This window comes from Rhinolophus ferrumequinum, chromosome 21 (genome assembly GCF_004115265.2).
Source record: "Rhinolophus ferrumequinum isolate MPI-CBG mRhiFer1 chromosome 21, mRhiFer1_v1.p, whole genome shotgun sequence".
NCBI lineage: Eukaryota > Metazoa > Chordata > Mammalia > Chiroptera > Rhinolophidae > Rhinolophus > Rhinolophus ferrumequinum.
The window spans coordinates 27,061,511-27,200,645 of record NC_046304.1 but is presented as its reverse complement, the minus strand read 5'-3'; the positions used below and the strand labels follow the sequence as shown (position 1 = coordinate 27,200,645).

The following is a 139,135-nucleotide window of genomic DNA, read 5'->3' as shown; positions in this document are numbered from 1 at the left end:
GCGTGGCCCGGTGGCGGGGGCGGGGCGAGTCGGCTCCAAGGCGGGGTCTGCACCTCCGAGGCGGGGGAACCAGGCGGCCAGCATAGGGGCGAGCGTTGAAGTCCGCGAACCCCGGTGGTGCAAGGTGCGGAGAGGCGCTCAGGTCAGGGCTGCACTGTCACCTGGCTGTTCCTTAGCCCCTAAAGAGTGACCTCTTTGGTCAGTGCATCACCATGGGGGCTTGAGCCAGTCCCCAAAGAAAAAGGGCCCACCTGGCATTCCCAGGAGAGGACTTTGGAAGGAGAGGGGGATTTGCCCCCCGAGTTGGAGAGAAACCAGTAGCTACCCCCGACAGGCAGTCCGGAGGTTTGCGGCAAGTGAACCTGAACTGATGTCCAAGTTACTGATTGTCCAAACCCCTCCACACTTCCTAAGGTGGAGTGGCAGACATTCTCTGCCTCCAACCAAGCTATGAAGGAGAGACAGGAGGTTTCCTTTGTGCGGGGCACTAGATTAAAGATTAAAGAGGATTTGCTGCATAAATTATCCAGGCATCATCTGCTGGAAAGGTGGAAAGGAGAGGCTGAGTGGCCTTTCCGGGGCTGTGGAGGCTTGTATGGGGCAGAGGAAAGTGGGGAGGGCCTCTGGAGAGGCCATCCCAGGCGTGCTCCAGGCCATGCTGGGCAATCAGGTGAGATGCTGTGGGGACAGATGCCCCAGCAGCTTTAGAGGCATTAGACGCTCAGAAAGGCCAGCAGCAGTCTGGGGAAAGATGCTTAGGGGGTAGGAGTTGGTGGGGATTTCCTTAGATAACACAGGTCTGAGCTGGTCAGGCTTCTGTGGAAATTTCCAGAAGCATGCCCCTCGCTGACTTCCAAGTCCTTCCCCAGGGCAGGCTGCCTGGCCTGAATACACTTTGGACAAGATTGAGGCCCACAGGCACGGCGGTCTCTATTGGTAAAAGGGCCAGAGGCATGCCTACCCTATTTCAGTCTGATCTGTGACCCTGTGGTCACGGTTGGGATCAGCTAAAACTCGCCAGAGGGAGGGAAGGATGGAGGGGGCTCGGTAGGCAGATGAGATCAGGCTCAGAAAACCCGGGGCGGCCACTGGAGATGTTACTGGTTATTTGGCACTGGTGGGCTGGAGGATGGAAAGGTGTTGATGCTTAAAAAAATCAGTTCATGATGATAAAGCTTTCTCGACGGGTGACCTTACTTCACCTCTCTGGGCCTCAGTTTCCACATCTGAAAATGAGAGGATTAAATGAAGCTAAGGACCAGCAGCGTGGCTCGAATGAGAGGGAAACTCTGAAAGTAGAGAAAGTCTCTTGGAAAAGGCCTGGGGTAGATCAGGAGATCTGAAACTATACTCAGGAAAACAGCCATAAAGGAGTTTCTTCAGAGAGAAACCAATGGCTGTTGGAAGTCAGCAGCAGCTGTTGCCATCAGACCCAGATGTCAAACTTGAACTACACAAAGACACGCTGTTGGGAACTAGCTGGAGACCACTAGTACTCATGCACACACTTGTAAGAATACCTCTTGGTGCTTCCACCAGCAGTCTGCATGGCTTGGGCTGTGGGCGCTGGGCCCAGGAGAGAAAGCCTATGTCAGGGAAGAGAGGTCCCATCACAAGCCTTGTTTTCTACATCATCACATCCCTCCCCTCTCCCCCACCCCAGTTCCAGCTGCAGTTCATGTGTGGATACAGACCCATCTCAGAAGGCTGCTCAGCTGTAGTTGGATTCCCAGCTCTACTCGGTATGTGCTGCCCAGGCCCCGGAAGCCTTGTGTCCTGAAGCACGTTGGTGCCAGCTTGCTTTGAGGAATGTGCGGCCCCAGGAGAGGCCTGGGACCAGGGAACTCATCTATCTCTAAGCCAAGAATCTTAGGGTCTTGATGGTTCATCCCTTTGTCATCACTGCACCACAGGTCCAACATGAGGCATGCTGGGTGAAAGAAAAGCTGCAGACAGACTGAGCCTTTCAACCTGCACAAGCCCTGCAGGCTAACCCTGCAGCATCAGGGGTCTCTGAGAGAACGTGGCCTGGGCATAGTCCACATGTCAGCTTTGGTGATTATCACACTGCTGCAAAGTCCCTTCCCTTCCCTGGGCCTCTGCTCCCCCTGCTGAAAGAGAGGACTGGACTCACCCACCAGCTCCAGCTCTCATATTCTGTGTTCGTGCAGGTAGAGTCTGACACCTGATCAGAAGTAGGGTCAAAATACAGCTGCCCTTGTGTGAGTCACTGACCACTGAGCACTTTCCCCGACCTCCCGCCATCAACTGGCCTGGCCAAACTTGCATCAGTGCTTCTTGTCTCTTGGAGCCCTTGAAACCCAACATCCCATCAGCCATCGATGTCCTTGACTAGAGCAATTTCCCAGGCACTGCTGGGGTGGGGTATTTGAGCCAAAGGTCTAGGGAGTGGGCACTTAGCTTGCAACAGAGGGTAACTCTTTGGGAAACTCAGACCAGCAATCGGAGCTCCATCCTGCTGTCCTGGGCTCCCTCACCATGGTGTGTATGAAAAACCTCCTGGCCAGCTCCCCTGGATCATTCTTGCCCATCCATTGGTGAAGGGTGTATGGTACAGAGCTAAACAAGGATGCTACACATGGGCCAAGCTAGGGCCCAGGTTCAAAGCCAAGTATAAAGAATGATTACCGTAGGAAATCAGGGTTTCAGATCTGCGTGACTCGAAAAGGCCACTTTTGCTTCTCAGTAGCAGAGTTTCCCTTAAGTGGTGCAAGAACTTTTCCCCCAGAGGTGATGAGTAGCTGATGATATAGTCAGAGAGTCCTGATGGGGACAAAAGGCTATCACTGGGTTGTGTCTTTCAAGGAAACCTTAGCCAGTCTGTCCAGCAAGGTCTGTGCAAAGGCAAGAAACCAAAATACCCTAAGCCCTACTCCTCTCCCTACTGTTCCTCAGTGTTCCATGGTCCTGCAGCAGGTGTGAGATGTGGGTAGAAAGGCCAGGGAGCAGTGTGTTTCCTGGCACTTGCTGAATGGCTGCAGTTCCGGAGCTGGCAGGATGCTAGATGTCAACCAGAGGGCCCTTCAAACACCCTCTCTGCAGCAGGGCAGGACACAGGAGCTCAGCGATGGAAAGGACTTACATACCTCCCAATGCCATTACCCACTGGAGTCGAACCCCCTTCAAAATCCCGCTCCTGCCCTCCCAGCCTCTGCTTAAATACCTCCCGTGGCCAAATACTCACTAACTCTAACAACTGCCCTTCCATCTTTGGTCACCAAGGTCATTATACTCTGAGCTGAAATTTGTCTCCCCCTTGCCTTTACCCTCCAACTGCCTCCAAGCCAGAAGTTTTGCTCACTCATTTCACTGGACTTTGTTTGGTCTTTGATGTCTACACCCTTTCTAATGACCTATCTGTATACTTTTCTCTCCCCAATTAACCACAAGCCTCTCAAGGACAGGAAGTATGTCTTCTAACTTCTACTTACTTCAATTCAGTGAACATGTGATGTGATGTCTGCCTGGGTGAGTGACCAGGCCTCTGCCCCCAGGAGATGTCTGGTCAATACGGACTGACATAAAGGATTCACTGATTAGTTTTCCACTGTGATTTTGAAGCACAGGCAAGCCTTGAGGCTCTTGCTTTGTTGCCCTTCATTCTGGCTGCTTACCAGCTCACACCCAACACTGAGCTTCACGGTTCATATGCAAAGACACAGATGTTACCCTCACTAAAACCTTTCCCTTCACCATTCTTGATATCTAAAAGTGCTGCTGAAATATTGAGAAGTTATGTTCCCGGCAGATATATGGCTACAGAAGAAGAGTTTCTATGTCGCATCTGAATCCCTGGGGCAACATGCTCCCTAAAGTATTCTCAGCTTTGATGAGCCAGCTCTGAGCCTGCTTCCTCCTGAAATAGGGAGAAAAAAGTCCACCTCTGGGGTGTAAGGTAACACACTTAGCATGGTATAATCACTAACATGAGTGGTAGCTATTATTTCAGCTACTGAGAAAATTATCCACATCAAACCAGCAACTGTCAACTGTGACCATTTCAAATGACTTCCCTCCAAAGAATTAGGCATGTGCATGTGTAATGGGTGTCCAGCAATGGGAACGGGAGACGAGACTTAGACTAAAGTGACATTGGAATGTCCATGCTGCCACCAACTATGGAGTCAGCTTTTCCAGCTAGACACCACTCCATCTCAGAAAACTGGTCTTGGTTTCAGACTTACTGAGCCTAATTCCCCAAAACAGCCACTGTGGAGACTTCTGGAGCTAAACGGCTTTGCCTGCGGTGGGTGTACCAAGGAAATGACTGGCTGACCCCGCCCTCTCACCTCCAGCGCCAGAGCCTGAGCTTCTCTCAGGAACGGCCTCACATTCTGTCCCCCTCCTCCAGGCCTTTATTCAGCCCCCAAGGTGCAGCTGTCTCCTGCTTCTCCCCTCAGGGCAGCTGGGCCAAAGGCAGCTGAGCAGAGAAGGGTGAAGAAACATGGTCATTTCTGTCACTCAGGACAGCCTTCCTCTGGCTGAGCAGCTGTCAGGGTGGCTTCTGTGTTACAGATTTGCTTCCTCCCCCAAACATGCACCTTCTGAAGCCAAGCTCCCTCATGTACCCAGGCCCACTGTTTCTCCTCTTACTTGAAAAACCCACCATTTCAAACACCACAAAACTACTCTGACGGAGACATATAATGTTGGAGATGGGTTCCAGGCAGAGAACCAAGTCACTTCTGGAAATACCAGAAAGTCCAAAATAAATGTGCCAGGTTCTTCCCGATGTGGGATCATTCTGGGCAGAAAGAAATAAATGAAGGGATTCTGGCCTCCGGACTCCCATCAAGCCTGTGAAGAGGTGTCGCCTTTTCCTGCCCCTGCTTCACAGGCAGAGGCAGCAGCCTGCCCAGGCTCACAGCGCAGGCAGGACATCACCCGTCTGCTCCATGCTTCCAGTGGCTCTTGCTGAGGCATTCTGTACCCCAGCATGTCCTGGGCTGACAAACTGTCCTAGTTTGCCCAGGACGACGGGGTTCTCAGGAGGCAGGACTTTCAATGCCCAGGACAGAGCTGGGCAAACCCTCATGAGTTGTTTACCTACCTAGCCTGTTCCCGAAACAGCAAGTCTGGCCCAGAGGTCATGAGCCTCCCATTCTGCTCTGGATGTGGCTGCCCCTGGTAGTTGGAGATGAACAAAGTACCATCTGACAGGAAAAGAAGCTGTGTAGTGAGGGTTAAGCTGCTATGAAAAGCCTCCTCAGGTGCCCTGCCCCATTTTCAGCAGCTCTGCTCCATTCCTTCAACAGTTCCCTTTCCTCTCAACTATGAGCCTCTGGACAAAGCAAGAGAAAATCAGCGGAGTGGGAAAGATGGTTCCAGGGTTCCTTTCCAACAGCTCACATCCTAGGACTCTGCTAACATCCCCATGAATGCAGAGCCTGGCTGCCTTCCTCCTGGGCTCTGGACGTTTCTTTGTCAAGGAAGTCTTCCTGAACAAATCATCCCCGTGGCTCAGGAGCCAACAGGAGGCTGGCCATACCATTCCCAAGGGGCCAAATGACATGTCATCCTAAAGACACTGAAGTCTGCCTTAGGTGTCACTGAGACAGCCTCCTCTGGTTCTTGGCCTACTTTTCCAGTTGGTTTCTTGCATAATTGACAGATATAGTGGGGAGTCAACAACCATGTCCACTGACAGCCTGAGAAGTCACATCCGAGGGCAAGGCGGTTGGGTGCCTTGAGGATACAGGATCTTGGGGCCAGGTCAGCCCCACCCTATCACGGGTGTTACAGCCCCTCCCATCAAGAGCTGTTTTATTCCATAGAACTTCCCAGGGCTGTGTGAGAAGACAGACCCTGCTGACCCCAAAGGTCACCCCTAGGACCTTCCTGTTGAGCTTCTGCTACTTATGATACAAAGGAAAAAAACAACAACAAAAAAACCCCATCAAGACTGTTTCTCTCTCAGTCCAGCATAACTTCCTCTGCAGAAACTCCAGCCCTTAAGTCCCAATTCAAGGATGAGAAGCATCTGTCCATCTGTCCCGCTAAGGAGCGGGAGGTCCTTAGACAAAAGGGCCTTAAGATGCCGCTTGGGGGGAGACTGACAACAGAGAGATGGGCTGACCGGGGCTCCACTCCCAGCTGCAGACCTAGAATGGCTTGTAAAGCTCAACAACAAACATGCTGCCGTCCACAAGCCAGGCACTGTGGCTGGGCCACCAGAGAATTCCTGATGGGAATGGAATCTGGAACAGACTCTACAGTCAACCATTCCCAGCTCCGCGGAACCAGAGGCCTTGGACACCAGCACCACAGTCTCCATCCTGGGACCGTCTGTGGGCCCTGCGGCCTGGGGGAGGCCTAGCTCTCTCGCTCTGTGAGGACAGTACTTGGCCCATGTCCATGCCATTCCACCTCCAGAGAGCCAGGAAAGACCAGCAGCCCCAGCCGCCTGTGAGGCTTGTCTTCCCTGTTTCTGGGGAGAAGCTCTGCTACTGAACAGGGCTGGAGAGCTGCAATTATCAAGACAGGATAAGAGCTATTTTGGGAAGGAGCTGTCCTGCTGCCAAGGCGTTTGACTTCCTAAACTAAAACAAGATGTACAAAGGGGGTGAGGGTGGGGGAGAATAGGGAGGAACTTGCTCTGTCAAAAACATCATATCCTGAAATAGGGGAAATGCTAATCCCTTCCCAAAGGTATAGATTTGCATCAAGGGGTAAGTAAGAGGCTAGCTGTTAAGACACCCCCTGGCTTTGGGAAGAAGGGGTTACCTGACCCCACCAAATGCCCTGCTGATTCCCTCTCTCCTAAGACTCTCCTCTAAGACCATCTATGCAGTCTAGTGCATTTATTTGGACATTCGAGCACAAACTACTACATATTGTTGTTTACATGTTTCCTGTCTATGTCTTATCTCCCCATCCAGATGGTACATTTCTCAAGGCCAAAGAATGTGGGTGCTGTGAGGCTTTAATGCTTTCCCCAATAGTGCCTAGAAGAGTACTAGGCATCTGATTAAAAACTGTTTATGAAAGAGAGTAAGAGGAGGAGGAAGGAAGAGAGAAGGGGAGGAGGAAGAGAAGGATTTACTGTCTTGCATGGAGATAATCTCTAAAAGTAGCTGCTCCCACCCACAGCTGAGCTAAGGGCACGGGGCTGGATAAGAAGCCATGGCAGAGGGGGTGGCAGCCGCATTTCTGGCACCTCCCCTACAGCTGTTCCGTTATCTGAGCTGAGCTATCCTGCCCCCCACCATTTGTTTTCCATCTGTAGTCAATTGTCCAACCTGGGCTAGCCCATGGATGGGACCCATTAGAGGCCATGCTAGGCTTTGGGTATGAAAGAGCTATAACAAGAGACAGAAAGAGTTTGAACTATCTTATCAAACATGGGCCAAGAAGAACTAAAGTACTTATGGGAACAATGCACTGTGAAATCAGGACACTGCCAAATTCAGGACACGGGGCTGACGAGAGCAGAGTTCACCTTGTGGCTTTCCAAGGTGAGGACTCAAATAGTGTGTAACCCAGAAAAGTGTCCCCTTTCTGGAGTGCCCTAGGCTGGAGAGGGGAGAGCCAAGTGGAGACCAATCCAACCTATGGCTTCCCAGACAGCCTTCCCACAGAGCACTTGGCAGGATTCATTATTTGCCAAAAGATGCCTACTCTTTTTTTCCTGGGCTGCAACTAGCTCATATAGCACCTTCAAGCAAACTGCCCTCTGGGGACTTGCAGCCCCATAGGTGCACAGCTTAATAAGTGGAACACAGGCTAGATGGATTTCAGCGCCCGCATGCCTTCTCTGCAGCAGAGGGTAAGACAGGGACTGGGCTAAGGGGGACCACAGGAAGGCCAGAAGTAACTTCCCGGGGGGCATTCTTACCTCCTCGTCTGTCACAACGTAGAAGCAGAAGCCAGGCATCCCCAGTGGTCAGCAAATGGAATTCAGAGAGTGCCAACAAGAGGGGAAAAAGAGAATTTTACTAAAGATATCCAGTGGACTTGGGCATAACCTGGCCCAAATCCCTTCCTAGTGCAAGTGGCCCAAATAACAACAGAGTGCTCACTGTTGCCAGGTACCATGTTAAGTGCTTGACATGTGATAGCTTGGTCAGTCCTCACAAGAACCCTAAAAGGAAATCATCATTCCCATGAACAGATGTGGAAACTAATGACTAGAGAGATGAAATACTTATACAAGGTTACAGTTAGAAAATAGTGGACGCAGGGCTCAGAACCAATAATGTAACTCCAGAATCCATATTCTACTAAACCTCTACTTTCCGGAGCTTTGCTCCCTCTGCGGGGCGGGGCTGCCCTTCGCTATCACTGGGAAGGCTCCTGCTGGTTGGGCCTGGATGGCATTCCCAGGGCTCTCTCTTCCCTAGGAACTTCCTCATCCAAAGCCCTGGCCTCCCTCATGCTCACAGGGCTGGAGCAGTTTGGGCCACAACACTTGAAGCAGGAACTCCCTGCCACTCAGATTCTCTGTGTAAGGGCTGGTCCCTACCTTCTCTCCTGTCACAGAGGTCAACAATACAAAAGAAGCCAGGGGGTCACCAGGCCCTGAGGACATTTCTCTTAAGGACTTCAGAGTTGGCTGCAGGTTCCACTGATGGCCTCAAGGTGGAGGCCCAGATACCCCTGAAGATTTGGCTGGGCAGCAGCCAATAAGTATCTCCCAGGTCCTGGGATGGGGGCTTGAGAGGGGTCTGAGAAACTAGAGACACATGAGGAGACCCCTCAACCTGAAATAGTGTGGGGTCAGCCCTGAGTAAGACTTGAAGCAGGTGATTTGTTTTGGTGGGGTTTGTTTTTTATCATGTAATAGGTAAGACCAGCTAAGCTGAAAGGCCATGGGCTTAAATTGTTCTCCATTCCAGAAGTGACTACCTCCCATTAAAAGGAGACTCCTGAAAATGAAATAGGTTCCAAGCCCCAAAGGAGTAACTAATAGTGAAATTTTAGGCCAGATGAGAAATTTCTCTGCTCCTTCAGTCAAAACCCCAACAGGTACCACATCCTAATGGACCAGCTCTGGAGACACATCCAGGCAACCCCCCATCTGTCCTCCTCCCTCCCGAACCCCCACAACGCACCCACAGGAGGGAAAAGCACAGACCTTCTAGCCACCAGATGACGCGATTGTACATTTCCTCAGAGACATCTGAAAGAGATTGTTGCTTTTTTTCTCTCTGTGGGATGCACACCCCCCCACCCCCACTACTTAACATCTCCCTTTCTAGCTCCACACTTCTCCAGCCACAGGTGCCCTCAGCCCTGGATCCTCTCCAGTAAGCTCCTTCAGCTTAGGACTGCCACATTCCCATTCTCCTCCTCCTCTTCTTCCACCCTCTCTTTGTGCCACTGTTAATGCCTTTCCCCTCTTGGAGAGCTGAAGTCCCAGCTCATCTATGCCCTTCCTCCTCCACTTTGTTGCCAGAATATTTACCTGCGGATCTTATTCTCTTTACCAGCCCTTAGCAACCCTCACCCCAGCTCAGTTCTCCATGTGCACTCTCGGGATGCCATCCCCCACCCTCCTAACTACCCTGGACTAACTTCCATTGAAAGGTTAAGCAGCGTTGCCTGGAAGAGTCAATGACTGACACCAACCCAAGCATTGTCTTCGATGTCATCAGCTTGGAGCTCAGAGTAGCTGGTGGGGAAGGAATGGAGCCATGGGCTCAAAGATGGGTCTAGCTTTGGCACTGGCAGGAGGGCAGCTCTGAGGCCCAGAATGAAGGGCCTTCCCTGCTCACCCGCGTCCCACCTCTCTACAACAGGGCTGCATCTGAGCAGTCTGCTTCTTCACATACCCAAGAAGAAAGCACTAAACCTTTGAATGGGTTCTTTGGAGGTGCTTTGGGGGGCCTGTGGCACTTCCTTCAATGGCGCCTGGCGTGGAGGCTTCTTTGGTAATGGTAGTGGCGGTGCTGGTGCTGGACTTGCCTTCTCTCTCTGAAACATCAGATCCTCACAGAAAGGGCTTGAGTCCATTTCAAAAAAGGACAATGAAGGGTCTGGGGGAGGAGGGGACTTAGGCTCGAAATCAGGTGTTGTCGGCTGGCTTTGGGGTATTTCAACCTCAGGGTTGAGTAAGGCCCACCAGGACGACTCAGGCCCGTACCTAGGCAAGGACCGAGGGGGTAAGGGCCGAGGGGTCAGTTCCAGTTTTGCACGAACAGAGGGCTTTCGGGAGGGTTCTGGATACCTGAGTGTGGGTCCTGGGGATGTGCAGCCACTTTCTGAGGATCTTTGGGTGTGCTGCTTATAGACGGGCTCTGGAGTGGCAACCATGGAAGACTTGTGGGGGCTCTCAGATACTGCTCTAGGTGTCACACGGTGAGCTGGCTGCACTAGCTGTACCTCTGAGATGGTGACCCTGCGGCCACCCTCGCTGTCTCCTCGCACTGAGGACTTCATGTTGGGCTCCACTTCTGATGATTTTAAGACTTTGGGGGAGGGCTTGGTTTCGGGGTAGGCAGAATGCTTGAGGATTGGCTCAGGCTCTGTATGCAGAGAAACTTGGTGTCCACCATCTGTATCTTTAAGGACAGAGAGTCTGAGGGATGATGCCAAGTTCATATTCCTCTGCAAAGCCTTGGGTTCTGGATAAACTGAGCTGTGACAACCCATTTCAGACTCTTGGCCAAGGGTCCTTTTCCGGGCTGTCTGAGAGTCTGCATAGATGCGGCTGCTGCTGTGCTCTGGGCTAGAGGGTCTCCTTGGAGATCTGATCTCAGCAGCAGTCACACTCTTTCGAATGGGCTCAGTTTGGACTGCTTCATCCTTTGGGCAAACCAAAGGCCTGCGGGGAACTCTGACTCCTTGTGGGTACTGGACCTTGGAGGGTGAGTCTTCTTCTTGTAAGATTTGTACATTATCCTTCTGGTTTACAAAACTCAACCGGCGAGAGGATTTGGCAGCAGGCGTTAATGAGTATCGATTACTGTTGTCACGCCCTGACTTGCTCTCAACCCTTCTTCGTGTTGATTCCTCCCTGGGTGGACTAACATTCCGCTGCATCTGGACGGCAGGGGAAGCTGATGTCTGAGTTTGCTGGATCTTTCGCTGAAGCAAGGAACGGCGGTATGCTTCTGATTTTGATCGGCTCTCGATTCCTTGAGGTATGGGTGCTCCTGAGAAGCCAGGTCCTAACTGGAGGGAGGCAGATCGAGGATCGTTTGATGATGAAGGGGGAATGATGGGATGCCCAGCTTCTGACCTCCGGAGGATAGAAGGGCTTGTGGAGAGTGCAGCACTTTGCTGGCTCAAGACAGGATTGTTCCCAAGTCCCCGCTGAGAGGGGCTGTTAGTAATTTCAGCCCCTCTCTGTGCTGAAACTGCTACCTTGGACCCAGTTTTACTTGTCTTGATCATTTGATAGATGGTGCCCCGCTGGGTAGATCCCATATATTACCAGCTGGCTTGTATTCGGGGTCCTAATGAAGCCTGAGTATTTACCCTCAGTTTTAAAAGCTGCTTTTCTTATATTCCCACAAAACTGGCTGTTGGTCTAAGAGTGTTTCAAATAGTCCCTTTTGCTACCTGCCCGGTGATGTCATAAAGGAAGGAATTTCCTATTAAACATCCTGGAATACAGCCACAATTCTTCAGAGAATCTCAAGCAGTAACTGCAAGGCAACTGTGGATTTGTCTTTGGAGTTGACACCACCCCTTGGCCAAGTTCTTAGCAAAACCAGGATTTCTTGGTGTAAAGGGAAGGCTCCAAACCCTCCCTTACTCTTCCCACATTCAAGGAATTCTCAGAGCCTCATCCAGAGAAGAAATCAGCCCTATTAAGGCAAGGCTCTTCAAATCAATCACTCTGTGTTAGCCCATCTTAATAAGGTGCATGGTACAAATGTGTCCCAATTTGGTTTGGAACTGCACTGTATACAAGTCAAAAATAGAGTTCCAACCTTTTCCAGGTGTCAGGGGTGGTTTGGTTGACTCGGAGGTAAAAATCCAGGTTGCTCAAATGATAAATTCTCATATTCTTAACCCAGGAGTGGGTGTAAGATTCTAGAAGGGATTTGGAGTTAGTCATTGGTTTCAATCATAAATGCCTAGTTGTGCATCTTGGACAAATTACTTGATTTGCCTGAGCCTTAGTTTCTTCATCTGGAAACCACTGTCTGGTAGGTGGGTGTCACATAATAAATGCAAGTGTCCTTTCTCACAATCTTCTCCTCTCAGCTACCCTAACCAGCTCTGGTTCTTCCTTGATGTGTAGAGTGACTTTCCAACTTGGATGACTGTTTTGGATAAAAGCCACTGATCTTTCTTTCTTTCACATGCTGTCTCTCTCTCATATATACACACTGCCATATCCAACATTGCACTATTGACTCTGAAGGGTCATCAAGGGTACAGCATGATCAGATTCATTGTTTCTGCATCTTTAAATTCAGCCGTGATCACAGGCATAAAGTTGAAACCAAAAACCACATGGTTTTAGGTCATAGGGATCTCAATAGATTGAGAAACTTTGAGCTGCTGACACAACACTTTAGAATACACAACACTCGGCTAGCCACTGTCTTGCTTGTTCTATAGAAAAGGATAAGTGTGGGAGAGAGTATTTACAGGATATCTTGAAGACACTAATCATAAGCCAGGTTGAAGATAGTTCTTATTGATTTACAGTTATTTGATATCTTGTCATCAAAAATTGAGACTGGCTGACTCAAAGCTTTCCTATGAGGTTCTACTTTAACTATTGATATATATAACCTTTAACCACAAGACTATAATGTTTATTTGTCTAGGAACATTATATTTCTCTTAGTAAGTTTATTAAGAAAGTGAGTTTGAATTTCCTCATCAACATGTAACATTAAGTCTGCTATCACTTTTATGATCTTATTAAAATAAGCTTAGTTGTTTGAATAATTGTATTTTCTTAATGTTGGGGAACATATGTTTTCCTTTCAGTGTTCAATTTCAATACAAGTAAACATCAAGGGTGATTTTAGCAGAAAGGTTGCAAAATACAACACAGGATCTTGACATCTTCCTCATCATAACTAGTTTAACTCAAATCAATCTGAGCTGAGACACAGAGGAGCGGTTCTGTGAGAATACCCCACTTCTGCTGCTCTCCCTCTTCCGGCAGGGCTGTGATGAAGATATACAGATGTAAAAGCTATCGTATACTGTTTTAGTTGGAATGAAAGGCATGTATTGAGGTGCAGGTGTGCCAGGGATGGCCACTTGGTTGATGAGCTCTGTGGCAGCCAGTCTCCAAGACGGCCCCCAATGATTTGCACTCCCTAGGATTCATGCCCTTGTGTAGTCCTCTCCCATTCTGAATCAGGGATTTTCCTGTGTGACCAACAGGATATAGCAGGAATGATGCTATGTGACTTCTGAGGCTAGAGCATAACGGCAGTGCCTTGCAACTTTTGCCTTGGTCTCTTGGATTGCTCACTCTGGGAGAAACCAGCCGCCACATGGTGAGGACACTCAGTGGGAGGTTCATGCGGAAAGGAGCTGAGCTAGGGAGTCAATAGCCAAGACCAATTTGCCAGTCATGTGAGTGAGCCAACTTGGAAATGCATCAAACGGCAACTTCGTGACAGATCCTGAGCCGTAATTGCCCAGCGAAGCCACTTCCAAATTCCTGAACAGAAACTTTTGGAGATAATCATTGGTTATTGTTGTTTCAGGTTACTAAGGTTTGGGGTGATTTCTTATGCAGCAACTGATTATGCAGCCTCCATTTCTCTGGTGTAGACTCTCATTACCCAAGTATGGAGCTCGATATATAAACCAGAATAGCAACTTACTAATATACTTTGAGACGTACAACTGTTGAGCTGATTGGAAAGCCAGGTCATTCTCTCCCTGTAGACCAATTTCAGGAGGAACAAAAGTTACTTGGTGAACATGGAACTAGATAAAGAAGTTAATATGATGTTCCACAAGAGGGCAACACCTGCCCCAGAGCACTAGGCATGCCCACCACGCACCTATCCACAATAGGTTTAGTTGGGCTTTCCCAGTGTGTCTCCGAAAGCTTCATTTTCCCATGCTTTACATTGATCTTTCCTTTCTGATAAAGTTTTTCTTCAAATGAATTATAATAAAATTGATTCAGTTTACGGTTATTTAATTATAATGACATTCTAGTTCTGCTTCCCATTGATTTGACTTTTAAGTATTCTTAAACCCCAAAATGAAAACAGCTTTACAGAGAATTGTAAAATGTTGAAATCACCTGGAAGGACCACTGTACTATTTTAACAAGCAGCTTTCCAGATATTTCTCTATGTATTTACCATATGTAGACATTTATTTATAAATTTACATAAAAGGTGTCTCATTATATAGCTCCGAGCATTATTCCATCACATGTTATGGACACCTTTCTGTGTCCATAAATCTATATATCTATAACATAATTTCTAATTAGTCTACTTATGGTTGTTCCATAATTTTTAAAATTTTTGACTGTGGTAAAATACACATAACACTTACCAGCATAACCATTTTAAGTGTACAATTCCATGGTATTAGATACATTCATACTGTTGTGCAACCATCACCACCGTCCTCTTTTTATCTTGTAAGTTTACCATTTTTAACCATTTTAAAATGTACAATGCATTGGCATTAAGTACATTCACAATGTTGTACAACCATCACCCCTATCCATTTCCAGAACTTTTTTTATCATCCCCCCCAAACACTCTGTATTCATTAAACAATTAAGTCCCCATTTTCCCCTCCCCGTAGCCCCTGGCAACCACCATTATACTTTATGTCTTTATGATTTTGACTAAGTACCTCATATAAGTATTATAGAATCTCACAGCATTTTCTTTTAGTGACTGATTTATTTCACTTAGCGTAACATCCTCAAGGCTCATCTATGTTGTTGCATATTGCAGAATTTCTTTCCTTTTTAAGGATGAATAATATTCCTTTGTATGCCTGTATCACATTTTATTTAGCCATTCATCCATTGATGAACACTTGGGTTGCTACCATGTTTTAGCTATAATGTTCCTATGAACACGGCTGTACAAATATCTCTTGAAGACTTTACTTTCAATTCTTTTAGGTATATACTCAGAAGTGTAGTTGCTGGATCATATGGTAATTCTTTTAACTTTTTGTGGAACTGCCATACTGTTTCCTGCAATGACGGTACCATTTTACATGATCACCAACAGTGCACCATAGTTCCAACTTCTCCACATCCTCACGAACACTTGTTTTCTGTTTTTTGATAGCAGCCATCCTGATGTGTGAGGTGGTGTTTCACTGTAGCTTTGATCTGCATTTCCCAAATGATTAGTGATGCTGAGCATTTTTTCATGTGCTTGTTGGCCATTAGTTTATCTTCTTGGGAGAAATGTCTATTCAAGTCCTTAGCCCAATTTTGAATTGAATTGTTTTTTTTTTTGATGTTGAGTTTTAGGAGTTCTCTATATTTTCTGGATATTGATCCTTTATCAGACATGTGATTTGCAAATATTTTCTCCCATTCTATGGGTTGTCTTTTTACTCTGTGGATAGTGAAATTTTAAATTTTCATGAAGTCCAATGTCTGTTTTTTTCTTTTGTTGCCTATGCATTTAGTGTCATAGCCAAGAAATCACTGCCAAATCCAATGCTATAAAGCTTTTGTCCAATGTTTTTTCCTAAGAGTTTTGTTGTTTTGGATCTTGTATATCTTTTTCTTTCTTACTGGTTGTCACAATTCTTTGTATATTAGGGATATAAACCTTGTGTTTATCAAATATACTGCAATTATTTCCACCCAGTTTGTTGACTTTCTCCCTCTTCAGGCATTTATAGTAAAGAAATTTTACATTTTTATGTACTAAAATCCATCAACACCTTCTCTCTGACGTCATAACTTAGAAAAGCTTTCTCTACCCCGAGATTATAAAATAGTCACCTATTTTCTTAACTTTTCTGTATTTATTTTTGAATCTTATTTAAAGCTTTATCAGACGTTTAAGTATGTTTTTGTACAAAGACTCAGATTTAAAATTTTTCCAAATAGTTGGTCAGTTATCCTGATACCATTTGCTATTTATGTATAATATATGTCTAATTTGACATGTATTATCTCATATTCTAAATCACCAAACTATACTTCAGTGTATTTTAGATTCTCTATTATGTTTTATAAATCTTTCCATTCCTATGCCAATACCATATGCTGTTAATTATTGAAGCTCTACAGCATACTTTCACATCTGGTAGGAAAAGTCCCTCCTTTACTCTTTTTCAGTATTGTTTCCAAATGTCTGTTAAGTCACACATTTATAGAAAGTCCTTTAGTTTTACTCCACTATGCAACTAATCGTATTCAGTGAGAGAGTGGATTTTACTTATTATACACCAACTCCCAGAGGACCCACTTACTGCTAAGCTATTGGGGGGCACCTCACTGTAACTCACTTCTAATAGCAACACGTACTACAACATTACCATTAGGTTTGGGAAAGGGCCAAAAGATTATATCTGGAAAAACTAACTGAAATCTAATCTGAAAATTCCTAATAATCCAATTTTCCAAGGAGGCCCCAGTCATTTCATTTAATAATGAGCCAATGTTTATTCATCATCTGCTATGTGTTTGGAACTCTTTACATATTCTTTCTGTTTTCCCATATTGACGAAAAAGAAACAACTCAGCATACTCCAAAAACTTGGCACCAAACCTACAGAACAGGTGTGGGGATGGGGACTGGGTTCATAAAGGACATGACATGTCATCATCAGTTTTAACCTGAAGTTACCTTTTGGTTCATCTCCACAATCCTTAAACTGCTCAGGGTACTTTTGAACTACAGTGTCAGGGAAAAATACTGTGTTTTAGTGTAAGGATACAACTATGTTTGCTCCAGTGTGATCTTGGCCAGATCATGGAACCTTCTTGGGGCCAGTTTCCTCTTTTGTAAGTGGGGATAATAATTCAATTTTTAGTGTTGGGTGATTAAAAATAATGGCTCATTGAAATATTTGCTGAGCACCTAATATGTGCAGGTTCTGTGCCAGAACCTAGAGAGACCTCAGTGAACAGTCCAGGCATGATCCCTGACCTTATGAAGATTACAGCTGTATGGGGATGCCTGGGGGTGGAACATTCTACTGATTTATAAGTGTGCTAAATATGTGCTATGATACAAAAATAAGGGCTATGTGAGTTGTGGGGCAGAATGGGTGGGTACTATGGGAAAAATCTTACAGAAGGCCCTAACCTAGTCTAAAGTTCAGGGACTTTGGGAAGACTTCCTGAGGAAAAGAAGTACAAACTAAAAACTGAATGAGGAGGCAGCTAGATAAGGAGAAGCAGCATTCTGGGCAGGGAGAACAGCATATGCTATGATGTATTTGGAGAACTGAGAGAAGTCAAGTCAGTATTTCTGTGCGCAATGAGCAGAGATCTGAGCAAGGAAATGATGGTTTTTGCATGTTGAAAAGATCACTGTGGAGAAAAAAAGAGAGGAGCAAGAATACCAAAGCAGTGCTCGCTTTGGCAGCACATGTACTAAAACTGGAACGATACAGAGAAGATTAGCATGGCCCCTGTGCAAGGATGACATGCAAATTCATGAAGTGTTCCGTATTTTTTAAGATGTGGTACATATATCTAATGAAATATTACTCAGCCATAAAAAAAATGAAATCTTACGATTTTCGACAACATAGGTGGACCAAGGGAATAGGCTGATAGAGCAAATAGACAATGAGGCCAGAAGAATTCCCTGGGAATTAGAAATATGGAAGTCACTGGTGACCATAGGACTGCTAGAGAATGGAAGGAGAATTTATATTATAGGGGGATAAGGAGTGAGCGGGAGGTGAGGCACTAAAGATAGCAGGTGTAGGCAACTCTTTTAAGAACTCTAGCTGAAGAGGGAGAAAAGAGATAGAGAAGTAGGTGGAAAAGCAGCTGGGATCCAGGGAATACTTTTTAGAGATGGGGAAAAAATCAAAATGTGTTTTCTTTTGAGCAGACAGAAGATGAGATTGGCCTTGGACGGGAAGAGAGACACCTCCTTTGGTCTAACAGGAAGAAAAGTAGAAAGAATAGGTGCAGAACAGGTCCATCTCTAGTTTAGGGTAGACTGCTTTACCTACAACTGTTGTAGTCTACAGAGGTAGAAGCAGTCATGTTAGTAATTCTGGTGATGGGAAGCTGAGTTAGTTCCCATCTGATGGCTCCTATTTTCTCTGTAAAGTTGGAGGTGAAGTCATCTGTTGAATGTGGATAGGAAGTGTAGGATGGAAGTTTGAAATAACAGCTACTGAGAGTGGGAGAAGCAGCATGCTAAAGAAAACACAGTGGGACTGCCATGCGCAGGAAAAGCATTCATTTATAGAATCGACCTGGCACAAATATGTCCTCCATGACCAATAAACAATATCTACCAACACTATTATTGTTAACATTAGCCATTATTACGTAGTCACTGTCAGCTTTGTAGACAAAAGATTACTAACCACCATCAGTGGGAGTTTGTGTAGGACTTGTAGCCTTTATGACTACCAAAAATAATGCTGTAGTATCATAATCACCATTTATCATGATACATCTGCTATTAATCCTTACATTTTTATGTTTGTTGGTTTTGTCAAACTTTATAACAGAAATTGAAGCCTCTTTGGGTGGTGGTTTCTCAATAACTAAAAGAAACATATCTTACACAGTTGAAACATAACTGGTATGAAAACTAAACATTTTATTATATAACAGGAGTAAAAGTTTTCGAAAATCTATTATCAACAAAACCAAAAGCGATTCTGGGCACATGAGAAATTTCTGCAATCAAAACTACCTTTCACTTTTCAGAAATATGACTGGAAACAGTTATATGTACTGCAAACAGAAAGGACCAAGTCTTTCTGTCTATTGTGGCAGCTGAACCAAGCGAGTTAGGGAACCATTGCCCTGATGGTGACTGAAGCAGAAAGGGAAGAAGGGAGCTTACAAGCAGGATGCTCAAACTCAGGCCAGGAGTACATTTGTGATCTGGTTCTGATTAGTCTGACAGGTCACTCTGATCCAGCACGATTATCCTGTGAGCATGTTTTTTAAAGAACAAAAAAAGGGAGTTTCAAGTTAGTGTGTATTTTTTAAAGCGACAAACAACAGCCTCTTTCTATTCCACTGAACTCAAGGAAAAGGTATTTTGATTTTTTTTAATTAAAAAAAAATTTTATTAAATTTATTAGGGTAACTGGTTAATAACATGAATTTGATCTTTATAATCAAGGGAGATATAATCAACTAGTATATCACAGAAATGCAAAATGAATGCAAAGCAATTGATAGTAGCATCTTCTGTACTCCATCTAAAACTGTTCTTGTGCTAACTCTACTTAATCAAAGTTAGTATTAATTTTACCCTATGTTTTAATTAAGTATTAACATTAACATTTTAAAAATTGAGCAACTCTGAATTCAAATCTTTGTCATTAATGTTTATTTAGATGCTGGTAAATGTTTAAAGTCTGCTCATGCTGTCTATAAATAGTGAACTCTGACCTACAAACATCTGATATCTCATTACCTGGATGGTTCCGACCAACCCAATCGCTTCCAAAAACCAGGCTTTAGTTCCTCTTGATGAAATATAGAAGAAAGAAAAAACAACCTGATTACTTTCTAGGTCAAAGGGTACCAGTATTCAGAAGTCACATTAGAACTCTCTCTCTAGTCTAGGATGGACTGTTTTACCTACAATAGTTGTTTTCTTCTATAAAGATAGAACCTTTCTAAAAACAGTTAATGGGCTTCCCCTCCCAACTCCTTCAGCCCGTCATAGCTATGGACGCTGTGATGCAAACTCATGCAGTTCCTGCATTATATTCTCAGGGAGTTGTATGCTCACACACGCTCTCGGCTCTGTCTCCACAGGGTCCTAAGGAAGCAGAATGCATCCCCAAGCGCTTTAATAAAGTGACTACTTAGAGAGGCATGTCAAAGATAAGGGAGCAAACAAGGGACAGGAAGGCATGCAGGGACTAGCAGCACTCCTAAGTCTGAAAGGACTAGGCGGTGGAGGTGGGGCAGGACAGGTACTGGAACCCAGGAGAGCTGGAACCGGGAAGGACGGGCTGCCATGGAGAAGCTGTTCTTGTGGAGGCCCACCACTTCTACGCAGAGATGAAGTGCTGAAGTAGACAGGCAGGAGAAGTGACACCCCATCTGCTCTCCTACCCTCTGAGCTGCTAGGACCACCAGGAAGCCCAGGAGATGCCATCCACAAGGGTCAGCACCCTGAGGCACAAGCAGGGCAGAGAAAGGAGGTGAATGAGAATGGACTGGAAAAGGGATGAAAGGGAGATCAGATGAGCTGAAAGAGTTGATGCCCCTAGCTTCCTGAGCCGAAGGAGGTTAAACAGAGGAGAGTATCATTTGTGAAGGGCACCTTAAAGCGCCATCAAATCATTTTGAAATTAAGGTCAATATATACCTTTCACATTACTTGTAGACTCCATTTAAATCCCACAATTTATGATTTGTTATCAGCTTTTGCCGCCTCTGTGTAAGCTAAATTTAGAACTCGTGAAGGAACTAGACAATTAGAAGCAAAACATTTTCCCAGACAATAGGCAAGATAAGGATGATGAGATTGGCCAGACTTGCTTTAGAAACAGAATTGGATGTTGTTACTGTTTTGTAATAAAGACATGATTGGCAATTAACAGAAAACCTGGGCTGAACTACAGGGAAAATGTGTAGGAGGATTATGTGTGTCATCTGGGAACCATTTCTAAATAACTTTGATGCTCATCAAAGCCCAAGGTCTCCAGGCTACATTGTAAATGATTCTTCATTCAGACATACCTTCTTCAGAAGTCCCTAAAAAGCTCTCCGATTTGATGCCTTCCTCCCCTTTTCCCTTCTTTTCACCAACTTCTTGATCCTTGGTGTTTGTCTCCCTTGAATGACAATAATTTTTGGTATTGAACCATATGCCAGGGGAATGGGACTGTGTTCCAAAGGAAACATAATAATAGCTAGCAGTAATGGAGTGTTCCCTAGGGGCCAGGCATTGGTTCAAGTACTATAATGTACATTAACTCAATTCTCAGCATAATTATGTAAGATAGTTACCACTAGCACCTCCATTAAGTGATGAGGGAACTCAGGCACAGAGAAGTTAAATTACATGCCTAGTAAGTCCTAGAGCTGGGATCCAACCAGTCTGTCTCTGACTCTGCTCTCACACCACTAGGCTAGATTATCCCAAAGAGAAAAGGCATTTCGCTTATGTTGTAATTGGTAACCTTTTACAACCACCCTTTTATTACCGTATTTTCATTTCCTGAAACCCTCTCTGAAGTGAAACATCTAATTCAAGTATCTAACAATTTAAGACCATGTTTGTCAAACTAGTAAGCAGAAACCATCTCCCCCACTCAGCTAGAAGCTCCTGTACCTCTGCACTCCAGCCCCCAGCACGGCACTCGGCTCACTGCTGGTGTCCAACAGGCGCTGGCTGACCAAACTGACACTGTGCAGGGAGATTTTCTGTTTTCATTCCGTGGATGTTCAAAACGAACATGTAACGTCCAGAGAGAAAACAGAGCCAGCTAGGGTGAAAGGACTTTTTCCTCCGAACCCCTCATCACTGACAGGATCATAGTCTCGTGAGCTGGAGGAGGCCTTCCGGTTATCTTCTGCCTCTGACCAAATGCCCCAGAACAGTCAGCCAGCCTGTGCTTGAGGGGAGGAGCTGTTGTTAAAGTAAGTGTGAAGGCAGCTGTTTTCTGTCCCAGAGAGCTAATGCTATCAGTAAGTTTGTGCTTTACTGAATAAAAATCCCTTACAATGCAGTTTCTAGTCACTAGCTCTGTCCTTTGGAGCAGAAGAGAGTAAGCTGACTCTCTTCACTTTACAACATTTCAGGTATTTGAGGGCAGCTATCAAATTCTCCACCCCATCTGCTCTTTTCAGGCTGAGCCTGCCCAGCTCCTTCAGCTGTTCTCATATGACATGGTTTCCAGACCCCTGACTGCTTGATGGCCCCCCTCTTCTGTTTGTGAATGTCCCTTTTAAAAACGGGACACCTGGAAAAGAGCCCCACACTGTCCGAGGAGTCCTCTCACCAGCGTGAGACATCACCTCAATCTGGTCAGTACATTTCTGTCTTTTCAGCATTGATGCTGCATTGACCTTTTTAGCAATTGCATCAAACTGAGGCCTCACGGAGTCACTGGCCATGCCTCCTTCAACAAGAATTTCTTGAATTCTTACCATGTCTCAAAATGCATGCTAAATACTGGGCATATGAAACTAAGACATACTGGGGCAGCCGGATGGCTCAGTTGGTTAGAGCATGAGCTCTGAACAACAGGGTTGCCGGTTCAATTCCCACATTGAAAGGGATGGTGGGCTGTGCCCCCTCCAACTAAAGATTGAGGACGGCAACTGGACTTGGAGCTGGTCTGTGCCCTCCACAACTAGACTGAAGGACAACTACATGGAGCTCAGGAGCCCTGGGGAAACACACTGTCCCCCAATATTCTCCAATAAAAAAATTAAAATAAAAAGACATACTTCTTGCCTTTAGTGAAAATTACAGTGAATAGGAGCTTCTGATCAAAAATTCTCCATTAGGTCTGATCTCTCACATTCTATCCTTTTGGATCCAAATGCTCACCTTCATCTTTTAAAGAAATCTAGCATTTCCACATGTCAAGACCATTTTGAATCCACAAGCTATCACCCATCACATTAGAATTCATTTTAGAATCGTGTTATCTAAAAATGTGATAAGCATGCCTTTGCTGATTTAATTCAAATGACTGATGAAAATGTTGAAGGTGACAGGGCCAAGATACAGAAATCTTGGAGACCTCTCTCTATTCTGGTATCAATCTGCTGACCAATCCCTTGAGCACTGTGGGTGGTTGGAGGAAGAGGGGCAGACCTGGTCAGGGCTGGCTTATCTACATTCATTTTCCAAAGAGTCAAGCTACTTTTTTTAAAAACCAAAATCTAGTCCCCCTTTGTGAGAAAGAAGAAAATGATCTCCTGATGGAGAACAAGAAAAAACCTTGCAGAGCCCTTGGGAAGATCCTGTAGCTCTGTGCTGTCCTCAGGTGGCTGCAGCCATCTTTCCAGGTCCTCATCAAGAGTAGAGTGAGCTCTGTCCAAGGATAAGTGAAGAGAACTGAGACAACAGTCATTTCCCTTCTCCCTTGACAAGGAGTCATAGCAGTTTAGCGTGGGAAGGACCTTCAAACTTGTGCTTCTACTATATATAAAAGAAAATGAGAGCTTGGTTGAGAGTGTATCTAGAGTTGTAGAGGTCACCTAGATCTGATTTAAGTGTGCACAAAACCCTCCTTTAATCCCTTGACAAAAAGCCTCAGCACCCATGAGATCACTTCCCAAATCCAATGCTAGACTCTGTCTCAATTCTTAGTCATTAAGTCAATTTCCACCTGAGGTGAAAACTGTACACACATTCCTACAAGATTTTTGGATTAAGAACTGCCTCTGAGGCTAAAAGATGCAGAGAGTATTTTCAGAAGGCCTGAAAAGTCCCACCCATCTGAAAAATATCTTCCACTCTGGCGTGGTGCCGAGGACTGAGATGACGGAGCATCTGTGGGCATCTGTCCGTGTCCAGCACAGCCAGCCCTTTTGGAAAAGGAAAAGACAACAATGACATAGCTAACTTCTGATCATGTGCAAAGCACTTTATATAATTAAATGCAACTTAGTCTTCTTGAGCTACTCTTCTTTAGCCTTGAATGGTGTGTTTACTGAAGGTGTTTTGGGGAGATGGAAGGACTGGAGTTGTATCATACATTATGGTCAGGAGATTCGTAAAACTTAAAAAATAGATATTTAGGGGCAGCTCGTTAGCTCAGTTCGTTAGAGTGCTGTGCTCTTGACAACAAGGTTGCTGGTTCAATCCCCACATGGGCCACTGTGAGCTGCGCCCTCCACAACTAGACTGAAACAACTACTTGACTTGGAGCTGATGGCTGAGGGGTCCTGGAAAAACACAAATAAATAAAAGTTTATATATATGTATATATATGTATGTGTATACATATATGTAATTATCTTCCTTCCTCCTCCTTTGCCTCTTTTTCTTCTGTCTCCCCTAAAACCCTCTCCCTCCCTACTTCCTCACAGGTCCCAGAGTTTGTGTCCTCCTTTACTTCCCAGACCTTCCCTTCTAGGTCTCTCCTCTTTTCCTTAAAGAGAATAATTTAGCCCTTGAAGAGTGTGACAGAAACAGGATTCACTACCCAAAAGTTATTCATAACACTCTTCTCCCCTGCTTTCCTCTTCTACAGCAGTTGAAAAGCTTAAAAGCTCTATTTCCAGTCTCCCTTGCAACTGAGGGTGGTCGTGCATCACATCTGGCCATGAGATATAAATGGGCATCTGCTGGGAAGAGCTTCTGGGAAAGCTTTTGCTTTCCAGATAAAAAGGGGCGGAGTCAGCCAGAATATTCCTTTGCCCCACCCTCTTATCTCTGCCTGGTGTCATCTTGCTACCAGGAGGTGACAAGCCTGAAAATAAAGGACAGAGGCTATGCTGCTGCTATGGGTGGCAGACTAGGAAAATCAAAAGCGCCTATGTCCCTGGTGGCATCTTTCAGCTGCTACACCAGCCATGCCCTGCCAACCTGTGGGCCTCTTGTTGTGTGAGACAAACTCATTTAAGCATGATGGTGGGGTTTTCTATCACTGCTGCTGAAAGAATTCTGCAGGGCTACCCTAAGGATCCACAAGACCAGGATTCGAATGAAGCGAGTGGTGCCAAGGGCAGCTTTAGGTCCTGTCTTTCTTTAAAATTCAGGTATTTTGTTCATCATGGATTTTTTTGGCATTAATTTTGATTTTTTAAAACACTGTCTATTAAAATAGCACTTATCTTGACTCCTGAGTTTTTTGGTGCCTCCTTCAGTTTTGTGCCCAAGGAGTGTGTCTCATTCGCCTCACCCCAGTCCTCGCCCTGAACGACAGGACAAGGCAGGAGAAGTCAGGAGGCAAATGAGGTCAGATGATGAAGTGGTTTACTTTATTTACACCACAGGTCAAAGGAGAGCTCTGAATCAGGAAGAGAATCGGGTTTCTTGAGGCAACGTTGTGTTTTTAGACCAAATCGTCTGGATGACTGCCCCCATTTTCTCTTATTTGGCTAAGAAAGTCTAAAAATGATCTTCCAAGGCCTTTAACTAAAATGTTTTGAAAGAAGCCGAAACCTGCGTTTCTCACAAAATAAAATAAAAACAAAAAAGAAAACAACCTGACGAGAAAAAAGACAAACAACCCTATTAAAAAATTGGGCAAAGGAGTTGAACAAATATTGCTCCAAAGATACACAAATGACCGTCGAGCACATGAAAAAGACAGTCCACATCACAAATCATTAGGGAAATGCAAATCAAAACAACAATGAGATGTCACCTTATACCCGTTAGGATGGCAACTATCAAAAAAACAGAAAATCACAAGTATTAGCAAGGATGTGGAGAAAAATTGGAATGTGTGTGTGTTGGTAGTGGGAATGTAAAATGGTGCAGCTGCTATGGAAAATAGTAGGGTACTTTCTCAAAAAATTAAAAATAGATTTACCATATGATCCTGCAATTCCACTTCAGGGTATATAACCGAAAGAATTGAAAGCAGGGTGCCTTGAAGAGATATTTGTATACCTATGTTCATAGCAGCATTATTCACAACAGCCAAAAGGTGGAAGACAACCCAGTGTCCACCAACAGATTAATGGATAAACAAAATGTGACACACACACATATAAACATACAACGGAATTAACCCTTAAAAAGTAAGGAAATTCTGACATGTGACATGCACAGACCTTGAGAACATTATGCTAAGTGAAATAAGCCCGTTACAAAAAGACAAAGGCTGTATGATTTCACTTATATGAGGTATCAAGAATAGTCAAACTCACAGAAACAGAAAGTATAATGGTGGTTGCTACCAACTGAGGGGAGGAGAATATAGGGAGCTATTTAATGGGTATAGAGTTTCAGTTTTGCAAGATGAGCAAGTTCTGGAGATCTGGTTGCAAAATTATGTGAATATAATTAACACTAATGCACAGCACAATTAAAAAATTTATGTTAGGTGTATTTTACCACAATTAAAAATTTCTTAAAAACCTTTTAGGAATAGGGGCAATTAGAATAGCATGAAAAAAGACCATTTTTTTCCTTCTTCGTATTTGTCAACATCAGAAGAAAAACTAATGCATACTAATATAGTATTTTAAATCCTTTTCAAAAGTCCAGCTTTTTCTGTTACCTTTCTGTGTCCTCTTCTAAATCCTGAGTTTCTTTGGTCCAAAGCATACTGCTATCTTCTTTTTTACTGTTGGTTTCTTGTTCTTCTAAATGACCTTGATCTAAAAACAGAAGAAAGATTTCACTTTTTTAGAACAACAAAAATAATGATAATTAAGAAAGACTGCCTTAAAATGGAATGCAAAAAATTAGGGCTAATCAGTGGGCCCTGAAGTCTGCAATGCACTAGTTCTCCTCTTCCCATGAGAGCAGGGGGCCAGGTGGCAGTCTGCAGGGGACCTGTATTCACAGCAGCTGCTTCTGGGGTCTTGTGAGCTCTTTAGTGCCAGGTGAAGCTACAGGAAACCTTGCCTGTGCCAAGGCTCAAGAGAGACAGAGGAAGCAGAGGGAAAAAAGAATACATAAAAGAGGAGGCAAGAGACCCTGAAAACAGATTGCACAGACTTACTTTGGGGGATCACCCTGTTCTCACTTGTTAGGTGTTTCTAGGTTGGAAACCCAGGGAAAAAATTTGGGTGGGGAAGGGTAGTACTCTTTAATGTATGCCAGGCATTTTACATATGTTGTCTCATTCCATCCTGCCAGCAGTCCTACGAAGGGGAGGGGGCTAACATTTGTTAAGTATCTTACAATGTACCAGGCACTGTGCATGGAGCTATTCATCATGAGGTAGGAATTATCATCCCCATTACACATGAGGATAACTGAAGCTCAGAGACATTAAACAGTTCGCCATACAAAAGTGGTAGAGTCAGAATCAAGGTGGGATTATGCCTGACCTCAAGGTCCACACTCCCTAATGTACCACTGTGCTGCCAAGGGCAGTGTCACCACAAGAACCTGATGAGAAAGATCTGGGTTGCTGGCTTACCATTTGCAGTGATGCTCAGGGGACTTGCTGTGTTTTCATCCAACACTGTAGATGAAGCCTGCTGCCGCTTCAGGTCCTCTGTCCAATACAAAAGCGGAAGACAACATACTCCTTCCTTTCCATGTCACACCATTCTCTAGGACAGTGGTTCTCAAATGGTGGTCCTCAGACCAGCAGCCTCAGTATCATCTGAGAATTTGGTAGACATGCAAATTCTCGGGCCTCATCCCAGACCCACCAGAATCAAAACCTCTGGGGGTGGGGCTCAGCAATCTGTATTTTAACCAGCTCTCCAGATGACTCTAATGCCTAATAAAGTTTAAGGACATTCTTTATGTCCTTAGGAAATGCTTTAGGACATTCAATCCCATACAACACTAAAAATAAAAATAAAAATGATAGGTGCAGAGTCCTTACATGGCAAGTACTGTCTCTGATTTGCATGCATTAATTCAAGATTAATGTTCACAATTAATCCTCACAACAACCCTATGAGATTGATCATATTATTGTTATCCCGGTTTAACAGACGTGGAAAGGAAATTAAAGAGACAGGTTAAGGAGGAATGTACCTAAACCACACAGATAGTGAGAGGTAGAAATGGGATTTGAATCCAGGCAGTCTAGTTCTAAGGTTTATGCTCTTAATCTCTATTTTATAATCTCTCACAGTTTGTAACAGCATCAGAGCAACACCCAAATTTCCCCATCTCTATTTGCCTATATTTCACATTTTTTACTAAGTTTATGGGAAAGATAGAAGGCAAAGAATATCTGTAATTTCCGGCCCCTACAGAAATGCTCACTAGACCAAGACAAACATGTGCTAAGCTCAGCACATGGCCTCCTAGTGCTCCCAGAACGAACAGAGACAGCTGGGAGGCAGCAGACAGGCGCCCCAGGCTTGCCTGCAGGCACGGCCTGTAGTGTACAGGCACAGGGCAGGAAGCAGGCCCCACCGGCCCCAACTTCTGGCCATTGAGGGAGGGCCCCCATAAGATCATTTCACAGAAGCTGAAATTAAAAACCCATTTTTATTCTTGTTAAAAGTAGTCTGAAAGGATCACCCATATCCTAGGGTTCTGAAGGACCCTTCCCTTTAGGTCCTTGTCAGAAGCCGAGGGCTTTGGACGTGGGCCTTCCAAAGCTCAGGTGTCAGCTCCAGGTCACTGCCCAGAGCTCTCTTGAGGGGAAGCAACAACATAGTGATGATATACAATAATTGGGTAAGAGCACCCATTATTAGGAGAAACTACTCAAATGCCCTCTGCCCTTTGTCTTTCTGGAAAATGACCAACCCATCTCAAAGAACAGACATCCCCTAGAAACCTGGCCCAGATAATTCCCGTAAGGTAAATGAGGGAGGGTTCTGTAGAGTACGCTGAGGTACAGCACGTGCCATGAGGTTGGAGCCTGGCAAGAAGCTTGGTGACAGCTGCTGAAAGGGGGCAGGAGTCCACATGGTGACCGAAGACGAAAAGACAGCAGGATCCAGAGGAAAAACATCACTAAGATCAGACTGCAAAGGAGCCTACGAGTACTGCCTTAAACCACGACCAAGGAAGAGATGGCGCTGAGAATCTATCTGAGCAGGCCATGTGCGGGTGCCCTCTGCTCACAAGCAGCAGTTTCACTGTTGTATTCAGGAGAGCAACCAGAGAGGAGGACTTGGCAAGGATGCTGTAGGGAGTTCCCGAGGAGGAAAGTCAGAGTGGGCGTGTGGGTGGGGGCCTTGAGAGCCTGACCCCACAACCCTGTCACCTGCACATCCCTGTGGCATTAGGGAAAGGGTGTGGGGAGGCAAGAAAGGCCTATTACTACAGAAAAAGAAAGAAACTAAGGAATGTTCTGGCAACTCTGGCTCCACCTATGTTCACCAGGCCAGTGGTCAGAGGCTGGGGGCTATGACAGCCTAAGACAGTAGCTTTTTTTGAGTCAGACAAGGTACGTCCTCATTTAACTCCTTCTTCCTGATGAGATACAATACCTCAGAGACCCTAAAAACCAAGAGATTCCCCTCAGGAAATTCTCTAGAGGCCCCATACCAAGAATTGGACCCAGAGTTCTGATAAGATCCATCCTCTGAAGTGAGGGGCTAGTCGGCCAGGCCGTCAAGAGAACAGTCAGATCATTCCTGGGGAAGCAAACCACTGCCCCAAATGTCTCTGTAACCATGCACCATTTACTTTCAACATCAGCTCAGCTGTGCAACTAAAATTGAGCTAGGATTGCTCCGTCTCTGCCTGAAATGGAAAATTCTGGTCACATCAGGTCTCGTGCCACTGACTTCTCTGCCCTCGGGAAAGTGATTCATCCATGATGCCAATACCTTCAACACCTCCCGCTAATGGCAAAACGGAAAGTACAGGGTGTCTTGGCCTCCGTATCCAGACGTCAGGCCTCCAAGGTATGGCTGGTTTGGTTTGAAAAGGAAGTAAGGATTCCTTTAAATAAAACAAGTTCATCATAATAAACCACTTGAATATTGTTATTTCCTCTTAGAATCATTACCATAGACTCTTTAAATAACAAAGTGACGACACAGGGCAATTATCTTGGCCAGATTTCAGTAGTAATCTGAGGTCCACTTTCTTGGGAAACCGCCGCTTTCTGAACTGTGTACATTCGCCTAGCCATCCACAGGGCCTGCTGTGCTAGTGCTCACACCTGAGACAAAGAACTACATTGTGGCCAGTGACCAGAACTAATAGGGCCCCGAGTACATTCTGTATTGAGCACCCCTTACCGATTTCGTCCAGTAGCTCCTGAGATGGTGGCGGTAGCTCGTCAGTGTGATGCTGTGAGATGGCGTCTACTAGTTCTAAAATGATAAAGAGGAAAATGACTTAATATCTTCCTGGACCTGAGCTGGTTTTCTGGGCTCCCACATGGATTTGACTTAGGATTTCTCAATGATGAAACAAACTAAAGCCTCTTACAATAACTGTCCTGGTTGGGACCTCCTAATATGTGAATGGCTTTATCTCCCCTGCCCCCCGCTTTTATTCCAAACCCTTTCCTACATTACCCCTACCCCAGTACTGCTTCATCTGTGCCCCTCCCTCCCCAAGGATATTTGGAGTAGGTGAGGTACAAATTCTTACTGCAAGGCTTGGGGCCCAGTCTGGAACAGGACTGCTGGCGGGGTACAGAGCCTCTGGACCAGTCAAAATGAAGAAAACGGGAAGTAGGAGGCCTTTCCCTATAGATTACCAGCCAAGGGACACAGGAGCAAGCACACTTTGGGTCGTCCCCTAAGTGTCCAATGATAACATTAACCAGAACCCCTCAGCATAATTCACAAAATCCTTTTCCCCGAGGGAAATTCTAAGAGTTGTACCAAAGATGCAAGACATTAAGATTAATGTGGCAAAGGCAATATGCCTCGAGAGCTGTTAACATGCTCACACCCTTTGATTTGGAACTGTTGTCCAACAATCTATCCTAAGGGAAGGAGCCAGAGGTGCAGATCAAGTATCAACTTTCAACAGAGGGGCCTCATTAAGCAACATATGTAGAATGAACTATTTTGCAGCCGTTACATATATTTACAAATAATTTTTACTGACAATGGGAAATCCTCAAAATATATCGTCAAAGAAAAAAAGCAGCCCAGGGCTGATATACAATGTGACCTCAACTATGCTAAAAAAACAGATATTTTTGTATATTTCTAAAAATATAAAAATGTACGTACCAAAATAGTACAAGAGGTTAAAAAATGGTGGTAGAATTAAATGGTGGTTTTCTTTTTTAAGCTCTTCTTTATTCTCTAAGTTTTCTATAATGAGTATGTTTTACTTTTATAATCAGGGGAAAATAGTATTTTCTTTTGAATCTCATGTAGCATCAAAGATGAGACTAAGGCTCCCTTAAAGTGGCTCACTATTATGAACTTGTATTTTGATATTAAACACAGGGTACCTTTCGGCAGACTCCTTCTCTGGATGGCATGGGATGATGGGTCAGGTGCCTTAGCACTACTGGAGGAACCAGCCCCGGTAAATGAAGACAATCTTTTCTGTAAGTAAGACATAAATATGGTAACTGACACATGTATTGAGTGAAAAAGGCCTGTACAGCTTAATCATTTCCAAGATTAAGCGTGTGTATCATCAATGGAAGAAGCCATTTTGTTGACTGAGTCAAACTCATTCAAATGTCACCTCCTCAGGGAAGCCTTCTCACCAGCCTTTGCCTCCGCAGCACTCAGCACTGACCTCTGCGTTGCAGCCTTTCTCACTAGGTGGTAAGCTCCTCCTGGGCAGGGATTACTTGTATGTCTTTCTTGTTCTCATCTGGATGCCTAGAAAAGGGCCTGGCATGGTGCCTGGCACTCAGAACCTGCCTGATTAACGGGTTTGTTGAAAGAAAGCATTAAATTCTTTATTGCCCTACTTCAGAGAGAGACCTTTTGTGAGTCAAATGCCCAAAGATGACAGTTGGTTTTTCACCGAGGGCCAAAGCCAGTAATCAATCTGCCACAGAATAATCACTCAGCAGGTTCTTAATGAACAGTGCCAAGTAAGGAACTTCTAGTTTTCTTGAAGAGACTATACATGTGGAATACAAGGAAGAGAGAGAAGAGGAAAAAGAACAGCAGGGAGAGGGGGAGGACAGGAGAAAGTAGTACACAATTAAGTATTTTTACAGCAGACTGTGAGTTCAGGAGTTCAGAGGTGAATATTAATAAAAACTCAGGGAACTTCAAGGATGAGGCTTCAAGGAGGAAGTAGAACTCTAGCCTCCTTGGGTAGGTAGGGTATGGTTAGAAAGAAAGAACAATGCAGGTGAAGGTAGTAGCATCACAAGCTATGGCAGAGGTTGGCTCTTTAGGGAAGGTGCCAAACCTTATCTCTAGGGGGGGAAAAGGCACAAAAATCCAAAATCTATCCTTCAATGCAGACTCAGAGAGGAGTTCCAGGGAAGACTGAAAAGGATCCTGCCTATTTCTTGTTTCTTTGTAAAATGGATTTGCAGAAATCATGGCACTTTGGATTTCTGAGACTTTGTGCTGACTCCACGAGAGTGTAAGGTAGAACTGGTGTACTTACGAGATCAGTCCGTCTTGAAGGGAGAGTTTCAGAGGAAGTAAGAAGGGAATCTAGGCTCTTTGCTTTCTCTCGGACAGTTGTAAATTTATCAGACAAAGTTTGAATAGATTCTTGACTGTTCCAGCATGAGGTAGACCTTGTTTTAACCTGAAATGTGATATTTTCAAGGCAGTCTTTATAGCAACTGGCAGTTGAAGAAATCGACCCTGTTGTAAAAGAGGGCAAGTTAGTGTATGAATCCTTTATAGTATTTAAAAACAAAAACCTCCATACAACTCTATACCTACACCAGGGATTCTCCAAATTATTAATAACTGAAACAATCACTGATCTGAGACACAGCTCCTCAAGGTATTAAAAAAACGACAGTCTCTAAACTTGCTATCAAAATAAAGGGAGACTGTTTGAACCACAAATATACTGGAAATAAGGACACTAGAGACAGGATACTGATGCTGGCGGTGTGCAGTTGCAGAACCCAGAACTGTGTATGTTTAAGCACCGGGAACAGGTTTGAAGTTACAAACTCTAGAGAATGCAATGTATTTGTACTAAATCCAATAGTGCTTAGGGTACTGAGTACACTTTGCACGTCAATGTCTCTATCACTAAAGTAAAAAACCTCCTTATCGCTGCTTAATAACCACCACCACCTCCTCTACCTGGCCTCCCCTGGGGTTATCTCCTTCAGCTTTGGCCCTAAAGGAACACCTCTCTGCTGTGAGAAAACACCACTGCGAAAACTTTCCAGAGCCAATGCGGCTGGGGCTGTTAGTCCTTCTCCCTAAACGCTTCTCCTCCCTATGATTTACCTGGGCTGAGGGGAGTGCTGACACTAGTAGGTCCGTGGTTTATTTTGGGTGTTTTGCATGAGACCTCCTTAAAAGAACCACCTTGTTCATAGGAGATACTAGACAGGTCTTGAATGTCTGTCAATGATCTGAAGAATTAAAAGCACACAGTAACTGGGAGATGTTCAGAAAAATCAAACAATGTATTTCTGACAGGTACTTTTAAGGATGCTCTTGACCAAAATCTTTATTTGGCAGTAGGCCAGAATTAGAGACTATCTTAGAGTACCTTGTAGATCTTAAAGAGAATATTAGAGAATATTTTACAAAGAGATACTAACTTTAAATATATCTCAGCAGCTGAAAATAAACTATGTCCACAGATGAAAGTATATTTGTATGGAAACCAGATTTAATCTACCTCAAGTATAACAAACATATTGTCATCATTATTTTTTTTATCGTCACTGTATTTCCTTGATTGTAAGATGGTATTAATTTAGAACACATCTTTTTGGTGAAAGAAGAAACAGGCTCACATTAAATGTATACATAAAAATGGGAAGAATGTAGATTCTTACAAACAAACAAGGAAATACTATGCCCCTAAAACCAAAACTTTGCACAGTATCCTTAGGCAACCCTTTGGTAGCCATACATGTCTTTCTCTTTCAGTTCCTTTGGTGATTCCTTTAAGGCCTCCTCTTGTTCACCTTCAGTACTGTAAGAGAGAAAGTGAGAGAATCCTCGTCAGCAGCGTGCACTAAGTTCGTCATACAAGGGACCAGCTTATCAGCCTAGGGTGAGAAGCAGCAAGAAGGGCACTGAGCTCCAGAGACTGAGTAAATATACTCAAAGGGTCAGACCAGGTGAAAGCCGCTGATGATGCTACATGACAGTGAGCAAGTTCCTGAGGAAATCAATGGAGCACAAGAACTTTCCTGGGGATGGGGTTGGAGCAAGGGGCACAGCTATGGGGCCTGACCAGCTGTGAGACAGCTTCCTGATACAGAGATCAGAAGAGGCCAAGAGAGGCTTGTGCCAAAAAACAAAAACAAAAACAAAAAACAGAAAAGAATACGGAGAGAAACTTGACCCATTTCTACTTTAACCCATATTTAGGATTCAATTTCAATTCTCATAGAACACAAACTACAAACCAGATCCCATGCTAAATCATTTGATGTTTTCACATTTTTAATCTTTGCCAACAATCCTGTGAGACCAATGGAATGAAGGAAAAGAGCATGGACTTTGGATTTGAGTTGTAACTTTATTAATTGTGTTCACTAAAATATTTATTTTTCCTTCCAAGAACACAGTAGGACAGCACTTTTTGGCCCTCTTCATTTACATAAATGGCCACATGACTTGTTTTAACCAGTGAAATTGTAAATGAAAGTGATGTGAATAACTCTTGGGAAGAAACTTTAAAGGCCAGTGCACAATTTACCATGTTCCCTTTTTCCTGCCTCAGAAATTAAGGAAGCACAAAGATGGAAGCTCCCTCAGCTTGCATCTCTGACAGAAGGTAATATAGCACAGAATACTCCTGGCCAACCCATGATGGACATGGAGCATGAGCAAAAAATAAACTTTTATTGTTTTAAGCCACTAAAACAATAGTGGTTGCTTGTTATGTACCATAATCTACCCTATCCTGACTGATACAGCCACTTACTAACAGTGCAACCTTAGAAAAAGGTATTTAAACTCTCTGAACTTTGCTTTTCTTATTGGCAAAATGGAGATAATAGTACATATCTCAGAGGATTGTTAATTAATTAAATTTGACAAAACAGAGGACCTGCCATATGATAGCGGCTTAGGAAATACTAGCTATAATTATTATTATTAAGGAAATGGAGGCCCAGAAGAGGGAAAGTAAATTGAATGGTATTGTACCAGGCACTTTACACCTATTACTAATTTTTTAATTAAACTTTTTATTTTGAGATAACTGAACATTCACATACAATTTTAAGAAATACACTTTACCCAGTTTCCCTCAATGGTAACATCTTGCAAACCTATAGGACAAGATCACAACCAAGACATGGTCCTGATAGTCAAGACAGAAAACATTTCCACCACCACAAGGATCCCTCAGGTTGCCCTTTCAAAGCCATGTCTACTGCCCTCCCACTTTCCACCACTTCCTTAATGCCCAGAAATAACTCACTTGTTCTTTATTTCTAAAACTGTATCATTTTAAAAATGTTATATAAGTGGAATCATGTAGTAAATAACTTTTTGGGATTACTTTCTCCAATCAGCATAATTCTCTGGAGATTTATCCAGGTTGTTGTATGTATCATCAGTTTATTCTTTTTTATTGCTGAGGAGTATTCTATGGCCTGGATGTACCACAGCCTGTTAAATCATTCACATGTTGTTAGGCAACATCTAGGTTTCCAGTTTTGGGCAACAAATAAAGTGGCTATAAACTTGTGTGTGTTTTTCTGAACATAAGTCTTCATTCTCTGGGATAAATGCCCAGGAGTTATATTATTACTTTTAATCCCTATGTCAACATTCTCAGTAAGGATTACATTACTGTTTTACAAATGGGGAAACAGAAAAGAGGGGTTGAGAAACTTGACCAAGGTCACATGAACAGACAGGCATAGTCCAGGATCTAAATACAGATAATGACTCCTTTTCACGACCCCTCACAATTCTGCGGAGCAAGTCCTAACAAAGCTAAGCTATCCAAAGCTAATTTTTGTAACATGGTGGCTAGTACATTTTAAGATGAGCAATATATAAATATGGGGCGTTATCATCATTTAAACATTACTTTCATGAGTCTGAAAATGTGAATAAAGTAATAGCATATACCTTTGTATGTACATGCTAAGCACATACCTTTGATTAGGTCTCAATTCCAACATCTCAGCATTTTTTCCAAGGCTTTTTCTCATTTGGACCTTTTCTTCACCTGAAAGAATAAAGCAAATGCATTTTTTTACTGAATTTTTTCCAACCCAGATTATTATTTTGAAAATTCCCTTCAGTTTCCCTTGGTCTGGTCCAGAATGAGAAATATTCTGGATAAACAAAGTGCTTCCTAATTGGGTTTGGATTGAGTGCTGTAGAAGAGGTTTTTGCTCTGAAAGTTTATTTTCCTCGCTCAGAGGGGAGAACTACATTCTGACACTGAATACAATCAAGCCATTTACTAGCCTTTCAGTTATAACTGCACAGTTATTTCTGGAGACAAATGTTGTTTTGTCTTTTCAGGAAGGCAAACTGACCTGGTTCCTGTCAACAGACACCAGGGGGCGTTGAAAGCAAGAACTGTTTGTTCACTAAAGATCCAAATAGAAAAGACCATTAGCAGAGCAGGGCATTCCCAGAGTGCTAACTGTGCCTCTTGGCCATCAAATACCACTTAAGGAATGGGGGTAGGGTCTTGAGTACCAAGGAGATAATTGAACTGTCTTCTGTTCTTGGCATCAAGGGTCTGAAGTTAGGCCTCCCCAGTTCTCAGTAGGATGCTTTGCAGAGCCCTGTGCAGACAGGGCCAGTATCCATTTTCCTTCCCACAACTACATTGCTCTGGTTTACAGAGAAGGGACAGAGCAGCCTGCCTTGCTGGCAAACGCTCATGATCCCCCTGCCATTCCTCAGGAATGGGGAGGCCCACCAGAGCAGCGCCACCTTTAGCAGCTACCAAGGAGCTCTGAAATTCTGCTCGTTAAGAAGCAATGAGGTTCTTCTTCCTGTGATCTTCTTTCAAATACCAGAAAACATAAACACCTAGAAAGCATAAACAAATTCCTCATACACGTAACAGCTGGAGGGGAACTTAGAAATTCTAAAGTCCGACCCTCTCCTTTACTTTACTCAAGGGGAGCGTGGGGCGCTGGGGTGAAGTGAGTTGCCCTAGGTCATACAGAAAAAAGTCAGTGGCAGAACTGGGCTTGGAAGCCAGCACGTACCAACTGTTTTCCGCTTCACTGCCTGGTGTGGAGGGGATATACATAAGAGCCCTGGTGGAAAAGGGGGGAGAGAAGGGCTGAAAGCAGTTGAAATCAGAGGCTTCTTCATGTCCTTCAGATGTTTAGACTGAACTAGCTCAGGTTTTCTGACCCGTCTACCCCACTTCTCCACCCCCTCAGTCCTCTTCCAAACACAAGTGAAGTGGCCATGTGCAGACGAGGCTCACCCAGAAAGCGGTCATGGGCAGATGCTCCCCAGACAGTGGGTGGCCCAAGACCCAGGTCTGAGGACTTTTCATACTTACTGTCCCAAGAGTTTAACTGTTCATCTAAAAGCTTACAGTGTCTTCAAATGCTCCCAACAGTGATTGGGCTCTGGATCAGGTTAGAGGTGGGCGCTGGAGTGTGCAGCAGAAGAAAGGGAGTTCAGAACCCAAGCCCATCCTGCCTGGGTTCAGAGTATTGCAATACGGCTGTGGGTAGCTACATGACTTAGTAGCTGGGTAACTAGTTTTAAAATAGACGGTTGCATACCTTAAAAAAGCAAAAGTGCATAATTTTTTAAATGTCTGTATCAAAAGCCATGGTTCACTTTTATCTTGTCTTGGGCTACACCCCGGCTGCTGATCCAAGGTTAACTACCCATGTAACAGGAAGCAGTTGCTAAGTTATAGAACCCAAAGCCTCCCAAAAGAAGGACGTTACGTTGACGCTGCACCGCTGGCTGTTATTAACTCTTTGCTAAGATGCTTTCTGGAGTGGAGAAGGACACGGAAACCTAGTTCTAGTTTTTGTTGTGTCAATAACTAGCTGTGAGGCCTGCGCAAATCCCTCAGGTCAGCTCAGCAAAAATAAATGAATACTTACTACGTGCCACAAAGGAGCCTGAAATCTAGTGAAAAACTAGAGGAGGGAAAAAAGGGAAGCAACTACTACAGTGTATGCTACAAGAAGGCAAGGAGAGCTATAAGTAACATGCTGCATGGATGTCATGAGGCTGGGGGGGACAGGGGATGCCTTCTAACGGGAAATCACTGAGTCTAGGTTTTCTCATCTGCAACACGAAAGGCCCAGAGGTTATGTCTAAGGACAGCTCCAGCTCTAAACATCTGCGATCCCACAGAAAGCAAAGGCAAGTGATTCTCAAAGCAATCTGCTCTAAGGCCTTATTACCAGAGCCTTGAGGTTGGGCAAATGCATCTTGTACTCCTTCAAAGTCCTCGTCTATGGCACCTGAGGTCTACAAAAGAAAGACAGGAGTTTCAATGGAGGCAGACATATCAGCCAAAGGTCAAGAGAATTTCTTGATGTTCTTAAACCTTGCAAATCTTCATAAGGTTCCTGCATTTTTTACAGAACAAACCTGCTTTGCAGGCACTAAGTACTAATTTGTACTATATGTTCCCCCCCCACCTTCCATTGTGAGGAAGAATTATGTGACTTTTCCCTTCCTCCTATCATGGTCCCTTTCTCACCCAAACCTTCCAACAAAGACGTTTTGATTCCTGGGATCTTTATCAGAAGAGCCAAAGAACTCTGGGGAAATGGCCCAGACTGCAAAGCTCCTCCTTGGGTTGGGAAGTCAGAAGACTGGTACCTCTGAGGGAAGGCAATGCCTGGGAGGAGGCATAAGGGCGTCTTTTGTGGGACCAACAATGCTATGTCTAGATCTGCATCTGCGTGCTGGTTACATGAATGTATGACTGTTCAGTTTGTGAAAGTTCATGAGCTGCACACTCACGATCTGTGTACTTTTATCTATTTGTACTTTTTATATATGTATATATTACATGAATATACGTACATATATATACTTTATATCTTTTTATCAAAGATTCTTATAATGTTCTAGTCGGCTCACAGTAAAATCAAGAATGTTTAAAGGATTAATAATGGAAAACCTCTCTGATTGAGTTTCCACAGACAAGTGGAAGTGATGCTTTTTGATGCATCACTGAATTCTTCTTGTCAATCAAATGTTGTGATGGATCCGTATGATCCTTCCTTTCCTCTACTCCACCTTCCATACTGGTCAAAGATCCAAAAAAGGTGGCAGGTTAGGGGTGAGATGAGGTAGAAATTATATAAGTAAATAAGAGAATCTAATGAGTTTCATTTTACAAATGAAAATACTCTGTACAAACAGGTTCTTGCAAAAGCTAAGCAGGTTTGCAAGCAAGTCTGGCGTAGTGGACAGCCTCATATTCACTGCTGAACCCTTGCCTCTAATCCTGGCTCTCCCACCACTAAAGCTTGGCAGGCTAGGGCTGACTCCCCTACAGCTGTGGATCAGTATTTCTTCATGGAGAATGAAGGAGGAGGAAGAGGAGGAAGAGGAAGAGGAAGAAGAAGAGGCCTTTTCTTCCCCCACAGAAAGGATATGTGAATTAGGTAACGTGAAGAAAAGTGTTTTGAAAAAAGGTACAAAGTGCTGTATAAATGCAGGAACCACAAATTCAGGAGAAATTGCATTTGATCTTCTGTTCTCAAAAGTCTTACTTTCCAGGTGTTTTTTTTCAAAACATGAAAACACTGGTAAGTGGACATTGCATACTTTTATGTGTAAGCTATTTTTCTCAATAAATTAATTTAAAAGGAATAGGGCAATGGAGAAAAGCTGAAAATGTACTTTACCCTGAACTGTAAATTTTTACCTCTAGAGCTAAGTTTTCTTGAGCAGTTGAGGAGTAAAAATATTCATGGTCTGGAGTTAAAAATTCATCTGTTATGTCCTCAGAAGACTCTGGTGAACAAGTTGATCGCACCGACTGATCCTATTAATAACGTAGGAAATGACTTTTAAGTTGGTGTTCATTGTAAACAAACCCCTTTATCATTGGATGCAGCGTTAATAATAGGATTATCTAAAATCACCCAGCAGCTGGCCCTTCTAGCCTGCTTGCACACCTGCCTCTGCCTTCCTCCCCCACAGTGAACAGGGAACCCCCCTGGAGCAAGTGTGGCCAGTGACAATCCTGAATGTCAGTGTCCTCCTCTGTACGGTGGAGGGGGAAGGGGTTAGGCGACCTTTCTGCTCCAGAAGTATCAGAAAGAAAGGCGCTAGACGACTCAGGCTGGGGACTGACACCCTGATCCTCAAGCACGGAGCAGCGGTCCATGTGTCGGCATCGTCCTCCAGGTGAGGAGGCTGAGGCTGCTCAGAATTGGGAAGTCCCTTGGGTGTTCCAGTTAAAAGGCAAGTGAAGGAGCATGATTTGAAAAATAGCAATTCAATCTCAATACTAAAAATAAAATTTAAAAGTAACAGTTATTTCTTCAGCATCTCTGCTCCACCCCGTTCTTTTCAGGCCCTGATCCCCACATGGCCAGACACTTGGCTCCTTTCCTCATCTTTAATCATCCCTTTGCAGAGGTTCTGTGGTTTATTTCATTGGACACTGCTTTTGCCACACACTTCCTCTACCTGGGCACTTAGCAGCTGCTCTCCTTTACTTCTCATAGCAAACTGAAACTTCTTAGATAAGCCAGGCCTCCCATACCTCCCCCACTTCCCTGACGGACCTGCTTCTCCAGCCAAGCCAATGTACTCCATTTGGTGCCTACTTCCAGCCCTCACGTGGGAGTGGTTTGTGTGCTATGATTAAATAAATACAATAGCATGTTCTTTGAAAGACCTCACATGTTATCACAACGGTATTTTTACATTGTTTCATTCTCAATTGCTGTTTATATTCTTTAAATGATTGTGGCCCCATGTCAATGATGATAAAAAAAATTCTGGTTCCTCAGTCTGGCTGGACCATGGCCCAACTGCATGCTTCGAGGATATGTTAAGCCCCTGAAGCAAAGCTGACTTCAATGCAAATGCTAGGAAATGACTGGACCCCACAGATCCTGCTGAGACACAGATGTCAGGCAAGGACACATTCCTTCCACTGAGTTGGGATCTGAATCTGGGTCTTAGAAGACATTCCAGGTGAAGGCATTCTCATCACAACCCTCGCCTTGCTTTTCCTGACCTCAGTCACCTGCTGGGCCACTAGCTTTTAGTATCTAACCTCATGCTATGCTTCCAGAGTTGGTCTTGTTTACCCAATTAGATGGGAGGCTCAGGAGCCAGAGCTGAATCTGACACTGGGCTGTTTCTCCCAAGCTCCCAGATACACAACACTTTGAGTAGAACTGATTCAAAAAGTATTAGGCAGGGAAGAAAAAACTTCTTCATTCATGTCAGACATGAGGGCACATACTCCAACAAAAAACTACTATGATATTATTTCAATGTTGTGGGAACACAGCCAGGAGTGCAGTTTCCAGGCTCTCGCCATCATGTGGAAAAGTGCTCACTCAGGTAGTAAATGGCCATCAACTGTGATTGGATGGCCATCAGCTGTGGCTAGTTGGCCGTCAGCTATAACCAGTGAGCCACTGGCCACTAATATAACTGCTGTGGCTATGCTAGCAGGAAAATGGGGGCTAGCAAGAAGATGGTGGCTGAGCTAGCAAGAGCGGATTGCAGTTAGCAGGGCGGATTGCAGCTAGCAAGTGAGGTTGGCTGGCAGAGATAAATGGATGGCTGGTTGCAGATCGTGTGGCTCCTGCTTCCTGTGTTTCCAACCCAGCTGCCAGCGAGACTACAGTGGTATGACTCCCCTACCTATGGCTCCGTGGGTGTTCCTTTTTGGCCTCACCGCGTCCTGCGTTCTTATGTGGGGAGCGGGACCAGAGACCCCACATGCCACCCTGCATGACAAATGTCATAATACATAACAATTCAGTTCTACTTTATTAGGTCCTTGGGTTCACCTTGGCTCTCCAGGGCCTATTACTTACGCTATAAGAGTTCTCATTGACCACAGATGCTTCAGAACTTGCTTGAAAGACTTCACTATGCTCTGGCTGCTCGTTTTTTCTGGGGCACAGGTGCCTGATACCTAGTGATTATAACAATCAGGGCCATAGTCATTCAGTGGTATTCAGATGGCATGGAAGGACAGAGGGTGGCATGAGAGAAGAGATGCATGCATGTTCTGCTCAGGGTGGCCGTGTCCCGTATGTCAGGTTCAGTCTAGAGCGGGGACTAGAGACTGTTAGTTTAGTCTGGCCCCAACATGCAGCCCTGGATCATCCACGCTTTGTTCACCCATTCAAGAGTGCAGCTTGACAATGTACAATACAGCACAGGGAATAAAGTCAATCATACTGTAATAACGATGTATGGTGCCAGGTGCATACTAGCCTTATGAGAGGATCCCTTTGTAAATTATGTAAATGTCTAACCACTACGTTATACACCTGAAACTAATATAAAATAATACTGAATGTCAACTGTAATTGAAACAAGGAACGGCTTCTAAATACCAAAAAAAACCTAGGCCAGTAGATTTCCTACCTAAGGCAAATGACAATTTTAGATTACCTTTCTTTGACTTGTAAACAACCATGAAATAATATCCCATGCCCTGATTGCAAGCAAATTACCAGGGGGAAATACACAGCCTTTAGTTTTAACCTACAAATCTATAAAGTGATGCCAGCCAAAGGTTCTTTAGGCATAGACTCTCTGGGTGCCAGTGGAATTCTTCCAGCTTAAAATGCACTGCAAAGAAATGGGCAGCAGGGAGTGGCTGCCCACCACTGCCCTCAGGTGAGAAAGGTTCAGTTCCTTGCCAGGTTACGCCCAGGACCACGGTCAGTACATGGAGCTTATTTTACTTCCTTTGACAAAATGGGTCTGCTCCAGCAATAGAAAAACTCATGAATCTCTGGATTTCTTTACCTGCAGGAAAGACAGGGGGATCAAAAGGGTATGCTGCTTTCCCCCTGGAATTCAGGGTTCCCAGACAGTTGGGAAGGAGAGAAGACCGAGCAAAGAAAATACTCCAGGAGGTTTACTTATATTACCACTCGATAGAGTTCACCTATTCCGATTCCTCCAACTGAACTTACTAGTAAAGCTCCCAGGCCCAGGCTGTCTGCCATGCTGGTCATTGTCACGGTCACTGCTGTCCGTTTTGCCACACTTGCCATTTCCTCTTGGCTTATCATTTTTCCTGGGATACTCTGTAACACGACGGCAATCCATATTCTCAGGGTCCCTAATGGGGAGCTGCGGCAGGGGATCAGGCTCGTTTTCAGCCTCATTCTCTAAAGTCAAACTACTCTGACGATGCCAAGGAGGTACCGCCAGCTGCCCAGTAGCTGCTTTCTCTGCCATTTCTTCCACCTCCACTGGATAGAAGAGAAAGCAGCATTTAAAACAGCACCATGAACACTGGAAACAAAAGCTTTTGATTCTTACAAGAGGCATGTAGTACTTTTATAGTGCATATTGTCACCATAATTGCCTTTGTAGAATTGCATCACCCTTAGCTTATGCTGTTTGGCTTGGAGGGGAGGAGAGGAGAGAACTGACGACAGAGGGAGGGGAAGGGCGGAATTCCAGTTAGTCACAGCCCTTTTTGCTGAATTCCCAAGTGGAAGGCAGCAGGAAACTTGCAGATGGACCTTCTTGCTGTGAAGATTTTATAAGCAAATGATATCATCTGAAACCCACAGTCTGTAAAGATTCTATTTGAGTTTGTTTAGCCTTTCTAGGCCATGGTGAGTTTATATTTTGGGAGTGTGTATATATGTGCATTTTGATTCCAAATATTCTATACTTTTGCCAATGTCACTTAGTGTTAGTATTAAACAACATGGATCCTTTTACGCTTATAAAACTAATACAAAAAGATAATGCCCACAGGATATGTGAAAGTGGCACTGCATGCTTTCTACTTTAATGATGTTATATATTATATCTGCATCATATATTTTTCTATACTTGTTATATAATATACATTAATATATAATAGAAGTAATTTCTATATAATCTAGAAATAAGAAGAACACTTTTCTTCTGTAGTTTGTTATCAGAAAGGACTTGCTTTTTAAATGGAATGATCTAACAGAAAAAAAAATGCGGGAGGACAATACAATACAGGCAGTGCCCTTAGAGGTAACAATCAGGTTAGAGATCTACTTTAAATTTCATTTTGTCCAACAGAACACATGACTTTATACTCACTTTCCCATTTTAAGTGTACCTTCGCATCATCTTCATTATTTCTTGACTTTGCATTATAGATTTCAGAAGACGCGGATTCCATACTGATCCTAAATTGCAGGGTTTTTTTGGAGGGGGAGGGGAGCAGGGTGGACACAAGCTTATCAGTTTGCTCAAGTTCTTGACACAACCCTGAGTCTACCAGCCCACCCAGAGGACTGTCTTCTACTCTTTGAACCATTCCTGGTGTTGCACTGACTCTTGCCCACCACCAGAGGGCACAAGGCACCCCAACTTTCAGCCGGCAAGACTCCTTACCTGGTAGAGCCCTTGACACTGCTGGATGCCACTGGAGGTCCCTGCGGGTGGTTTGACACAATGAAGAATGCATTATTTAACTGTGTCACTTGGGCTTGGGTCTTGGACTCTCTAGGCTTTCCTTGGCTAAGAAATGAAAGGACTCTGGGTTAGAAGATCTCTAGGGGATTTTTCAGTTTCTAAGTTTAGATTTCATGATTCTAAAAAGTGCTCTTGGGAAATTTCAGAAGTACAAGAAACCCACAATTGAAATTCACTTTCACCAGACAGAATCCTGGTCTTTAGGCTGCTGCCACAGAACACAGGTGGTGGTTCAGTAACTATTCCTGCCCTGTGATCAGAATTCTCTGCATATCAGTGATAGCACCATAACTAATATTTGTAAGGATGGACTTAAGGCACCAGGGATCCTAAAGAACATTCAGAGATCTACAGCCTAGTTTTACTGAGTTCTAGATCCTGACCCGCCAATGGCTAGCTGTCTAACTTTGGCAAATTCAATCTCTCTGGGACAAGGTTTCCTCATCTGCAGAACAAGGAAGAGTCTCTCCTCTAAATATCCCACGATTATATGTATTTCATTGTCTGTTAAACTAACTCTTCAACATGTGTGATCTGTGGCATATATATGAATTCCCTGTTATCCAGAATGCCCTACTCTCCCTCTGGACCAGAGCAGACATTGAATTGGAAAGGTCAGATTTGATCAGCTTCCTTCAAGAGCAATTTTGCAACAGCTATCAAGAATCTCTAAGATGTTCAAACCCTTTGACATAGTAACTCTGCTTCTGGGAATCTATTAACGACATAACCGAAATGAGAAAAGGATTTACTGACACTGTGGCCTTGTGACTGGTCAAAAAAGAATGAAAACAACCTAAAATTCAACACTGGGGGAAATCTAACAATTTCAAAATAAGTTTACTGGGTGTTTTTTAATAACACAGCATAATGCTCACGTTCTAATGTAAAGTGAAAAATCAGGAGATAATACACTCTAATTATAACACAATTGGGATATAATCAAAATATATACGTGTATTATAAAGTTATACACCTGAAATTTGTTATTAACCGATATTACCTCAATAGATTTAATTTGTAAAAAGATATATACATGCATACAATTATAATTTTTTTTTTAAAGCATACAGAAAGACTAGGTGGATTAGTAGCAAAATGTTAAAACTTCACTTTGGTCTGTTTTTTTGTTCTTTTGGAGGAAGAGAGTGAAGCTGGGTAGGGGAGGCCACAACTACAGCTTTTGCTTACTCATGTAAAATGGCTATACTGCCACCGCATCCGCTTGTATCAACGAGGTGAGTGCTACACCTTGTGATACCTTCAGTCAGGTGGTCTTCAATAATTCCCTTCATGAAGATAAAACACACTAAACTAAAATGTCTGGGCATTTTCCTGGATTCTCCCTTAATGTACAACATGAAACGAACAGCAAATTCTTGTCTTTAGTCTCAGTCACCACTGGGGGAGGAAACGAAAATTTTTTTCCAGAACTGACTTCAAAGGCATGGATTAATGTTGCTATTAAACCACAGAAAATGAAAACTAATAGTGATATACTAGTCTACCTTGAAAACTATTTATTGCTCCTTGAATATGTCCCCCTATGCAAAACAAAATTAGTTCTACCTAAGTTCTTAAAAACCCAGTGTACACATGTGCTTTCCTTCCAGTGATTTGTGCTGAAGCTATTTCACTTCGTGATCTGGCTGGAAACCAGAGGCTGCAGGGTAACAGTGATATTGTTCAACCCCCTCCTTCTGCCCTCCTGTCAGTGACGCTTATTTTGAACCAAAGAGCTTGGTTTCTGGAACACTAGCAAATGGAATACCTGGCATTTCTTTTTATGTGGGCAGTTTTGGAAAGGCAAGATGCTTTGCTTCTGACACCTAATGAGCTCTGTCTGATTAAGCTGCCAGGCACCTTTACCTTTGATGTTGCCTACAAGGTTCCATTACACCGCTCTTTTTGCTCATGTAACAGAGAGAAAAAACCTGCCAAGATCTGCTGTGGGGTTACTATTCTTCATCATTCATAGACTCTGTCGTTAGACATATGAAGATGGCCTCAGGGTCACACGGAAATCTAAAGGCATGGTGATACAAAGAACAACAAAATGTTAAACCTACCTGCTGGCATTTTGGTTCCTATTTCTTTCCAAACTGTCGTTGGATCTTTGAGCGAGTTGAAATTGTTCACCTGTGCTCTGTTTTCCAGGGCCACAAAGAGTTGGCAGCTTGAAAAGCAGTAAACATGTTTCAGTGGTTTGATGAAGGAATTCCTCTTCTCTTCACTCACATTCTATTTTTAAAGCCATTCTTGCTAAAATGTGTAGAAATCACCAGACCCACCGAGATGGTTTCCTTTTGCATGTTTCATATCTAGTAAGTCATCTCTTAGCTGGAGGCTTTTACATAGAAATGTTGGGCCCCAGCAACCCAGTCCAGATAAGGTGCAAGTGAAGAATGAGCAGACAACACAGATATCAAAGATCCCTAAACCTTCCCCTATGGTATCTGAAGGCAGCAAGCTTGTGGCAGGAGACCTGGGCACTGGGTTCCAGTCTAATCCTTACGCAGACTAACCTAAGAGTCTTGTGCTTCAGTTTCCTCATCTGTAAAACAGGGACAATAATATCTGCCTGAATCCACTTGTGGGGATGCTATGAAAATAAAACACAGGAAAATAAAGGCTATAATACTTTGGGAATAGTAAAATAAATGAAAGCCTATGACGTTTATCCAAAAGAAAGACTTTCAGATCTACGTATTCCAATTTTAACACGTCTTCTTAACTATATTTCCTAACCTAAAGCAAATCAAGGCAACAGATGTGGGGTTTGGGGGAGGCAGCAAGACGCCTAAAGTAAGAGGATGCATAAAAGCACTCATAAGCTCCCTGATGTAGGAGCTCTAGAGGCCTTTGCATGGGGGCAAAGATCCTTAGCAGGGGCTGAAGCCACCAAGGAGCATCATAACAGATGTTCAAAAAATGTCAAAGTCACCAAGGAAAAGTTAGAATGTATTTAGAGTATATTCAAAAAAGGTTATTTAGAATAATGGGAAGTTTGTAAGGTTTTCATTCAGTGTGACTTAAAAAGTAAGAACTGAGAAAATAAAGGAATGACTTTCAATTGTCTGAAAAATTCACTTAGGTAAAAATGCCTTATTCCTTGATTATGCTAGAAAACCAGGGCAGACTTTTTAAAGAAAAATTAAATGTGGTATAATTGTTTAAACATAGTCATATGTACTAGATGGTTTCCAGCGATGACTGCCATTAATTCCTTCCCTTCCTGCCCACACTGCCACTCGAGAGCTGGAGTCTATTTCTCTCACCTTCAATCTGGTCCAGCCTCGTGACTTTGACCAACAGAAAATAGCACAAGTGACACTGTCCTAGGGCTGGGACTAGGTTTTAAGAAGCCTGGAAGCTTCAACTTTCGCTTGGGAAGCCAGCTGCCCTGCTGTAGATGAGACGACTTAGTGAATAAGAAGCCAAGTGCAGAGAGAGGCCGCCTGGAGGAGCCCAAGGCACCAGACATGGAAGTGAAGCCTTCTTGGACCTTCTTGCCCAGCCCAACCTCTGGCTGAACGCAGTCAAGGAAGTGATCCCAGCCCCTGCGACATGCAGTGGAAGAATTACCCAGGTGACCCCTGTCATATTCCTGACCCACAGAATTGTGAGAAATAACAAACTACTGTTACTTTAAGCCATTAACTTTGTTTTTTTGTTGTTGTTACATAGCAACAGATAACCAAAACATAATATATAAGAAGTTATAATAGTTTTTTTTTTTTTAGCAAACTCTAATGTTTAACAGAAACAGAAATGTTAAAGTCTAAGTATATTCTTCATGCCTTTTCTTTATATAAAAACAAAATGCTGGGTGGCCAGTTAGCTTGGTTGGTTAGAGCGTGGTGCTAATAACACCAAGGTTGCCAGTTTGATCCCCACATGGGCCACTGTGAGCTGCACCCTCCTTAAAAACAAAAATAAAATGCCCATGCGTTTCCAAGAGTTCTAAGTGAGGACAGAAGCCTTGATGAAGTTCATAACGGTACGAGAAAGAGCACTGGACTAGGAGTCAGGAAACCTGCCCTCCCCAGCTGTGGGCCCTGGCAGTAGCATTAAAGGTGGGGGTGATGGGAGTTGTCTGCCCTGTGCAGGCAATAAGGGATTGCATAGTAGGTCGAGAACTTTAAAACAATAATAAGACCCACTAAAAGGTGGCCTGCTTTTATCACCATTGGTCAGCAATTCTAGTTAATTTCAGTAATAAAATCCTCCTTCCAATGGAGCTGACCTCTCCCACTCCACCTCTATCTCAGTAAGGAACACCTGGACCTCAGAAGTTTAAATTACTGAGGTTGAGCTTCACTCTCCACAAAATGATGGGGTTGATCCATCTCTAAACTTCTACGATTTAAAGGCAGTCAGCTTTCTATGTGTGCATTTGTTCAAATTCATTCATTTATTCATTCCCTCTATGACATTTATCAAGTACCAGACACCTTGCTAGGTGTTAGGACCCAGAATGCGTAAGACCTAGGCCCCGTCCTAAGGAGCTCAAGGAGAAGCCACTCTGCAGCTTCCCTGAGCCTCAAGCTAAACCTCCCAGGCCAGCTCCCATGGTGTCTTCTCACCTCCTCTAATGCGTCTTCTTTGACCATCAGGTCCCTCTGCTCCCACTGGTGTTTGAGCTACTCACAGGTAGGGCTGGTGGCTCATTCATCATCGTATGCCATGGTGTAATTAATATATAGCCTCTGGCTCTATCAATGTTTGTTGAATGACTGAATGAATAAGCAACTTAGAATGGGAATTAATACCTACCAGAGATACCACAGTTATTATAGTAAGTTGAACCATACAAAATTGTCAATTCTTGATTATTTTGACTTATAATACAGCAATTTCATATGGTTCAACCTGATGCATAGAATTTACAGAGAAGGACATGAGCCGTGTGTTGGGTGTGGAATGGGAGATAAAGAGTACCATGTGTCCCCAAAAATAAGACCTACCCGGACCATTAGCTCTAATGCGTCTTTTGAAGCAAAATTAATGTAAAATCTGGTATTATATTATACCCGGTCTTATATTAAAATAAGACTGAGTCTTATATTAATTTTTACTCTAAAAGACGCATTAGAGCTGATGGTCTGGCTAGGTCTTATTTTCGGGGAAACACGGTACCTACCTTGGAAGTCTGTCCCAGAGGCCTTATTTCCCAAAGCTAAGAGGACCCTGCTATGAGCTGCTTGTATTTACGTTTGTCCTTGCGTACAGGTTGGGGGCAACGCTGAACTGGCCCCTGCATCCCACTTCTTAGCTTTACCTGATGGTTCTTCTCTGACGGATCCCCCGTGTTTTCTTCAGAGACTTGAGTGAAAGCAGTGAAAGGTTCCCAACCACAGCCACTTCTCTTCCTGGACCTTTTCCCAAAATGTTTCCCTTGAAAGTCTATCACTGTTCCTGGAGACCTTGCTAGGGTCGGGCACTTGCCCCCAGCATCCGGCCACTGGTCTCCTAATAGAGGCACGATGGGAGGAACATAACTGGAAGCTGGGGGACCCAGGGCTGAAGGCAAGTCACACACGTTAGCAAACTCTCTTGAAGAAGCCCACAGAGACGTGTTCTCCATCTGCTCCTTCTGTATCATCTCCAGCTTATCGATTTTCTGCTGGGTTTTCCATAGTACATCGAAATTCTGGTGCATTAGCATCTGTGCAATCTTTAGATTGAGCACACACTTGCTGATGTACTCCTCGGTCACGGACCTGCTACTCACGTTGCCCTGGGCTTCTCTGGGTGGCGCAGGTAGGCGGGGTGAGCTAAGTGAACTCCTTTGCCAGTCCCAGTCCCCAAAGGAGAGCTCGGTGTCAGCTTCCGAAGAGCTCTTGTCCTCATCAGAAACACAGCACACCTCCTTCTCCATCTTTTCCAACTCCTCTTCCAGGGACTTCAGCTCATCTATCTGGTTTGGTCTAGCCGCCTCGAGAGACGGACCAGCTCCTGGGGAATCTTCTTTGTCATTGCTTACGTCCAGGCAGCATGAGTAGATTTCGTTGATTTCAAAGCTGCAGAGGCTCCCGTGACCTGGGCTGGAGCTCCTGGACTCTTCTGCCACAGAGAAAGCAGGAGAAGCAGCATCTTGGTCCTGAGTCTCCCTGGCCATTAGACTTGGATCTGGAGCCTGAGGATCTGGTGTTGCTTTCTTGGTGGGTGAAGAGTGACCCCCTGGTGAATGAAGCTGACTGCCTGTTGAAAGAGTAGCAACGTGCAAATGATGAAAGCGACCACAGGCAGCAGCCAAGGAGCCCTGAGTGGCGTAAGAATGCAGAAGGAAGCTTTCTATTTTCCTACTCCCTTCCCAGGTGTGGAAGACCACCATACAAGCTCAGGGTTGGTGCAAGTTCTAAGCTAGGTGAAAGTTCCCATTTTGACATGGGTGAAGGCAGAAAATCTGGGAAGGATCAAACCCTGGGGGAAATGTTCTAAGCTTAGTTATAGCGTGGTCAAAACATGCTTAACTGTCAGAACATGCAAATTATAAGCCCCTGAATCTTAAGGACTAAATTCATAGCTTTCTTTACGTACAACAGTGTTTGAATAGTCATGTAGATTATAGTTATGCTCTTGATGAGCATCTAATAAAAGCAGCTGAAGGCGGCCAGATGGCTCAGTTGGTTAGAGCGGGAGCTCTGAACAGCAGGGTTGCCAGTTCAATTCTCACATGGGCCAGTGAGCTGCGCCCTCCACAACTAGATTGAAGACAATCAGCTGCCATTGAGCTGCCTGAGGGGCAGCTGGATGGCTCAGTTGATTAGAGTGTGAGCTCTCAACAATAAGGTTGCTGGTTCAATTCCCACATGGGATAGTGGGCTGCGCCCCCTGCAACTAAGTTTGAAAATGGCGACTGGGCTTGGAGCTGAGCTGCGCCCTCCACTAGATTGAAGGACAACGACCTGGAGCTGATGGGCGGGCCCTGGAGAAACACACTACACTGTTCCCCAATATTCCCCAATAAAAATTAAAAAAAAAAAAGTAGTTGAGACACTGTCCAAGACGTCATTGCATCACAGGAAGAATAATACCTTAAAAAATAACACCAGGGACTGGGACCACCCATCGCCCCTATCACCCCTGGTTGATGCTGTACAGCTTGCAGAGAACAGGATAGGGAGGACCCAAAGTAATGACAGCTTGGTGGGGGCTATTCTGGAAGACTCCAGCCCTGCCCAAAGAGAGTCAGAAAAAAATGGTCACTTGGCCTGGGTTCCAGCTCTGTAAGAAGCTCTGGAATCCTGACCGAGCCATGACTTCTCTGAACCTTAGTTTTCTCATCTGCAATATGAGCACATGAAGCCCGATGATTGCAAGGCCCTTCCAGCTCTGAATTCTAAGGCTTCTAAAAAGCAGTAAGACTCTAGGGAAAAAATGGAAAGAAACACCAAAATGTTAACAAATTATTTGTAAGTGGCAGAATTAAAATAAGTAACTTTCTTCTTTTTACTGTTTCAAATTTTGTATTATGAGCAGAAATCATCATTTAAATTAAGAAATCATCCTTTTTATTTGTAAAGCAATTAGATAAATTCCTAAGGGTAATCATGCTAGAAATAAACTGGTTGTTCCTGCTAAGTTCTGGACCCAACCAAGGTGTATATGGAGCTCAAAAGTTTAACTTGATAATTTCAGAGCTCTTGATTTTTCCCCCCTAAGGCATCCTTCTTTTCCCAGTCTAGGGGACGCGTACAGTTTGAAGGAGTAGATTAGTTGCAGCTCATGATTCACATTCATGACCAAACCTGTGGTTTAAGGCCATACCTGCTTCCTTCAGCTCTTTTATTTCCAAGTCAGGGGTCTCTTTTAGATGTTCTGAAGTCAGTCCTAGATACATATTGACATCAGGATGGAGCTCATATCTCTGCGCCCTGGGGCTCTCGGTTGGCTGAGTTCTCTGGGCTCCAATAAAATCCTGTAACAAGGGAAATACTGGCAAGGACATATTTGCAATCATCTGAATGTCACTGGTGTTTCTGAAACAGATCTAGGTATTACATAAATCCCCTCTTATTCCTGCTGGGTGGACTGGCTGTAGTCCTAATTAGCTAATTCATTATCATTATTTTAAAAGTAATAACAATAGCTGCCACTCTCTGAATCACACTATGTGCCTACAGGGTGCCCATTCTATGCAGTGACCCTCCCCAGCTTCCCTCATCAATTCTCAGCTGCCCTCGCCAAGGTAAGCAGTTAGGCTTTTCTCAGGAACACAGGGAGGATGTCACGAAAGGAGAATTTCCAAAGCTTCTTACAAATTGGTCTCTAACTCCCTACTCCCGAGATGAGCAAGCAGAAATAAACTCTAACAGTTCAGAGCTTACCTTTAGGTCATTCTTCAGAATATACCGGATATCTTGAAGGTTCATAGTTCGGTCTTTCTGCTTGACCTGGATGCTCGACTTAACAATATCATAGTAAGGTTTTGGAAGCCTGTCATCAGCTTCTAAATAATTTCCCAAGACTATGGCTTCTTTAATAACTGAGCCATCTAAGCCATCCCAGGGTATGTTGTCTGTCAAGGAAAAGTCAGAGGAAGGAGTAACAATAAGAAATCAGATGAAACCGGATAACCTTAGTCAATCACTCCACCCCTTTAAATGTTAATGTCTCTCTGCAGAAAAACTACCTGGGAGCCCAATCACCTATGAGAAGCCACTCTACCCATTTACTTGGGAAATGCCTGCTGCAGAGACAGGAAAAAGTAGTTACACCTCCATCATGGACACAGGGACTTCCCACTGACAGACCTAAGGATCACAGGGAATGTTTCATGGAGTCAGTCAGGCTGGGTTGCCCGATGCATTCCTTTCATGGAAGGTACTGTTTTGTCTGAGACTATAAACACTGCTAATGGAGGCTGACTCTCACGTACTTCCTCAGTAAATGTGGTATGACTGGGTGCACATGTGTGCGTGCACATGTGCGTGTCTCTCTCCTGAAGGATTCCTGCTGTCTTCAGATACGTGACCACTTCCTTCGCATTAGAATCCTGCGTGATGGGAAGGGCTTCTACGTCTTGAAGTGACACTGCTTATACACACACTGAACCCTGGGTGTGTTTGATTTCCTCGTTTACTTCTTCTCCACTTATTTATAAGCTCTTAAGGGACACTTCACAGAGACAGACCCCTAAGTGTTGTCAGCGATACTCAGTTTTAAAACTCTGCTTAGATTAAACGCGTTACCATTGACAAGCTGATAGGTAGGCTTTACTGAGTCTTAAAAAAACAGGTTAAAAGAGAAAGATTTCTGGGAGATTATCTTGTATCTCCCATAAGCACAAAGAGGTTCCCTTGAAGAAATCTCTTTTTTCTACGTCCTGCATTTTCACAAAACTTAGTAACTCTTGGGGTCGGGGGCCAGGGGTAATCCAACCTAAGAATAGGGACTTTGGTCACTGTCGATGTGCTTGCTCTTTGATCTACCTGTTAAAATCTCCTGTATGATCATAGAAAAGCTGTAGATGTCCGACTTCACCGTGGCTGCTTTCTGTAAAATCACTTCCGGGGCAGCCCAGTTGTACAGCTGGGTTGGGAGGGGAACTCGAGTCAGGTCCTTGGGTGCACCTCCATCCTGGCTGCGGAAGGAAACATAAGGCAGGGCTCATTCTGATCACGGTACAGTACATTTATGAAACATTTGCCTCTGAAGACTAGCAACCTCCTTGAGTTTCTAGAAATTCAGCTAGACCCTGAGCTAATCCAAGCTGCCTACAACACCTGCAATTCCCTCACCCTTCCTACCCTGCCCACCCTCCCACATGTGGCTGTTCTCTCTTGCTCATTCCACTCACATCACAGGGGCCGTCTTTCCGTTTCTCCAACATGCCACGCACATTACCACTTCAGGTCTGCACTAGTGGCTTCTTCTGCCGGGCACACTCTGCCCACAGATCCTAGCACGACTGCTACTTCTTCTAAAAGGGTATTAGCTTGAAAATCACCTCTTCAGACAGGCCTTCCCTGACCACCTAAAGTAGTCCCGCTGTATTGGCTTTAGAGCACTTATTATCTGAATTTCTTGTTCATTTATTTATTGTTTATTATCTGTCTCCCTCACTAGAGTCAGGTCCATGAGAGTAAGTAGGCACCTTATCTGTCTTTTATAGCACTGTATCTCTAAACTTACACCAGGGCCTCAATGCTTATTTTTGAATAAGGCTCATTCAAGACTCCCCTTCCCCCCACCAACCCCTCTGTTTTATCAAAGGCTTCTGGGACTCCTGCAGCTCCTTGCGATTGCTTCTTTTCTGAATTCTGCTCTCTTAGAAATGAGCCCTCTCAGTTCAGCGCTTAGAGATTCCCTGATTTATTTGAATAACTCAACTTCCCAACCAGACTCCTTGAAAACCCAGTCAGAGCCTCCTAAATGTACTCCGAGCCAACAAAAGTCCTCAGAGTGGGTCAGCGCTGACTTCTACCCACAGCTGTCATGAGCATCGAATGAGATCGTGTGAGGAAACACTCCTTGAGCCATAAAGCACTATGGAAGTTAGGATGAGGAAACACTCCTTGAGCCATAAAGCACTATGGAAGTTAGGAATTAACATGAACATATGGTAGGCCTTTGGTAAAGACCTGATGACTGCTGGTTGATAATTAAGAATTAAGTTTTTAAAAAGCAAGTGACCAACAGTTCTTTGCTGGTCTGGCAAAGGATAGATTATAGAGGATGGGATGGGCTTCTCAGACTTTGAGCAAACTTCCCTAAATAATATTCCTTCCAGCAGAGCTTTCGCTAGATGGGAGTAGGTCCAGGAAGCCATGAAGTTAGAAAGGCTGATACTGACTTTTCACTTGTATTGCTAAATGGTTAGGTGTGGCCTGGTACAGCGTGAACAGCATGGATACGCATCTCAATATTATATTAGTATCACAGGAAAAGCAATGGAGTGTTTTATAGTCAGAGATGTATTCCGAGGACCTAGCATGCTTGGCTCTTCACATTGCGGGTGATTCTGCAAGGGAAACAGTAACCTACCTTGTCAGGTCTCTCAGGCTTGTCTCGGGCTCTGGCAAGGGACAAGTCACTTACAACCAAGATTTATATTCTTTCCCTTTTACTTCGACTCACCTTCCTCTCTTATGATCTCTCTTCCTTCTCTGTTAAAGCTAGTTGGGTGTGGGAAGGAGGACTTCTTTTCCAGCTATCATTGTAGGGCAGTTATTTTTCTGGGCTTCAGCTTTGACATCATTAAAATTACATTTGGCTGCGGCTATGTGATACCACTTACAAGGTCAATTCCAGCTCTAAAGATTCCATTAAGAAAGCGCTGAAGAACAGGAGAAGCTGCTGGATCATTTTTACACCAAGAGATGGAGTGCTACCCTTGACAATGACATTCAGCAAACAGACCTGCCCAAACAGAGTGTGACCAAAAATAAAGGTGGAATTGAAAGCTATTTTGGATTCTTGGATAATCAACTCATGTTATCAGCTGTCAAAGAAGGCTATGCAATCATGGCTGCAACTGCTTGTTGACTGACATTTCTGCCTGAAGTTCCATTTTGGGGGGAGGGCAATAAGCCCAAAGCACTCACACCTTCCTACCCAGTTACCTCCTAGACCCTCACTCGATCACTCTGTGGACCCCAGCTCCTCAGTGCATCTCACATTTCTCCCTTCTATTTTGGTTCCTTGTCCACCACCAGGCCCTGCCCTGGGGTCTCCTAGAGGACTTCCCACCCTTCACCTCCAATCCTCCCTGCCCCCATAGCTAGGAAACATCCTCTACCACCTGGTTCTAGCCACAGCTAGATAACTTCAAATCATCCCATCACCTCTCTGGGCCTCAGTTTTCTCATCTATAAAAGGACAAGATTGGGCTCCAAAGCTGCATTTCACTCTAGGATTCACATTTTCTCCTGGGAGCTCAAGCAGAAGAAACTGTTATACCTCCGTGCCAACAACAGATGGCGCTCTATCACTGGCAAACAGCGGGGATTCTGTCACAGCCTCCCCAAAAATCCTTCGTTGTTACCAACAGCAAAACCATCCAAACCCTTTAGCTTTCACTGTTCCTGAACACACAACCAATGTGGTCAACTGTTTTCTGAACCACTTTCAGTTTTCCCTTCACCTAGACTCAGCCATTCACTTAAATGTTTACTGAACACTTACTAAGCCACAAGCCCTGAGCTGGGGGCTGAGGATGAACAAGCCATGGTCCCTGCCCTCTTAAAGCTTGCCATTTGGTGGGGCCAACTCACCTGACTGCAGGAGGAATGACATGTGCAAAGCGCTGTGGGGACAGGGCTTCAGCACAGGCTTCACGGGGTGTGGTGGGAGATTCCAGAGGTGGGGAGCAGCACCATTAAATACGATGGACTGAAAGTGGCTTCAGATGGCCAGGCAGGGAGGAGGAAATAATAAGGTTGGCACTGTGGGCGGAGCCCCACCCTGGAATGCTTCCACATTCTGCCAAGTGCCTGGACTTAAGCTTGTAGGCAATGGGGAGCCCCTGAAAGGTTTTTTTTTTTTTTTTTTTTTTGAAAGGTTTTAACTGGGATTAAGAATGGACTGGATCTGAGCAGCTCAACTGATGAAAGCTGTCTGGCCTCCACTGCTTCCCACATGGAAAACTCTTCTAGTCACACCCTAATTGCTCCCCTGCCTCTCTCATCCCATCATGGCTCCTTCACATGCATAAAGCGAGAGGGATCTTAACCTGTAAATCATCCATGACACCATCTTGCTCAAAAGAAAAAAAAAAAACAACCACCACCCTTCCACAGCATGTCACTGTTCTCAGACTAAAATTCAAAGTCTTCACCAAGACCCAGGAGGTCAAGCACAATCTGGCCCCTGCTCTCCTCTTGAGGCCGAGGGACAAGGGGCACCCAAGGTCAGGGAAGTGAGAGTCTGGACGTTTAATTCATTAGAAAAACATGCTGAGCACCTGCTGTGTGAAAGCCTGTTCTAGGCTTCTGAGACACAACAATGGATAAAACAGCTTTTCATGTAGTGAGAGAAGTAAATTACAAGTATGTGAGACGCAAAGACCTGCGGAGAGACTGGGGGATTGAGGGGAAGAGGGGAACAAGGTTAAGCAGAGGCAAGCAGGTCTAACTAAGCAAGGGGTCTGCCCACAGCTGAGGCCTCACAGCACAGCACAGCCAACACTGGGCCAAAGGCTCAGCACTGTGGATGGCAGCAAGGAAGTGCAGGGGAGATCGTCTGCCTCCCAGAGCCTAGGGGCAGGAAATGGGGGTCAGCCCCCAACTCTCGGGAGGACTTTGACTCCTGCTAAACAGGAAATGCAGCCCCTCCAGGAACCCCTGAATGAAGGCACTGTTTTTGTCACTGCCTCCCTGCTGCCCCGGGCCCCTTGAGGGCAGAGAGCGCCCTTAGTGCCTGCCTGGGCCAGGACTGTAAGGCTCACCCATCACCTGCCTCTCCTTCCAGGATGCACAGCTACGGCCCCGTTCATGGCCTCCCTTCAGTGAGAAGGGAACTGGGCTCTGGCCACTGCAAAGCAGGAAGCAGCGCCATACCCACTCACCCCCCACCCCCGTGTGTCCCTCGGTGCTCTTCTTCACTGAGCAGTAATGCAGAGGACAGGGGGGAAACTGAGGCCAGGGGAATGGTGGAGCCACATACAGGAGGAACATGGAACACACTGAGCCTCCTCCTTCAACACACACACTAATTAGGCTGCAATGTGAGTGAGAAATAGATCTGTTTCCTTAAGCCACTGAAAATTCTGGAGTGGACAGTTAGAGCATTTACACACATTGGCTAATCAGCACTGTTGCTTATTAAGTGGTTATTAAAATGAGAATGTCCTGAGCAGAAATACCTTCCCCAAAGCCAGTCTACCCTTGGCAGACAGAACAAGATATCTGAGAAACTCTTGCCCCACTGATGGGCCGTTCAGCCCAGTGAGGAGAAGTCCCGCCTTCATCAGGTCTCTTTCCACATCAAAGGACCTTTAGGGAGACCCCCTTTGAAAGCCATGATCACCGAGGCTGCACCTACCTTTCCAGCATGTACTCCAGGTTGGTCAGCCTCGCTTCCCCTGCAGAGACGATATGGATGGCGTAGGAGCTGAGGGAGCAGTGGATGAACCCTCGAGAATGCAGGTATCTCAGGGCGTCGGAGACCTGGAGCAGCAGGTGCACGATCACCTCCATGTGCAGCACGGGGAACTGAGACCGCTGCAGGCGAGAGATAAATGGCAAGGAACACAAGGGACTGGGCCTCCGGCACTGTGGAATGCTTTGTAGTTTCCAGTCTTTTCAATTGATTTGAAGGTAGGCTCATCATCAGTTGAATCACTTCCTTTTCTACCTAGTGTCCCCATTTTACAGATGGGGAACCTAAAGGTCAGTGAGGCTAAGTGACTGGCCTAAGGTCCCACTGAGGCCCCCTGGCTCCAAACCTGGGCTCCTTCCCCTCAGTTCAGCTGCTTCATACCAAGAAAAATGAGGAGAAAGTTCTCAAAGCCTGGGAAGTACATTCAGGGTGAGCCTACCACCACCAACAATGAACCGCCCTGTCCCCAATGCCCTCCAAGTCTCTGCTGCTGGAAGAACCTGGAAGCTTAACAGACCAATCCAGTCCCTACCCCAGTCAGATGACCTAGAAGGTTCACCCTAAGAGGACAGAAATTCACTCACACCGAAGCACCCAGCTGACTAGTCCTAACAGGTCTCTCCCAGAGAAGTGGAACTTCAAGTTAACACCGTCACCCAAGGGAAGCCAAGGGAAACTAGAACACGCACAGGAGGTCCTCAGGCAGGAGGGATGGTTGGCCACTTTGGGGAAGGGCCCTTCCTGGAGGGTCTCTTCTCACTCCTGCACAGGGTATTCAGAACAAAGTCATGGACAGAGAAAAAACTCTTTCAGGATCTCTCTGAAGCCACATCTCAGCCCAAAGCACACTTGCCAAGGAAGATGTACACACAGACACACACACGCACATGCATGCACACGTGCGCATGCACACACACACACACACACACACACACCCCTAGGAAATCTGAAAAGTGACAGGGGACTGATAAAAGCTTGCGTGTAAACAAACCTCTCTTTCTGCAGCAAAGGCCCTGCAGGGCACAAGTGAAAATACAGGGAAATAAGGCCAGTGGCTGTTCACAGTTAGCTTGAAATGTGTCCGTGTGTTTTCTGAGTCTGATGAGCTCTTAGATGTCTGATAAAGAAGGAGGACTCACAATAATAAAATCACACTAGTTCCAACACGCTCAGCCTTAAATGGTGCGTTATATAGCCCCCGCAGGTAAAGAACTAAGATTTATCTTCCGTGCATGCACAAATGGGAACTCTCCTGCTGGGGCAGGGGAAGAGGGCAAGGAAGAAAAGTGGGAGGACAGCAAGCGAAACATCCCTGGGAACAGCCACTGACCCGTTCGTGGAGAACACCAAACAGGGTGCCAACGGCGATGCGCTCATACACGAGGCGCGTCTTCTCCAGGTCCTGGGACAGGCACACAGCCATCAGCTGCAGCAGGTGAGGGTGTCGCAGCTTGCTGCAAAAGAAAAGAAGCTTCAGATGAGGAAGAGGGAAGAAGGACATGATTTAACAAAAAAACTGGATGCTTTCCTTTCTTCTAGGCCCTTTAAACAAACACATTCTAAACTAGTACCACTTGTAGGCAATGTTTCTCTATGAAAACAGGAAGGGGTGGGAGGGGGTCTCTGTTGGAGTCTGTGGCCTCTCACTAGTCAGACCCTGAGGTCTTAGAGTCATCGATGACAATGTCACTCAGAGCTACTGAGCAAGGCAAATTACATACATCATCTCCATCCTACCAACCACCTGCAAGAAATGTACCATTGTACTCATCTTAGAGATGAGGAAACCAAGGTCAGGGAGATGTCAGGAACCTGCCCAAGGTCACACACCCCACTCAGTCTTCTGTCAAAGCCCATGCTGTGCCTATGAGTCCTCGTCTCCTTGGTCCCTTTAGGCTGACTTCCCCAAAAGGAAGGGTTTGGCCTCTGACACGCCTGCTCTGCGGCAGGAGTGGAGTAACCTTCTCAGGAAAGAGCTCTAGAGGCCTCGGCAGGGCGGCAGCCCTGCTGTGAACCATGAATCGAGCTCCTGCCTCAGCAAGAGCTAAAGACTAACCCTGGAGCCACAGCAACCTTAGGTACTGAGACCCATGGGTGTGTCCTCAATGACAGACATGTGGTTCCTCAGATGTGTGGATTCATGTCTGTGAAGTCAGGACAGCACATGCTGTTCCGATGGGCAGAGGGCTGAAAACAGGGCAGGCCTTGGGGACTGTAGCAGAGCCAGCCGGCCTGGAGGCTGAACCATCAGAGACATGGGTTATGGGGAGTCAATCAGCTGACAGAATTGAGCCTCTCACCAGCACCATCCCCACCACCCCTCAGGCTTTTCATTAATTCTTCTTTTTCTTTCTTGGCAGCCCCTAGAAGTCAAATCAGCCAACAGAAAGGAAATGCTGAGGCTGGGGGCAGTGGGGCTGGTCTCCACACCCCAGGGAGCACTGCACAGCCCTGAACCTGGGTCTGATAGAGCCAGGATGCGAAATGCCCTTGGGCTTCCTTCTCACCTGCTGTGCTCCTGCTCAGCAATTAACAAGTCAGCCAGCCGCAGCCTGCTGCAGTGCGGGTGGCTGGGGAGATTCAGCTCTTTCACTGTGACCCTGCTTCCGTTCCACACTAGGCTGCAAGGGCGGGAGAGAGTGAGAGCAAAAGGGGATGAGCAGTCAGTTCTCCAGTGAGATGCTCTTCAGCCAGAGACCAGAGTAGTGTTTACACAGAATCTGTAAAGCACCGAGTCCTCCTTCCTCCTCCTCCAATGTCCTAAAGCACGTTGGAGAATTTAGGAGATTTAAGGGGGGCAGTGACTCTATCAGGTTTGTATTTTAGAAAGACAATGTTACCAGCAGTATGGAGAATGGTAGGGAGGGGCGGTCCGGAGAAGGGGAGGCCAGTCTGGATGAGGGACAGTGATGACTTGGGCAAAAGCCAGAGCAGTGGACAGAGAGGAGGGGACCTGATGACAAATCTATGGCACAAACAGGAAAACAAGAAACAGGGGATAGAGAGTCTTGTGGGTCTGGCAGGGGCCATTTGAGAAGGGTGTTTCTTCTCAGCAGGGAAGTATCCAGGTTCAAGGTGGTGAAGAAACCTTGGCAGAACAACTCCTCCGTCCTGCAGGAAACAGGTCTCCCAGGGACTGTTGTCATGGTCAAGTCCTGTCAGCCACCTCTGCTGCATTTGGTTGGTGAGAGCTGCAGCTGATGCCGGCTCTGGCTTCTACAGGCATCTCACTACCCTCTGGCTTGTATCAGAGGTCACTCATCACTATGCTGCCTCTAACTCGTTAGAAAGCTGAGAGGTTAAAACATGGTCATGAATAATCTTTCAGAGCAGTTGTTCTCAATGGGGCCGGGGGGCGTCCTCTGGCAATATCTGCAGACATTCTGGTTGTTACAATCACAACTGGAGGGGTGTGGCAGAGGACTGCTCCTGGCATCTAGTGAGTAGAGGCCAGGGATGTTCCCAAAACTCCTCCAATGCACGCAACAGTCCCCAACAACAAAAGATACATGGCCAAACATGTCGATGGTGTCCATGTTGAGAAACCCTAATTTGACCTATGTCCTTCAGTGTTTCCTGGTGTTAGGTTAGAAACCCTCCACACGTAAGGCAATCACACAAAACCCATACTTCCCATGTGACTAAATCAGAACTCACAACGGCCAGCTTACTTGGTCATGACCATGTAGGGGCCACTGCAGAAAGAGAAGGTAGGCTCGTCCTCAGCTTGAATCACTTCCTTTTCTCCAATTACTGGAAGGGATCCTAGATAGGCCAGCTGAGTCCCTCCTGTGAGATAAAACTGAAAGCAAAGCACAGCTTCAAATTGTGGGGTGAAAAGAGAAAAAAAAAATCAAACACCTCCAGAATCTTACCAGCCAGATAAAAATAATGATGGCTGCTATTCACCAAATGACTGAACACCCCTAAGCACTGGACATCATTCTTTAGTTCATACTACCTTTAATCTTTCTACAAACCCTGCAAGGTTATAATATCCTTTCCCTTTTACTAGTAAGGAAACTGAGCCTCATGGAAATAGGTCAGACCCCTGCCTGAAGTGCTGGGCTGGGGCTCAGGGGCCTCTTTGACCCCACAGATCCCAGGCCTGGGTGCAGCCAAAGCTGACATTCCTTCTCCCCCCCTCCCCACCCCAGCCCAGGCTGCCTTGACACAACCAACAGACTCAAGGCTGGGGGCTGAGCTGTCAGCAAACATCACCCACCCACCCACCCAGTAATATTTCCCAACTGTCTCTTTCTTTGATGGGCAGAATCAAGGATCCAAAGATACTCTTTTCCCTCAAAACACTTCTCAATTTAAAATTTCAATTCCTTAAAGGCATTCCAACAACACTCAGACCTGTGGGAGGGCAAGGTCAATTACAAACAATGCCCACAGGGTCGGCGCAGCTCTCTGCCTCTCTTCAGGGAGGACATGTTTGGGGCCTTCACTGGGAATTAAAGAATCATTTTCTAAACTCCCCAAATCTAGCCCAAGGTCATTCAAGGGATCTCTGTAGGGTTTTCACCTTTTTATTGATAAGGACAGCAACTTTAAGAGGTACCTGTGCTCAAAAGCAGTGAAGAAGCAAAAAAGCCCATTAGTAGATAAGAAGGGGGAATTGGACAAAGTCATGGGACATGGGCCAGAGCCAGATCACTCTCCTGCAAACGCTGGCTATCAGTGGCAACTTCTTACCTTCCCAAAGCCAAAGCTGTAGATATTTTGGGCAGAAATGACTCCAGCTTTAAGTGGTCGATTAGGAGAGCCATTAGGGCTTCTAGAAATATTTAAAAGAGGAAAAAAATGAGGATTAACCACCCATATCTACAGAACAATGATGAACCAAGTTTTCAGAATGTGTGGTGGGTTTTGTCTTGACCACCTGACTTGTTATCATGGAACTACAGATGATATGATTCCCATCTCCGGGTATTCATGCCCTAGTGTAGCCCCTCACAGGTCAGATAGGGTGATCTGTTACCCCAATAGAATACTGCAGAAATGATGGAGTGGTGCAATTTCCAAGGCTAGATCTACCACTTCTGCCCTGATCTCTCTTAGGTCACTTGTGCTGGAGGAAGCCAGCTGCCATGCTGTAAGGAAACTCCAGCAGCCCAAAAGGCCCAACACCCAGCACCATTTTGCTAGCCATCTGAGTCCACCATCTAGGAACTGGAGCCTCCAGCCCCAGTCAAGCCTTCAATGACTACAGCCCCAGTTGACATCTTGACTGCAACTTCATGAGAGACCCTCGGCCAGTACCACCCAGCTAAGCCATTCCCTGATTCCTGACCCACAGAAATTATGTGAGATACAAATGTTTATTGTTGTTTGAAGCCAAGTTTGGGGTGGGGGTGATTCATTATGCAACGACAGATATCGAATACAAATGGTCAAAGTTAGAAACAAATCATAATGCCTATCTTCTCCAATTCTCTCATTTTTCAGATGGGGAAAGTGGAGCTAGAAAGGGGAAACCTGCTGGCCTGGAGTCGCAGAGCAGCAGCAGGGACTAGGCCTGGCCGTTAGCAGAAACCCAGTCTGCCCAGCTCTGGCAGATGAGGAAGCATGAGAGAGGGGAGGAGTTGGGCCAAGCAGGGGCTCCAAGGCCAGGAGAGGGATTTGGGAGTTTATCCTGATGGCCATTGGGTTTTTAGCAGAGTGGCGCAACCCGATTTCTATTTTTAACAGGTCCTTCGGGATTCTGGATTAAAAAAACAAGAGTACGTAGCAGCAGAGATAGGGCAGCTGGTTAGCTCAGTTGGTTAGAGCACAGTGCTCTTAACAACAAGGTTACTGGTTCGATCCCCACATGGGCCACTGTGAGCTGCGCCCTCCCCAACTAGACTGAAACAACTACTTGACTTGGAGCTGATGGGTCCTAGAAAAACACACTTAAAATAAATAAAAGTTTAGGGTGGCCTGTTGGCTCAGTGGTTAGAGCGCAGTGCAGTGCTCATAACAAGGATGCCGGTTTGATTCCCACATGGCCAAGTGAGCTGCGCCCTCCACAACTAGATTGAGAAAAAAAAACAGAAACAAAAAATGACTTGACCTGGAGCTGTGCTGCACCCCCAACAAGAATGAAAACAATGACCTGACATGGAGCTGATGGGTCCTGGAAAAATACTGTTACCCAATATTCCCCAATAAAAATTAAATAAATAAATAAATAAATAAATAAATAAAAGTTAAGAGAGAGAGAGAGAGAGAGAGAGAGTAGCAGCAGGGAGAGCAGCGCAGTTAGGAGTAACTGGTCTTCACGGCAGTCACTGGCTCATCTCGCCTGAGAAGCCAGAGGCATGCAGGTCAGCAGAGGAAAACTAGGACTTGAGTCACAGATGGGCAAGACAGGTGAGCGTGTGAGAGTTTGACAAGTCTAGCTACCCTGATTATAGGAAGAGGTGCCATCAGAGAAAAATCAAAATGAAATGGGTTCTCTACATATAAATCCTAAGGCCTAAAGCCGCAAACATTTGAAATAACTCCTAAGCATGGAGAGAAGCCTAGGGCCCACTTCCTGCAGCTGTGATGGGGGAGGCTGTCTACCCAGCTAGCAGCAAGTCTCACACCAGCATAATATAGCCTGAGAAACTGTATTTGTGGTCTTTTGTAACCTTAGTTAAAAAGGAACATGCTTTCCATGGTTCAGAGATGTCAAAAAAAAAAAAAAAAAAAAAAAAGCCAGCCACTGCTATGAGAAAGGGTTTTCTGCTGGGTTCCCCAGACCTGAAAAGTTCCTTTTCTGCTAACCAAGGGTGTTTCCCACTGGAGCCCAGAACTCATTTTCCCCAGACATTACTGGAAAGTGGGGCACAGCCGAAGGTGTTCCTCTGGCCATCCTTTTTCAGTGGCCACATATTCTTTGAGTTCATCCCTTCAAGTGAGCTAGGTGCTGGAAGGAACCGATGTGGAGGGGACCTAAGTGGCACCTGCTGCAGGGCTCCCACAAGGGAGGCTGGGGTGATGCAGAATATCCCACTCCACTCCACTAGAGGTGGCACTCACCCTTGCATGAAGCCCCCAAACCGAGGCAGGCCACAGATGAGCCGCTGAGGGGAGTCGATCTTCTTCAGGAGGTCATAGGAGAAGCCCTGGAGGATGGCTTGCATGTGCGAGGTGCAGCGCTGCATGAATTCCACCATCTGAAACACCACAGAGTTGCTCGAGGCTGGCGTGGCTAGTGGCCACCCAGCCTTCAATGGAACTGGAGTGGTCTAAGGTAAATAATCTGAGGTTATACCCGACAGGGTAATCTCTAGGGGCCCAAGTAGTTTTCTAAAGATATGGAATGTTTTCAGAGAGATGAATTGGCAATCATTTCCTCTAATTCCCTCCTCCAACAGATGAGGAAACTGAGGCAAGAAGAGTGAAATTACCTGTCCAAGGCCCAACAGCTAATGAGCAGGAGTACCAGTGGGAGGGAAGTGGGAGAGAGGACTCTGCCCGCCTCTCCTTCCCCTCCACGTGCCCAGCGCTGTGCATGCCCTTTGTGCTTTACATTTATGTTATTTAATCCTCATTAAAACATGTCACACCAACCAGTGTGTGGCCTCAGGCAAGTTACTTCATGTCAATGAGCCTCAGTTTCCTCCATCTGTAAAATGGGGACAATAGTACCTACATGGGAGAGTTGTTGTGAAGATAAAATGAGATAATATTTAACTAATTCAATTGCACCATCTGATGTGTGGTAAGTGCTAGTTAAGGGTCAGACAAAATTACAGTTGTTCTCCCTCCCCACTGAATGAATAACCAAAAAGTTTCCCTGGACTTGCCTTACATTCTATAACTAACTTGCTTCAACCCAGGTCTGTGTGTTCAGGGCCAATAGCAAAGCTGCTGCAAGCCCTGTACTGTCCCCAGGACTGGCCTCTGGCCCCTGGGCTCCTGACTCCCAGCCCAGTGTTCTGCATTGGGTGTGGTTGCAGAGTGGGTCTACCCTTACCGCGGCACTGCGCTCCTTCCCAGCCGCCAGGGCCCAGGTGTGCGGGTTTTGACCCTTCTCGTCACGGAGTCGAAGGTCACCCCCTGCATCCAGCAGTTTGCTGAGGATCCACTGATTGCCTGAAAATGCTGCTGCGTGGACAGGGGTGCTCCCATCAAAGCAGCGGCTGGAGGGGGATACAAGGAGTGTCCATGGCAACTCTCCTTCCTTCCACTGAGCAGGGGTGGAATTCAATGGTTACTCAGGGCTCCCTTTCTATAGAGGCAACCTTTGGTGATGAGGATTATACATACCATTTGTGAGGCCCCTGGTCTGTGCTGACAGGAGCTTTACACACATCCCCTTTTTCCATCCTGACTTCCACCATTCGAAGCAGTATTATAGTATTTCCCTCCCAATGTATAGATAAGGAAACGAAAGGGCAAAGTTGAGGTTCACACCCAGGTATGGATCTAGTTCCCAATCAGTGTTCTTTCCCCCACTACCCAGATACTGGCTACCCTGAAACAACTCCTTCATGTCTGTAGCGTCCTGAGATCAGGCTGATGAAGCACAGCCTGCCTAGAGACCATCTCTCTCATGTGAGAATGTCTCTATCTCCCAACTCCTACAGCAGAGGCCCACAAACCTTGGCATCAGCAATCTGGCCAAGGATATACAACTCAGAAAAATTTAACCAAAGCCAATAAACTATCTGAGGCATGAAGAGTCAGCCTTTGTAATGTACAAGATACAGTGAGACGCAATCTGTAACTTTGATTTGCTACCCTGGTTGCACATCAGAATCACTTGGAGAGTTTCTCTCTTTAACTCAAAAAGAAACATAAATGGGGAAGGAAAAGAAGAAATCAAATGAAAAAGGAGGAGAAAGAACAGAAGAAAGATAAGAAAAAAGTCTCCCAACTTCAGACCCTCAGTTCTCCTGTCCAGAAGCAACTACCATTACAATTTTTTGTGTCCTTCCAGAAATTTCCTATGCCTATAAAATATAGGAATAAGAACGTGTTATACAAAGTGTTCTGTACCTAAATTTTTTTCATTTAACAATATATCTTGGAGAAATTTCCATATGAAAACATAAAACTACCTCAGCCCTTTTTAACAGCTATACAGTATTCTAATGTATAGATGCACCACTATTTAGTTAACAAGCCCTTGGAATATTTGTCAAAAATACAGATTCTCAAGATTACACACCAGACTGAATCTGAATCTGCAAGCAAGAGGCCCAGGAATGTATACTTTTTATGTTTCCCAGATGATACCAACGAGGCTGACCTGTACCCACACATCTGGGAACCACTGGGATATCTCACTTATGAGCTATCTGGGTCCTAATGAGCAGTCCAGCACACTGCACTGTGGGAACCATAATATCCTCTTTGTTGTAAAAACAAATGTGTATAATGTTTTAGTCTTCCCATAAACAGTAAGGAGGCTGGGTGGAGAGAGAGAAAACATCATTTTTAATTTCTCATGAATGCTAAGGAAGAAAGGAAAAGTGTTTTTTATACCCAACTAAACCTGTCACTTAAACTCTCTGAGCATCAGTTCCTAATCTGGAATCTCAAAGGTCTGAATGATTTGATCTTTGAAGAACAGAGCTGTAAGCCTCCACAAAACAGATGCAAAAGCAGATGACTGGCAAACACTGCATTTTTGCTGAGGAACTGCAGGAGGTCCCGATATGGCCTCCCTCCTTACAAAGCTGTCATCTGCAAAGATCAGGGGAGTTAGCTTTTTTATTTCTGAGCTTTGAAACAAAACATTAATACAGTAGAGACAGTAGAGTATATTTGAATCTAGAAAAATTCTGGATGGAAACAAAACAAAAGGCTCACTGTGTTATCTCTGGGTTACAGAATTCTCATACTGATTGTTTCTTTTTGCTTTTCCAAACTTCCAAGTTTTTTCCCACTAAGCAAGCAATCTTATAAAAACAAAACAAAAGCAAACTGGAAAAACTTTTCAACATCAACTTTTTTTTAAAGTACATTAAACAGGACCTTCTTATGTAATATGGGAAAGCTACTACATGACTTTTATGATTGTTCACATTCTGGCATTCCTGTGAAAATCTGCACTGAAAACCCGTTTCTGGTTCTGTTCAATGTGAACTGTAAAAATACCTTCTGTCTCCTCTTGCACTCTCAAGGAGGTGGTGGTTGTAAAGATCTAGCGAGCTAGTGCCTGGGAAGGCCCTGGGAAAGCAAAAGTGCAACACAAGAGAAGACATGTTCACTGATGAAACTGATTCTTTACATTGTGTTGCTGTTCCATATTAAAATTTGAACCATTAAACGCAGATTCTTTTAAACCACATCTATAAGAGCCAGGCAAAAATCATCCTGATGAAGTGATGCCAAGTATCACTGTTCACTGGTGAAGAACTTGGTTGTGGGGTTGTGGGGTATAAAACTGCTTAAGTGAATCATACAAATTATAACGTGGGGTGGAAATAAGCAAACCATGCTGTTAATGACTAGCTAATAAATGACTAATAAGTTTCACTTATTTCATAGGGCCTAGTAAAACCTTTTCACTAGCAGTTAAAGGTATGTTTCAACATATGTATATAACAGTATTTCATTGATGTAAATTAGTAAAAGATCTTTCAGTATCTTGTTAAATTAGTTTCTAAATGCCCCAACTAATTTTAAGAGCATATACTAGTACTTATTTTCTAGATAGTGATGTTATTGTACTTACTGATTTGGATCTGATCCATAATCCACCAGAGTATCAACTAATTTTGTAAGGCCTAATAATGATGCAACAAAAAGTGCAGTCTGGCCCAGGGAATTAACTGCATCAACACGAATTCCTGCAAAGGAAATCAATGCAAATAACAGAATCAATACAAATAACAGGACATTTCCTGAGATAAAACCAGGGAAACTCATATTGGGGGAAAAATTAAAATTCCTTTATACAGTACTTTCATACATTATTACTACAAAATTTTTTTAAAAAAGGAAAAATGAAAGCCACGCAAATCACGTTCTAGTACTCTAAAACAATGGATTAAAATTGTCCTTGACTTTCAGCAAACACGAGGAATGGAGCGTCACTAACAATGACACTGTGTGTGTTAGAGAAATAATATCAAAAAAAAATTACTAGGAAACAAACGGCCTCACCTTCTCACCACACTAAAATATAAACATTAACTCAAAAAAAATTAGAAACAACACAAAAAACAAAACCAACCTCAAAGCCAAACCTTACATACATTTCAAAAATTGACGTAACCTTTTAAAACCTTATCAATCTACTTTTAAAAACACGTTTAAACAGAAACCACTCAGCCTGCGTTCTCTCCCTCTCACTCTTCCAAAGGAAGAGAAGAACGATCATCAATGGCTAATGACAGTTGCAAACACAACACCAAAAGCCGGCTTCACGCTCAGGAGAGAACACTGCAACTCCTCCTCGTGGTTTCGGGTGCTCTACACGATCAGAGAAACTTCTCTAGTAACGAACTATAGAAATGATCCCTGAAAGTATAGTCTTAACTACACAACCCATATCTTTCAAAGGTGGACGAAAACTACACATATTTTAGTGATGGTGAGTTTTTCTAACGGCACTATTTTATCTAAATGTACATTAGCATGTGTTTTCTGAAGAACCTTTCATTCCTAAAACTTAGCAAACCGTTCTGAATACTCTTACGTTTTCGAAGACATTTCAAGCTGTCAGTTTAATTAACATACGGTTGCTAAACAGCCAATCACACGCCACTTATTCCCGCCCCGCTTCTTGCTGCACTTCCGCAGCGTCAGGTTTACGTGAAACGCTGACGACTACACAGCGCGTGAGCGAGTTAGGACACGTCTCAGTTTAGACCCATGCGTGAAAGCGGAGGCCTTTCACAGGAAAAACGTGAAAGTGGAGGATGAAAGTGAGGACCCAAAGCCTGGATTTTTTTTCAAATCAATGAATGTTTATGTACATAAAAATTGTGTTTCAACAACCAGAACATCTGTTATAGAAAAAAACAACAACAAACCGATCCAAAATGGTGTCACTCCTGTTTTAAAAGACCATGATACCAAACCTAGATTTAACACCTAACCTAATTGCAGTTTCAACTTCTCCCAGAAACATAATTAACCAGTCTGGAATTTTCTGGTCAATCAAACACAAAGTCCCTCTCCATCCCCCATATAAAGAGGCAATCTACATGATTTAAAAAAAAAAAAAAAATCTCCCCCTTGTCTTTCCATCTTCCCCAAAGAAAAAAAAAATCTCCCCCTTGTCTTTCCATCTTCCCCAAAGAAAAGATGTCCCAGCCCCAAAATAATACTCTTCTTTCACTAACAGCTCCCTTGCCTCACCCTGCTTCTTAGAAAAACCTTCCATTTTGTACAGCTCCTTGGAGTGCCTTTCTAGTTGCTAGAGAAGATGCTGCCCAATTCATGAATCGCTTAATAAAGCCAATTAGATCTTCAAATTTACTCATCTGAAGTTTGTTTTTTTAGTAAATCATTCCCCCGTTTAGAGCTTCAGTTGCTTCCTAACTCTTGGGCTAAAGATAAAACCTCTCTAAAAAGCTTACAAGGCCCTGCATGGTCTGGTACACACTCAACCTCTCCGAAGGTGAGAGTTTTACTTTGCACCAAATTCCCCTCACTCGAGCCATACTGAACTTCTTATAGTTCCTCATACTCATCATCTTTCCTTCTGCCACAGGGCCTTTGCACAAGCTGTTCTCTCTGCCAGGAATTCTCCACCTACCCCTTACCAAACTTAACTTCAGTTCATCATTGAGACATCTGTCTAAGTGTCATTGTCTCAGGGAACCCTTCTCGGACTTCCTTAACCAGATCAAAAATGCTTTTGTGTGATTATTTGATTAATGCCTGCCCTCTGCATGAGACTGTTTCAGAAGGGCAGAGACTATGAAATGCCTTTCTGTACCCACAACATCCTAAGCACCTAGTATTGAGGGAACAAATCCCAGCCAACGTGTCCAGTGCACAGAATTGGGCAAGAATAGGGCTCATTAACATTATCATTGGCCATTTTAAAGCTATAGGGGGAAATGAATCAGGAAACATACTACCCAAATAGCTGAGGGTTGAGGATGGAGACCTAAGCCCCACTAACATTCTTAAGGGAAAAGCTGAGAGGAAAAAGCCAAAAAGTACAGCAAGAAGGAAACCAAGAGAGGTAAGAGAAAAACCTGGAACAAATGGGTCACAGTGACAACTGAGGTAAGAGTTTCAAAAAAGAGTTACCAAAGCAGGAGGAATCTAGTGAGAAGAACAGTATTCTAGGTACAAGCAGTGCTGGTGGGGTTCAGATTTCTTACTGCTCAGAGCTTGCCGTGTTACATGTATTTATGGCATGTCTGTCTCCCCTACCAGACTGTCTACCTAACCCATATGGTAGGAACTGCCCACGTTATCTATTTTCAGCACCTGGTAAACTTATCTGCCCAAGCAGATATGAGTAGAGAAGAGCAGCAAAAAACAGTGTGGGAAAGACAATTCTCCATGGATTGCTCCTGTTTCTGCATGTCATGGGAGTCAGGCACTAATTACCCTTTGTTCGAGACTTTTTGAAGATGTTTGTACACCAAACTTTGGAAGATATAGTATCTCCCTTTCGAGCAAAGTGCAGGGATGTTTGCTGTCCAATGTAATAAAGATAATGTCTCCCTTTGGAGGAAAGGGCATACTGTCCATTATAAAAGATTTGGGTTGGGTTCCCTAAGCTCAGAGTACTTCTACTGCAAAGCAACCCACTATATGTGCAGTGTTATCCAGCTCTTTGTATGGCTCTGTGTGAACTGGGTTTTGAAGAACCAGCACCAAAAATGCTAGCATTCTAGCTACTGCTGTTGCTATGAGTAATAAACTATCATTCAACTCCGACACAGGAATCTCATGTCTTTTGCCTGTATCCATAAACCTGTAGCAGGCTAATTTGTAAAATCACACACTATTCATAATTCTGACAGGAAGGGACTACAGTCAAAGGAAGCAGACTGGTTAATTCCTAGGGCTCATGAAGTAAAAAAATTAAATCAAGGGGATAAAACAATATAGGTACAAGAAGGATTGGATATTTCACCTTACTCTGCAATATTCAATAAATCAACACAACACGGTGCGTGGGGTGAAAGAGTGAAAAGATAAACTTCCTGTAAAGCTTGAAAAAAACTGAGAAAACATTCAGTGCTGGAGAAGAGGTGGGAAAATGGACACTTTCCTAAAAGCAGTTGGGAGTATAAATTTTACAATGCTTTTGGAAGACAACGTGGCAATATCCATTAACAGTGTGACCCAGAAATCCCACTTTGAATATTAAAAACCCATTATGTAAAGATATAATACAAAGTATTTTATCAAAGCAGTTTCAGGTGATACAAATTGCAAAAAAAAATACATTTTAATATCAGTAAGGGTACAGCTGAATAAATTATGGTACATACAGATGACAAAACATTAAGCAGTTATTAAAATGAATGAGTTAGACCTATATCAATTGGACTAAAGATAGACAGGATGTATTGTTAAATGGGAAAAGCAAGTTGCAGAATGTATGTAGTATGATACCACTTTTGTAAAGGCAGATTAGCAACTTTAAAAAATATCTTCGATTCCACTGGTTAAAATAACCTCATTATTACTTTTGTAATAGAAAAAAAAAATGTTTTTTGACCCAACAAAGCATGTTCTACACATTTCCTGAGAAGAAAGGAGTGTTGTCGGGTGGTTTCTTAAAGCCTCATGTGGAAAAATGAGGATAGGAGAAAAGTGATCCAAATTTTAAGAACAAGTACTGGGCTAGTGACAGACAAATGAAACTGCAAAGAGAAAACAGAAGCTTTACTCGCTGGCATGAGAACTCAATTAGCTAGCTGAATGTATGTTGCTTTCACAGTTTATTAAGGGCAGTTTTCAAAGGCATTGCCACCTCCAAAAAGAAATAAAGCCTACTTGTACCTAAAGTGAACTATATCACATAATAATCATTAGAAGATTTTTTTTCGCTGATTTTTTTTTAGCCCTATGTACAATGACAAATTTGATGTATTAAGTGTAAAACCAGAGTAGCTGCCTAAAGCAGGTTATCAGGAAAACCATCTGATTAGCTTGGAACAATTTAAAGGTGAGATTCAAAAATCAAAGAAAAATATTTAGATTAATAATAATAATAATCACACCAGACTAATAAAGAAACATAATTTAAAGAAATAATCATAGCACTGAGGGGAAAAAAAAGAAAAAAGAACTGAATTAAAAAGGAGCTACCTGTGGCCGGCCCGGTGGCTCAGGTGGTTAGAGCTCCATGCTCCTAACTCCCAAGGCTGCCGGTTCGATTCCCACATGGGCCAGTGGGCTCTCAACCACAAGGTTGCCAGTTCAATTCCTCGAGTCCCGCAAGGGATGGTGGGCTCTGCCCCCTGCAACTAAAATTGAACACGGTGCCTTGAGCTGAGCTGCCGCTGAGCTGCCGCTGAGCTCCCAGGTGGCTCAGTTGGTTGGAGCACGCCCTCTCAACCACAAGGTTGCCGGTTTCGACTCCTGCAAGGGATGGTGGGCTATGCCCCCTGCAACTAGCAAGGGCAACTGAACCTGGAGCTGAGATGCGCCCTCCACAACTAAGACTGAAAGGACAACAACTTGACTTGGGAAAAAAAAAGTCCTGGAAGTTCACACTGTTCCCCAATAAAGTAAAAAAAAAAAAAAATTAATAAATAAAGTAAAAAAAAAAATTAAAAAAAAAAAAAAAAAAAAGGAGCTACCTGGCAAGCCTGACAAGCTCAGTAACTAAAAGTAACCACGTAGGATGTTTAAATCACACACAAAAAATTCCTGAACGTGTTATAATGGGAAATCATGTCCTATGGCCTATATGATAGATTAATCTTTACCTTCATCAAGCCCTATCCGTTGTTTTTCTGCATCTAGAATAACATACTTAAAATGCCAGAACGATCTCTTCTCCAGACCTCCAGATACCCCTGGTATCAGGTGAGACCACCCTTAGCATTCCTCATTATCTTTTACCCTCAGACCTCTGTAACTGTCTTTTACCCTCAGACCTCTGTAACTGTCTATGTTATTATCTATTCCGCACCCTCCAATGTTAAAAAAGTATGTATGTCTCCATTTTACTTTTTATCCAGTCCTAGGGATTTCCCTGCTTTGTTTTCTCCCTCTTCCTTAATCTTCCACCAATGGATTTCAAGTAACTTTCTTTATATCTTTGATCCTAATGTATAAAATAAACTGCAAAACTAGTATTACATAGAATTTTCTCAATCCTTTGTGTGATTTTCCTTCCCGGACTAGCCCCTAAAACTTGGCTCAAATAAACTTAAACCTTTAAGTTTAGAATTTCTAAAATGAAGAACATATCAAAAGTGCATTTAAAACCAGTTTAACTCACTTTCTTTTATAACTTAAAAGATAGTCACTCAGACTATCCCACTGTTCAAAACGCAGAGATGTCAAAACACTTTGCTAGCAAGAACCGGACAGCAGAACATCCCTAGCCTAGCAGGCCCAGAAAAAGCAACAGCTATTCAGAATTTCTGCATTCAAAAACCAAATACAAAAATAAATTTCACAAACATTTATTCGGGGAGAAAAAAATAGAAAAAAAAACCTCTTCAGTGCCATAAAAGTGCATAAACCAAAAAAAAAAACGACACCACTGTGCAGAAAACACACCACCACTTTCCTTACACAAATAAGAAAAATGAAAACTAAAGACCTGAAAAACTTACATTACATTCTACTAAAACACGAAACCACTCAGCCTGCGTTCTCTCCCTCTCACTCTTCCAAAGGAAGAGAAGAACGATCATCAATGGCTAATGACAGTTGCAAACACAACATCAAGAGCCGGCTTCACGCTCAGAAGAGAACACTGCAACTCTTCCTCGTGGTTTCGGGTGCTCTACACGATCAGAGAAACTTCTCTAGTAACGAACTATAGAAATGATCCCTGAAAGTATAGTCTTAACTCTAAACTTTTTGCTTCTGTTTGGTCTATGGTAGCCACGCACTTTCTACTCATGGTGACATTTTCTGAGCATTAACTTTACAAGTGTGTATATATATGTATATATATTTTTAATTTTATTTACTAACAGTTCTGTTCCATAGCAAAGTTTAAAACATCGTTTTCACTTGTAAACTTTCCAGTAACACTTCAAAGCAGCACCAGGCTTATTAACATACGGCTTCCTGTCAGCCAATCACAAGCTGCACGCCATTGACTCCTACCCGGAGCAAGATGTTATTACCCTGATCTACCACTCCAGGTACCACCTGGGTCCCGGTGGGTCACGCCGCTCCACTATAAGCTAGGGAAACGCTGTTGTTACCAGTCAAAACAGACTTCCTCTCCACCACCACTGAAGTCCGCCAACGTGGAGCGACCAGGTTTCCTTTGCCTTCAGAGAGGAGGGGTTACTAGATAGTTTCAGGACGGTGGTTGGTCAACAGAAACACCAAAACCAAGTCATGATTAAAGGGTTAGAACTTTCAGCTCCACCACTACCCCCTCACCTCAATCCCTGCCCCACCTGTGGAAGGGGAGAGGAAATTGAGTTCAATCACCAATGGCCAATGATTTAATCAATCATGCCTAGGTAATGAAACCCCCATAAACCCCCCTAAGCAATAGGTTCAGAGGGCTTCCAGACTGGTGAAAACAATGAAGTGCGGGGAGGGTGGTGTACCCAACTGGGGCATGGAAGCTTGTATCCTTTGTTATAAACCAGTAATAGTAACTAAAATCTTTCCTTGAGTTCTGTTAATCATTCTAGGGAATTAATGAATCTGGATAAGGTTAAGAGCAGATTACAGATGACAGAGGAAAAGTCATGAACTTGACAACAGATCAAGAGAAATTATCCAATCTGAAGGACACAGAGGAAAAAAAGATTGAAAATGAAAATTAACAGCGCTTTGGGGACTCTGGGACAATATCAAAATGTCTAACATAAATATAAGTGGATTTCCAGAAGTTGAGGAGAGAATGGAACAGAAAGAGTATCTGAAGAAATAATGGCAGAAAGTTTCCCAAATTTGGAAAAATATTAATTTCCATAGTCAAGGTCAGAAAATCCCAAGCAGGCTAAAGATAAAGAAAGTCAGCCCTAGGCACACCATAGTCAAACCACTGAAAAATAAAAAGAAACTCTTGAACGAAGCCAAAGAATAACAACCCATGATATACAGGTGAATGATGGTTCAAATGACAGTTTATTTCTCATTAGAAACTATAGAAGCCAAAAGACAGTGGCTGAAGCAAAAAACATTCAATCTAGAATTCTATACCCAATGAAAATATCCTTCTAGAATCACAGTGAAATACAGACATTTTTAGATAAAAGAAAACCCTCTTAATTTCTTTAAAGTATGTATGACTCCTCAAAGCAAAAGTTATATTATGGAGTTCATAACACATACATAACATTTATGGAATCTTTATGATAAAGGATGGGAGAAGGGGCGAAATAAGCCTCTATGGTTGTAGTATATTTTATATGACGTGGTATAATATTAAGTAGACTATGAAAAATTAAAGACATATATTGTCATCACTAGAGCACCCACAAAAAATAATGGAGAGAGAAGTATAGCTAGAAAGCCAAATACAGTAGTAGTACCTTGGTTTTCGAATGTCTCTGTTGACGAACATTTTGGTTTACGAATGCTGTAATTTTTATGGATCTATGGTATAATTAGATAGTAAGAATTCACGCTAAATTTGCAGTTTTAGGGTTGATTTTAAAGGTCTGGAATGGATTAATCCATTTTGCATTACTTTCTATGGGGAAACCACGCCTCGGTTTTCAAATGTTTCAGAACTCGAATGGACTTCCAGAACGGATTACGTTCGAAAACCGAGGTACCACTGTACAATTCTAAAAAATATTTAAGTCAAAAGAAGGCAGAAAATAAGGAAGAGAGAAACAGAGGATAAAGAGAAAACAAATAAAATGTTAGTTCTAAATCCAACCATATCAATAATTACATTATTGGACTAAACACTCCAATTAAAAAGAGTGTATCAGAATGGATTTTAAAACCCAAGTCTCAATTTTATGCCCTCTACAGAAGAAATATTTTACTGTAAATATACACATATTTCATGCAACAGTAAGGAGGCTGAAGTGGCTATATTAATATCAGATAAAGCAGACTTCAAAGACAATAAGCATAATCAGAGATAAAGAGGGACATCTCATAATGATAATAGTGTTACTTCATCAGGAAGATGTAACAATCCCAAGTATGTATGCAACTAGTAACACCCTCTCAACAGCCCATGAGACCTGGTGCAGCCACATCTTGCCCTGCCAGCTTCACCCCATACCACTCTCTCTTATCCCTTTGCTTTCTCCTCCCACTCAAGTCATCCAGACCCTCTTCTTTTCTAGAACCTCTCCATCCTCAGGGCCTTTGCATCCCTTTGGTCCTCCCTTGCCTCTGACTTTTACTTTTATCCCCAACTTTTACCCCAACTCCCTTTTTTCCTTAAGCTCCTGGCCTAAATATCACTTCCTCTAAGTTTCCTTTGATTACCCCCAGACAAGGAGGCTGAAGTGTACCTGGTATGCTCCCCTCACCTTCTGCCCTTCTCAGTACATCGATTACTAACTCATGTCTGTTTCTTCTGCTGGATTACATTCCTGTAAGGCAGGGCCACATATCTTTGTTTGGCTGCTCTAACCCCAAGGCTCACTTACTATACGTGTAATTAAAAAACAAATGAAGTCAGGGTTAAGGTTCTGGAACTTATCTTTTGGGTTTCAGAACTCATATAATCAATCTGTGGTCTCCTAGATGGGCTGAACTAAGTAGGATATAATCAGGAGACAATTTCCCCTTCTATTGCCCTGAAATACACTCGGTCAGTTGGCTCTCCCTTCTCCTCCCGAGAGACATCTCAGGCAGATTCCATAGTATTTCAGTCACTTTGACACATTTAATCACATTCTTATTTTAGATAATAAATTATCCAGTCCTGCTGAAATCAAAACTCTTCCTTGCTCTTCCACTTCTCTGATCAAGGCTGTTTCTGACCATGCCAGAGCTGAAGTAGGGGGAGAACCAACGAGATGACAAAGGAGCAAAGGCCTTGTACCCGGCTGATGATTCATCCTAATGCCTGCTCTTTTGTGAGCGAGTTCAGTGGACCCTTCAGGTACCTCCATGCCACTGCACAGCACCCTAATGCAGGCCAGTGCCCCTCTCCTGATGACTTCTTGCTGCATCTCCAGCCCCTCTATTGGGATTCTTTCTTCACAGGTGAGGTCCCTTTAGATGGCTCAGCTACCCTGTGGAGGGTCTACTTACCCCACCAACTGGTGAAGTATGACTACTACAACTGCTAGTCTCCCATGCTCACCCAGCCATCAAGGACTGCTCCAAAAAGGAGGCAGATGGCAGTTTCCCTGATCCCTAACTTCCAGGTAACATGCCAGGTTCTCTTCAAGCCACCTTGGTTGGCTGACATGTTTCTACTGTTCAGCAGGATGGGACACAGGCTTCCATTTCTCCGGCTTGCAAGCACCACCGTTCTCTCCATGAGGTTCACCTGTAAGGCCTCTTACTTGGCTTGAGGCTAGGAAGGAGAAAAGCCACAGCATTCTATTCTTGTTAATGACTTTTTTTTTCTGGTTGTCAAAAGATCTTTAATGGAACTATTTTCTTTTGTAGTTCTTAACTGGCTGGGCATTCCACTGCACCACTGTAGATGTCATCTATGATGTCATGAGGGTAGCGGCCATCAACATTGGGAGGTCCCCAAGATCTCTTTAATGGTTCCAGAGAGTTCTCCAGCTAAAGATTGATGCCGCGTCTGTTGGACAATGTTGACAATCTCATCAAAAGCAATATTTCCACTGTGTTCAATGTTTTTGTTTTTGCTTCCTTCTGTCTCTTGGCAGTTCTTTGAGGGATTTGATGACCAGAGCAGAGGCAGAAGGTACAACCTCAATCTGGGCTTGTCTGTTCTGAATGGTCAGTTCCACGGGACTCCTCAGACCCTACCAATCACCAGTGATTTAGCGATGTCATCACCAAACTTTTTTTGGAGACAGACCCCGAGGGCTGATCTTGGAGACCAGGACAGACATAGAACCAGCTTCCCCACCAGTGTACCTCAGATATATGACTTTGATCTCGCTGGGGTCATACTTTAGCGGCCCGCAAGAGGCGGCTGGTGTTAGATGAACCCGGATTCAGGACAAAGTTGAGCCTTGGCCTCCAAGTCGAAAGCCAAAAGAAAGCGTGAATGACTTAAAAGAATGTTTTCCACTGACACCCCCACCACTACACCACTACGTTTCTTTAGATAAGCCCAAGGCGGGCGATGGAGTTGAAGGTTCAAGGACCATTCCGGCCATCTCTTAAGAAGCCAGTTACAGCTGTCAATCCCATCCCCTGCTCTAGCTTAATGTCACGAATTTGAAGATGCAGACTGTTCAGGAGATGTCTAAGAGGTAAACGTCCTAAAACTGCTCGTCACATTGGGGGGTGTGGATGGACAGACACTAGAAGTTACTATATGCTTATCTTGAACATCAATTTTTATGTTAAAACACACATGGATGATATACACACAATGGAATAATAGTCATAAAAAGAACGAAATCTTGCCATTTGTGACAACAAGTCTGGATCTTGAGGGTATAATGCTAAGTCAAATAAGTCAGAAAGAGAAAGACAAATTACCAGGATTTCACCCATACATGGAATCAAAAGCAAACCAAATAAAAACAAACTCATAGATACAAAGAACAAATTGGTGGTTACCAGACGGGAAAGGGGCTGGGAGGTCATCAAAAGAGATGAAGGGGGTCAATTCTATGATAATGGATAGTAACTAGACTTGGGGGTGGTCACTTTGCAGTGTATACAGATATCAAATTGTAACATTATGTACCTGAAACTTATATAATAAATATATACACATGGATGTGTTTGGGGGTAAAATGTAACATTTTGAGGGGGGAAATAAAACAAGATCTTTCAAATAAATTATTGGGCTGTTAGCTACTTCATCTACAGAATCCAGGGGTGATACAAGAAAAAGTTTGAGAACTTTTTGAGGGAATATTTTGTAGGATAAATGGATCCTATAAAAATTGGGGTACCCTTCTGCCAAGTTGTCAGGAATGCTGTTGAGGCAAATGGAGAAACACTAGAGAAATTAGGTCACCTTGACTGTTCTACAAACCAGCAGAGAGAAGCTTCATAAGCCTCCCTTTCAGTACGGAGAAGGGAGAGGGGGAATCCAGCAGGACTCTGGTTACTCTGAAAAAAGCAGATCTGGATCTCTAGATCAGAGGCCAAATACCAGAGAGGTTTCGTTCAGATGCGGGGGTTTTTCTATCTGTTTGTTCTTTTAAAGGTTGCCTGAACTAAGTTTGCTATTTCTCTCTGCCCTTATTGGCTTAGCTCCCTGGAGCCTCCAGGAAACAAACAAAAAAAAAAACACAAAAACCAACCAACCAACCAAACACACACAAAAAGAACACACACAACAACAACAGCCCTGGAGACAAAAGCACCAAGTGCATGGAAGCAGCCAGGGTGAGGAGAGCTGTGAACGCTGGCCTCCTTACTCCACCACAGACCTCAGAAGACCCAGTGGATGAAGTAGGTGTGAAGGAAAAAAGGGGAATGATCAGGCAGGATCAGAGGCCGGGCTTTCATTTGGAGAAACCTTAGGAGACTAACAGTGGGAAGACCAGCCTTCAAACAGAAATTTATGCTCTCTACTGAACTTTACGACTGCACTGGTAAAGAACATCTCATCTCTAGATTTAACGTCTAATCCCTCCAAGAACTCCTAGTTTTAGGATGTACCTGGTTTTCCTTCCAATGCTATTCAGAAATGCGGACCAAGATGCAGCTGCCATTTCAACACAGTGCCTACCTTTCTTAAGAATCTTCTTCACTTTCACATAGTTCCCGTGTTTGACATACTCATGAAGCTGAGCTTCCAAGGAGTCATTTCTTAAGGAACCAAGCTGAACAGGACAGGGTATTGGAAGATGAACAGCCCGAGACATCCTGTTTCAAAAGAAAACAACATGCTTATTCTGAATCAGAAACGCAAGCAACTTAGATTTTGTTTCTACAAGATTAACGTTAATTCTCAATGTTACTGTTGAAATTGAAGAACTGGAAATGTTTATTACTAATTCCTGGGACTGAAAAAGTGATGACTACTAAGAAGTCATTGGGCTACTGGCTAAAGTCTCCATTATCTTCTTACAACTGTACAAATTTAATGTGCATATTCAGGCTCTGACATACTGGAATGTTCACTTGTATATGACACTGCTGCTCAATCTTATGTTGCTTATTTTGGTAAATTACATGTAACCTAAAATGTACCATTTTAAATATTTTTAAGTGTTCAGTTCAGTGGCATAAAGTATATGCACATTGTGCAATCATCACTACCATCCATCTCCAGAACTTTTTTCATCTTCCCAAACTGGAACTCCGTATCTATTAAACACTAACTCCACATTTTCTCCTCTTCCAAGCCCCTGGCAACCACCATTCTTTCTGTCTCTATAAATTTGACTACTCCAGGTACCTCATATAAATGGAAACACAGTATTTGTCCTTTTGTGACTGGTTTATTTCACTATGACCTCAAGGTTCATTCATGTAGCAGCATGTATCAGAATTTCCTTTATTTAAAGGATGAATAGGTTAGAGGTTTCGGTCAAGATGGTGGATAGTAATCACTGCTTGCCTCCTCTAACGACTATATTAGAACTACAACTAAATTATAGAGCAATCAACCTGGAGAACCATCTGAAGACTAGCTGAATAGAAGTCCTATAACTAAGGATATAAAAAAGCTGCATTGAGACTGAACAATATGAGAACAAAATGTCAATTTTTCATAGAAAGCAAAGGAGTAATATTCCATTGTGCGCATATGCACATACACCCCATTTTGTTTATCCATTCATCCACTGATGGACACTTGCTTGGGTTGATTCCATCTTTGGCTACTGCGAATAACGCTGCTATAAACAGGGATATACAAATAGCTCTTCTAAACCTCCATTTTCAATTCTTGACAGTATATACCCAGAAATAGGATTGCTGGATCATACGGAAACTCTACGTTTAATTTTTTGAGGAACTGCCATCCTGTTTTGTATACTAGTGGCTGCACCAGTTCTACATTCCACCAGCAGTACAGGAGTTCCAATTTTTCTAGAACTTCACCAACACCTGGTAATTCTCACTGGAAGTTTTAATAAACAAGCAAACACACTTCATTGTTTTAAACAGTTTTCCAGAACTTTGTAACACTACTAGAGTAAAAATTAAACTAGATTCATATGAAAGAGCAAAATACAAAACTAATAGAAAGCAACGGGGATTTTATTTGTTTGACATTACGCAATTGCAAATAACCAAGTCACTTCTCTTATGCATATTACAACTTCACACAATAAAGTTTTTAAGAGAATTAAAAGAGATTCTACCTTTGTCACAAGTTTACCAGGGAAGAGCGAAAATGCAGTTGCCAACTACTGCAAGTTATGCAGTTGAGTTCCCACACTTGGGAAATTACAAAGGTCAGCACCCCCGGAATGCAATAGGTGAGGCTTGCTCTGGGAAAACCACCTCCATGATCATGATATTTCCCCGAAAATAACACCTAGCCGAACAAATAGGCTCTAAAGCGTCTCTTATAGCAAAAGTCAATATAAGACCCAGCATTAGATTACACCCGGTCTTATTTTAATTTTTTGCTCTGGAAGACGCATTAGAGCTGATCATCCAGCTAGGTCTTATTTTCAGGGAGACAATATGAGTTGTTTGTGTTGCCTGGCACCACACCATCATCCTCAACACACTTTGTAGTCTGGTCCATTGTATTTGGCATTCATTTAAGCCCTCAGCTGGAAATTGCAGGGGTTACTTATATTGCAGACACTAAAGTACAGCCTTTTTGATATCCATAGGAAAGTCTGCACCAGTAAAGACACACTCGAACCGGCAGTCACTGCTCTACTCATCTACATATCCCCGCCTCTTGTCACTCTACACCACTGCTTGAAGCAGATAAATTCGCTTTGGTCAGGCCTTGCGACGATCCAAAAGATGATCAAAAGACGATCGTAGACAGGTGTAGCAGTGGAGATTTTTCAATTCCTGGCCTTCCCGAGGATAAGCAAAGGTTCTGACGTGGGTCTGTTACGCGTCTCAATTCCGCGCTGCAGTGCTGGGCAGTTTGGGAGGTGGAGGCGTACATCCTGCAGAGGGACAGGCTGGACAGCGGTTATGGCGGGTCTGAATCGCCGCTCCACTCTGGGCTTAGGTCATACCCTCAGTCTCTCAGTCTCCATTTCCCAAAATTGTAAAGTGGGAGTAACAAGCGTGCCTGCCTCTCAAAGTTTCTGTGACGAATGAAGAGAAGGCGTGTAACATACAGCTTTAAGCCCCTCCACCCTGACCAGGGCCATCCCGCTCCTGGACAGGTGCCGGGTGTAGTTGAGGACCCAAAGCTGGCTTGGCATTGATTCAAGTCTGCAGTGCCCGGCATAAAGGGAAGCAGCGTCTGGCCTGGATTTAGAACAAACTGAATGCTCCTTTCTTCTTTTTAGACAATGAAAATAGATACATCATGTTTTCCTTTCTGCCCTTGTGGCTAGGCACTCTGGGCAAAACAACTCCTGTTTGCAAAAACTAGGGTATCAGACCTTGGTGGTGTAAAGGCAAAACTTTATCTTTGTCCTGTTAGGGTTTCAGGCTGGACATAAGAATAAAATTGGAAGAGGCAGTTTAACAGGATAAAAGTATACACATTTAAGGTAAGTTTACCTGACACAGGAGCCCTCTAAGGAAATGGAGACCCAAGGGGGGAAAACCTAAATGCTTTTATATTAGGTTGAACAAAGAGCGGCAGTTGTGAAATAGTAACACATATGATGAGGCTAACGGTAGATTAGAATGATTTTAACAAGGTCTGTACAGAATTCTTCTGGCTTTGATTCCCCTTCTCTGGAAATGTTTCTTTTCCTCTGGAGAGGGGAAGATATCTTTCATGTGGTTGTTTTAGCTCCTCCTGCTTTCAGGAAGAAAAGGGGAGGTCAAAACACAGCTCTTCTTATATCTGCTTTCTTTCCAAGAATTTCTAGCTCAAAATACTCTTTATGCCAAAGTGGTATATTTGGGGGTGGCATATTCTGTGATCCTGCAGGAGTATTTCCCTCTTAGAGTACATGATTTTTTTTTATTAAAAGCTTTGTTTTGTATTTTTGGAGGGTATTTCATATTATTACAATAGTGATAAATTTCCCTTGCAGATAAATTAGGAAAACACAGAAGTATTTTTTAAAAATTAAAAATAAACCACAATCCCACTAAAAAAATTACCACTCTTAATTAACACTTTGATATTATACATAGTAACTCCAATTCTTTATGGATATATATTTTAATAGGATTATACTTCACATGCTATTTTATAATATTTTTTCATTCATTTTGCTATATATTGTCATAGATAATTTATATGATCAATATTCTATTGCTTCCAGTTTACGGCCATTTTATATATATATATATATATATATATATATATATATATATATATAGCTACAATGAACAGACCTGTAGATATATCTTTGCAAACAATTAATGATGATTTCTTTACTAATTTCTAGTAGTTTTCCATTATGGTAATATTTTAGTCATCTTAAGTGCCTTAAACTGAGTAGGGGACATATGATCGATATTTTTAAATTCTTTAGAAACCACTTTTCCCTGATTCCTTTTATTTTCAAAGTCTAGATCTCTTTCTAAGTTCAGGGTTCATAATTAATTATTAAAAAAAAAACACAAAGAAAAACTTAAGTTTGTTAAGAATGAGAGGGAAGCCTAAATTGTATAATGTTGCATGCAAAAAATGAGCATATGAAATTGAATAAATACTATGATTAAAACAATTTATAGAAAGGCAAAGTTTAAGAAACTTAAAGGAAATATACCAAAATGCAAACTAACATTATGTTAGAGTTAATACAGAACTGTTTTGTTTTCTCTAAATATTCTGTAACATGTCCATAATATTACTTGTACTAAAAAAAATTTTGATCTTAATTATATACCTCTAGTGCCAAAAAATGTTCATACTTTTGCCCTAGAAATTTTTTTTATCTAAACTTTGTTATCTAATTTATCTAAAGGAAGTAATTCTAGAGAAAGATTATGTCCTATGCACAAGGATATCCATCATAGATTTACTTATAATTGCCAAAAAACAAAATCACCCCCAAACCCTAGATATCAAAGCAATAGAGAAATGGAGTATTAAACAAACATAATAGTAACAATAACAATCAGCATGAAAAATTTTTATTATGTAAGGTTAAGAGGGGAAAAAAAGATATGAAATGGTGTGTATACCATGACTGCAATTTTGTAAAAATGTGTATCCTTAAGGAAAATTATTAGAAGGAAATTCATTAAAATGATATAAATGATAGTGGTTGTACAGGTTATAAACTTTTTTCGTAATAAGGGAAACAAATCCTGCTTGAACCACCACAGGGGTATTCCACATAGTATTTAAAGAGTTTTGAACATAGGGTTTAGCATCAGAGAGACGTAGGCTCAAATTGTGATTTTACCATATTTTAGTTGTCATTGCTTGAGTTTACCCTTTTGGAATGATAATTATCAGTAAAAATTATATCACAGTAAAACAACCAACTATAGTCAGTAACTAAATCAGAGGCTCCAAATAAGCAAAGATGGAGGAACACAGCCGCCCGCAGTACAGTAATTATTTGGAGAGCTCCTGCATAGCTGGGGAAGGGCAGCACTGACATGCCTACCAATCTCTCTCAGATCATGGATTCCCTGCCATCTGAGATGTTCTGTTCCAACAGACATGCCCCTCACTGTGAGTTGCACCCCCATCTCTGAATTTCTATCCATTCCTTAGCCTCATGGGGGTCAGGGAAAAGTTCATGCTAAGAAATACTATGAGGGTGGCAGGTATACGTGATAATTTTTAAAAGCCAAGCTTTGTTATATAAGTTCATAAAGCAGGTGTGACTGTCAAGAAGTCCACCACAGCAATACAACTGAATCTAAATGTCACTACCAGGAAAGACCATTCTACAGACACCCTGCGTTGCCTGGAGGAGAACCCATTCACTCTTGACATACACACCCATGCTCTGCATTTCCCATCCACAGGGCTCTGCAATGTAAACCACAGTCACTTAAGACATTTGCTAGATAACCTCATGCACAAAGTGTGACCCAGCCCAACTCAGTTATACAGTATCATTTCATTATTGAACTACCTTCCTAATTTTATTCCAGGAAGTTTGATTTTTACAGGAGGAAAGATGCACTTTGCTTGTCTCCATGGTATCCAGGTGTGACAGCCTGGTCACAGCTCTGAGACCTCTAGGACTATTTGTTCCCCCATAGATTTGATTTCACAAATACTCAAAAGGCTCTTTTTGCTCTGCTGAGGAAATTCTATTTCTGATGATCATATTGCCTATTCCAGTATTTTCAGCACTCACAGAATATTCTTGACATTCTATGAGTGCTAATGATGGAAAAACACCTGCTCTCAAGTTATTACTTGTATGTACCATGTTTCCCCCAAAATAAGACCTAGTCGGTCTATGATCTCTAATGCGTTTTTTGGAGCAAAAATTAATGTAAGACCCAGTATTATTTTACTGTAAGACTGGCTCTTTAACATAACATAACAACATAACATAACATACTATAATACCGGGTATAATATAATATATACCGGGTCTTACATTAATTTTTGCTCCAAAAGACGCATTAGAGCTGACTGTCTGGCCAGGTCTTATTTTCGGAGAAACAGGTACTTCCCACTTATAGCCACTTAAACTTTCAAGGTGCCAGCCACTGGCCTAGACACGGGGGATACTAAAAGGAATTACGTAGAGATAGATTCTTGCCTGAAATAAATAAGATTGCAATCTATAGGGGAAAGAGAACTGCCAGAACTATAGGAAAAGAGTGGTGAGCACTAATAAAAGGGGTAAGAATTAAGTTCAGTCAGGACCACATTATGACTTTGAAGGGTCCTGAACACTTTTGCCTTTGTGGTCACCACACACACATATACACACAACATACACACATGACTACACCGATAAAAATGAATATATTATATATGACATTTTCTTACACCTAAAAATTCATCGTTTTCCTTCTGATTTTAAAACAAGTTAAATGCCTACAGTATCTAGTGTTTAAGTCCATACTGGGTTCAGTGGCAATTTGGGTGGATCCCAGGCTTCATAAGAGAGTTGAATGAAGAAGCATTTTCCAGGTTGAGAGGGAAGGCATTCCAGGAAGAGCAAGCATGTGAGTATATGGAAGTAACACAGCAAGGCCTTCTGTAAACTTTTTAAAATAAGGAAACAATACTGTCAAATAGAATATAATGCGCACAACTTATGTTATATAAAAATTTTAGTAGCCACATTTAAAATGGTAATAAAAACCTGTTGAAGTTAATTAACACGTTTTGCTTATCCCCCAAAAAAGAGATGATGTAACATTTTTTTTTACACCAAATCTGTAAGATCCTCTGTGCACTTGACCCTTTGTAGCACATCAATTCAAGCCCTACAACAGACAACTGAAGATAATACAACCCTACCAAAGCAATCTTGTTAATTAATAATAATCAAAAACAACTTGTCCAACTCGCATACACTAACCAGTATTTATAGGACAAAAACTGACAGCACAAGACCAAGAAAACCAAAACACACCCAAAGACAATCCCACCAGAAAAGCAACCAAAGCAAGGTGTCTTGGAAAAAGAGAACTTAACTGATATCTGATATTCACACATATGACCAGGGGAGAGTGTGAATGCAGTCCCCCACTACCACAAATCATGCAGTATAGTTTCCCCCATTTGAGGAAATCGCAGAGGTCCACACACCCGGAGTGCAATAAGTAAACAAACCTCACCCTGGGAAAACCACCTTCGTGATCATAGTATCTCCTCTACCAGGTAAGTATGAATTACTGGTATTGCCTGGCACCTCACCCTCAGATTCCAAATACTCACACATATGGTCACTCTCTTCATGCAATCTCTAGACTACCATCTACAAAATAAAGATTTCTCCAAATTGTAAAAGCCAGACAACATGTTGGATACTGTAATATTTGCAAAATTCATAAATTATGTACAATGTGAAGAAGACACTGTTCATTTACATACTCCAAACATTTTTTAGGTACATTCTATGGCTCCTGACAAATCTGTCTGCAGGTTTTGTTGATGGGGTGGGTGGAATAATGGCCCACCAAAAGTCTCCAAGTCCTAATCCCTGGAATTTGTGACTGTATTACCTTACTTTGTGGCAAAGGTGATTTTGCAAATGTTATTAAGGATGTGAGATGGGGAAAGTATCCTGAATTACTCAGGTGGGCCTACTGTAATCACAGGGCCCTAACAAAAAGGAAGAAGGAAGTAAAGTAGGAAGGCCAGAAAAAGATTTAAGGACAGAAAATACAATCCCAGAGAAAATGCTAAATTGTTGGCTGTGAAAATGGAGGAACAACACAACAAAAAATATATAGATTCAGTCTCTCGGCTGTGAAAATGGAGGAACAACACAACAAAAAATATATAGATTCAGTCTCTCGAAACCACACCTAGAAAAGCAGCAGCCCTGCAGTTCAGACCTCCAAAAGTGTTTCAACCTCTGATCTCAAGGACTGTAAGCATTCGTTACTTAAAACTATCAAAACTTATATAGACTACTATAGCAATACTAGATATATAGTGGAGAAACATGAAAAACACAGTAGCAGCAATCTACCATCCAAACCAAAAATCCCTTTCTGGTATCCTATAAAGACTTAACCAAACTATATGTAAGCAGCTAAGTACTCTTCTTTTAAACAAATTAAGCCAGGGGAGAGCGCGAACGCAGTCCCCCACTACCACAAATTATGCAGTCGAGTTTCCCACATTTGGGGAAATCGCAGGGGTCAGCACACCCGGAGTGCAATGGGTGAGCCTCGCCCTGGGAAAACCACCTTCGTGATCATGGTGTCTCCCCTGCCAGGTAAGTATGAGTTGTCAGAATTGCCTGGCACCTGACCCTTAGATTCAAATCACTCTAAAGATAGGATCACTTTTCTCACGCATTCCATCGACCCCCTTACTTCTGGAGTAAAGAGTCTCCAAATTATAATTACTATGCAGCAGTAATTTGTATATATGGATATTGTCACAATCTTAGGAAATATATGGCTAGTGTAAATGACCAGCAGTCCCTGCGTTTATCTGCATATTCCACACCCTTTTTGCTGATGTCATTTAGTGCATCCTTTTCCTAGTAGTTAGTGGTGCTGTTCACATAAAACAAAGGAAAAGGCACTCTACAAATTTAAACAACATAAATTAGTTCCTCTTAGGGCTTGGGGCTAATGATGTCACTGTGATGTCTGGCGCAGTTCAGCAAGCCGCTATTCACATAACTGAAAGAGCAAGTCTGAAAAGATGAAATTTGACAAAACTACATTAAAAACCTCAGTCCGTGCATTGCTAAAAATAGGTTGTCAGTTCAAAGTTAACAAGTACAAAATAATGCTCTCTTTCAGATATGCAGCAACTGATCACCCTTCCTTGAAGATCAGTTAGTTGTACAAACACTAATTCTAATTTTGAACAGAGCACACTAGGAAAAGGCTCAGGCAGCAGCCCCTCCTACGCTCACATTGGGAGAAGTCGCAGGGATCGACCCAGCGGAGGGGTGATGACGGCCCTCCTGGCTGGAAACTATCCTCATCATGAGAGTGTCTCCCGTCCCAAGCAAGAGTAAGTCGTGTTTCCACTTGTCCATAAAACTTCCTGTGCTCAACACTACGAGCACCGGGTCACCTGTTTGGTTTTTCATGGGTTCCTCTGAAATCCAGGGCAAGACGACAGGAGAATCCACCCTACCAGAAACTCCTGAGCCTTGCTAGACACGTATCACTCTTCAAAAACAGCATAGCCTGTCTCAGGCAATGGTTAATAACTGACATATTCCACGTCCACCTAATAAATATTATCAAGTGCTCACTTAGGCAGTACATATGCTAAAATTGGAACAATACAGCCCCTGCGCAAGGAAGATACACAAATTTGTGAACCTTCCATATTAAAATATATACTATATATACCTACATATACAGATACATATAATCAGCCTTCTCAATCCTGTCCTTCCTGCTCTGTAAATTAGAACTGGAGTTTCCAGCCTTAACTGTTCTTCAGATGTCTCCTCAAGTTCACATAAGAACCACCCTATTTTCCAAAGTTTTTTTATCTTGACTCTTCTGGTATTCTCTCCTCTGCCAAAATAAATTACCCAGAGTTTTGTATCTTTAGAACAGGATGAAACAATGCTGTTTTTAAAAAATCTTATTAAAGATTAACATACAGTAATTGAGAATATAGGTGTCTGAGATGGAGAGAGAAAAACATTGCGGGGAGGGGACTATGTGATATGAGTTGCAACTATTCCTGAAGTCTGACCTTTTGACAGTCTACCAGTTTAATTTTTATAGACTCTCTCCCCCAAAAGAAAGAAGTATTATGTAATATATACACACACATAGGCACATCCACAAACACATACATATATAATCTGCAAACAAAACATCTACATTTGGTTTTGGGAAATGAAAGTTAAGATACTTTGAAATCTGATTGAGAACCACTCACGTAAGAGAAAAAGGTGATGTCTATGAACTAGACAACCGTTACCACCAAACTTTTAAATTTCAAATGCCATTTTTAGCAGGTGTGTGACCAACAGTGCTTTCTTAAATAACACAGAGCGCCTCAAGGCCCCACAGTCTTCACAAGGCTAATTTAAATATTTCACAAGAACTTCATCGTTACTGGCCTTGTTATCAAAATATTCATCAAGACAGTCTTCCTTAGGGCAAGAAGGTAAATGTCCCCCACTCTCTGCTGAAACAGGTTAAGAAAAAATTTTAGTACCATAATCCTCGCAGAAGCAGACCTTAATATCCTTTGAGGAAGAGCCTCAACGTTTCTTTGATTAGAAAAATATAAGGAAATGTATGTTTGTTAAATACTAACACAGTTAGCAAAGAAAAAGTGGAGAGGCTTCTTAGTTCATTTTACAAAAGTTGCAAAACTGTTGCCAAACCAGACAAAGTAGACATAATAATGTCACTTATGAACAAAAATACAAAACTCATAGTTAAGTCTATAAAATCTTTACACACTGAATCTAGCAGGATATTAAAAGAATATACACAATAGCTAGATAGGTTTTATACCAGGAATATAGTACCTAATAAGTACATAAATGTATATGATAAAGGTAGCATTTTATATAGATGGGGGAAAGATTGATTACTTCATACAGAGTGCTTAGAAAATTGGCTCACCCCTGGAAAGAAGGGGAAAAAACTGCTTCCCTCCTCCTACTTTACCTTAAAAAAAAATCAGATAAATTAAAATGTACGAGTTAAATCATGAACTAAATGTAGAAAAAAATTGATTAACAAAAAGAAAGACTTTCTAAGTATGTTACCAGAGCCAGAATTAAATACAAACTTTGACTGGACTTGCATACACAAAACCTCAAAGTAGAAAAACCTCATAAAGTTTAAATACACAAGACAAAGTGGGAAGATATCTGCAATATATAGATTAGACAATAGCTTGTATGATAGAGTATGCATATGAGGGTAGGCAGCATATGGAATAAAATCATGGGTTTTGATGCCAGACAAAACTGGGCAGAATACTTGGCTTATAGTAAGCACAATAAATAGTTATTGTCTCAGATAAAAAAACCCATAGACCTATTACAAATATATATTTCAAATTAAAAGCAGCCCACTTAAAAAGAGGAAAAGGATGTACATCCACGTTCATAGAAGCATTATTCACAATAGCCAAGAGGTGGAAGCAAACGTCCACCAACAGAGGAATGGATACACAAAATGTGAATGGAACGTTGTTCAACCTTATAAAGGAAGGAAATCCTGGCTCATACTACAGCATGGCTGAACCTTCAGGACATTATGCTAAGTGAAATAAACCAGTCACAAAAAGATAAATACTGTATGATTCCACTTATATAAGGTATTATATAAGTATTAAGAGTAGTCAAACTTCTAGAAATGATGGTTGCCAGTGGCTGGGGAAGGGGAAATGGAGAGTTGTTTAGTGGGTACAGGGTTTCAGGTTTGCAAGATAAAAAAGTTCTGGAGATTGGCTGCATAACATTGTGAATGTAAGTAACACAATTGAACTGTACACTTAAAAATGGTTAAGATGATAAATTTTGTTATGTGTATTTTACCACAATTAGAAATTAGTAGTAGTGCTCAAAGGATATACATGAGGTGGTTACAGTGATAAAATATATTTGGCCAATAAAATTAAATGAAAAGATTTTTAATGTCAGTAATAAAAGACAACAACCATTTAAAGTCAATTATACCTCAATAAAAAAGAAAAAAAAGTGACCATTTAAAGACTGCTAAGCACCAGTGCTGGGGTGGAGATGGGAAAACCAGCCCTCATACGCTGTTCGCAGGAGTTTAAGTGGTACAAACTTTGCCAATGTGATTTAAAATGAAAATGTGCATACTCTGACCCAGGAGTTCTACTTTCAGAAATGTATGGGGGGAGGGAGGGAAGAAGGGAGGAAGAGCGAAAGAGAGAGAACACATACTACTTCACAGGAAAAAACCGGAAATAATTCAACTGTCTTTATAGGTCACGGATTAGAAAGATGGGCCTCAGGACAGAATAGTATGCACTCATTAAAATTAATTTTCAAATAATTTTTAATCACATGGAGAAGGCTTTGACAAAATATTAAGTGAAAAACAAAAGATATATAAATTATTTTTCACAACTCAATCACAAGTATGTAAAATAAATACATTATATGAACTTGTAGAAAGAGTAAAATAAACCAATATAGTAACATTATCTTTGAGTTGAAAAGGTTTCGGTTTTACTTTCTTCTTTGTATTGTCTGTATTTTTTTCCCCTACAACTAGATACTTCCCACAAGTATATTTTTTCCATTATATTTAAGAGTACAAAACAGAAAAAACATAGGGAGAAAGGAGCAGATCAATCATCTAATCATCCATTCTTTTAACAAGAATCTACTGAGCACTCACTATAAGCCATGCACTGGGCTAGGGGCTCTAGGTAAACAGTGAGTAAGTCCACATGGTCCCCACTTTGAGGCTTTCAGTTTACTTGGGGAGACATGTTAAATATATGATCACACAAAGGCACTTGTTGATATGACCTAGTTTTGAGGGGGTTTGTTGGAGATAGATTCAGGGTCAGAGAAAGGGTCAATGAATACTGAGATTTAAAGGATAAATAGTAGTTAATTGGGTTAGGCAGGGAGAAGTAATAAAACAGGCATGTGGAAAGGCTCTGTTGTGGAATGAAGTCTGGCACACACAAGGAATTAAGGCTAGAGTGGCTGCAGTGTAGAGAGTAAAGAGGGGAGAGGGTAAGGATGCAGAACATGCAAATCTTTTTGTAAGTCTTATTAAGAAATCTGATCTTTATCCTAAGAGCAAAATAATGAACAGTAATGTACTGTAGAAAGAATACTCAGGCTACTGCACGGGAGAACAGACTAGTGATAGAAGACAAGATGTACAAAAACCACAGTGGAAATGTCATGACTGTGTGCGATGTCAGAGGGGAAGTGGATGGGGGAGGGGGGGGTTGTCACTGTGTGAGGGATATAAATGATAAATGTCTAACTATTACATTGTTTTGTGCACCTGAAACTAATAAAAAAATGTTTGTTTTTTTTTTAAAAATGCACAAAAACCAGCCAAAATGCTCTTGCAGTACCTACACTAGAAATGGTCGAAGCTTGGCCTAGAGAAGACATAAACATCATCAAGATTATTTGAGAGAGAAAATAGATGTGATTTGTGGATACACTGAATATGGACAGTGAAAGGGAAGGAAGTGTTGAGGAGAATTCCTACGTTTCTGGTTTGTGCAGATGGAAAGAGGGATATTCAGTTCATGGAGGCGGGAAGTACAGGAAAACGACAAGGTTTGGGGAGTGGTCTAAAGATAATGGGTTAGGGTTAAGATAGGCTAAGTTGGAGACTTTGCATTGTCCAGTAAGCAATCAGATATTTGCATCTGGCGGTCAGAGAACAGGTCAGGGCTAGAAATACAAATTTATGAATCACTGGCATATAGTCACTGAATTGTGAATGTGAATAAATAGCAGAAAGACAGCGAGAGAGCGAGAAAGAATGAACAACAAAGGAGAAGAGGACAGACCAGAACAAAGTCGTCAGTAAAAGGTCTGCTTATGTATGGAGCCGTAAGAGAACTGTAACATTTCATGCCCAGGTTATGAAAGATGAGCTTGCAAGGGAGAAAGAAAAGCCAAATGGGTAGAAAGAAAGTCAGGAGTGTGTCATCACAGAAATCAAGTAAGAAGGTTTCAAGAGTTTGTGGACAACACACATATACTGAGCTCCTACTATGTATATAAGGCCTTGTGACACTGATATTCTACCTGAAATATATACGTCTGAGGCCTTAAGGCTTATCACAACCACCTCTAAAGCTAAGCCTTTATTCAGAGCTTTTGCTCAGTTCAAACAGCACTCATTTCTCCCTATTCCCAAAATCCACTTGAAACATGCAAGGTCACCATTTTTAAAAGTTCTATGTTTTTAGGCTAAAAGACTACACTTTTCCTCAGCTATAACAGAAATATTAATATTCCTCCCCCACATCTCTAGAAAATAGCCCAGTCAGCATGAAAATGTCTCCTTATTTGAATACTTATATAGATTAGATATAGATATTGACAGCAATAGCTCATTCCTACCCTTAGTATTATACCTAGATAGCAACGAAAGTCAGTAATGCAACGCAAGTCCAAAGTACTCAATGATGATCCTGATTGATTATAGGCTCCACAAAGGCGGAGACTGTCTTGTTTGTCCTGTCACTTAATATTTAATATTTAATCTTGCTCTAGTGATCCAATCTTCAATATGCTAATAATCTTAAATGGGGTCTTCAGTAAACTGTTCAGAAGATTATTTTAAGTATCAAATAAATAAGTAAAAGCACTTTTCTTTGGCACTTTACAATTGTAGGGATTAAAAAGAAAAAGTCCCACAGCATTAGCACTCTGCTGAGCTAGGTGTCCACTAAGGCTTTATTCAACTGAATATTAGACCATATTAGAACATTTTAAAGTGGAGAAAGAAACTTAAGATTTATGATGTACATTTCTGTGCCAAATACTTTATATTTGTTAATTTAACCTTTCCAACAACTGCATAAAATACTATCTTCTACTTGCAGATGAGAAAACTGAGAAACTTGCTGAAAGTCTCACAGTTGGTAATTTCCAGAGATGTAATAAAAACCCAAATTTGTATGACCCCAAAGCTCATGCCCATAGCAGTAGTACCTCTCAAACTTTTTCAACAAGTAACCCCAATTGCAAAGGAAAATAAAAACATTCCCAGGAGACTTTGGGAGACTACTGAAGTATCCAGTTTAAACTAGATCTTTCTTCAGTCTTATTTTTACCTTAAAATTTGTTTTTAGTTTGCATTTCACTCTACAATCTATTAATGCTTGTTTAATAGAAAACCTTTTAAATGGCTTACCAATTAAAAAACTCAACACTTCCCTCTCTAAAAAAATATTTGAGAAGATCTGACACTATAGGAAGATGCACCTTCCATAAAAATCCTATAGCTTTGTTTGGTTTCTGGTCTCTGGACTCATAAACCTGGATCCCTGTTTAAAAGCCTGATTACACAGCAAACTGCATTTTAAAAAATCTGAAGAATGATGAAAACAATAATTATAGGTAACTCAAGATACTAATAACACATAATTGTAAAGTTATAGAGACAACTAATTTCTTAACTCCCCAATGCCAATGAAACAAAATTCTAAACACAAAAGATCCCATTGCGTTTGACCAAACTAACCGAAGAGCTATCCCTGAATGTGTTACCACCATCTCTTCTTCACCCAAGACCCTGGTTGCTTTGAAAGTATGAATTCTCCCTGTGGACATTTATGAAATGCCGACTGTGTGCCCAGATGTGGATCATACTACAAGTTAAGCAATGTACTCAGCGGCAAACCACATTCTGACCAGTCGACTCTACCAGACTTTCCCTGCCTTACCAAATGGCGGACAAACACTTCTCGAATTCTCCCCCCCATCACTTCACAATTTGGAGGTAGCTCGCGGTAGAAAAAAGGGTCCGAGGTTTTAATTTCGGCTTCAAGAAAACTGCTCTGAGCTTCTATGTCGTTTTTTACCTGGCGGCATCGTTGTGAGCATTTCAGATGTGTGGGATTTGCTAAAGTGCTCAACATGTTTCCTTCGTTAGATCTTCCGCACTTAAAGGGCTTTGACTTGCAATATTTAGGAAGTTATTTAAACTAGGAAGTAAAGTCAAGGCTAAGGATCCTCGCCAGAAGGTAGGGAACGAGTTACACCCAGAAAGAAATCATAATTCATCTAAGCAAGTAAAGACTTCGTAAACCACCTTCCATACTGCCTCTCAAATCCCTTCAAGTCCTCTAATTTAGAAGCCGTCCATTCCCCACTTTGTACCAGAACAGGAGCTCTTTCGTAGCTCAACTGCTCTCAGGACAAGAGGAGCCCACGCCCAACCCACTATGAGGATATTATGTGCTTACTTTTCTAGCTACTTAAGCCAGGAAGGCCGTGAAGAACTAACGGTCTCAGACACCATCTTGCTCCAAACTGAACTCGAGGAAAGGCGTGGGTGGGTGCGGGGATTGGTCCGCGAGCGCTCCAGAGGCGTGGCGGGCTGGCCCACAATCCCTCGCGAGGGCGGGAAAGGAGAGGGGGACAAGCAAGGGGGACAGCGGGCAAGAGGAGCCAAAGAAACTGTAACCCTGTAATACGGATACAGATTAATCCTTATACGGCCGTTCCATACCCCAAACCGATAACTGACCAGTGTGTGGGATTTACTCCCACTCAGAGAGGTCGTTCCTATTAACAACCCTGAGGTTTCCACCCAACGGGCCAGGGCGGGGGTGAGGAAATGTAGTGTGTAGGGCCCACTGGGCCTGCTCTCCATCCTGCTGTGTCCATCTGTCTTTTTACTGTCAGGATATACATTTAATGGGGAAACCCTAAATGGGATTTGGAAGAATCACGACAGAAATGGTGCGGACATACAGAAACTTAGCTTGACTCCGTTGAGTTGCAAAGCCCAAGGCCGCGCGGGTGCAGCCAGGCCGCAGACCCCGCCCCTTCCGCTTTACGCCTGACGTCACACGGCGCAGCCGGACTCCGGTGTGCGGGATGGGCCCCCGCGGGTGTAGTAGTTCTAGCTGTGCCCGACTGCGCGCGTAGGCGTCGGGCTTTGAAATGCAGCGGGATTTAGTGAGTTTCCCACTGTCCCCAGCGGTGCGGGTGAAGCTGGTGTCTGCAGGGTTTCAGACTGCTGAGGAAGTCCTAGAAGTGAAACCCTCCGAGCTCAGCAAAGGTAACGACTCCCGGCAAGCTGAGGCACACTGGCAGCCGTGTTGCCGCCTACATCTCTGTTCTCCCGCCTGCAGGCTTCAGCCCAATCTCCAGATTTTGTTGCCGCCCCTGGCTGCGTTTACAAAGTGAAAAAGCTCATTGACTCCACTTAAACATGGTTTGAATGGTTAGAACTGTGGTCTTGGAAACATTTATTAATTGCTTTCTTTGTCAGTGCCTGCTGAATGCCCTGAGGATTATTTTATTTATACTCAAAAGAATTCTGTTAATGTGGATTATGTCCAATATATAGATGAAGGAACTGATGCTTGGGCAAGTGAAGTAACTTTTCAGTCGGACTGGACTAGGAAGTCGTGGAGCCACGATTGGAACCTAGTCTATTTAATTTTCGCTGTTTTCAAATCCAAGGGAGAGGGATTAACTTTGAGAAATGCAGGATTCGTGATAGGACCAGAAACACTAAGAATGAGAAAGGGAGTAGAATCCCCAGAATCTGGAGAAAGCAATAGAAAGAAGGCATCGCTTCTTTTATGTAATTCATTGAAAAAACCCCAAACCTCACATTTCCAGAACACTGTAGATAATACGTTGGTGGAAACCACTGCATCCTGAGGTATAGAAAAAGGAAGCTGTCTGGGGTCAGTCTCACAGTTCACATTACACTACGATGTGCCTAGACCTGTACTATTAAGATAGAAAGAATGTTAAGTCATTGCCCTTAACAATGTAAAATAAGGTTTCAGTTCACCACTCAAGAATAAATGTTGTAGACCCAGTGTTAACTATTTTGTATCTTACGCTACACTGCACACTGTGTCCCCCAAAGTTTGATGGGCTCATTTTCTTTCAAGTTGGTTTTACCAAAAAAAAAATGTAGTCTTAACGATGATAATAGATAACAATTATTGAGCATTTTGGATGGCATTGGAATTCTACCAAGCTTTCTACGTGTATTAAAAAAGTAACTTGCAAAAAAGTAACTTGCCCATACATGGTGACTGTATAGTCAGTGGTGCAGTCAGGATTTACAAACCCAAATAATCTGACTTCAGAGTTCAGGTTCTTAAATTGGATACGATTTTCGTTGCCTTATCACCATTATTGTCTTTTGTTAGCACCAGATTTATAGTTCATATCCTTACCAAATGAAACACTGAAATATCAAACTCACAAGTGATGACATCCTCACCGTTATTTCTTTCATTAGCAGCTTGTTTTGTAATTGCTATTTTCTCTTTTCAGGCCACATTGTCAGATAGGAATGAAATTGTGTAGTGGAGGAAAGTATAAATGTATTGTTTAAGATATTTGTGCATCGAATAATTGTTCTCATTAAATAGTTTGGAATGATACATGAATTTTTCATGCCATTGTTTCCACGAAGTTTTTATTATGAATAATACATGCACATGCATTTCTTAAAGTTGCATCTTGTTTTATGCAATTAAAGAGACCGTTTTCATTCTCTTCTGAAAAATAGTTTTGTATACCTTATGAGAGCAAGATAATTATAGCTTCATTAAACCAAAAGAGATAATAAAAAGACTGACTGCTAATCCATTTTTATTTCTACGTCCCGAGACACTTGTAAGTACTCAGAAATGCTTTACAGGTTTAGGGTTTTGAATTCTGTTTCTGAGGTAATAAATAAATCTTTTAAGTATGTGAAGACTAAGAAAGCATAAATGCTTTTATTAATTTGAAAGATTAAGTAGTAAATGAAATGTTACCTTTTTATGTTTCTCTGCCCGTGGCAGCACTCTCGTTATCTAAAAATTAAAATTAACGAAGGCAACCCAATATAGCGTGTTAGACTGTTTTAAATCTCTAAAGTCAGGGTTTTGTTTTGTTTTTTCTTACTCTACTTTCAGAAGTTGGTATATCTAAAGAAGAAGCCTTAGAAACTCTGCAAATTTTAAGAAGAGAATGCCTCACAAATAAACCAAGACCTGCTGGTACAGTTGAGTCAGGCAAGACGTGTACAGCACTGGACCTTCTTGAGCGGGAGCATACCCAGAGCTACATAATTACCTTCTGTTCAGCGCTAGATAATATTCTTGGGGGTGGAGTTCCCTTAACCAAAATAACAGAAATTTGCGGTGCCCCAGGTGTTGGAAAAACACAATTATGGTAAAATAAAATGTTCCCTTTTTAAGGGTGGGCTTAATAACACTTGATGTAATTAGTGTTGTGCTATGGGTCTACAGTCAGGAGACCAAAAAAGACATGTGTGTTCATAATTTGTTGTGTATGTGTTCACACATCAAAAACCAACTTAACCATTTGTGTTACTTTAAGACCCCATCTTGACAAATTGATACAGTTACTTGGATATAAAAAAATGTTTCTTTTGGGGGGAGGGGGTTCACACAGTGTGAGAGATATAAATGATAAATGTCTAAGTATTACTTTGTCTTGTGCACCTGAAACTAATAAAAAAAAAGAAATTCACAGAAACAAACAAAATGTTTCTTTTGCAATGTTGTAATGTCATTAGGGTAAATAAGCAGTCTTCTGCTTTACTATATAATTAATTCTTGAGAATACATATGAAAGTCAAATGTTTGAAAGTAGCTTTATGTATAATAACAAAGGGTTCCATTTCCAGTTCCAAAACAACTAAATTCCTCACTCATGATTTCATAGGCACGCTCTCTCCCTAAAGCAAGCATCAATTGATTCATATATATTTGGAGCCATGGAAAGTCAGCCATCTCTGTTGTCTGGGCTAGTATTTTGCATTTATAAAATATTTAGTGGTACCTAATGGTGGTAATCTGGAGTTTGAAAAACACTGCATTAGAAGATTGTGATGATTTGTTCATTTGACTTCTTTCTCTTTGTAGTATGCAGTTGGCAGTAGATGTGCAGATACCAGAATGTTTTGGAGGAGTGGAAGGTGAAGCAGTTTTTATTGATACAGAGGGAAGTTTTATGGTTGATAGAGTGGTAGACCTTGCTACTGCCTGCATTCAGCATCTTCAGCTTATAGCAGGAACACATTTGGGAGAGGGTAAGTTAGCAAGTGATTCTCTTTTCTGTAGAATAAAAGTAATTTGCATTTGTATTCATCTCAAGCCTCAGCAAAAGACCGTTTGTAATGTGAAGCTTAATACTTGACAGTGTAGTAGTGTTAAATTCTCATATTCCTCTTACAATATGAGTAATGGCACAACCTAGATTAAGCCTTTTCTTCCCCTGTTATGGCCCTCACTTCTTACTTCAGGAGTTCTGGGGCAAAACTTGTGTTTGTATTTCAATGTATGACTTCAAATCATACTCTGACCTGTCAGGTATAAACTAATCTTGTTGGACACTTTAATATAAGTGTTGTCTTAATGCAGTCAGTGTGTGTTGACTTCTGTTCTGGTTTTTCCAAAAACCAAGGGTAGTTTAGAAAAACCATGCCTGCAAATGTTTGGAATATTAAGCTGATTGACCTTATGGGGCGATGAGTAGTATGTAATTGACTTCATGGCTGTTAATTGTATTGCTAAAGTGTTTGGAAAGGTTTTTTTGCGCTTGTTATGTGGAAATAGCGATTTTTTAAAAAGAAAAGTTAAAGGTAATTTATATTCAAGTTCTTTTCCTTTCACTTACTTGTAAAATTAAATGATTTCTGGTTTGCCTTTTTTTTTTGGCTTCATTTTATTTTTTAGATATGCAGTCCTTTTCTCTAGAAGTTTTAAAAAAACAATACTTTTCACAAATATTTACATTCCATTTAAATGCGTGTAATCAGCTGGATATTTTTATTTTCATGGGAGTACTAGGTGTTCTTTTTAACTAATGACCAGTATATCTACTTAAAGTCCTTAAAGCTACCCAGGTCACAATATGTATTTGTAATAGTGTCTTAACTTAAAATCTTATTATAAATATTGTAGGTATAGAACTGCAATATGAAGCTTTTAATGATTAGTATGTGATTAAGCTGTCATTTTTTTGGTTAAAAATAAACTTTTAGAATGTATATTTGCAATAGGCAATGTTTTCTTGCAATGTTAACATTTAAGTATATTTTAAAATGCAATAATTTTTATCTGGTTTCCCTCTGAAATATGTACAGAGCCAAACTAGTTATTTTTTAAAAATCCGGTCTAAGTAGGAAATTTCATTTTATATCATTGTTTCTACTTAAATATCAAATTATACTACAGCATTTAAGGGGAAAAATGCTTCTTTTGAACATTTTTCCATTTAACTCTTAATGTGTAAAAAACAAGAAAGAGAAATTTCATTATTATTTCTATTCAATGGAAGCCTATAACTAGAAATATGAAAAGGCAGGCATTAAACTAGTTGTATATATATGAACAATTTCTAGATAGCCTTGTATGTAAGGAAACAGTGGAAAAGTAAAAATAAAGAGGACAGGAATTATGAAGTGATAGTTCATAGTAATTTTACTATAATTTTATCTTTCAGTTAAAGAGTTTTGTTACAGTAACAAAACCAAATTTTGTTTAAGACACTATCGCAGTGAACCATTTTGTTATTCGAAGGTATTGTTTTCCTATAAACACCAATATATCAAAACAAGTAAAACTAATTATTTTGAGATTGTTTTGTTGTTTATTTCAGAGCACCCAAAAGCTTTGGAGGATTTCACTCTTGAAAATATTCTTTCTCATATTTATTGTTTTCGTTGTCGTGATTACACAGAGCTACTGGCACAAGTTTATCTCCTTCCAGACTTCCTTTCAGAACACTCAAAGGTATGGCTCAAACTACCGAAATATAACTGAACAAGCATCTTTGGAGGTGTTTGATTAGCATGAAAAATAAGTGAATAGTACAGTTGTATAAGCCAATTCAGAAAATCTCTTCCTTCCTTGTCCTACAATATTATGCCCAAAGTAAGAAATTGAAGTAATATAGAAAGAGGTTTCACCTCCAGTAATTGCGGAATAGCTTCTATCAAATAAACTGTATAGAGAAGTATAAAATGAAAAATAAAACTTCCTTTCTGCTGCTACTTCCCGGTACCTCTCCCCAAAGTTGACCACTATTCATAGTTCCTTGTGTCTTCTCAAAATAAGTTTTTATACTTAGTGTACTATCTAGCTCCCCATTTTTAACATTTGTTAATGGGATTATACTTTTTAATATTGTTCTGCATTTTGGCGTAGTGCTTTGCAAATCTTTCTGTATTAGCACATACGAGTATGGATAGACCTTCCTCTTTTTCAGCTGCGTATTTCATTTCACAAAGATGCTTTTCACTGTTGGTGGGAATGCAGAATGGTACAGTTGCTGTAGAAAACAGTATGGTGGTTCCTCAAAAAATTGAAAATAGAACTGCCACATGATCCATCAATTCTACTTCTGGGTATGTAACCAAAAGAATTAAAAGCAGGGTCTTGAAGAGATATTTGTACACCTGTGTTCATAGCAGTGTTATTCACGGTAGCTGAAATGTGGAAGCAACGCAAGTGTCCATTCATGGATGAATAAACAAAATGTGGTGTATACACACACACACACACAAATGGACTATTATTCAGTCTTAAAAAGGAAAGAAAATCTAAATCTGACATATGCCACAACATGGGTAACTTGAGGACATTATGATAACTGAAATAAACCGGTTATGAAAAAAGACATACTGTATGATTCTACTTTTATGAGACATCCAGAGTAGTCAAACTCGTAGACAGCAAGTAGAATGGTGGTTGCTAGGGCCTGGGGGGGAGAGGAGAATGGGGAGTTATTGTTTAATGGATATAGAGTTTTAGTTTTGATGAAAAGTGTTCTGAGGATGCTAGCACAAGATTATAAATGTATTTAATACCACTATACTGTACACTTAAAAATGATTAAGATGGTAAATTTTATATTTTATTACAATAAAAATGGGCTAAAGTAGGTAGTCTTAATTTATTTCCCCAATCCTCTATTGAACTTTTAGATGCTATTATTAACAATGGTTTGGAAATAATCCTTACGCTATCTTTTGGTGTACATTTGTGAGTGCATTTATGGGATAAATGCTAAGTATTAGAATTGTAATATTAAAGGTTACATATACCTTTAATTTTGATAAACATTACATATGACAAAGACTCTTCTTGACCAAACTTTAGTCAACCTCCTCTGAGCCTTCTTTTGGAATAGGCCTTGACCTTGACCTACATCCTATCGTTGGCCTTACCAGCCTAGTTCACTTTTTGAATAATGTTGCTGTCAACATGCATGTATAACAGAAAAGAATCCTTCTAAGTTAGTTTAGAGAGAATCACCCTTACTATCTGATCACCTTTGATATGTCAGGTTTTTCATTCCCCATCTTTGATGTACACGTCTTTGGCCTGCCTTTAGCAAGAATCCTGTTAGGTCAGTTTAACAAGAATCCTCCTACGCTTGATGTCTTCTCTTAGTAATTTTTTATTCACTGACACCCTTTCCCTGCTCCTTGGCTATAAATCCCCACTTGTCTTTGTTGTGTATGAGATTCAGCCCAATCTCTCACCTCTATTGTAATACCCCTATTGCAATATTCTTGAATAATGTCTTCCTTACTGTTTTAACAAATGTCAGAATAATTTTTCTGTAACACAAATTGACCTTTAAAAAGATTGCACCAGTGGATCAAAAAACAAGACCCAACTATATGTTGTCTACAAGAAACCCACTTTAGATGTAAAGATACATGTAGATTAAAAGTAAAGGATTGGAGAAAGATATACTAGGTTAACACTAATCAAAAGAATATGGAAGTAGCTATATTTCAGAAAGTAGACTTCATACAAAGGAAACATTACATAATGATAAAGGGGTTAATTCCCCCCAAAGACATAATCTTTAACATGTATGTGCCTGACACAGAGCATCAAACTACATGAGGCAAAAACTGATAGAACTGCAAGGAGAAATAGATGACCACTATTACATTTGGAGACTTCGACACCTATTAGAAATGGATAGATTCAGCAGGCAGAAAACCAATAAGGACATACGAGTAGTTGAATTCCTTAACACCATCAAGCAGCTGGGTGTAATGGATATCTACAGACTACTTCATCCAACAATAGCAGAACACATTCTTTTCAATTACACGTGGAAGTTTCTCCAAGATAGACGTTGACACAAAACTATCAGATCTCCCATCTGTTCTCCTAAGGGCCCATTTTCTTTTCAAAAAGTCATTTGTTTTCCTGTAAGTACCCTTTCTTCATCCTGTGGATTTTCTTTTTTACTTTCTTGATGGTGTCCATCGATGCACAAAACTTTTAAATCCTGATGAAGTGCAGTTTATCCATGGGTGGTTGTTGCTAGTGTTTTTGGTGTCATACTCCTATATAAGAGTTCATTCCCAAATCCAAGATCATGAAAATTTTATTCCTAAGATAGTTTGTAGAAGAGGAAAAAGTTTTCCTCGATCCTCTTTGACTTGGTCTGATAGTTAAACTGACAAGGACAGCACAACAGGACAAAAGCATGTGTTGAATTTTTACATGTGTGTGGGAGCCTTTATAAGAAAATAAAGATCCAAAGAAATGACCAGAGCAGGAAGTTTTTATATCTTTTAGACAAAAACAATGAACTTGTGAAAAATTCATAAGACAAAGGGGTTGGGCAATACTTTTGTGAAGAGTTAATAAGACAAAGGGGTTTGGGGTAGAAGTGGTAAATTGTGAAGAAGTAACTTGGAAAATAAAGATTAGTTTTAAAAGGTTTGTTTATACAGCCTTCTCAATTCTAAATTTGTTATTTCTGGTGATAAGGATGTCTCCCTTCCTCCTGGTAAAGGGAGGGTACTTTCAAACAGGAGATTTATGTCTTGCTTTCCAGGGAAAAAGATCAAGGGAAAAGGTCAGACTAACCTTACTGTTTCTGCTGTTTCTCCAGCTCCTTCAACTTAAGATATTCAATATGCCAAGGTGCCATGGTTTGTGGTAGCATGTCCCGAACTCCATCATGTTTAATGGCTTTAGCTCTTTTGTTTGGAACTTTGATCCATTTTGAGTTAATTTTTATACATAGTTTGAGGTTAAGTGTCCAGCTTCATTCTTCTGCATGCAGATAGATACTCGGTTGTCCTAGCACCATTTGTTGAGAAGACTATTCTTCCCTATTGAATGGGCTTGGCATACTTGTTAAAAATTAGTTGACCATAGATATGTAGGTTATTTCTAGACTCTATTATATTGATGTATAAGTCTATTCTTATGCCAGTATGACACTTTTGATTACTGTATCTTTGTAGTATGTTGAAATTGGAATATGTCCTTTCAGCAGTGTTTTGTAGCTCTGACTGTACAAGTATTCCTAAATATCTTATTCTTTTTGATGCTATTGTAAATGGAATTTTTTAAAAAATTTCATTTTGGATTGTTTATTGCTAGTGTATAGAAATATAACTGTTTCTTATAAGTTGGTCTTTTATACCTCAACTTTGCTAAATTGTTTATTAATTTTAGTAGTTTTTTGTGGATTCTTTAGGATTTTTTTTTAATTTTTAAAAATTTCATTTTTCAATTACCGTTGATGTACAATATTACTTTCAATTAGGCTTTTTTATATGTTTGTGTCATCTCTGAAGAGATTTTTCTGCCTTACTTTCCAATATGGATGCCTTTTATTTATTTTTCCTGCCTAATTGCTCTGGCTAGAACTTCTAGTGCAATATTGAATAACAGTGATAAAAACAGGCATTCTTGTCTTGCTCCTGATCTTAGGAGGAAAGCTTTCAGTCTATCACTATTAAGTACAGTTGATGCTCATTATTTGCAGTTCCGTAATTGCAAATTCACCTACTCATTAAAATTTATTTCTAATCCCCAAATCAATATTCACAGCGTTTTCATAGTCATTCATGGATATATTAGGCAGCTTAGGCTGTCATAATAAAAATACCGTAGACTGGCTGGCTTTAACAACAAAAATTTATTTTCTTACGGTTCTGGAGTCTAGAAGTCCAGGGTTAAGGTTCCAGCTAATTCTGTTTCCAGGAAGAGCTCTTTTCCTGGCTTATAGAAGGTACCTTTTGGCAGTGTCCTCACCTGGCAAAGCAAGAGAGAGTGAGTTCTCTGATATTTCTTCTTTTAAGGACGCTGATCCTGTCAGATCAGGGCCCCACCTTGATGATCTCATTTGACCTTAATTTCTTAGAACCCCCATCTCCAAATACAGTTATGTTGGGGATTAGGGCTTCAACATACGAATTTTGTGGGAACACAATTCAGTGCATAGTAGTGGACAAGTGTAGAGTGGCAAAAAAAATTTAGTGTCCCAACACACATGTTCTCAGCTGAGGTTGAACAAGGTGATTCTCTGCCTTGTTTCAGCTCATGCTATAAACAAGTGTCCTCTTCACAGTTTATTTAATACCATGCTTTTTCCCTTTTTGTGTTTTTTGTTGGTGATTTCTAAAGTGCTGTCCATTGTTCCTAAGCACATTGAGTTGCTTCCTCTTCCTTCCCCTAAAATCCCTAGCAACCACCAATCTGTTTTGTCTTTGTGGATATTGCATATATAAGAAATCATAATGTGTTACCTTTTTTGTCTTGCTTTTTCATTTAGCATAATGTATTCAAAGTTCATCTACTTTGTAGTATGTGTCAGTACTTCATTTCTTTTTATGGCTGAATAATACTTTGTTGTATATATATATACACACCACGATTTGTTTATCCTTTCACCTATTGATGGACATTTGGGCCACTTCCACCTTTTGACTACTGTAAATTGTGTTTCTGTGAACATGTGTGTACATATATTTGTTTTAGTACCAGTTTTCCGTTCTTTTGGGTACATACAGTACCTAGGAGTGAAATTGCTGAGTCATATGGTAATTCTCTGTTTAACTTCATGAAGAACCACTCAATTGTTTTTCATAGTCACTGAACCATTTTACATTCCCACCACCAGTGTATTTTCATTAATTTGAATTTTGCTAAACTTATATATCCATATCGAACCTATGATATTATTTGGAAAAAATCAAGCTACTAAAGCACTTGATTGCTGTGCAATTCAGCAAAGAAGTTAAGTCATTGATGAACAAGTACTCTTTTAACATGAATGCTGGTTGATATTTTTGCTCATGTTAACAAATGTGATGAAAGTGAGACAACAAAGGTGTATTTTTTTCCTGTATTGATTAGCTTCTTTTTTTTAAGTGGTTTAATGATTTTGTACCATTTATTTCTGGTTGTAAAGTTTTTTCTGTATTTTTATCAAAATATGGACCATAAGTTTGACTATTATAGGATTTTTTTTTGTATTTCATTTACATCAGGATTTTTCCCTAAGAAATAAAAGAGACTCGGAATCTTGATGGCTGGTTATGACAGGGAGTATGTTCTTAAATGCTTCTCACAATCTTTGTGTCTTACAGTCTTTCTTTCTGGGGTTTTTATTGATCCTTATTTTGTGAAAATGGAAAATATGGTTATTTTGCTGACACTACAGTATTTTGGTACATCCTCCAGTTTTTTCATTTTTCTACATTGTTTGAACAATTTGTCTGTGGTCTCTGATACGGTTGAGTATGTTACATCTCTTACAAGCCACTCTTAGCGCCAGTGAATAATAAGACTACAAGGAATATCAAATGGTGTCATCCTATGGTCCATTTACCCAAAATTTCTTCTTTGACAGTTGCACAAAGGAAGGAATTGCTGGGGAGAAGGGAATTAGTGTACTATACAAAATGTTTCTGGAACATGAAAGAGTTTAAGACTCTCTCCTGGATTCCTAATTTTTATTTAAAAAAATCCACAGTTGGTAACTTTTTAATTTGAGCTTTTATGAGTTAAACGACAAAACCTGTTTCATCCTACCCACTCAAACTTTGTGATTCATTGGTTTTCTTTTACTCAACATACTCTCCCTTTTGAGAGACCAAGGAAACTCACCAGAGCATATCCAGGAACTTCCTCCCTAAACTTGGGGAAAAGTTGTCAGTATGAACAGTTACCACTTAGCAGAAGGTCCAGATCTTTGTAAGTTAGCCACTTTCAGTAAAATCTGGACTGTGTAGAGGAAAAATAGGCTATTTCTGTTCTTCTCTGTCCATTGGAGGTTAGGCCTTACAGCTCCTCTGGCACGAGCAAAGAGGTCGTTGGATGCCCTGGGTATTTGGGGCTCCGTGCAAATACCCTGGGGTTAAGACCTGTAATTATATGGAGATTTCCTGTGGAATATTTTTCTGTTGATTTGAGTTAATGATCATACCTAGTTATTTGATTAGTTTTCTAATAGTAAAAGAATATTTCGTCAATTTTTGTGTAATTCACAATGTAATGGGTATGGACACAATACATTTTTAAGGTCAATTTGATTGTGACATTTCCCCATCATTTTATTAAAAGTCTAGAGAATCAACAAAACAAATCGAGCCCTGATCAGTAGCTGATTTCCATGTAGAAAATCCTCCTATTATAGCTAATTTCAAGTTACCAATGTGATGTCGTTTAACATGGAGCAGAGAAGAAACAATGTACAGTAGCACATCATTATGTAGTATTTCTACTGTAAAGATAAAATAGATGTAAATAATCTCAAGAATGTAGATAATAGTATAATATAAAATAATTAGGAAGGAATGACTTTTCAGTCTTTATTATCCATATTTTACTTATTTGTATCTATATTTTAATATAATTTATTTACTCATAAGTTTATGTAGTTTAATATTTAATAGCCATATTTAATGACTGATTTGCAAAATTTCTGAAAACTTGGTTCAGCAACAGGTAGGATTTGGCTCCAGTTCGCTACTGTACCTTTCTGATAAAATTTCCTACCGTTCCCCCTCAATACTTTTTTCCTGACCCTTATACATGCCAAACTTGTTTGTATCTTAGGGCCTTTGCCCTTCCTATTCCCTCTACGTGGGTTGTCTTTCCCTCCTACAAGTTCTTATCCAGGACTCTGTTCTTTTCATTGATGTCTTCCCTCACATCTAGTTTCAGTTAGCCTCCCTTTACCCCAACATCTACTTACTTGTCATTTCACTCAATTTTAGTGTCTTCAGAGCTCCTATCAGTATCAGAAATTATCTTATTTATGTATATGTTTGCATGTTAATTATCCCTTACTCAACTAGAACATAAGCTCCCAGAGAGCAGGGACCTTGTCTCATTCCCCAGTGCCTATAACTGACTTGCACATAGTAGGTGCCAATAAATATTTACTGAATGAGGGAATGAATACTCTAAATAAAAGGTATAACATGACTGACTTACATATTGCTTCACAAAAGCCTCTTCTTTAGCCTAATCCTTATTAGACAGAAAACATAATCTTGTAGATTTTTTTGTTTGCATTAGGATGATTAGTTTCCAGATTCTGTTTGTTCTTGGATCTAAGGTTTATACGTTACTTTAACTTCACTGTAGAAGCATTGTTTGGATTATATTGAAAATGAAACTGTCATGAAAATATTTATCATCTATAAGTAAACCTTTTTTATTGTAATTCAAGATTAACCTGCCTCATGCTGAAGTCTGTATTATAACAGGTTCTGTAAGGGTTAGTTGCCCTATAGTATATTTAAAATTAAAGGGGAAAAGTATACTATTAAGTTTTTGAAGAAGGTATTATGATGCAATATTTGACGAGTTATTTTTATTAACATCAAAAGAATCCTGAAGGTAAAATTGATGTATTTAATTGAAAAACCTGTTTTATATTAAGGCTTTGAAAGTGCTTTTTTATCAATGTAAAATACCCCTGTAAAGACTCTGTAAGTGGCAAACGGTAAGAAAATTTTAATTGCTCCCTTTTCTTTTTGTTGAATCACTTTTTTAAGTTGATAAATTATCAAACCAGAGTCATTTTAACTTTTGGTGATTAGTGCAAAAAGCAATGGATGAATAGATATATAATTACCCAAAATAAAGCCTTTGTAGAGTTGGGTATAGAATCCTGGATATTAAGGGTTTTTTAATGCAATAGACTACGCTTTTTTGATGTCATTTTAACTTTATTTTTAATACCAAACCTAATATCATTATCTCTTCTGTATTTAGGTTCGATTAGTGATAGTGGATGGTATTGCTTTTCCTTTTCGTCATGACCTAGATGACCTACCCCTTCGTACTCGATTACTAAATGGCTTAGCCCAGCAAATGATCAGCCTTGCAAATAATCACAGATTAGCTGTAAGTATTATTAGTCAAGAGAATTTTATAATAAAGTTAAGATCATATAAATTATTATTGTCTAGAAATAGCAGAGTAGAATTTGCCTGACTAAAAGCAAATCATATAGACACAGTTTTGAATGTAGTTTTGTTTTGGTTTCATTTTTATGAAAAAATAATTCCAGTCATAAGTGTTGTGTATCAGTTTTTCTGGAAAATAATAAGCATAATCAAGATGCCATATTTTAAAACTAGACTTGGATGAAGAAATACCACCTTTGGTAGTTGCAGTGTTTTCTTTGTCTAAACCTACTTGATGGTTTTTAGGTAACCTCTTCCAACATTCTCAATTTTCTTTTAACTGAGTCTTTGATTATTACATAGTGTATAATCACAGTCAGACAAATAGGAAAATTACATAGTGTAAACAACCACGATATGTGGAAGTAGAGCTACTTCTTCTAGATTTGAAATGTGAAGAGAGAGGTAAAGATAAGTTCAGAGTGAAGAGATAAAAAGGAGTGACATAAAAACTGGTTTCTACTGTCTTTTTTGCCATCACTTCCTACTCTGCAGCCCCATGCCACCACTAACATAAATATACATGCTAGTTGGTAAATAAAGGAGGTCAAACTGCTTAACTTGTTTTCCTTGTCATTACCCTGATTAGAGAGTCCTTAGCACATACCTGTAATACATCATAAGTAAATAACTCTTCGATAAAAATCATTTAAAAAATACATATTTTCTTTTGAGTTTTTAGATTTTATTGTTTAACAGTTCATCTCTTTTGAATTATTTTTTTTAGGGCTTTTTAAAATTAGTTTCAGGTGTTAGGGTTTTTTTTGCCATATGCTGAAAAGTGTGTCTCATCTTTGAATTATTTCTTGCCATTAATTTGTAATTTAAGCATTCTGTTAATATCAATGAAAAGCCCCCAATAGAGGGCACTCGAGACTAATAGGTTGCATAATTCCTTAGGTTTTTGTTTGTCTTGAACAGAAATAGGTTTATTTTTTCTGATTAAAAACAGTAATCCAATCAATAACATGGAATACTATGCAGTGTTTATGAAGATAATTAAATATACATGTACTAACATGGAACAAGATATGATTAAGTGAAAAAATTCAAGTTGCAAAATTATTGTGATCCCACTTTTGAGAAAAATTAAAATTATATATGTGTATTTATGTTTATATATATGAAGAAAAAGATCTGAAAGAACCAAAACAATGACAGTGGCTACTTAGAGAGATAGGAATTTGTGGGGTTGAGGGCATACTTTTCTCTCTTATTTTATAAATTCTTCTTTGCTTAATTTTTAATTTTCCAGTTAGCATGTAGAGAGGCATGTATGACCTTTGATAATATATTTTACAATTTTAAGTTGTAAGTGCTTGCTCTAAAAAAGTTCTAAACAATCAAAAATGTAGGAAGTAAGCAATTATATTATCTGTTACCCAGAGATTATTATTGAGTTTAGTGTACGTTTTTCCAAACTTATTCTATGCATACATAAACATTTTTTTCAAGTGAGATATTATGTATGCTATTATGCAAAGCAATATTTTTGTTGTTCACTTAAAATATTGTAAACATCTTTCTGTATACAATGCTTGTTACCTTAACAGCTACCAAGTATTCCATTGTATGATTGTAGCATAGTTTTTTAACAGCCTCCTTATTGATTGTAAAGTTGGCTCCAGTTTTTAACCATTTAAAACACTGCAATCAACAGCTTTATATATGCTTTTTTGTCCATTTGTCCGTTTATTCCTCCTGAAAGTATTAAGCCAAAGGGGTATCTCTGTTTTTAAACATTTTGTGAAATACTATCAAATTACCTCCAGAACGTTTTCCCACATCTTTACCAACTTTGTCTTTTAAATCTTTGTTAAGCTGATGTGGAGAGACTCCTTTTAGAGATGCATTTATTTGACTATTAGCCGAAATGCTTTTTAGAACAATTTTATTGAAATATAATTAACATACCATAAAATTCATCCCTTTAAAGTATACAATTCAGGGTTTTCGGGTTTTTTTTTTTTGTATATTCAGAGTTGTGCAAGTATCACTATTTCTAATTTTAGAACATTTCCATCACCCCCAAAATAAATCCCTAACTCATTAGCCATCATTCCCCATTGCATCCTTCCTTCAGCCCCTAACAACCTACTATTCTGCTTTTTCTCTCTATGAATTTGTTTTTTCTGGATATTTTATATAAATAGAATTATACAATACGGGGTCTTTTATGTCTGGCTTCTTTCACTTAGCATAATGTTCTCAAGATTCATCCATGTTATGGCATATATTGGCATCCTTTTTATGACTCATTTTGCATTTTTTTGATATACCACATTTTGTGTATCTGTTCATCAGTGAAGGACATTTGGGTGGCCGAAGTGTTTTTAAAGCAATGAAGTTAATAACTTCAAACTGATGGATAATTCACAATTTTAAAGACTCATTCTTTAGGAGATTGGAGTAATCACACAATTTTCATTTGTATACTGGTAAACCCAACATTTTTGCAGAAGTAGTGTAATTATTTTATAAGTATTTGCTAACAGAGCAAATTCTAATTTTGGATGTTGAACAGCTGGTAAGCAGTATGTTTATTTACATTTTCCTCAAGATACATAATGGATGAACTAAATACTCCCTAAACAAGTGCTATCTGATAGAACTTTCTGCAAAGATGAAAACATTCAGTTTAATACAGTAGTTGAATGGTTATTGAGCACTTGAAATATGGCTAATCCTACTGAGGGACTGAATTTCTAGTTTTATAATTTAATTTTAAAAAGCTATGTGTGGCTAATGGCTGCAGAATTGGATAGTGCACCTCTAACCAAAAAATGTTGATGTAAGTAAATATCTCAGTTGCTAGAGCTTAGACACTTGGTAGTTTGTACAGGAAAGGGTATTATTCAGCATGTTGGGGATGCCATTTAGTCATGTATTTCAGTTAATTACTAATTTAAATTCCTGCTTAGCTTGTTTAAAATTCCTGACATGAGATAATACATGGGGAAACCGCTATGGCACTTAGGGGAGGGGAACTAGAAGAAAGTGATATCATCAAAATGGTGCCTAATTGAGATCTAGATGGATTACAGATTTCTCCTTTGTAGATAAAGAAAAATTTTAGTGTTATCACACTGCAGTGGGAATAGCCAAACAGCCTTTTCTTTCTCAGTTTTCTTACAAAACTGATGACTTTTTCAGAGTACGTACCTTTTCTCATTGCTTTTCATAGACATTTTTTATCAATTTCACCCTGCAGTAGTATCTGTCTTATTTCTGGAGGGAAGATCTGTATTGGAAGAATATTTAAAATAACTGTTTCTGGAGAATTTGGGGTAAGAAGGAGCCAGATAATCTGACTTTTACTGTATTAAGTCAGCCTTAAACACTTTTGTTTTCTCTACTTTAAAATTACTGCTTTCAAAAGATGGACTCTTTGCTGTAGACTACAATTTAATCCAAAAGAACTAGCAATATTTTTGGACTTGAGGGCCATCTGCCAGTACTGTAACACCTATGTCTATTACCAGCAGACTAGTATAGTCATAATTTGGGGTCATTTGACCTGATTACTGGGTTTTATTTTTTCTCAGTTCTACTTAATCTATACTGTACATTCTTTATGGTTTTAGGTCTCTTCTCATAATTCTTTGCCTCAGTTTCTTTTTTATTTTTGTAAAATCATAAATCATAGTACTGTATTTGTTTCTTCCCTAAAAATGTAAGCATTGAATTATTTATTAAGAATCTGATACTCCGTTGCATAAATATATTCATTCTAGAGAGGCCACAGTGGTATAGAACACAGACTCAATCCTTCTAAGCTTCTGAATGCTTCTATGTTAAACTGGAATAATAATACCTCATTCATAGAGTAGTTGTGGAGATTAGATAAGATAATGAAGGTAAAGCACTTAGCATAATTTCTGGCATGTATTACATACTCCATAAATGTTTATTACCATTACTCATGTTGCTGCTATTGATCTGGTTGTTTCTATTGGTTTATACAAAACTTAAATTTTTATTTTTTAAAGATTTTTTTTTTTAAAGATTTTATTGGGGAAACAGGACTTTATTGGGGAACAGTGTGTACTTCCAGGCCTTTTTTCCAAGTCAAGTTGTTGTCCTTTCAGTCTTAGTCGTGGAGGGTGCAGCTCAGCTCCAGGTCCAGTTGCCGTTGCTAGTTGCAGGGGGTGCTGCCCACCATCCCTTGCGGGAGTCGAGGAATTAAACTAGCAACCTTGTGGTTGAGAGCCCACTGGCCCATGTGGGAATCGAACCGGCAGCTGTCGGAGTTAGGAGCATGGAGCTCTAACCGCCTGAGCCACCGGGCCGGCCCTACAAACTTAAATTTTAAAAGCAAGGTTTTTTTCCCCAGTGCTCCCAGTTATGAAATATTTATACATAGTCTCTTTGGGCCTTTATGTATTATCTATTACATTTTTCATTTTCCATTTTTACAATAAGAACGTCTTTGTTCTTGTCTGTTAGAAAATGTTGTATGTTCAATAGAATTATGTTTTCAGATAACTACTCATTTTTATGAGTAAATTTTTAAATTATCAGAAAAGTTTTCATTACCTAAATATGTCTTTCTTTAAATTAGATTATATTCAGAATACTAAAATCACAGGACTATTTACTTGATAATTTTTGGAGACTCACCTAATTTTCTCACATTTTGTTTTTGTAGGTAATTTTAACCAATCAGATGACAACAAAGATTGATAAAAATCAGGCCTTGCTGGTACCAGCATTGGGTGGGTAATTAATCAGATAAACATTTTTGGTTAAACACGTTGTTTCTACCTCTTTCATTTGATGCTTATTGACTACTATAAGCTTCATGAAAGCAGAAACTTTATGTCTTATTCACTGATGAATCTTAGCACAGAATACTGTGCCTTTAGATTCTTTCAGTTATTTAACAAACATTTATTCAGCATCCACTATATGGCAACTGTTATGTTCGGTACTGAGCATATAAATACTAGGAGTGCCAAAAAAATGTATACAAGTGGACACTTAGGTCAATGATGCTCAAGCAGTAGTTTGCCGTAATCAGAAGTGCCTGGGCGCTGATAGTTACCACTTTGAGCACCTCTTGTAACTGCAGAAGTCAAATGTGATTTGTATTCATCTTCTGTTTTCGGTATATATTGAGTATTACAGTTTTAATAGTTTTTTCCTTTCTTAAAATGTGTATACATTTTTTTGGCACCCTCTGTATTTATGAGATTACTCTTGCCCTCGAAAGGCTCACTGTCTTAGGCAGGAAGAAGGGTGAATCCATTTAAATACAAATTACACTACAGTGAATAAACTTGTGACTTTGTTCCTAACCTCAGTCATGGTTTTTAGAACACAGTGCTTCAAGATTTTTTCTACTAAAATCTTTAGGAATATTTTGTGAGAGTTTTTGCTTTTCTTCTGGTGGTCAGAAATATGTAAGTAGTCCTAATGATATGGAAGATTGACAAATACGATAACTCAAACTATAAAGTTTTCTGAAAGCAAATAGAAGATAATGATGATCTCATTATCTCCATAGATATGTAAAAGTCTATTAATCTTAGGATGTTATCCATGGACTAGGCTTTTTCAAGCCAAATATACTCTTGTTATGTTAAATTAAGTAAAACTGTGTTTGGTCAGAGGTATTCTGAGAGATTTATAATTTAGTTAGTAAGGCAATAATATACAGTTATTATATTCTTTTTCCCTCAGGGGAAAGTTGGGGACATGCTGCTACAATACGGCTAATCTTTCATTGGGACCAAAAGCAAAGGTCAGTATAGAAACAAGTTAAAAATTCTGAATATTGGGTTAATTACATTAAACACTTACCAGTTTCTTAGAGCTAGTCCGGTGGATGAGATCTGCAATGCCCTATGAACTAAAGCTTTTGTTACCTTGTCCTTAATCACCTAGAGCAAACATAGAAACATATTTTTATCTGCACATTTAGCTACATAGGAAATTCTTTGGAATATTTAAATGATGGGGTGCATCTGAAATGAGTAGGTGGCCAAGGAATGCTACCTTCTAAAGCTCTTTGAAATCAAGTATGATTTATTAGCCATGCAGAAGGAGGTGGGTACTCTGTGTTCCTGGAAGGGAGTGAAAGAATAAAATCGGGACAAAAGGGAAACGGTTGAGGTTAGCTTTAGGACTAATTTATGTGGAAAATAGGATGGTTTTTCTTAGTTGCTTAATACATTTCTTAAATGAAATTGTGTCTACTTTTGTTTTCTTTTGTATTTTCCTATCTTGCTTTTGTTATTCAGTTACTTACCTGACTTTCACTGGTATTGTTCTTTAAAATAAAACTGTGACAGCATGAAACCTTTGTATTTGTTTTTAAAGCTGCTGAGCAAGTGAACACACCAGCTTTTATTTTCTTTAAAATAGGTAATTGAAGGCTGCAGAAATCTTTTATTCTACACGTCTAGAAATGTCAGATTTATGCCAGCCTCTCTGCTTTGAGATTAATTGGTATAATCTAGAGAACTTGGTTTGGAAATGCTATTAATGAAAGGGAGAAATTGAGATAGCATGTGGGCAAAGATGGAAAAATGGATTGCTTAAATACATATTGGGTCTGGTCAGTGATATTGTCTGTTTCTTTATCTGTATTTCTTTGTTCTACAAAATGAAAAAAATCATGCCTCACCAAGTTAGGTTTTACTAATAACTCTGGGCTCATAGCGGAATCGATCACACTTAACATACGTCTTTTCAGCTAATTCATGCAGTTTGTGTCTCTTTTAAAGATGGCATTTCCAGGGCTCAGGTAACTTTTTTTTTTTTATATAATACATAGTACTTTACAATTGACTACCATTCCCCCAATTCTGTAAACAAGTCATTGTACACTGGATTCACAAAAGGAGTTCTTTTCTCAGCAACAAACTCTATTGTAAAGATTTGGCAACAGTTCTCCAAATGAGTCTTTTGAATATACTGCTTATACTTTCCCACATTTAGGTTTTCTGCAAAGTGCATACTACTAATGTTCTTAGAAATTCTGCTTGAGCTAGTATACAATAGTAGTCTTCCACTAGTCTATTAAATACTCATTGGTAGAATACATCTAAGAAATGAGAAAATAATAGCAGAACAAGATGTTTTATTTTATATTTTTATGCACTTATCAGAAGGAGAAGTTTGCTGTTTTTATCTAATTCTCCGAGTTAGCATTGGTTAGGCACCCATGAGATCAGAAAACCATGCTTGCTTTTTTAGAGTTAACCATTTTATGACTTCAGCTTCTTTCTAATCCTTTCCAAGAAATTGGAGAATGGTGTAGACCACTGACATTGAATAGATTTAGGGGAAATTTACTGTTCTATAAAAATTTTCCTATGTCCCATTCTATCATTTTAGTGAGTACTTGCTTGTGGTATGTATTTAACTGGGCACTTTATAAATAACATTTCATGTAATCCCTTCAGTAATTCTTTGAAGAATTTACACATATTGTCACTAACAGTGAGAAGACCAAGGCCCACAAGATTAAGTAGTAAACAATAACTACCATTTATTGAATATTAATTGGCCTTTATTATGCCAAGCACTGTGTGTATGTATAAAATTTCGTTTTCCAAATACCTCTATGAAATAGGTAGTAGTACCTACATTTTATAGTTGACTCTATGATAGAGTCCATTCCTTTCTCCTATAATTGCTGTTTCTAGAATGCAATTATAGTATTATGTTGATTGCCAGCAAATCTGAAGGTATAGCTCTTACCCTCCTGTTTCAGTAAAATCCTTTTCCTCCAAACTGTTTTTCTTTTTTTTCAGACTGTGGATATATGATAAGTAATATGCACACTTTATTATAATCAGAATAAGTTGGCCTCATTTAATAGAATTAAAATAGTTTTGTTCTTCATTATTTAAAACCAGCTATCTTTAAATCATTAAAGTTGCATAGAATCTTGTATGTGATTTAAAACTCTGTTTATCTTGAAAGGAAGGAAATAGAAATTCCCCCTGGGGGAAATAGTTATGAAAATGAACACCTCCCATTTGAGCAGAAATTTAAAAACCTCGACTAGACACATTTATATTGAGAATTGAACCTAAGTATCCCATTTCATGACCCAGTCCCCATCCTAAACCAGAAACACCTGATTGTTACCCTTTGACTAATAATGGAATAGCATTCCAACAGTTATTAAAAGGAATGCTTTCATCTCTGTCCTGTTTATTGTGTGGGTTTTCCTTCAATTTGCATATTCATGATAATATGAGGCTGAGATTGTTCAGAATTATTCCGCTCTTTGCCAAGAAGATCTGGTGGTAGAGTGGAGTAATATATCAACACCCCCACACAGAGTTTCGTATGTGTACTCAGCTTTAGAGCACAAACTGTGCTTCTGTCTTGTTTCTTCCTGACCCAAACTATGTAGTTCAGCCATATGTTAAGCTTCATTTCAGCTGGGGCCATGAGCCAAGTGATTATTTGGTTTAGTTTCTTGTTTAAAAAGATCTCTTGGGATTCAGACATGAAATATAACATTTTATTTTTACCTAGAAATTTGAGGAAGATTTTCAACCTGAATACTTAACGCCCATTTGACTTTAGGATTTTTAGTACACATCTAAATGCTTCTTAAAAGCTCATTTACTTTTTAATAATTTTCTCAGAAAAGTCGGATGACCTGGGTACCTTATTGGGCATGGTAATATGAGGTGATTTAGATACTAATTTTTCTAAGGTTAGCTAATTTTTGTTCTGTTGAATCAAAAAGAGTGATTTTTATAAGATGGGTTAAAATACACCGTGCCTCTATTTTTCCATTACATTTTGCATTAAAAAAGTAATATCAACCCTAAAATCATTGTAAAAATTTATAATCTCACTCCCTAACAACTATTCTTATATTGCTTAGCAGTTATTTTATTTATGCATACAGTTGCAATTATGGTGTATATGACATTTTCGATGCTGCTGTTTTCATCCTGAAAGTACAAACCTAAAACATTAAGCTAACTGACCAGGTCTCTGATTGCTTCTCTATTAAATTTTGCCTGTGTAGAGGGGCAATTTCAAAATTAAAAGAGTAACAGATCATAAACTAAGATGTCCTTTTTGAATTGTCTTTGAAAACAAATCAACATTATATATAAATAAATAACCTTTTAACTCTGAGAGTCTATGATTCTTCTCTAAGTTAATACAATATTTGTCCTATTGCGACTGGCTTTACTTCACTTAGCATAATGTCTTCAAGGTTTATTTTAGCATGTATCATAATTTCTTTCCTTTTTAAGACTGAATAATATTCCATTATATGTATATACCACATTTTTGTTAACCATTCATCTGTCAGACACTTAGGTTGCTTCTACCTTTTGGCTATTGTGTGTAAGTTATATTACTTTTAAAGTAATTTTAAAAGACACTTTAAAATTTTTTGCTTATATTTGTGCTGTTATAGTATTTAAATGTAGTTAATAAGAACTTAGAATTTTATTTCTCAACTACTTTCAGCTTTCTGTTTTACATTATTTACTACTCTGTAGAGTACATAATGAAATCCTTGTTCTGACCTTGTTCTGTCATGACAGTGGTTTTTCTGCATATAATCATTTTGAAAGAATGTGTCTACCTAGTTTATTTGTATTAGTATGCGTTTATGTTCCTCATGTATATCCCAAGACATTGTCTTAATACTTCTATTATAACACCTCCAAAAAACACAATTACTGCAGAAAGTTTGAAAAATATACATTAAAAAAACCCTTTACCTTGTAATAAAAATTTAACTTTTTTATTGTAGACTTCTAGTAATTTTTCTATATATATGTGTATACATACTCATAAATGTGGGATCATGCAGCATAACTTTTACTTAATATATTCCTATCTTGTTAAATATCTTCTTCCACTTTATTTTTTTAAGCATAAGTAATATGTCATCATGTATAAAATAATTTATTTGAACCAGTTGTTAGACCTTTATCTTGCTTTAAAATTTCACCTTAACATAAACAAGTCTATATGTAGTAATTACATGCATACATATAGCTATTCTTTGAAGGGAGTATTTCAGATATTTCTTTGCTTTTTGTGTCCTTAGAGAAATAATAGAATTATAGTTAAAAAAAAAAACCTAAAAATGATCAAATCAGTCATCTGAATTAATTAATTGAGATCATGTGTTTGTGTATATTTATTCTTTTTCTCTAAGCAGGTTGGCAACATTGTACAAATCACCAAGCCAGAAGGAATCTACAGTACTGTTTCAAATCACAGTCAGTATTATTTGGTTAGGGTGGGATTTTGGTATTGGTGGGCAGTAATGAGCTAAAGAGAGCATTTACAAATTGCTTCTGTTAAGTTCTGTAGGCAGCAAACCTCTTTGAGGACAGCTTCTGATACTTAGAAATATCCCCCAATATTAGTATATATACACACAATATTTTAGTCACAATTGGACTGAAATTTATGCTTAAGAACAGAGGAGATACATATTTGTAGGGTAGTGTTTTCCATGTCATACTTAATGTCAGGATATTAAAGATTTTAAAAGTGAAATTTGTGAAAGATTTTCAGAAAAGAAAAAACACCAATCTTACTCATTGTGGTCTGTAGATCTGTCATAGCCACCAAATATATCCCACTTTAAAATGTTAATTTTCCTGTAATTGTACATCACGGAACACACATCTTCAACTGAAATATGCATATTTATCAATAGTGTTGAGCCAAATATTTTCTTGGCATCTCATATTTTAAGGACAAAAACAGAAACAGAGATTCTGAAACTGAATTATCCACTTAGTCTTTGCACTGCCTCGGTGCTTTTAAAGTAATCTAATTGGAAAACTTTAGAGTACTTAATTGTGAAAATAAGTTTGTGAAACATCTAACTAATTGGTACATGTTACTTCCTTTTACCTATTCCAATAGAATCACCATGAAGTTAGGATTGTCATTTAGAGAACATTTTTATAATGCAATGTTATTTCTGTGTGTATGTATATGTATAAATAAATATATATAAAATACTCTAGTATAAAACATTTTTACAGCCCTGGTTTTGGACATCTATCCATGAGGTTTATCCTCTTCATTCACAGTGGTTGATAATGTCTATCCCAAGAATAAAGGAGCTCTGTTATCAATTACTTAAAAAATATTTGGAAGGCTAATTGTTATTTTAGATGTTCTTAAAACACACATATATTTTTTCATCTTGCAGCCTCAGGGATTTAGAGATGCTGTTGTTGCTACTACATGTTCATTGCAAACAGAAGGTTCATTGAATTCCCGGAAACGGTCACGAGAATCAGAGGAAGAACAGGAATCCAAAGACTAGTCTTAAAGTATACATATGTATGGATGCTGTGAGATGCAATGTATACAAGTAGTAGACTTGTTGCTTTAAAATATAAACACACACTGTGGCGTGAATGAATCAGGAATATGTGAAATGAAATATGTATATATATTTAACGAATATGATTCTCTGAGTTTTTCTAAATCAGTGTTCTACAGTTATAATTTGCCCTATTTTTATTTATAGTAACATTCAGGAGGGATGATATAGGGATATATTTTGCAGATGTGGAAAGCTGATTTCATGTGGCTAGTCTGAATTTACCATTCAGACTATTTCTTCCTACTTTCTTCCTAATTGCCTAGAAAATCCTAGGAAGAAAAGATTGTGTGTTTTTTTTCACATTCCTCTTGTGTTCTCTGTAAATGTAGCTTTGATAATTCTTAAAATGACCCGTTTTATTATTATAAAGAAAAGCCAGCATCCTGAGTCAGCATATCATTATATTCAGTTTCACAGGTAGGAAACAAATTATAGATGACTAGTCTGATTTTAGTGGCCTCAATTTTAAAATCTAAGCCATTTGTTTATTTTTTAATGTTATTTTATAATGTTAAGGGAAGGACTTTGGAACTGTTATCCCATTGAGAAATTGTGTGGAATATACATCTTCCAGAATAGTCAAGTTGATAAGTCAATAAGCTCAGTCAGTTATTTATTTCTACATTTTTGAAACATGGTGTAATTCATTCTAGAATTCTAGGTTTATTGACATTTTCCTTTGAATAACCTTAACACTGCTTGAATAAAGTAAAAATTTAGATTTAATGGTTTCAAAATCATCTAATAATGTTTTGGCTCCTAATTTTTAGTACTTTTCAGTTCATTCACAAAATTTACTTTGGTTCCCAATGGAAGAAAATTATTTAAATAATTGATTGTTTTATACTGTGACAACCATATTTTCCAGATTTTAGTGACATTTGGTATTTCCTGTCCCAGACTGAACACTAAATTTATAAAACTTAAAAATATAATTATTTTGTAATTGACTATTCGTAGAATAACCATTATTTGCCAGGACTTTTTGAGAGTGAAAGTGGGCGCTGCTAAAAGTTATACCAGAACAGTGGACAGAAACCAGGATTTTCCCAAGCAAATCAGGCTTATGGTCATCCTAATTATATAAGATTAATTTTAAATGACTACTTTGATGTAAGATAACTGATTGTGACTATCTTATTTTTGAGGGCTTTAAGGCATATATTTTTATTATAAGTAATGCAATAATTGTAGAAAATTACCTGTCATTTTATATTCTATCTGCTCAAATCATAAAATTGAGAGTGAGGGGTTTGTAAGTGATAATATCAGTGTTACCAGGCATCAGATACAGTAGGATCTCATTTTATGAAGTATTATAACACTCTGCTTTTAAGAACTATAGGACCCTGAAAATAGACAAAACCCATTATATTTGTTTGTAACACTTTTAAAATAAAATTTACATATCATAGCCTTTCAAAGTTGTTGCTATTGCTTAAATGATATTTATTTTTCAAGTTACACAGTTAAATGTTAGTTTAACATTTGGGCTGCAATAATCTTTTTTTTTTTTGAAGTTTATTGGGGTGCTAACTGTTAGCAAAGTTACATAGATTTCAGGTGTTCAATTCTGTAATACATCAACTGTATATGACATTGTGTGTTCACCACCCAGAGTCAGTTCTCTTTCCATCACCATATATTTGATCCCCTTTACTCTTATCTACCACCCCTGTTCCCCCTTACCCTCTGGTAACCACTAAACTATTGTCAGTGTCTATGAGTTTTTATTTCTTCATTTGTGTGTCTTGTTCTTTTGTTGTTTTCAGTTTTATATACCACATATCAGTGAAATCATATGGTTCTCTACTTTTTCTATCTGACTTATTTCTCTTAGCATTCTAATCTCAAGATCCATCCATGTTGTTGCAAATGGTACTATTTCATCTTTTCTTTTGACCGATAGTATTCCATTGTGTGTATATACCACAATTTCTTTATCCATTCATCTGTTGAAGGACACTTTGGTTGTTTCCATGTTTCGGTCACTGTAAATAAATCTGCAATGAACATTGGAGCACATATGTCTTTATGTATGAATATTTCAGATTTGTTGGATAGATACCAGGAGAGGGATAAGTGGGTCATATGGTAATTCTATTCTTGAGGAACCTCCACACTGCCTTCCATAGCGGCTGCACCAGTCTGCATTCCCACCAACAGTGTATGAGGGTTCCTTTTTCTCCACAGCCTCTCCAACACTTGTTATTATTGGTCTTGTTTGTGATAGCCATTCTAACCAGGGTGAGGTGATATCTCATTGGGTTTTTATTTGCATTTCTTTGATGATTAGTGATGTTGAGCATTTTTTCGTATGTCTATTTGCCATTTGTATGTCCTCTTTGGAGAAATGTCTCTTCAGGTCCTCTGCCCATTTTTCAGTTGGATTGTTTGTGTTTTTTTGTTGTTGTTGAGTTGTATGAGTTCCTTGTATATTTTGGATATTAGCCCCTTATAAGAGGCGTTGTTTGCAAAAATCTTCTCCCATTCAGTTGGTTGCCTCTTTATTTTGTTGATGGCTTCTTTTGCTGTGCAGAAGTTTTTTAGTTTGATATAGTCCCATTCATTTATTTTAGCTTTTACTTCCCTTGCCTTTGGACTCAAATACGTAAAATGCTCTTTGAACCCAAGGTCCATAAGTTTAGTACCTATGCTTTCTTCTATGCAGTTTTCCAATTCTCCCAGCACCACTTATTGAAGAGGCTGTCTTTTGTCCATTGTATGTTTGTGGCTTCTTTGTACAATAATCTTTTATTCTTATATTCTATGTTGTTTTAACAGAATTTAAACAACAGAATTTTCTCACAGTATTAGAGACTAGAAGTCTGAAATCAGTGTAACAGCATGGTCTGGTTCTGGTGAGTGCTCCCTTCCCTGCTTGCAGACAGCTGCCTTCTCCTTGTGTGCTCACAAGGCCTTTCCTTGGTGGATGTATGTGGAGAGAGATCTTTATCTTTTCATCTTAGATCTTTATCTTTTCATCTTATAAGGCCACCAATCCTATCAGTTTAGGACTCCACCTATATTGCTTCCTGAAAGCCCTCCCCTATCCAAATATAGTCACATTAGAGGTTAGGGCTTCAACATATGTACAAGGTGTGATCAAAAACTATAATGAATGTTTAAATTAAAAATTTATTACAGTAAAAAACTCATTGTCATTAATCCCCTTCAAAATCTTTCCCCTCGCTTCGAACACACTCATCCGCAGTTCTTGCCACTTTCTGAATTAGTTCTGGAAGTCCTTTTTCGTGTCTTTAGTTGTGCTGTTGTGGCTGCCTCAATGTCCTGAATCGATTCAAAACGTTTACTTTTCATGGTCATTTGACTTTGGGGAAGAGCCAGAAGTCTCACAGTGCCAGATCCAGTGAATAAGGTGGATGAGGACACACCGTAATGTTTTTATTTGACAGAAATTGCTATATCATAACTGATGTGTGACATGGGGTCTTTCTGTCGTGATCAAGAAATATGGTGAATGCTGCTGTGGAGCGCCATCCAACAGAAAGGCAGGGATCTTTAACACCGGAAGCAGTGCATCAAACCTTAGTAACAGTGTGTGACAAGTTTCAGCTTGTCGGGTGTAGTCAGTTAGGTGTGAGCTATGGTTGAGAGAAGGTGTGTTTTAAAGTGTGCCGTATATCATCCTCCATCATGACAACACTCCATGTCACACTTCTGGTATATGGCAATTTCTGTCAAATAAAAGCATTACGGTGTATCCACGTCCACCTTATTCACCGGATCTGGCACCGTGAGACTTCTCTTCTCCAAAGTCAAAATGACCATGAAAGGAAAACGTTTTGAATTGATTCAGGACATCGAGGCAGCCATGACAGAGCAACTAAAGACACTCACAAAAGAGGACTTCCAGAATTGCTTCAGAAAGTGGCAAGAACGACGGGATGAGTGTGTTTGAAGCAAGGGGGAGAGTTTTGTGGGGGATTAATGGCAATGTGTCTTCCACTGTAATACATTTTTTAAATTTAAGCATTCAGTGTATTGTTTGATCACACCTTGTATTTTGGGAGGACACAATTTAGTCCATAGCATTCTGATCCTGGCCCCCCAAAGTCATGTCCTTTTCACAGGCAAAATACACATTTCATCTCAACAACCCCAAATGTCTAATTCGAGCATTAACCCTAAAGTCTAAAGTCTCATTTAAATATCCTCTAAATCAGATATGGATGAGGTTCAAGGTACAAATCTTCCTGAGGCAATTCCTCTCCAGTTGTGAACCTGTTCAACAAGACAAAAGTATTTCCAAATTACAATGGTGGGAGAAGCATAGACAGTCCCATTTTAAAAGGGAGAAATCAGAAGGAAGAAAGGGGTAATGGGTCCCAAGCAAGTCCAAAATTTAACAAGGCAAATTTTATTAGATCTTAAGGCTTGACAGTACTTCCAGGCCCACAGGAGTCGCAGCATCACCCCCACAGCTCTAGGTGGGGGTCCTGCCCCCAAGGCTCTGCCAGGAGGTCTTGCCCCGAGACCTCTGGCAGAGGCCTTCTGGCTTTGTTGAAATTGAGACAGTAGCTCTGATGGCCTCTGAATCGCCTTTGGGTCATTTCTCCCTCTTGAAGAAGAGCACATGTTCGCAGTCAAATAGCTCTATACGGTCCTGTCAAATTCAAGAAGTCCAACAGCCTTCCTTCAGTTTGTCCCATCTGTCCTCTTCAGTTCAAACTGGCATTGTTTCTGCTCGTATAATGTCATAAGCTCTTTGTGGAGTGATGGTCCAGCCATACCCTTGGTGTTCTCTTCATAACATGCTATCTAATTTTTTGCAATATTGATAGGCTGAAAATTTTCCACATCTTTCGGTTCTGGTTCCTTTTTGCTATTCCTTTCTCAATTCATAGCTCTCCTTTTGCATTTTACTATAAGTAGTCAGGAGGAACCAAGCCATTCCTTCAATACTTTGTTTAGAAACCTCAGCTCAATATCCAGTTTCATCACTTGCAAGTTCTACTTTCCACAAAACACTAGAAAACAGTTTCAATCAGGTACTTTACCATTTTATAACAAGGATCATCTTTCTTCAAGTTTCCAATAACATGTTTCTCATTTCCATCTGAGACCTCACCAAAATTGCCCTTAACATCCATATTTCTAGCATGCATCTCCAAACTCCTTCAGCCTCCACCCATTACCCAGTTCTAATGCCTCTTTTCTAGGTATTTGTTATAGCAGTACCTCCCCTTCTCAATATTAAAATCTGTCTTAGCTTGGGCTGCCATAACAAAATGCCATAACAAAATCCATAACATGGATTGGGTGGCTTAAAATAAATTTATTTCCTTACTGTTCTGGAGGCTAGAAGTCCAAGATCAAGGGCTAGCATGGTCTGTTTCTGGTGAGATATCTAACTGGTTTATAGATGGCTACCTTTTTGCTGTGTCCTCATGTGACAGGGAGAGTGAGGGAGTGAGTGAGCTCTCAGGTGTCTCTTTTAATAAGGGCACTAATCCTATCATGAAGATAACACTCTTGTGACCTCATTTAACCTTAATTACCTCTTAAAAGCTCTCTCTAAATACAGTCACATTGGAGGTTTGGGCATCAACATATGAATTTTGGGGAGACAATTCAGTCCGTAACACTATAGGAAACTTAAATTATATACACATAAATTATTTTTAAACTATATCATATTGCAAGCTTTTAAAAAACCCTAATACATCCTCATGTGCTCTACATGATTAAATTTTTCTGTGATAGTTTTTAATGGTTATGCATAATTTTTAAATTTTGTTTTGGAATTTTAGTTATAGTATATTTTTAGTGTTATCAGCAATGCTCCTAATAAGCATATAAGTTCCTCCTTAAAGAAATTGAATATGACTTGTATTTTCTACTGCTGCTGCAATCAGTTACCACATATTTAGTGTCTTAAAAGAACCCAAATTCTTTTTTTTAAAATTTGACCAAAGGATCTTTTTAAAAATATTTTTTAATTAAAATTTATTGGGGTGACAATGGTCAACAAAACTACATAGGTTTCAAAGGTATAATTCTATAATACATCATCTGTATATTGCATATGTGTTCACCACCCAGCCTCAGTTCTCCATCACCATATATTTGACCCCCTTTACCATCCCCCCTCCCCTTATCCTCTGGTAACCCAAATTTATTCTTACCGTTGTGGAATCTGAAATCTGTTTCACAGTCCTAAACTCAAGCTTTCAGCAAGCCTGCATTCCTTCTAGAGGAAATGCCTTTTCTAGCTTCTAGAGGCCACCTGAATTCCTTGGCTAATAGCCCATCTTCACAGCAGTGTTGCATCTTCCAGTCTGTTTCCATGGCCTTTTTCTCACTGTCTCCTTCTGCCTCCCCCTTATAAGGACAGTTGTGATTACATTTAGGGCCCTGTCAGATGATCCAGGATAATCTCCCTACCTCAACATCCTTAATTTAATCGCATCTTTAAAGTCCCTTTGCCATGTAAATTAGCATTCTCAGATTTCAGATTTGTAAACATCTTTAGGGAGCCATTATTCAGCCCTTCAAATCTTGTGATAACATGATGCAAGAAATAATGATCCTTGGCTGATTCATAGGCACATTAAAGTTTTAAAAGCACCAGACAGACCTGATAACATTTTAAAACTCATAGTCATTCCCATTTATGAAATGAGAAAGAATATGAGAAGATAGTTCCTTAGTTTTTTGAAAGCTTCATTTTTCAAAGAGTATTATTCTTCCTTAGTTATAAGATACATGTTTAAGTATAAACTTCCCCCACCCACCCTCCCCCCACCCCCAAAGTCTTTTCTGTTACTTGGTTTCAAATCATGGTGTGATATAATATCTGTCATCCCACAATTTATATGAGCTTGCCACCTAATGCAACCAGTAAATTAGTTAAAGTCTCACCTGGCCAACCAGTGATGACATTTATCTTTCATCTTGTGGATAGACAGTGTGGTAACTCAAAAGATGTATATTGGCTTTTACTCCTTTTTATGCCATTGCTATGATAACCCTTTTTGGTAATTCATTTATACACATAAATATATTTGCACACAAAAAACACTTATTCCATATTGCTTTTTTAAATGTCAGTTTCATGTTTTAGAATGTCCTGACTACAGTTGGTACAACACAGGCCATTAATAGAGGTTACTTTAAAAAGTACTCATCCTGGGAAGAGTAGAGTAAACCAGTACTAGTAATTCAAACTTTGCTTTTCTTTGAGAAACCCTTTCCATGCTGATGCACTTAGAAAATAAATTTGATTCCAAATAAGTTATTAAAGATATAAAATATAATAAAGTTTTAGAATGAAAAACTCAGAGAACCTAACGCAGGATTTTAGTTTTGTTTTTATTTTTAGGATAGAGACTTAACATTTCAAATACAACAATTATAGACTTTTATTGTTAGAGGAAATCTTAGAGATTATCTTGCCAATACCTTTAATGTATAAATCTCTAATTTTTAAACATAAAGATAATTTAAAAAAAAATTGTTGGTTTTACAAACATTTTATCTTTTTTGTGAAGTATTTTCCCCAAAAAAATATTATGACTGTTAGCTTGAATTTGGGGAATATGTAACTTAAAACTTACTTATATAGTGCCTTATGATTTTGAAACATTTTTATATTATTTAATTTGACCCTTCTAGCAATTCTATCAGGTAGACGTCATAAATTGGCACGTCTGCTTTTGTTTCTTCTGTGTATCTACTGCCCAACACATACGCACTTAACAATTGTTGAATGAATAAATACTTCGAATAAGATTAAGAATAAATTCTTTTTTTCAAATGGTCAGATAAGAACACTTGGGTCATGCAAGATAGGATAGAGTTTCTCTGCATTTTTTAATTATAAAATATATAACAATTTAAAATGGCTTTTTTAATTTTAATTTTTTACTTTTTAAAATTTGATAAAATAGATATAACAAAATTTACCATTTTCACCATTTTTAGTGTTCAATTTAGTAGCATTAATTACATACACGATGTTTTACAACCATCACCACTATAAAACTTTTTGTCACTCCAGACTCTTCCCATTAAGCTTTAACTCCTCGTTTTTCTCCTCCCTCCAGCTCTTGGTAATATCTGATACACTTTCTGTTTCTATGAATTTGCCTATTGTATATATTTCATATAAGTGGAATCATACAATATTTTTTCTTTTGTGTCTGATTTATTTCGTGTAGCTTGTTTTCAAGGTTCATCCATGTTGTAGCATGTATATCCATTCATCTGTTGGTGGACATTTGGGTTGTTTCTAATGGTGTTTTAATGGTTTATAAATTTGAGTAACACTTTTTGTTTTCTGAACCTCTTACTGATTTTTATTGTTTATCAAGTTTGGCATGGTTGATTTAGCTTTGGAATATTTTTAAACTGTTCCTACTAGCTTAAGTTTTAACCTTAATAGACATTTTCATTTCTTAGATCAGCTATTTTAATTTTCTCTCTAATTACTGTATTTTATTTTTCTTGTTAGTAATGTTCTTACTAAAATGTTTACCAGTGATATAATTACAATTATTTACCAGTGATAAAATTATGGTATAATGGGTAAAAAGAACATAGGACTAGATTTAGAAGACCTGCATTCTAATTCCACCTGAGACATTAATAAGCCGTGTAAGTTTTGGCACCTTTATTTTCTCATGCCTTTACATTACGTATAAAACAAGATAGGACTAAATGATTGCTAAATTCATAGGTTGAAATTTTGTCATTTCTGCTTTTGTAGAGGCATTATTATTCACTTTAAATGAGCAATAGTGGAAATATAAAAAAGTGACATTTACACATTTTTATTTTCAAAATCAGTAATACTAGGGTTTCCATTCCAATGCATTGCATTTCAGTTTTGAGACATCATGTTGAAATGTTCTGTTGCTTTAAAAAAAACATTATGAGTTGCAGAAGAGAGGCTGGCTTTTCATAATATGTATTTTTAGTTAACGTCAGTGCCTAAATTTACTGTTACTGTTAAAATTTACAGAACATTTTGCTCCCTCAGCACTGATTTTGGCATAAAACATGTTGACAAGATTTCATGTATTTTTGACCGCAGTATATTCCTTTGTTTCCAGATTTAATTCACCATTGACACAGACCTTTTTGTGCTTCAACTATCCATTTGACTGGCCATGTGTAGTAAGATGTGAGTTTTTAAATGCACTATTTTCTTCGATAGTGATTTTATGTGTCGCTTATTTTATGAGACTATAAAAGAGCTTGAGAATCATGGAAGTTATGTCCTATCTACTTTCAAAATGAAAAATTAACACAGATAAAAGCTAAGTAGAAAAGCAAAGAGAATTTGTATTAAGTCATATAAACCAAGGCAAAGAAAAAAAACAATTGGTTATATAAGTCTTGGACTAATGATAGGAAGTATACCATAAATTCTTAAAGAAAAAAAGTGATTTTTTGGTCTTTGTTTTTTATTTGTTTGTTTTTTAATAAGTAGTATTTACACAAGATTTTAAATTCAGTAAAAAGTAAATCTTTTCTCCCCTGTCCCTTAGTCACTCAGCTGATTTTTAGGCGGCAACCAACACTACCAGTTTTTTGTGTGACCTTCCAGAGCTATTCCATGTATCTAAAATATAAATATAATTTTTCTTCAACACCTAAATCACAAAATTTCAACACCCAAGTCTGTAAATTATTTTTGTATCTGTACATATAGAATTTTTCTCAATTAAAAAATTGCTGTGTGATACTCCATTGTACAAATATACTATTATTTGATCATTCTTTTATTGACAGATATTTAGGTTAACTACATTTTTGGGAGGATATAAGGAATTGGTCGGAGTATATGTTTATTTAAAATTTTGATGTATGTTGCCCAGATTATCCTCTAGAGAGACTACCAATTAATACCTCCACCAGTGACGTTTGAGAGTGGTTTTTTCTGCACACCCTTGACAACACAGTATTTTATCTTTTTAGCCAATTTGATAAGTTTATGCAAGTGGCATCTCATAGTATGATATTACATTTTCTAGTTCATTTTTTTATGTTAAGTGATGTTGGATATCTCTTCATCTGCTTATAAGTTATTTCCTTTTCTATGAACTGGCTGTTTATATTTTTTCCATTTTTCTGTTGGGTGGTTGATCTTATTAATCTGTAAAAGTTCTTTATATGTTAAGGAAGGTATTAGGACTTTGTGACATGGCAAATATTTTTCACAGTTTGTCTTATTTTTTGCCTCACAGAAATTTGATTTTTACATAGTTTTTCACTTTTATTTTGTTTCTGAGTTTTGTGTCCTATTTAGATCTTCCCACTCCATGATTATGAAATTCTTCCATTTTTCCTTTTAGAACTTTCAGTAAGTATTATTTTATGTTTAAATCTCTCTGGAATGGATTTGGATGTTTGCTATGGCTTTGGATTTTGAATTTGACAGAGGGTCAAAGTGCACTCAGTGGTATCTCAGAAGGCAGTTTTATGAAAAATGCCAGTGAATCTATCTTACATCAGCCAAAACATCAGGCTAGTTCTAAAGAGGACAATTAGTGCAACGGCTAATACATTTTTCTTCATGAATTTTTGGGTTTCTTGATTTATTTCTTGGTTATTTTCAACAAATACTTCTTTTTCATGGGGACGATAGTTAGGTTAGAAAATAATGGATAAGGAATTATCTCAAGGTGATGAAAAGGAGGGTGCTGATTTGTAATTCAATCCTGACTTTCTTCTCAGCTCCAGATTGGTATAACCAACCATCAACTTGACATCTTCACTTACACGTGTAATAAGTATTTCAAACTTAACCCGTCAAGTCACCCCAAAAGAAGTATATCTCCTATATCAGTATGTTCCACTATTCATACAAGTTTCATCTGAACCAAAAATTGAAGACACTCAATTTCTTTCATATCTTCTACTACATCTAATCTATTAGCAAGTCCTATCAGTTATACTCAAAATATGTCTTAAACATAGTTTCTCCATTGCCATTTGCTACCACTATACTGTTAAGTCAAAGTCTTTTCTCATATAGGCTATAGCAATAACCTCCCAATTAGTCTCCATACTTTAACTCACGTCCCTTATGTTTCCTACAACAGGAGTCAGAGGAATCTTTTAAAAAGATATTATCAGTTCATATTACTTACCTACTTTCAACTTTCCAATGGCTTCCTGTTACACTTCGAATAAAAGCTGGACTCCTTATGAAGGCTCAACATGACCTATCTTCTGCTTTCTTTTCCATGCTCACATGATGCCATTCACTCCTTTGCTGCCTGTGCTTCAGTCACATTGAACTTTGTTCTTCAAATATACACAGTTTCATTCTTGCTTTAGGACCTTTATACCAGCTTTTCAGGGTTTCCATGTGGCTCACTCCTTGTCTTTTAGATTTAGCTCAGATTTTACCACCTTGGAGAGGCCTTCACTGTCTATCCTACATAATGTTGACCTCCCTTATCACTGTCACAATACCCTAATTTTAGTCATTGCATTTGCCCCTGTCTGAAGGCATTCTTTACTGACCTATTACCTAACTCTCCCACTGGACTGTAAGCCCCATGAAAGCAGGGACCGTGTTTACTGTTGTATCCTCAGTGCTAGAACAGTATCCCTGGCACAGAACTGGCTGTCAAATATCTAATGAAAATGGAAGTGAAACTCTATCACTCATGCGCTAAACTGAAAGACGGCTATACTCCCAAGGCTTCCTTGATTTGCTTAACCTAGGTAAAGTACAGTGTTAATCATGGAGGAAGAAGCACTTTATAAACTTATTAAAAATCGGACCTCTCATCAATGCATTTTTTTTCTAACCTGGTTTTTATGTTTACTTACTCGTTCACTATCCTACCAAAATTGTATACAAAGTTCAATAAAATTGATTGTCTTATAGGCCTTTTTACCTTACTATTCTCATTCTTGAAGCAACATTTGACACTTTGAAACTCTCCTCTCTTGGCATTCCTGGTACTAGACCATCCTTCTCCTCTGCCTTCATTGGATACCCCTCTACTGTACATTCATAGGGTCTTTTTCGACAATCAGCATACGCGTCCCCATGCTAATAGCTCTCCATTTTCCTTTTGTAGAGTTGTGTTTCCCATTCTCCAATGTATGCAGTCTTAGTGGGATTGTATATTCTGATGCCTTGCCCTCTATTAGTGAAGGTAGGCACATGACTCAAGCCAAGTCAATTGAACTCATCCCTGGACTTTGAAACTTGAGTGGGGGATCCAGGTTGGGAGAAAGTGGTTGAAATGCATTTATTCTAGCAGCAATGACTGAATAAGATAGTTGAGGAGTTTCTACTAAACATATATCTGGAGTGACTCTATTTCTGCTAATGGATTACTTCAATAGCCCTTCCATAAATTGTCTCTTTGTTTAAATCAGCCAGAGTTGGCTTCTGTTTATAACGAAAGAATCTGTGATCTACACTTTTCTCTTTGGAAGAATTATCCTAGTTCCTTATTTTAGTTGCCACGTTAATCTTTTTTTGTATCCCAAATCAACATATTAAGCTCTATTACCCGTGCTCCAAACTCACTGCAGTCCATTTATAATTAACATGTTATATAGTTGTATTAAATATTTGACATATCTAAAACCAACTCCATTTTCCTCCAATCTAGTTTTCTACTTCATTTCTCTTAACATGAGAACCTTTTTCAAAGACGTACTTTCATGATGACTACACATTTAATTAGTTGCCAAATTATTAATTGTATAAGAGTGCCAATAAGTTGTACTCTAAGAACTTGGAAGTTAGAGAAATAAGTTTGCTCTCAGAATTAAACTGAAATCTTTAAAACCATTATCAATTGTAGCGATAGCATTTATTGCATGATTACTACATTCCTTTATATCTATAGTTACTAAATAGCCCATTTAGTAACTTTGTTGAGGGTAGTATTTTTATTCTCAGAGAAGTTACATCTACGTATTATTCTTCAGTTGTAAATATTGGAAACTTGCAATTTAAACCAAAAAGAAAGATATCAAAAACTTAAAGAAACAACAGGAAGGCAAACGAAGCCAGCTTGGGAATAGATGACCTAGTTAGTTCCAGAGTACCAGACAGCAGGGACCATGGGAATGGTTTCATGGTGGAAGCCCTCCTTATTTCTTGCTGAGGATTCAAAGTCTGGGGAGAAAGTATTCTATTGATCTCAGGATGTGATAGAATCTGGGAGAAGTCACTAGAGTTATCTTTGGCTTGTACAAGAAGAGGCCAGGAATCTGGTTTTAACACCCTGACAAAACTACGTACAATGGAGGAGAGGTAATTCCCTTGGAGAGATTGAGATGCTGCTAGGAGAGGGGTATAGCTTTTGGGCAACCAAAAGCAGGGAATGCTATTGTAGTTTACGGTTTGCTCAAAGTCATACCATTAGGAAACAGCCTATCAGGAATTCAAAATAAGTAACTCCAGAGCCCATGCTCTTAGTTACATTAATGAAGTGGTTCTCAACTTGGGATGATTTTGCCTCCCAAAAGGGGGGACATTTGGCAATTTGAAGATATTTTGGTTATCACAACTGTAGGGATAGGTGCCACTGGCATCTAGTGGGGAAAGATCAGGTATGCTGCTAAATATTTTAAAATGTACATTATAGCCCTCTATAACATAGAATTATTTGGCCCAAAACATCAATAATGTTGAGGTTAGAAACTTTAACCTGAGAAAATGTGTCAATCAGAAGTGTTGGTAAGCAATACAGTATGGTAGAAAAAGGAGGGTCAACGTGGAGCAAACTTCCATGTAAGCACTCAAACCCTATTCAAGGGGATGAGGGTTATTCTTAGACTGGTCCTGACATCTGATCCTTATTGTGGAAACAGACGCCTCAGGTCTGTCAGTTTGATGCTATTAAATATTTGAATCATAATGAACTCTGATTTCATGCACATCAATTATCAACTTACTGATAATTGAATCCCAGGTACTTTAGTCACAACCCAGGTACTTAAGTTACAGGTACAAATGTCTGGTCCTGATGGAAGTAATAGTTCTCACTATAAATTCATGTTGTCATTGTGATTTTTATATATCAATTTCTTGTGAGATTTGTTCGTGTTAATGTCCCTTTGTGTAATTAAGTTTGGAACACTCAAACTTCTGAGCCTCCTAAGTGCAAGTTGCTAAACTTTGTCATAAATTCATGCAGGTAAATGTCACTATGGTTGTTTGAAACCAAAATCTTTGACACTCCTCCCATCAGGAGGTGGGGTGTATTACGTGTTTCCCTGAAAATAAGACCAGGTCTTTCTTTGCTCCAAAAGATGGATTAGAGCTTATGTTCAGGGGATGTCCTGAAAAATCATGCTAGGGCTTATTTTCCGGTTAGGTCTTTTTTGGGGGGAAACACGGTATGTCCCCTTCTCTGGAATCTGAACGGGCTTGTTACTGCTTTGACCAATAGAGTACCACAGAAGTAATGCTATTGACTACGACACCAGGTCATAAAAGGCTATGCACCTTCTGCCTTGTTCATTGCAACACTCACTCTTGGAACCATTCCTAAGCCACCATGTAAGAAGTCTGCCTACCCTAAAGCCATCATATTGGAATCATTACATGTAAACATTACAGTTGACAGCCCTAGCTGAGCTCCCAGTCAACAGCCAGCTTCAACTGCCAGTTTGGCAACACGATGAAATTAATATCTTGAAAACAATTTGCATACTAGTCATTTTTCCACTCAATTATTTTCAATATAAATGAAAAAAGTATAATGTGAGTGAGTCATCTTGGACATCTAGCCCATTTGAACCTTCAGATGATTGTCTCCCACCAACTGGTATCTGACTACAACCTCATGAGACCTGCAAGTGAGAACCACCTAGCTGAGCCCAGTCAACCTATAGAGCTGTGAAATAAAATGTTTTTCGTTTTAATCACTAAGTTTTGAGGTAGTTTGTTATGCAGTAGTAGACAACCAGAACAGCCACGTTAGAGCCTCTCTGCGTGGGTTGCCGGCACCGAAGTTGTGTCTTCAAGTGCCTTAGAATTTCAGATCTTCCTTTAAAGTGTCTTAGCTCCTTCTGTTTATCTTCAGTCCCACTGGCACTGTTCTTTTCTCTATTCATTATCTGCCATTGCCCAACAGATCTTCCAACCTTCAATCTCTCTTCTTTAATCTACCCTGTACTCATCTGAAAGAATGTATATTAAATTTTCTTAAAACAGTTTTCATCATGTTTTTTTTCAAATTCTATTTTTTTGCCAATACTTGGAAAACATTGTAATTTCATCTCCCAGTACAGCTTAGATCAAATCGTGAACTTTTGCCTATGCCCATAGGCTTTATACCTTAAAGAATCATGAAGTTATTGGCATATATTTACAGACACACACAAAATTTCAGAATTTCATGTGACAATTTAAAAAAAATTTGAAAAATTAATAACTTTATATGTAAAAGACCCAAGTTTATTTTGCATAGATATTTTGATTTGATGCCTTTGTGTAAATAATTGCAATTTATTGTACTGATATTTAGGGATATGGAGGTTCATCAAATCTTAATAGTCCTCAACTTGCAGAATTACTGGAAACCACGTGTGCTATATTGGTGCCAGATATGTCATTTATAGATCACTCTTTCATAGGGCAACAAACCACTTCATATGCCCAAATCATTTCTTTTCTGGAGAAGATACATTGTGTCAGCATGGTTACCATGTGTGGTAATTGATAATGTCTGTGCCACATGGCTTACTTCTAACCTTGTCCAACACAGCTATTCTACCACCTCTGATTACCATATGTTACAGCACTCTAGGTTAATGGAATCATTTCCATCTTCCCTTCTAGTCACAAATGTCATCGTGGCTCAATTCCATCAGCGCCACACTCAACGAAGAATAAATTGTTCAGTATTTGAGCATAGAAGACACCTTTGTGAAGTTTTCATATTTAGTTGCCTGCTTAATTTTCATTTAGAAAAGCAGTTGGATTTTTTGATGAATACTCCAGAGTGGGGAATGGGCATCTGCTGATTAAAATAGAACATGATCAATATCACTCTCAATTCTTGCATGTATTTATTCTAAATATATGAAGGGAATTAAAAATTAGATGATAATGATAAAGATAGGTATTTACCACCATAAAGCACTTTTTGGTTTTGTAAGGTGAAAACTAGTAGCAAAATATTGAAATGGATTTTTAAAAAGAGTCAATGCATTTTAGAAGTACTTATTATAGAAGGAATATACCACATGTTAGCTATTTGTAGTACCTCCATCAGAAATTACCATCAACCCATGCCCTCTTCCTCAGAAGCATGTCTTCTCCATGTCCTGTTCTTTAGAAGCATGTCTTAATAAGTTCAAAAATAATTTTGGTTCCTCTTAACAACTATGCTGGTTAAAAACAAAGGTTGTTACCATTAATAGTTAAAACATTAAAAAAAGAACGTGTTTTTGGGACATCTTTGCTTTTTAAAACGGATGAAAATAATGCATGTGGGCCTGGTATTATCTGATGCGAATTTTAATTTGACAGCTTTGGACTGTTGCAATATAACCATATTAGCCCCCAATAGAAAAGGAATAAAAATTAATATAGCAGTAGTATTTTTGGCAGCAAGTGGAGATGATTTCAAAGTTACATTATTGATCTAGTATGTAGAAGATGCAGCCAGGGTATATCAAGGAGAAAGGAGGAAGAAGTTCTTATCTGAAAACATTTTTATGTGCTCAGTTTTTTCAGTTATAAG

General features: G+C 40.4%; 3 protein-coding genes, 6 non-coding genes and 2 pseudogenes across 13 annotated transcripts in view; 3 read left to right on the top strand and 8 right to left on the bottom strand.

The window, feature by feature from the left end:
• Positions 1–11,499, bottom strand: part of SEPTIN4 (septin 4) — a 22,779-nt gene extending 11,280 nt beyond the window's left edge. For 2 of the 3 annotated variants that reach the window (XM_033090035.1, XM_033090038.1), the window contains exon 1: positions 1–8. This exon is cut by the window's left edge and continues 128 nt beyond it. Coding sequence is in view for 1 of the 3 variants with exons in the window: in XM_033090033.1 (XP_032945924.1) it covers positions 7,856–7,863; positions 9,095–9,139; positions 9,792–11,388 (1,650 nt within the window). In the remaining 2 variants the exon portion in view is untranslated. Of the gene's footprint in view, positions 9–7,855; positions 7,864–9,094; positions 9,140–9,791 lie in introns of those variants that run through there. The other variant, XM_033090033.1, reaches the window with a different exon arrangement.
• A 5,965-nt stretch (positions 11,500–17,464) lies between these two features.
• Positions 17,465–17,571, top strand: LOC117014166 (U6 spliceosomal RNA). The gene has a single exon (XR_004421463.1). It is a non-coding gene; the product is annotated as a U6 spliceosomal RNA (small nuclear RNA).
• Positions 17,572–18,663: 1,092 nt separating this feature from the next.
• Positions 18,664–97,140, bottom strand: TEX14 (testis expressed 14, intercellular bridge forming factor). Of its 2 annotated transcripts, XM_033090032.1 has the most exons (33): positions 97,092–97,140; positions 81,234–81,370; positions 69,024–69,138; positions 66,315–66,480; positions 65,375–65,511; positions 63,062–63,143; positions 62,032–62,162; positions 60,868–60,981; positions 59,691–59,814; positions 58,304–58,482; positions 53,752–53,903; positions 52,648–52,838; positions 52,088–52,238; positions 49,596–50,518; positions 46,384–46,490; positions 44,234–44,359; positions 43,937–44,025; positions 42,817–43,098; positions 41,701–41,801; positions 39,561–39,680; positions 38,080–38,146; positions 35,831–35,903; positions 33,621–33,683; positions 32,984–33,111; positions 32,172–32,377; positions 31,042–31,138; positions 29,864–29,938; positions 27,118–27,195; positions 26,248–26,347; positions 23,010–23,102; positions 20,795–20,889; positions 19,515–19,566; positions 18,664–19,020 (listed from the first exon to the last, which is right to left on the bottom strand). In XM_033090032.1, the coding sequence occupies exons 2-33, from the start codon at positions 81,367–81,369 to the stop codon at positions 18,984–18,986; spliced, it is 4,590 nt and encodes a 1,529-aa protein (XP_032945923.1). In that variant the 5' UTR covers position 81,370; positions 97,092–97,140; the 3' UTR covers positions 18,664–18,983. The 2 variants fall into 2 exon arrangements, with proteins under 2 accessions (XP_032945923.1, XP_032945922.1); XM_033090031.1 differs by lacking the exons at positions 63,062–63,143; positions 65,375–65,511; positions 66,315–66,480; ... (1 more) ...; positions 81,234–81,370; positions 97,092–97,140 and having other exon boundaries at positions 62,018–62,108.
• Positions 69,614–69,827, bottom strand: LOC117014153 (small nucleolar RNA U3). The gene has a single exon (XR_004421455.1). It is a non-coding gene; the product is annotated as a small nucleolar RNA U3 (small nucleolar RNA).
• Positions 75,084–75,297, bottom strand: LOC117014154 (small nucleolar RNA U3). The gene has a single exon (XR_004421456.1). It is a non-coding gene; the product is annotated as a small nucleolar RNA U3 (small nucleolar RNA).
• On the bottom strand, positions 79,013–79,533 carry LOC117012793 (60S ribosomal protein L12-like; annotated as a pseudogene).
• LOC117014139 (U1 spliceosomal RNA) lies at positions 82,833–82,988 on the bottom strand. Its single transcript, XR_004421443.1, has one exon. It is a non-coding gene; the product is annotated as a U1 spliceosomal RNA (small nuclear RNA).
• LOC117014127 (U1 spliceosomal RNA) lies at positions 88,208–88,375 on the bottom strand. Its single transcript, XR_004421432.1, has one exon. It is a non-coding gene; the product is annotated as a U1 spliceosomal RNA (small nuclear RNA).
• Positions 89,278–89,441, bottom strand: LOC117014175 (U1 spliceosomal RNA). The gene has a single exon (XR_004421471.1). It is a non-coding gene; the product is annotated as a U1 spliceosomal RNA (small nuclear RNA).
• LOC117014189 (uncharacterized) lies at positions 90,428–90,518 on the top strand (annotated as a pseudogene).
• A 563-nt stretch (positions 97,141–97,703) lies between the features above and the next one.
• On the top strand, positions 97,704–123,842 carry RAD51C (RAD51 paralog C). Of its 2 annotated transcripts, none has more exons than XM_033091893.1 (9): positions 97,704–97,912; positions 99,783–100,041; positions 100,758–100,924; positions 102,577–102,629; positions 110,892–111,023; positions 115,734–115,800; positions 116,768–116,828; positions 121,245–121,305; positions 122,256–123,842. In XM_033091893.1, the coding sequence occupies exons 1-9, from the start codon at positions 97,795–97,797 to the stop codon at positions 122,370–122,372; spliced, it is 1,035 nt and encodes a 344-aa protein (XP_032947784.1). In that variant the 5' UTR covers positions 97,704–97,794; the 3' UTR covers positions 122,373–123,842. The 2 variants fall into 2 exon arrangements, with proteins under 2 accessions (XP_032947784.1, XP_032947785.1); XM_033091894.1 differs by having other exon boundaries at positions 97,781–97,912; positions 102,496–102,629.
• The last annotated feature ends 15,293 nt before the right edge of the window (positions 123,843–139,135 follow it).

Bases quoted from the DNA above. Each gene is read 5' to 3' on its own strand.
- TEX14 (XM_033090032.1), bottom strand. From the start codon at position 81,369: ATGTCTCGGGCTGTTCATCTTCCAATACCCTGTCCTGTTCAGCTTGGT. The intron at 69,139-81,233 runs GTAGGCACTGTG...TTTCCTTTGCAG, and splicing joins GAAGAAGATTCTTAAGAAAG to GAATTCGTGTTGATGCAGTT. The intron at 65,512-66,314 runs GTAAGGGTAGAC...GTGGTGTTTCAG, and splicing joins GGAAGGAGCGCAGTGCCGCG to ATGGTGGAATTCATGCAGCG.
- RAD51C (XM_033091894.1), top strand. From the start codon at position 97,795: ATGCAGCGGGATTTAGTGAGTTTCCCACTGTCCCCAGCGGTGCGGGTG. The intron at 97,913-99,782 runs GTAACGACTCCC...CTCTACTTTCAG, and splicing joins ACCCTCCGAGCTCAGCAAAG to AAGTTGGTATATCTAAAGAA. The intron at 111,024-115,733 runs GTAAGTATTATT...TTGTTTTTGTAG, and splicing joins CAAATAATCACAGATTAGCT to GTAATTTTAACCAATCAGAT.